The 119,592-nt window shown below is 44.7% G+C and overlaps 2 protein-coding genes, 1 long non-coding RNA gene, 2 other non-coding genes and 1 pseudogene across 6 annotated transcripts; 4 read left to right on the forward strand and 2 right to left on the reverse strand.

Moving 5' to 3' along the window:
• Positions 1-4,925: 4,925 nt before the first annotated feature.
• LOC132541902 (uncharacterized) lies at positions 4,926-79,384 on the reverse strand. The gene is made up of 3 exons (XR_009553014.1): positions 79,031-79,384; positions 15,530-15,624; positions 4,926-5,313 (listed from the first exon to the last, which is right to left on the reverse strand). It is a non-coding gene; the product is annotated as an uncharacterized LOC132541902 (long non-coding RNA).
• Positions 34,598-34,699, forward strand: LOC132542821 (U6 spliceosomal RNA). The gene has a single exon (XR_009553787.1). It is a non-coding gene; the product is annotated as a U6 spliceosomal RNA (small nuclear RNA).
• Positions 68,263-68,370, forward strand: LOC132542776 (U6 spliceosomal RNA). Its single transcript, XR_009553754.1, has one exon. It is a non-coding gene; the product is annotated as a U6 spliceosomal RNA (small nuclear RNA).
• Positions 79,385-79,507: 123 nt separating the features above from the next.
• Positions 79,508-84,535, forward strand: SLC32A1 (solute carrier family 32 member 1). Its single transcript, XM_060189946.1, has 2 exons — positions 79,508-80,423; positions 82,629-84,535. Exons 1-2 carry the CDS (start codon positions 80,031-80,033, stop codon positions 83,814-83,816), a joined length of 1,581 nt encoding a protein of 526 aa, XP_060045929.1. The 5' UTR covers positions 79,508-80,030; the 3' UTR covers positions 83,817-84,535.
• A 5,299-nt stretch (positions 84,536-89,834) lies between these two features.
• Positions 89,835-89,956, reverse strand: LOC132542881 (small nucleolar RNA SNORA68; annotated as a pseudogene).
• Positions 89,957-90,369: 413 nt separating this feature from the next.
• ACTR5 (actin related protein 5) lies at positions 90,370-114,751 on the forward strand. Of its 2 annotated transcripts, XM_007521657.3 has the most exons (9): positions 90,386-90,879; positions 93,055-93,284; positions 94,991-95,160; positions 99,601-99,818; positions 101,851-102,033; positions 106,350-106,466; positions 107,103-107,242; positions 109,348-109,480; positions 112,625-114,751. In XM_007521657.3, the coding sequence occupies exons 1-9, from the start codon at positions 90,481-90,483 to the stop codon at positions 112,880-112,882; spliced, it is 1,848 nt and encodes a 615-aa protein (XP_007521719.1). In that variant the 5' UTR covers positions 90,386-90,480; the 3' UTR covers positions 112,883-114,751. The 2 variants fall into 2 exon arrangements, with proteins under 2 accessions (XP_060045953.1, XP_007521719.1); XM_060189970.1 differs by lacking the exon at positions 101,851-102,033 and having other exon boundaries at positions 90,370-90,879.
• Positions 114,752-119,592: the final 4,841 nt, after the last annotated feature.

Consider the following 119,592-nt stretch of genomic DNA (forward strand, 5'->3'; position numbering starts at 1 on the left):
TTATCTTTCCTGCATAGCTATGTCTAGGGAAGTTTAGCCTCAGCATAAGATACACCACTGGGGTGATTGGGTGGGTGGGTGGGGTACCTTTTAGGAGGGCAGAAGCTAGCCAAGGTTACAGAAGCTGCCATAAAAGTTCAGTCTGACCTTCACCGTCTCTACTTGTTATCACTGCTCACCCAGTGAAGGCCAGCCTGCACTAACCACCTGCACTATTTCAGACTTTCTCCACATTCTTAACCCTTTATTATATTTTTGGTTCTTTCTGTCCTATATTGAGACCTACTTACAAATGAATCACAATCACATTATAAGCATGTATAAGGATATCCGGGAGCTAGCATGTAGCTTTCTTCTAGCGTTTGCCCTTCTTCCGTAGCCAGTCAACAGCATCAGGTTGAGCCTGATGTAAAGTTTCGAGACCTCCTTTGAATCTGGAGAGGTGGCAGTCGTTGACTATGTGGGTCATAGTCTGTCTGTAGCCGCAGGGGCAGTTCGGGTCGTCTCTGGCTCCTCAGCGATGTACAATTTCCTATTACACTCATTTGACAATGAACTTATTTATTCATTTATTTATTGTACCTCCAGGATTATTGCTGGGGCTCAGTGCCTGCATTATGAATCCACTGCTCCTTGGAGGCTATTTTTTCCCTTTTTGTTGCCCTTGTTGTTTATCGTTGTTGTTATTGCTGTCATTGTTGTTGGATAGGACAGAGAGAAATTGAGAGAGGAGGGGAAGACAGAGAGGAGGAGAGAAAGACAGACACCTGCAGACCTGCTTTACTGCTTGTGAAGCGACCTCCCCTGCAGGTGGGGAGCTGGGGGCTTGAACTGGGATCTTTATGCCAGTCCTTGCTCTTTGCGCCATGTGCGTTTAATTCCCTGCGCTACCATCCAGCCCTGACAATGAACTTCTTAAGCTCTTGCTATGTGCTCTTGCTAAGTGTAGTCTTCATAATAAGCCAGTGTCTCCATTTGGGTCCCCCAGAAAGACTGTGAAATGAATACAGTGCAGATGGTGATGCCAGGAAAGAGGACACAGGAATGTGAAATGAGGAGGCAGTTCCTGAAAGGATGCACTGTTACGCAACCAGTGCTTAATGCTACTGAGGAACTCTGAAAAAGCAGTGTAGAAAGTAACTGTCAGGGGCCCGTTACTGGAGCACCTGGTATTTAGTGTACACATTACAATGCGCAAAGCCCTGGGTTCAAGCCCTTCCTGCCCTTCCCTACCTGCAAGGGGAAAACTTCATGAACAGTGAAACAGGTCTTTAAGTGTCTCTCTTTTCTCTCTCTCTCTCTCTCTGCTTCCTTTTCCCTCTCAATCTTATCAAATAAACGAATAACATAACATTTAAAATAGAAGAAAACCATCAGAATTATATGGCCTCCCCCCACCCGGCTTTATTTAATAAGAAAGTAAGTGTGTATGTGTGTGTGTACAGTGCCAGGGATGGAACTCAGGGTCTCAGGCTGGCAGGGCAAGCACTGTACTCACTGAGACACATTCCAGGTCCACTGACTTTTTAAAACACAAATTCAGAAACAACTGCAAATTCAGGGCCAGACAGTGATGCACCTGGTTGAGTGCACACATTACAGTGTACAAGAACCCAGGTTCAACTCCCCCCCAGTCCCCACCTGTAGGGGGAAGCTTCACAAGAAGTGAAACAGTACAGCAGGTCTCTCTCTCTCTCTCTCTCTCTCTCTCTCTCTCTCTCTCTCTTCCTATACCCCTTCTCTCTCAATTTCTGTCTCTATAAAAATTAAAATAGGGAGCCGGGTGGTGGTGCAGCAGGTTAAGAGCACATGGTAGAAAGCGCATGGACCTGCATCAGGATCCTGGTTTGAGACTCCGGCTCCCCACCTGCAGGGGGTCACTTCACAGGTGGTGAAGTAGGTCTGCAGGTGTCTGTCTTTCTCTCCCTCTCTTGTCTTCCCCCTCCTCTCTCCATTTCTCTCTGTCCTATCCAACAACAACGATAAACAACAAGGCAACAAAAGAGGAAAAAGATAAAATAAAAATAAAATAAAAGTCAACCCTACTGAAAGCCCTTCCCTGGAAACCTATCAGAGGGATTCCAAGCCACTTAGAATTATCTTCCTATGACACAGAGGTGACTAATGGCTAAAGCATGGGACTTGGGGCCATGAAGTCCTGAGTTCAATCCCTGGTATCACAAGTGCCAGAGTGCTGCTCTGGTTCTCTTTCTCCTCTTGTTGCTTTCATTAATAAATAATAAAATCTTTAAAAAAATTATTTCCTCCCCTCACCCCCCACCTTCCTCCTTGTCCCCCAACTGTGGAGCCACTTCACCTACATCCTCACTTTCCTGGGTCAGCCTCACTAGCCCCTCCCAATTCCTTAGCTATGCCAAGTTCACCTCTGTTTGGGGCTTCTGCACTTGCCAGTCTCTTTGCCTGGAGAAACTTCCCCAGAGGACTCCCCTAGTTACTCTTTTTTACCTCCATGTCCCAGCTCAGATGTCCTTACCTCCCAGAGATTGTCTCTGTACCATCCCATGGGCCTGCTCTCACATCACCTAAATTGTTTTCCTTGCATGTATCATGACCTGAAACTTCCTTTCCTTTTGTTTCTTTTCCTTTCCTTTTTTATTGCCACCAGGCTTGTTGCTAGGGCTGATGCAGGCACTACCAATCCACTGTCCCCAGCAGCCATTTTTCTTTCTATTTTATTCTATTGGACAGAGGGAAATCAAGAAGGGGGGAGTTGGGTGGTAGCACAGCAGGTTAAGTATACGTGATGCAAAGCACAAGGACCGGTATAAGGATCCTGGTTTGAGCCCCCGGCTCCCCACTTGCAGGGGAGTCACTTCACAAGCGGTGAAGCAGGTCTACAAATGTCTGTCTTTCTCTCCCCCTCTCTGTCTTCCCCTCCTCTCTCCATTTCTCTCTGTCCTATCCAACAATGGCAATATCAATAACAACAATAACTACAACAACAAAACAACAAGGGCAACAAAAGAGAATAAATAAAATAGAAAAAAAAAAACCTGCTGGAGTAATGAACAGATAAATGACTCCTCTCTGCCTCTGTGGAGTTTCCTCCAGAAACTCTTACCCTCACCACTTGATTCCATCTGATCTCCCTGGCTAGACCTGTGAGGAGCGAATGTGCCTCAAGAGACACTTGTGTTTTCATTCAGGGTTCTCATGGTTAATTATGGTTCATTCAGGGTTCTCATGGTTAATTACTAACAAGTTCCAGGCTGCACAGGGACTCATGATATCATACCCCCTGGTTCCAGTACCTGAGCTGGTCCCATGGCACATCTCACTCACAGATGTCCCTGTGTGGTTGGAGGGACGCTTGTTGAACCCTGGAGGAAGAGGGGCCGGTGTCTCTGTGAGTGCTGGGAGCCCAGCCTGGTTGTGCTAACTTTGTACTGAGTGGGCCTGGGGGCAGCCGTCAGTGGAGGAACCCCATTTAATCACATGTCAGCAGGCCCATTCATCTTCAGCGCTATCACAGGGCTCATCTTTGCCCACCCTGTGCCATGGCAGTGATTGATGATCCTGCAGCAGCCCTGCACTGGCTTAGCACAGCTCACAGTGGGGACCCAGCTCCTTGGGGCTCTGGGCAGTCTAGGCCCAGTTTGGGTTAGGATCATGTTTATTTTTTCTAACTGATTTATTGATGAGAGAGAGAGAGAGAGAGAGAGAGAGAGAGAGAGAGAGAACCAGAGTATTGTGCTGGCACATGCAATGCCAGGGGTCAAATTCAGGGATTCATGTTTGTAAGTCCATCACTCTACTCATTATACCACCTCCCCGACTGCATGATCAAGTGTCTTTTTTTTTTTTTTCTCTTTCAGTTAGAGGGTGATAGATGAATAGATAGATATAGAGAAATTCTTCGTCAGCCAAGTTTTTCAGGGCTTGGAATAGTTACTAGCATCAGAGAGTAACCTGGCTGTTAGTTTGGGAACTGAGTTGTTCTTTTGGTTGCTATTATTTTCTGTGATTCTAGAGTGAGAGGAAGGAATCTTCTATCACAGATCTGGAGATGCATAACTCAGAAAGCTTTGTTGTTGTTAGTAACAGATTAACAGTTTGTTACAAGATTGTAGGATTACAATGTATAGTCCTTCCCCTAACATGTATAGTTCTGCACCACACCCACCACAAAAGTTCCGTATCCCTACCCTCCCATCTCCTCAAAATAACCGATATAGTTCTTATAAGTCTTACAGTTTGCTTACTTCTGTTTTGACTGCACTGTAAAGCATTAACCCCCTAAATAGGGAAGGAAGGAAGGAAGAAAAAAAGGAAAAGAAGGGGGGGAGAAAGGAAGGAAGGAAGTTAGAAAGAAAGAAGGAAAGAAAGAGGATAAAGAAACCTCCCAATTTGGGTGACTGACTTCAGGCTCCACCCACTTCTGCTGGGCTGTAGGGAACTTGAGGAACATCTGTGTTCCCCCAGATTCAATCTGCTGTTTCCCCAGTGCTCCCAGGAGGGGAGAACACTTGGCAATTATATTAAGCACCAGTCTAGGCTGGGGTCAGAGTATTAAATAGACAGGAAGTGGCCTGGGAGGTAGTACAGTGGCATAAGTGTTGGGGCTATAAGCATGAGGTCCGAGTTTGATCCCCAGTGTTGCATATGTCAAGAGTGATGCCCTGGTTCTCACTCCTTTTCTATCACTATAATAAATAAATAAATTGATCTATATAATCTATAAATACAATTTATAAATAAGATTGACAGGGAACATCCCAACTCTCATGGAGTTCAGACTATCAGAGAGATGTTAACTTCCACAAGAGTGATTTCATATCACAGTAATGTTCTGCTGTGAAACATAACACAGAGAGAGAGGAGAGAGAGTATGTGGGGAGTGTGGAAGGCTCTTTCTTCCAAGAGGGCAGATTGGGTGCCCCCAGAAACAGATCTGAGCCAAGAACTAGAGAGTAAGTCCTTTATTTAAGAGGGTCTCCCAGGAAGACCCAGTGGAGGATGGAGACAACAGATGAGGAAGGGAAAAAGGGTGAAGGGTTTGCTGAGGGCAGGCTTCAGCTGTGGGCAGCTGGGGCTCATGCTGCAGGGGATTCTGGGAAGCACTATATTCCGACTTCGACGACTGCCCACCAGGGAGTGAAGACTGAGCTTAAGCACCAACCTCACCATTACTGATCAGGTGCTCCAGAGGGCTATCAAATCCCAAGCATGTCTGGCCCTTCCCACAGGCACATAGGCAGAGCTCCTTGGTTACCTGGTAAAATGTGTACTTGCATGACTGAAGCTTCTGGTTTGATCCACACCACTGCATGTATAGCATCAGAGGGTGAGGCCCTGTGAGAGAGACAGAGGCAGAAAGGGGTCAGTAAGTAGTAACACTGCCAGAGGAAGCAGAGGACAGCGTCCTCTCTTTATCTGTTACTCATTTCTGTATTTGCAGAGCTCAGCCTCCCACACAGACCACTTCAATCCCCCCACCCCCATCAAAGATCCATTTGCAGCAAGACCTAGTGACTCCAGGAGGCACCTTCTTAAAGACCTAGCTCAAGCAGCAACTGGCCCTCAGCACCCAGCCCCCAGCACCCAGCCCCCAGCCCCCAGCAGCAGAGCCGGCCCTTCCCTGACTACACTGCCCACCAGTCTCTTGGCTTCTCCACTTCTCCCTTTGGTCCCAGCATTTTCTGAATTACCTCCATACACTCTGGCCTCAGAGCCATTGCTGACTCTGGCCTCTCTTCTGAGAATCGCCCCTGCCTGATGGTGGCTGTCTGTGGAAAATTCCTAGCATGCAATCAACACAGATGTCTGCTGAGAGCCAGACCCAGGAAGGAGCCCAAATCAGCACAGACCCCTCCTTTCTGAGTGTGCAGTAAAGTGAAGGAAGAAAAGTGTTTTCCTAACTCATTGCACAAAGCACTACTGTTAGAAAACACATTCAACTGAGGACAGTGCTAAAACCCTGCTGGCTTTATGTAACACTTTGTGAGTGAGTCAGGCAGCAGTGTGGTCTCCCAGCTTGCTTGCAAGGTGCTCTCGGGAGGTGCACACGATGACTTGCTGGCAAAAGGACACAGTTGGCCACTGCAGGGCCTCTTTGTTTTAGGGGGCTGCTGGGGGTCCACCAGGCAGGCTACCTAACTATGTAGACCAGGTAATTCCTGACAGACTGGCTAAAAACTATTTTGGGAAGAGCTGAAATTGGAATAAAATCAAGTCTCCTCTGATATTTGCATGTTGGGGAGTGGAGGGACTTGATCTGAGAGACTGGGCCTTGGTGTCACAGACACTGTATCATAAGCAATCGTGTGAATGAGACCAAGGAAGACAGAGAAGCACTGATGCACAGGGCAGGGGGAGCAGACTGGGTCTGGAGTCTCTTCCTGGGGTGAGCATGAAAGCTGAAAGAGAGGAGGAAGGACATTGTGGACAGACAGAACTGTGAGTGTTAGGCTCTGTGAAGAGAAAGAGCTGGGGGGGGGGAGACAAGGGGAGGTGGTGTGGTTGGGTGAAGGGTGGGCTGTGGGCAGTCGGGAGATCAGGCAGGGACTGGGAATGGATCCTTAGCGATCTGGAAAGACTGGAAGGGTTTGCATCCACCTAACCACCCAGCCTGGGAGTTCTGAGATGGTCCTCAGGTCTGCCCTTAGCCTTTGCCCTAAACAGAGCCCCCCACTGAGCCTGCATAGGGTTGCCCTGATGGCTGGCTGGCTGGCTGGGGTCTGACTTGGGTTCCTCACTAACACAGACCCTCCAAAGGGGTGTCTTACATTCTTCGAGGTCTTCCTGGAAGTCCCTCCTTTGAGAAGACTTCTAACCTTTTAATCAGAAGAGAGCACCACCTCCCCTCCCCTCCCCAGCACTTTGAACACTGGGGAGTTTTGAGCACTGGTACCTATGAAGGTGGATTGCTATCTGGACTATAGCTAGGGGTATGAGGGTGCTGCCAGGTACCTGGCTGTGTGTGCTTTTCCCCTACGTCCTGGGGTCTGGCAGCCTGCCTGCCTCTTAGACCTGGAGAGCACGGGATCTATGCAAAAGGGCCTGTGTTCACAGACCTGGATGGGGATCCTGTCTTGGATTCCAGAATGGGTCAGGAAATAAGAGAATGTTACAGGGGCCGGGTTGAGTGCATACTTTACTGTTTACAAGGTCCCAGGTTCAAGCCCCCATCTCCGTCTGCAGAGGAGATGCTTCACAAGCAGTGAAGCAGTGCCATGGTATCTCTCTGTCTCTCTCCTTCTCTATCTCCCCTTCCTTCTCAACTTCTGTCTCTATCCAGTCTCTCTCTCTCTGTGTGTGTGCGTGTGCATGTGTGTGTGTTTATGGAGAGAGAGAGAGAACATGAGAATGTCACTACTATGCCTCGCTGCCCCTAGAATCAAGGTTGGAGAGGCTGGGGGCTAGTGGAAGGGAAAATGAGTTCTGGCAAATCCACCCTGGGAGTATATCTCCTACAGAGGCCTCTCACCCCCCACCCAGCCACTTTGCATCATGAAGGAAGGGAATGGGAGCCATTTGTCATTGTCCCAGAAAACTGATTGACAGGAGGGGTGGGATGGGGAGGGGAAGTATCCCTTCAATGGAGAATCTGCAGCTGCCTGTCTTTAAGGTAAAATTACCGTAATTACTCCAATTACCAAATCCATCAAGCACTTTGGACTGAGGAGGCCAGAGAACAATCAGATCTGAGGAGTGGGAGTCATGAGGGTGGGGCACGAAGTGCAGGGGGAGGCAGCCACTGATGTTGGACCAGGCTCTTGTTCAGGTGGGGGTGGGGAAATGCAGAGAAAGCACAATCAGCCAGCATCCCACTTTGCTCCCACAGTGCAATTTTTCTTTCATACTAGAAAGAATTTTTTTTTTTAAAAAAAAAAGCCTCTCTCCGGTTTCTTCTGCTTTCACAAAACCCAATTTTCCATGGTCAGCTAACCTGGGGCTTCATTCATTCTCCTGAGAGTGAAAGCTGAAAAAGCAAGAACAATGGCTGGCACCTCCCGTGGTTCTGTGCCAGGCTCTATGCAGAGACTTTTCTTTCCTTTCCTTTTCTCCTTTCTTTTCTTCTCTTTCCTTTCTTATTGGACAGAAAGCTAGAGGGGAGGAAGAGAGAGAGAAGGAGAAAGAGACACCTGCAGCACTGCTTCACCACTTGTGAGCTTCCCCCCTCAGCAGGTGGGGACCGTGGGCTTGAACCCAGGTCCTTGAGCATTGTAATGTGTACACTCCACAGGATGCATCGCCACCTGGGCCTGCAGGGAGATTTTCAAGCTTTGTCCCTCCCAACCCTTTTAGCAGGATTGGTCCCATTTTACAGATGTGGAGTAGAGTCTTTCCTTTTGACCACTCGGAGGCATCAGGGAACAGCCTGAGGCCTGGTTTGCCTCTGGGCCCCTCACCCCAACCCTGCCAAATGGAACTCAAGATTTATTTGGTGAAATGAAGGCTGAGGCTGGGAGACTTGGGGCTCACCGGGAATATCGCTTGACTATCCTCATCCCCCTGCCCCTTTCTGTGCCTTCTCCATCTAACCTATGCCCTGGACACTGGCAGCTGGGGCTCCTGATGGGACAGCAGTGACCACCAAGCCCACTCACTAAGACAGAGGGTGACCCTGCTCACCAGGAGAGCGATTTTAATTCTGTGGACTCATGTGTGTTTTTATTTATTTATTTATTTATTTATTCCCTTTGGTTGCCCTTTTTGTTTTATTGTTGTAGTTATTATTGTTGTTGTTGGATAGGACAGAGAGAAATGGAGAGAGGAGGGGAAGACAGAGAGGAGGAGAGAAAGATAGACACCTGCAGACCTGTTTCACCGCTTGTGAAGCGACTCCCCTGCAGGTGGGGAGCCGGGGGCTCGAACCGGGATCCTTATGCCGGTCCTTGTGCTTTGCGCCACCTGCGCGTAACCCGCTGCGCTATAGCCCGACTCCCTCATGTGTGTTTTATCTCACTTTAATTTTATTTCTTTATTATTGGATAGAGACAGAGAGAAATTGAGAGGGGAGATAGAGAGAGACAGAAAGACATCTGCAGCTCTACTTTAACACTCTTGAAGCTTTCCCTCTGCAGGTGGGGCCAGGGGTTTGAACCCAGGTCCTGTGCGCTTAACCAGGTGCACCACCACTGGTTGACCCCCTGTGTGTTTGATCTCTACTGAAAGATAGAGACATGAACCTACCATGGTAACCATTGCAGGTGTGCAGGTCAGGAGGATTAAATACAGTCACAGTGCGTAATGTCATCACTCCATTCCACTGCCAAAACTTGTTTCTTTTCTTTTTTTTAATGTAATTTTTTAAAAAATAAATATTAGGGAGTTGGGCTGTAGCGCAGCGGGTTAAGCGCAGGTGGCGCAAAGCACAAGGATCGGCATAAGGATCCCGGTTCCAACCCCGGCTCCCCCCACCTGCAGGGGAGTCGCTTCACAGGCGGTGAAGCAGGTCTGCAGGTGTCTATCTTTCTCTCCTCCTCTCTGTCTTCCCCTCCTCTCTACATTTCTCTCTGTCCTATCCAACAACAACAACAATAAAACAACAAGGGCAACAAAAGGGAATAAATAAAATAAATATTAAATAAATAAATAAATAAACATTATTTACTTACTGGATAGAGACACAGAGAAATCAAGGGGGGAGAGATTTGCAGTCCTGCTGTCTTCAGGTAGGAATTGGGGGCTTGAACCTGGGTCCTCATACATGGTGATGTGTGTGCTCAACCAGGAGCACCAATGCCCAAGCCCCAAACAGAAACATCACCCCCTACATTCAATTCTTTTGGGTATAAACCCAGAATTGGAATTGCTAAATCTGGTGATTATTACATGTTTATGTTTTACACTGCCAAACTTTTTTATATATTCTATATACTACAATAAAAGATGAGATCAGATGTGTTCTGGGTGGTATGGCCATAAGCTCGCACAATAAAAGAAACGTCTAAAAATAAAGTCAATAGAATAAACTGACATTCCTAGAAGGGACATCTGTGGCTTCGGGCACTCTCTGGTTCCCTGTCAGGCTATTTGTAGGCCAATTGGAAAAGCATGGCTAGTCATTCACTAATTGACACAGTTAATACCAAAATATTGACTGAGTGAGTACTTTCTGTGTGTCAGGAACTCTGCTTACTGTTGGGGATATGATGATGTGCAAAGCCAGCCCCAACCCCAGACTCCGGGAGCTCACAGCCTGGAGGGGAGGCAGCGCCTGTTCATGGAATCACCATCTGCGGCATTAAAAGTGCAGAGCCAGTTCTCAGAGCCCAGACCCAGGGATATCCACTGCATGTAAATTCTCCCTCCATAAAATAAGGATTTCAGGTGCTGCCTGAAAGGGTTAAACTGGGGCTCAAGTTAGGTGGTTGTTAGAAGTAAAATGAGTTGGTGGGGGTAGATAGCACAATGGTTATGCAAACAGACTTTCAAGCCTGAAGCTCCCTCAAGTCCCAGGTTCAGTCCCCCAGGTTCTGCTAAGCCAGAGCTGAGCAGTGCTCTGGCTAAAAAAAATAAAAAAAAATAAAATGAGTTAATGTCTGCAGAGTGCTTAGATTGAAGACTGGCACAGAATTACCGGGCAAGTAAATGGTAACCAAGGTAACCTGAAAACAAGACTTTTGGCCAGTAAGTGGGGCAAGAGAGAGAAATAAACACAGAGGACACATGTGCGGGGAGCAAGGAATGAGAGGTGAGGGGGAAAAGACAGCGACTGTGAACCTGGTTTCCTGAGGTTCTCTGCTGGCCAAGGGGAAGAGTCCCCATCACATGCCAGCACCTTCTGGGCCCAGAGACCAGCCTCTGCAGATTAACCCCTGTTCAGCTCCAATCTGTGTTTGGTTTTTTTCCCCCTCCAGAGTTATTGCTGGGTTTTGGTGCTGACACTATGAATCCACTGCTCCCAGCAGACCGTTTTTCCATTTTATTGGATAGGACAGAGAAATTGAGAGGGGAGGGGAAGATAGAGAGGGGGAGGGAAAGACATCTGCAGACCTGCTTCACCACTTGTGAAGTGACTCCCCCTGTAGGTAGGGAGCCAGAGGCTCAGACTGGGACACCTGCACAGGTCCTTGCGCTTCCTACTATGTGCCCTTAACCCAGCGCGCTATCACCCAGCCCCACAATCCATGTTTTTTCCATTTTTTTATCCACTGTACCTGCACACACTGGACCACCACAAAGAACAACAGTTGCCAACAGCTGCTTCTCTTTACTGAATCCACTTTGTGTGCAAAGCACAGCTTGGCAATTGATAATGGAAGCTGAGCCAAATGAAAGAGCTCGGATTTGGTCACATTTCAGCCACAGAAACAGCAGTTTACCATGGTTCAACTCAAGACATGCTTGCTTCAATTTTCATGACAAGTCTGTAGAGGAGACATTACTATTCTGCGTGTGTGTGTGTGTGTGTGTGTATGTGTGTGTATCTTAAAGGAAGATGAATACCCAAAGTTTCACAACTGCAAGTGGCTGGACTTGAACACAACCTTATGTTGTACACAAAGTTAAAGTGTCAATTTAGTGATAGAGAGGGACACAGAACACAGGCCTTCCAGGGTATCCCCCAAAGTCCCCAAGTTTCCAGACAGGCTGACCCCAGCTCTGCAAACTCTGGGCATATGGCTCCTCAGTTTTCTTGGAGTACCAGTGTCCTGCCCCTCTGTGTATGACTCCCCTGCTGCCCGGTCATCTTGCCTTCTCCCGGCCTGCTTCTCCCTAGTGTTCCAGAGCTTGTTGCAGGCACAGTCCCTGGCCAGGGCTAGATTGTGCTTCTCTGTTTCCCCAGGAGTTGGCCTCATTCTACCCATCTTATCCTTGCCCTCTTTTAATCCTCCCTCCAGTTCAGGTTTGCCTTTAATTCACAGCTCATTAGGAGACCAAAGAGGCTGGAGGTGCCCTACATCTGAGAGACCCTGGCAGGCCCCTTTACACACCCTATAAGGTGTCTCCCATGGCAGGTGATAAGGGACTCTCCCTGGGTTGCTCTTTGTGATGCAGGGGTGGGGCGGGGCTGGGACCTGGCTCCAAAATCCCCCATCAGTAACTGGGCCAAAATTCAGCTGTTTGGGGGTTGAGACTAAAGCACTGGGGAAGCGGCGGCAGCCCCCTCTTCCAGGCTGCACAGGACAAGGACAGTTAATTCCTCTGGTGTTATCAGCTGGGCACAGGCGCTGGTTGCATAGCAACCCAGATTGTTCTCTGTCTCCAGTGCTCAAAAAAAAAAAATCAGCATTTTCTCCAACCCCACCCCACATCAATGAGATGGAAATGGGCCTAGGGCAGCCCAGACTCCCTGTCCCCCAAGTGTGGCTTATTTACAGGAAGCCCCACCCCCAGCCCCCATCCCTTGGTGGTTTTCCCTTGTGCCAGGCTGGAGGCAGGAGCTTGCAACTACAGCTGTAGTTTTAGGATCTGGTGCCGGGTTTGTGCAAGGAGATGCTAGCTAGATCTGGGACTTGGGGGGACAGGCCTGTATGAGGGAGTCCCAGACAGTTCTGGTAGTTATTTTTACTTGTCCATTCATTAAAAAAGATTATTGGACCCTGACTGGGTACCATGCCCCCAGCCCTCCCCCACCATTTTATTCCATTTTATTGGAATAAAATGGCTATGAATTCCTTAGTTCTGCTCCCTTTTCAAGTCAGGGCTGGCTCTGGGCCTGTTTGACTGGTAGAATGTGACAGTGGTGACAGTGTATGGATGAGACTTGTCCCCAGGAGTTCAGGGGCTTCTCCCTTTGCCACTTGAACTGTTCCTTCCTGGAACCCCTCCTCTGTGATGTGAAGAAGCCCAAGTAGCCACACAGAGAGACCCGTCCTCAGTCTGTCCTGCTGGTAGGTCATGTGAGAAAACTATAGGTTCCATTTGAAACATTAGAATCAGGGGGCCAGGTGGTGGTGCAACTGGTTGAGCACACGTTACCATGTACAAAGACCTAGGTTCAAGCCCCCATATGCAAGTTTGAGAAGCAGTGGGCTAGGGAAAGCAGAAAGAGAGAGTGCCATGGAGGGTTGGATGTGTGACATGGGGATGTTCCAGGGAGAGGCAGGTCTAGGACTTCCCCTGGCCACCTCTACTGTCTCAACTCCTTCAAAGAGACACCATCATAAGAGCTCATGAGAGGAAACAGGGCTGCCCTTCAGCGTCTTTTGACAGGACCCAGCTCTGTTGTCTGTCTGCCTCCCTCTCCTACTCCAGGCGACCCCTCCATGTATTACAGCATCAGCCACAATGACATAATCATGGATAATTGTGGGTAATTCCCTTACTCATGTGCCCATGCTGTGTGCACGTGTCACGTCAACCACCCTGTACTTCAGTCCTTGAGCTCTGATGTCTGGTGGGGGTGGGGTTGCAGCTTCATCTGAATGATAATAAGAGAACTCTGCCAAGTCCTCATAGATTAGCTGGTGGAAGAGTTATTGGGAAGGAGGCCTTGCAAGCATTGCTCACCTCCCTGCATTGTCACTCTCCCTGTCCCCATCACCATGTGCCTGCAGCTCCCTCAACCTGGCCCACTAGATTAGAGAACCCAACTCACTCATGCTGTTCTCCAATCTTGCTTAACTGTGTTTCTCCCCAGGACCTTGTGAATTCTACCCAGTGTGAGAGCTCCAACACCCTGCCCACTGTTAGTCCAGCAGCTTGTCTTTCCACTGTCATGCCAAGGGCATTGGGGACACTACCATTTAAACCTGATAACTACCCAGACAGGAGGTAGGGCTGCTTTCATTCCCATCACACAGAGGAGGAGACTAAGGCACAGGATGTGAAATACATTCCCCAAAGCTCCATGACTGGAGTCACTATCAGCCTGCTCTGATAGATGGACACACTGTCCTTTGTTAGTATGGCTTCCTGTCATTTTTGTTGTGGTTCCAGGGAAGAAGGAAACATGACACATTTTGTTGAGCATCTTCATGGCTCCTAGAGCCCACAGCCCTCTCCCCATTGCCTGCTATAAAGGCCTAGCCATGTCCTTTACTCTGAAGGACACTGAGGAAGGATCTGGCAGAGCTGAGTTTTGACCAGGGGTCACTATGTTTTGGGGACAGGATCAAGTACATCTGTTGTGACATCACCAAGTCTTTGCAAGTCCCTAGCTGCCAGCTCCTGGGACAGCACCTTTCAGCTCTTCCTGCAGCTATTAGTGCAGCAAATTAGCATTGTAATTGCCTTTTAACTATTCCGGGCTGGGAAAGAGACTGGGCTGGCCCTCCTTCTCCCCCACCCCACTCTGCTCTCCAACCAAATAACCCCTAGGCACTTCTTCCTCTGGCCCAGGACTCACACCCACCCACTATCCCCACCGACACTTGTGACACCTCCCAGAAAGACATTTTGCATAAGGAGAAGGAGGGGGGAGGAGGAGAAGGGAGGGGAAGGGAAAGGGAAGGAGGGGGGAAGGGGAGTGGGAGGAAGAGAGGGAAGGAGGAGGAAGGGGGGAGGAAGAGAGGAGGGAAGGGGGAAGAGGAGGAAGAAGGGCTATGAGTCAAACCTCAAAGGCTTATTGTGACAGAAGTATTAATGCCAGGCCTAGTTACTGGCACACTCTGAGCCCTTGTCACGTTGCTGTGTTTGGTGGCCCAGGCAAGGTAAGAATATGCAAGTTGACAGCAAAGCCATGGCTGGCACTCTGGTCATCTGACTTTGAGTTTTTCTTGAACTGCTGTGTCCATCCTTAAATGTATCCTTCACTGGCCAGGTGATTTGTACCATCGTGTGAGCAGATAGTAACTGAGACCCTGACTGAAGGCATTCGACTCACCATGAGTTTTTACTGCAACCAATCAGGGTTTAATTAAAAGAGGGGATTTACCCCAATTGTAATGCAACCACTAGGTTTTATTATTTCTATTAGAGACAGAAATTAAGAGGGGAGGAGATAAATATTTTTATTTATTATTGGATAGAGAAAGAGAAGCTCCACAGTCCCAGGTTCAATCCCCTGCACCACTATAAACCAGAGCTGAACAGTGCACGGTTAAAAAAAAAAAAAAAAACGTATTGGCAGAATGAAAGTCTTGGAAAAAACAAAACAAAACAGATTTTCATGCCTGAGGTACCAAAAGTCCCAGGTTCAATCTCAAGCACCACCATAAACCAGAGCTGGGTGGCTCTGCGGCCATTGGGAGCATAGGGCAGACAGTGTCCGGACCGTCCTTGGCCCTTTCTCTCCACTCTTCTCCAATTGGAGGGAGCAGGGCACTGACAGAGGCGTCCTCGCCTCTTCCTGCGGGGGTTTAGTTTAGTCACGCGACTCTCATTTTCTCAACAACAGACAAATTTTCCACTCGCCTCTGCTCCGGCCAGCAAATGCGAAGAGGGACATCTTCTTGGCCGCCTGGTTAACGGTGCAGAGCGAGCGAGAGCCGCGCAGCAGGGAACGCTGGGCGCCCCTGCCGCCCCAACTCATTTGCTGCCTTTGCAGCCCCGCAGCCCCGCAGCCCGAAGCCTCCCACCACCCCTTGACTCGCGCAGGCATAGAGCGGCCGTGGCCCGGGAGGGGGCGCCGAGCTGCAGCTCTTTTTTCTGGCTCCTTTTGGCCCTTTGTTCTTACCAGGCAATGGCACCATGGGGAAAAGCGGCGCGCTGGGGTGCCAGTGGTTGTGAGGCTTGTACTCCGACCTCTCCACACCCAGACCATCTTGCTGTCTGAAAGGGATATTGTTATTATTACTGTTATTATTATTTGCATTTTACTAGGAGGTTACGAGCTCTGCTCAATGTTATGCCAAACCCAGGAATTCCGGCCTCTAGATTCCTGGTTCGGTGCTTTGAAGCTCTATTCATTCTATCATTCTGTGTTGACATCCATTTTTTAAAAATACATATTTATTTTAAGCTTTATTTATTATATTTGATCGGCAGAGAAATTCAAAGGGAAGGGGATAGAGAGGGAGAGATGCAGATAGACACCTGTAGCACTGCTTCATCGTCTGTGAAACTTCCCCCCTGCAGGTGAAGACTGGGGCTTGAACCCGGATTCTTGTGCACTGTAATATATGCACTTAACCAGGTGCGCCACTGCCTGGTCTCAAAAATATATTTATGGGAATCGGGCTGTAGCGCAGCGGGTTAAGCGCACTTGGCGCGAAGCGCAGAGACCCACATAAGCCCCTGGCTCCCCACCTTCAGGGGAGTCGCTTCACAGGCGGTGAAGCAGGTCTGCAGCTGTCTTTCTCTCCCCCCTCTGTCTTCCCCTCCTCTCTCCATTTCTCTTGTCCTATCTAACAACGACAACAACAATAACTACAACAATAAAAACAACAACAAAAGAAACAATAGGGAAAATAAATAAAATTGTATATATATATTTATTTTGAATAGAGACAGAAAGAAATTGAGGGGGGAGATAGAAACATCTGCAGCACTGCTTGACCACTTGTGAAGCTTCCCTCCTGCAGGTGAGAACTAGGGGCTTGAACCCAGGTTCTTGCACACTGATGTGTGCACTCAACTAGGTTCACCACCACCTGGCACAAATTTTTTTTTTTCTTAACTAGAGCACTACTCAGCTCTGGCTTATGGTGGTTCTAGGGAAATGAACTTGAAACCTTGGAGCCGCAGGCATGAGAGTCTCTTTGCATAACCATTGGGCTGTCTCCCCTACACTGAAACTCATTTTTGCCTCCAAGGTTATTGCTGGGGCTGGGTACCTGTACTACAAATCCACTGCTCCTGGAGGCCTGATGCTCCTGTTACTCTTGTTGTTGTCACCTCTCCAGAGGAAAACAGGTTGGGGGTATGGATTGACCTGCTAACGCCCAGGTCCAGTGGAGAAGCAATTACAAAAACCAAAACTCCTACCTTCTGTACCCCAAAAAGAATTTTGACCCATACTCCCACAGTGGGAAATATCACTAGAGTCATCAGAGCCCCAGTTCCACCAGGACTCAGAAATGTTATGACCAGGAATTTTGTTTTTCTACTTTTAAATTTGTGATTCATAGTAGGTTACAAGATTGTAAGATTACAATGTATAGGTCCATACCACATTCACCACCAAAGTTCCCACCTCTTAAAGATAACCCCAATATTTCTCACCAGTTTACAGTTTAATTGCTTCTGTTTTGTTCTCAAGTCCATGTGTATCAAATCATTAGATTTTACATATGAGTGAAACCTTAGGTAGTTGTCTCTCTTCTCCTTACTTATTTCTCAAGGCATAATCACCTTCAGTTGCATCCATTTTGTCCCAAAGGACACAATAGCATTGTGTGTGCGTGTGTGTGTGTGTGTGTGTGTGTGTGTGTGTGTGTGCCACCACCAAGATTATAGCTGTGGCTCAGTGCCTATACTATGAATCCACAGCTCCTGATGACCATATTTTTTCCTTTTTTTCTATTAAATAGAACAGAGAGAAATTGAGAGATGTAAAGCAGGAGAATTGCTTCACTGTGAAGCTTCCCCCTGTAGGTGGGGAACAGGGACTTAAATCCAGATCCATGCACTTGGGAATGTGTGTGCTCAACCGCGAGCTCCACTGCCCAGCCCCATAATAACATCTTTGTGATTGCAGAGTAGTATACCATGGAATATATATCCCATACCTTCTTTAGCTAGTCATCTGTTAATGGGTATCTAGGTTGCTTCTACTCTTTGGCTATTGTGAGTAATACAGCTTTGAACATAGGGGTGAACATGTCCCTTCAAATTAGTGTTTCAGTGCCCTTTGGATAAGTGGCTTTAGAGTGGTATTGCTGGATCATAAGGTAATTCCATTTTCATTTGTTTAAGGCTTCTCCATACAGTCTTCTAAAGGGGCTGGCCCAGTTTGCATTCCTTCCAGCATTGAAACAGAGTTCCTTTTTCTCTACAACCTCAACAACACTTGTCATTTCCTGATTTGTTGATGGAAGCCATTCTCTCAGGTGTGAGATAGTATCTCAGTATGGTTTTAACTTGCACTTCTCTAATGATAAGTGAAGTGGAGCATTTCTAGGAATCTTTGTTTTTGCACTGTCTGGAGAACAGCTAAGGAAGTCAGGCACTATTTATTATCTTGAGAGGAAAGGGAAAGGGAAGGACACCTAGAAACTAATAAGTGTAGGCATGGCTTAGAAAAGAAGTAAAGGAAGGCCCTTAGAATTGAATAAAAATGGGATCAGCTTCCACATGGGGTCAGCCATCTTTGCCCAAATGGCCTAATTGTTTCTCTGGTGACTCCCCCCTTTTTTTCATATTTATTTATTCCCTTTTGTTGCCCTTGTTTTATTTTTGTAATTATTGGTGTCGTTCTTGTTGGATAGAACAGAGAGAAATGGAGAGAGGAGGGGATGACAGAGAGGGGGAGAGAAAGATAGATACCTTCAGACCTGCTTCACCGCCTGTGAAGCAACTCCCCTGCACGTGTGCTTAACGTGCCACGTGTGCTTAACCCAATGTGCTATTGCCTGACTCCTTGGTGACTGACTCCCTTTTAATATTCCTGATGAAAAGTTTAAAATATGGGGTGTAGGGAGGGGTTGTGTGTGTGTGTGGCGCAAAGCGCAAGGACCAGCATAAGGATCCTGGTTTGAGCCCCCAGCTCCCCACCTGCAGGGGAGTCGCTTCACAGGCGGTGAAGCAGGTCTGCAGGTATCTGTCTTTCTCTCCCCCTCTCTGTCTTCCCCTCCTTTCTCCATTTCTCTCTGTCCTATCCAACAATGACAACAACAATAAAACAACAAGAGCAACAAAATGGAATAAATAAATAAATTTTTTTTTTTAAAAAGACTATAATGTGTCCTTTGGAACTAAATGGATGGGACTAGCAGTGATTATGCTCAGTGAAATAAGTAAGAAAGTGAAGGACAACTACAACGTAATTTCACTCATATGTGGAATATAGAGACTTGAAACACATGAACTTGAAAAAAGAATATATATATAGTGAACTTGTATCTGTGACCTTAGCAAAACTATGGAGGTTACCATAGGAGAGGGTTGGAGGTTATAGAACTTTGGTGGTGGGAGTGGGGTGGAATTATACTCCTATTTTATAATCTTGTGAATCACTATTAAATCACTAATATATATTACAAAACCAAACCAGTGACTGATTAGGCTTATGGGGTGAGGGGAGAAGGCGTTGAGAACAACCGAAACTGTGACTTTGGTAACTATGTGGGTAGTGGCATCACTCCTTAAAACAATGGCATTGCTGGGATCAGAACAACCTTTGCAGAACCTTTCTTATTTAAATCTCATGCCCTTCCCCTGCTTACTCTTTCTTCATAGCGCTGACCAGCTGAAGTGTATTTGAACCTGTACCGTGGCTTCCTGCCTATCTTCTCATTCGATTGAAACTTCCTGAGGACTACGGCTCCTATCTTTTCTGCAAATCTCTAGGTACAGCTCTGATTGATACTGGTTGAATGAATGAATGAGGAAGTGCAGGGTCTAGGCCTTGCTATTTGATCACGAATCAACACCAATCTGGACAAATAGATGGTTTAATCACAATTTAGCAAATAAAATCTAGGGCCAGCACATGAACAGCAGTGCCCCAAGATATGCTGTGATTAATACATGAGTGACAGCTGGTGCTTCTTGAGTTCCTTGACCCCCACTGCAAGAGGTCACCTCATTTAGCCCTCACACCAAGCCTGTAAAGTTAAGATTGTTGTTGGTCCCATTACACAGACAAGGAAACAGGCTCAGAAGACTGTGCCCAATTCACAAGGCTGGTAAGTGGCAGGGTCAGAATCTGAACCCAAGAAGTCAGCTTCAAGTCACCGCACAGTGGTCAAATGTTAGGGAAATTGGAAAGCGTCAGATACACCCTCATGAGCTGTATGGCTCCTTCCAGCTAAGAAGATCCTTCTGGAGGGGTCAGAGGCCTCACGTTTTCACACCCTCTGCCCCTAGCCAGGCAAAGTGGCAGCAGAGGCTGAATGAATGAAACACAGGCATCAAGTGGGTCTGCCCTAGCCTACACTCTGTCCCTCTCTCTACTTCTTGTTTTTGACTTACAATATTAAATCTTGACAGCAAACTCAGTGAGATGCTCCCCTTGATCCCCCCACACACACCTGCATGTGTGCACACATACTGTTAACTTTTGGTTCGTTTGTTTGGCTTTAATATTAATTTATTTATCTTAAACAAATGAACTTTATTTATTTATGTTTCACCTAAAACTACTCATCTGTGGCTTATGGTGGTGCAGGGGATTGAACCTGAGACCTCAGAGCCTCAGACACAAGACTCTTTTTCCATAACCATTTACTATCTCCCCTGCCTGTTTTTTTTTTTAAATACTTGTTTATTGCATAGAGACAGAAAGAAATCAAGAGAGGAGACAGAGAGACCCCTGCAGCACTGTATCACAGCTTATGAAGATTTCCCCCCTGCAGGTGGGGACTGGGGGCTTGAACCCTGGTCCTTGTGCATTATATATATTCAATAACAAGTGTGCTCAACCAGGTAAGCTACCACCTAGCCCCAACACTGTTATCTTTCTCCCCATTTTCTTGAAGAAGTGAGGTGTAGTAAAGTCAGCTGGCATGCTCAAGGTCTCAAAGCTACTTCATAAGAGTGCTGGCTGGCTCCACACCCAGGAGCTTATTCCAGGTCCCACATTCTATGCTTCCACTGCACAGACCTCATGCAGCCAGGTGGACCCAGCTGACCAATCCTGTGCTAGTGTGACTGCTAGGTAGGACAGGCCAGGTTTACTCTGTGACCTTCCTGCCTCTGTGCTGTGATGCGCCATCCCTGCAAACATCACACATCCAGCTGAGGCTGCACTGAGATAGCAATCCTGCCCTCTACCTCCTGTCACTGGGCATCCTGCACTCAATCACCCACATATTCATTTCTTTTAATCACTCTCTTCTTGACTGTGATAAAGTCATTTTTATAGCACCAGGGACGTGCATGTCATTTGAATTAAGTGTGCTGGTGTCCATGGGTTTCATTGGTGAACCAGGCTGATAAAGGAAGACATGTTTCAGTGATCCCCATCCTTTTAACCGGTTATTTTCCAGGCCACTATTTCTTTTATTTTAAATATATATATACATATTTATTTATTTATTTATTTATTTATCCCCTTTTGTTGCCCTTGTTGTTTTATTGTTGTAGTTATTATTGTTGTTATTAATGTCATTGTTGTTGGATAGGACAGAAATTGGAGAGAGGAAGACAGAGAGGGGGAGAGAAAGATAAACACCTGCAGACCTGCTTCACTGCTTGTGAAGTGACTGCCCTGCAGGTGGGGATCCGGGGGCTCAAACCAGAATCCTTATGCCGGTCCTTATGCTTTGTGCCATGTGTGCTTAGCTCACTGCGCTACTGCCCAACTCCCCTAGGGCACTATTTCTTAAGAGATTTATTAGGAGAGAATATGTTGTGGTAGTTTGTACATCTATGGGATGCTGTGGAAAGCTGCCAGAAGCCATTTGTGGGGAAGAGTTGGGCCTCCAATAGAGGACTGATGAAGGACATTGTTGTTATCCTTGGGGCTGGGGGGGGGGAGCTGCCCAGCCTCTGGGGAGTGGTGCCAGGGAAGGACAGAAAAGTTACACTCAGGTAGAAAGGCCCTGAAAGACTGGAGTCCAACACAGAGTCCTTGGTCCATGCTCAACAGTAAACAATGGCAAAGAGAAACTGACAGGCTTTAAGTCCTCCAGAAAGAAGAGAACAGACACTGTCAACAAAAGGTTAGTATGTGGTCACCTGCCTTTCCTGGAGTCAATTAAAAACAACAACTGTATTTATTTATTTTGGATAGAGACAGAAAGAAATTGAGAAGGAAGAGGGGAGCTAGTGAGGGAGAGACAGACACCTGCAGTGATGCTTTACTGCTTGTGAAACTTCCCCTCTTCAAGTGGGGCTGGGGGCTTGCACCCAGAGCCTTGTGCATGGTAGTGTGTGCTTTCTACTGGGTACCCCACTGTCTGGTCCCTGGAGGCGATTTGCTATCAGCCCAGCTCACCACTGTGTATCCAGAGCCTTGTAGAGGGCAGGGAATGAATAGGGAGAACCTGGGAAACACAGATACTGCTGTGCCCAGAACACACGTTCCCCAGACACATGTTTCCCATACTGCTGGGGGGAAGAAAATAAATGTTGCATGAGGAAATGAGAGTGGTAACAGGTGTGGGTGTGGCTTGGAGAGGAAGTGAAGGCAGGGCTTGCAAGCTTATAAAAGCTGATGTTTTTTTTCTCTCTGCCAATCTGGAAGCATCAACTATTTATGTGAGTAAATAGCTCTCCCCCCACTACCACTGCCCACATGTACTCCAACATGTGTGTGTTTTCAATTTTCCTGAATAAAGCTTAAACTTCCTGAAAGTCATGCTTTCTCCTCAGTTCTTTGTTGAGTTTATGTGTGATGAATATTTAACCCTGTGGGGAGCAAACTCACCTATGCTCCTCTCAATACAGCCTGATTCATCAGAGGAATCAAAGGACCATTTGATGGGTAGAAGGATGAGTAAAGAAGGGTAAAGATTGGACACCAGCACTGGTTCTCTCTCTGGGCAAAGTAGAAAAAGTGCCTCCATGAGAAACAGATTGACAAAGATCCTGGGCATCAAGGTTCTCAGAACCAGCACATGTGCCTGTGTCCAAGCTTGGCATTCAGGTCTCCTAACTACCTGTTTTCAAGGACTCTGTGGCTTTGCACATTGAGTAGTTCCACAGAGACCAGTGAGCATGGAAAGAACGTGTCTATTATTAAATAATATTTGTCACTCAGGATCTCTTCAAAATCTACAAGAAAATGGCCGACCGAGTCTGCTACACGGTCCCTGATGCTTACTCAGTCTCCACAATCACCTGAAATCACTCTCCCTCCTCTGACATGGTCAGTCAGAACCACTAGCTAGTCTCTGTGACTCCCAGTCATTCCCCAGTCAGTTCACACCTTTACTCACATGCTGCTTCCTAAAAGTATTCTTAGCACCTGCCACTTGAAAGACACATCTTTCACATTCTCCCCCCACCACCCCAGTCACAGCCACCCCCTCCATTAAATTCATGTTCACCCCTTAACTTTCCAGTCCCAACTGAGTCACTAGCTGGTAGCAGCTGTATGAGTGACTCAGGCAAAACCAGTGAAAGAATCACCCAGTTTGCAGGAAAGCAGTAGAGGGGGACTCCTGGAACCATCGACAAAGCCAGGAAACTGATGATCCTAGGTTATCCCACTCCAGACAACATCAGGAATAAATGAGGAGCCTCCTCTAAATTCCATCAATGGAAGGACCAACCCTAGGAAGAATGAGAACTGAGAAAGGACCTAACAACAGATCAATGAGCTGTCCAGAGTGCTGATGCTCTTGTTCCAGGGGAATTGATTCTGCATACCTGGTCTTTCCATCCTCAGGGTCAACTTGATTAGCCCCCCTACCCTGAGATTGATGACATCTGTTCAGATCAAATTGAACTCAAATTTTTGCATCTTCACCCTCATTTCTCCCTTCTCCTTTCCACCCCCCACCACCTTGGGAGCCATCTGACCATTATAATAAAAATCCAGCTTTATGTAAATACCCTTCCTTCAAGTAATAAATGCCATTAGCTGAGTCTGTCTGAGCAACCGCAGGCTTTTAAACATCCATTTGAAGATCTCTGAAAGCTCTCTTGAGGCTCTTGCTCATAATTCACTAAGTGGGAGTTGGTAATAACTGTGTTAAATGGCCAGGCCCAGCAATTCGCAGGAGGTGTGTCTGTTTGTGTGGTGGTGGTGGTGGTGGTGGGGGTGCTGGGAAGAGGAAGCCCTTCCTTCCATGCTGATCGGTTACTTATTTTTAAGAGTCCCCCTGGGGGCTCACAGTCCTTTGATGAGCCACTAATGAAAGAGTCAGAGCTGACAATTAATTTCCCCAGAGTTATTATTTATTGTTTTGGCAACAATTCTCTGAAAAGCCTTAATGCTCACCTGGCTTCCCTGTGGTTGAAGGGAGCCATGAGTGGAGGGGAGAAATGAATTCTCCTTGTTTATTCAGTGGTCATGTGTTGAGTACCTACTGTGTGTCAGACACTGCACTGTGTCTAGGTACACCCCCTGCCTTCAGGGGTCCCTCAGCATTATTGGGAGTTGAAAAGCAAGAGAACAGGAAGTTACTACTAGTACAGTATGGTACACACCAGGGAAAGGCAGTGGAGGGCTCTGTGAGAATATGGGGACATATAAACCACATTAAAGGTATTAGAGGGGAATCAGGCGGTAGCACAGAGGGTTAAGCACATGTGGCGCAAAGCGCAACGACTGGCGTGAGGATCCCAGTTCGAGCCCCGGCTCCCCACCTGTAGGGGGATCCCTTCACAGGCGTTGAAGCAGGTCTGCAGGTGTCTATCTTTCTTTCCTCCTCTCTTTCTTCCCCTCCTCTCTCCATTTCTCTCTGTCCTATCTAACAACGACAACAACAACAATAACCACCACAACAATGAAAACAAGGGCAACATAAGGGAAAATAAATATTAAAAAATTAAAAGAAAAGGTACCAGAGAAGGCTACCAAGAGGATAATTTCTTTTTTTAAAAAATATTTATTTATTCCCTTTTGTTGCCCTTGTTGTTTTATTGTTGTAGTTATTATTGATGTCGTTGTTGTTGGATAGGACAGAGAGAAATGGAGAGAGGAGGGGAAGACAGAGAGGAGGAGAGAAAGATAGACACCTGCAGACCTGCTTTACCGCTTGTGAGGCGACTCCCCTGCAGGTGAGGATCCTTATGCCGGTCCTTGCGCTTCGGTCCTTGCGCTTCGCCCCACATGGGCTTAACCATCTGCGCTACTGCCCAACTCCCAGGATAATTTCTTGAGAGCTTGTTCTAGCAGGGGAGCGCAGCTACTCGTATACCCTCAACCGAAGACCAGTCCGTCTCTATTCGGGGAAGGCCGTCCTCTTCGACCGAGCGCGCAGCTTCGAGAGGGAAGCACATGGAGCAGTGAGGGAGGAAGGGGACACCAGCCTAGCCAGCCAGAGCAGCCGAATCAACCCTGGCGATCAGTGGGGTGACAGATGTCGCAGCCAGATCACCCTCACATCCACCCCAGGATAATTTCTTTATGGTCACTTAAGAGTTCATAAGACAAATACAAAAATAGGGAAAGAGAATGCCCTAAGAAGAAATATCAGTATGCTCAGAAATCTTTTTTTGCCACCAGGGTTATCACCTGGGCTCAGTGCCTGCAATGGCAACTCCACCATTTCTGGTAGCCTTTTTTTTTTTCCCATGCTGATAAAAGGTGAGACAGAGAAAGAGGGAGAAAGGCTTCGACAGCACTGCTCCACCACCTTGAAGCTGGTGACTGGGAACTTGAACCCAGGTCTTTATGCATGGTAATGTGTGTGCTTTACTCAGTGTGCCACTACCCGGCCTCTGCCTCCGTGCAATGACTTTGAGAAGAGAGAATATCCATAAAATTCTCATGAGATGATAGAGTATAAAGAATCCTTAGTCACTGCTGCTGGAGTGCAAATTGTTATGTTTTAGAAAATGGCTGGGCGGGGGAGTCCGGCGGTAGCACAGCAGGTTAAGTGCACATGGTGCAAAGTGCAAGGACTTGAGTAAGGATCCCGGTTCAAGCCCCCAGCTCCCCACCTGCAGGGGAGTTGCTTCACAGGCGAAACAGGTCTGCAGGTGTCTATCTTTCTCTCCTCTTCTCTGTCTTCCCCTGCTCTCTCCATTTCTCTCTGTCCTACCCAACAATGATGACATCAATAATAACTACAACAATAAAACAACAAGGGCAACAAAAGGAAATAAATAAATAAATATTAAAAAAAAAAGAAAATTGCTGGGCATTATCTAGCAAAGTTGGAGATATGAGAATATTGGTGGCCAGCCTGGGAGATGGTGCAGGAAGGAGAGTTCCTGACCTGTGAGTATGAGGTCCTGAGTTCAATGTCCTGCATCACATGTGCCAGAGTGATGCTCTGGTTCTCTCTCTCTCTATTTCTCTATCTCTCTCTCATTAGCAAATAAATGTGTTTTAAAGAAAACTTTTTTTTAAGAAAACTCTGTTATGCAGAGTTCCTTTTCTTTCTAGAGGCATTTCTGTAAACATTGGGAGATATATTCGAAGTGATCATAGTAGTATACCTTATAGCAGTCAATAGCTGGAAAGAAGCTGAAAAACCATGGCAGTAAAATGATTAACTGGGGCATCATCAACTGAATACCATACACTAGTGAAAATGAATGTATTACAGCTACACATAGCAAAATGGATATATCCTCCTTATGATAACACCAAGGAATACATGCATCATGAATCCATTTACATTAAATTCAATGTAGGAGGGGCTGGGCAGTAGTGCACCCAACCAATTGTACATTTTACCATGTATAAAGGACCCAAGTTCAAGTCCCCAGTCCCCATCGTTAGGGGTGAAACTTCACATGGAATGATGATGCAGTGCTGCAGATGTCTCTTTTTCTCTGTATCTCTATTTCCCTTTTCCTCCTAATTTCTGTCTTATAAAATAAATAATATTTAATATTTAAAAATGAATTCACTTGGGAGTCGGGCGGTAGCGCAGCGGGTTAAACGCATGTGGCGCAAAGTGCAAGGACCTGCATAAGGATCCCGGTTTGAGCCCCCGGCTCCCCACCTGCATGGGGGTCGCTTCACAAGCAGGTCTGCAGGTGTCTATCTTTCTCTCCCCCTCTCTGTCTTCCCCTCCTCTCTCCATTTTTCTCTGTCCTATCCAACAATGATGACATCAATAATGACAACAATAAAACTATTAGGTCAACAAAAGGGAAAATAAATAAACATTAATTTTTTTTAATGAATCCACTGTAGGCAAAATCAAAATATTATTTTGGTATGCATACAAAAATAATAAAACAATACAAGAAAGTCAGGAAATGATTGTAATGGGGAGGCTAAGGGCTTACTCTTGGGGAGAATGGAAGCATGATTGGAAAGGTTCTCAAGGAGCATCAGATAATATTGTTTCTTGATTTAAGTGGGGCCTACACAGGTATTTAGAATTCTGTGCACACCTGTGAATTCTTTTTTTAAAAATATTTATTTATTTATTTCCTTTTGTTGCCCTTGTTTTATTGTTGTAGTTATTATTGTTATTATATTGATGTTGTTGTTGTTGTTGGATAGGACAGAGAGAAATGGAGAGAGGAGGGGGAGACAGAAAGAGAGATACCTGCAGACCTGCTTCACTGCCTGGGAAGGGACTTCCCTGCAGGTAGGGAGGAAGGGGCTCGAACAGGGATCCTTACGCTGGTCCTTGTGCTTTGCACCATGTGCGACATCTGTGAATTCTGTGCACATCTATGTCTTACACATTTTCTAGATGAATGTTATATTTTAAAATTTTGGCTTGAAAGGGTATTCTTGGTCATATGCTTTCCACCCAGGTTATATTAATGAAAATAACCCTTGTATAACCCTTGTGAGACAACAGGAGGACTGGATGCGGCTCTCAGGGAGTGAAGCCAGCATCATGCTTTGGGTGTGTGTGTGTGTGTGTGTGTGTGTGTGTGTGTGTGTGTGTGTGTGTAGCCAGAGACAGTTGTCATAATTTGTGATGTCAGGGATTTCTGGACTTGAGGACTTTAGTTGTTCCCTTAAGTCATCTTCATGAAACAGCATGATTCAAGTCTCCAGAGAATTCCAAAGTGGCTTGGGTAAAGTGTCAGAAATTAAAAAGGAGACAGGTGATACACATACAATCATCAAGACATAAGCAATGAATTTTATTGAGCTTTACTTTTGGTGACAAAAATAGGGAATTACTTAAAAGCCTATTAGCAAAGAGCTGATTGATCATTATATTACAATCAAACAGAGGGATATTCCTCATAAAATTACATTGAGAAATCTGGGGTAGGGATAGATAGATGGCGCAAAGGTTATGCAAAGAGACTCTCATGCCTGAGGCTCCAAAGCCCCAGGTTCAATCCCCTGTACCACCATAAGCCAGAGCTGAGCAGTGCTCTGGTGAAGGAAAGAAAAGAAAGAAAGAAAGAAAGAAAGAAAGAAAGAAAGAAAGAAAGAAAGAGAGAAAGAAAGAAAGAGAAATCAGTTAGATCTGTAAGGAAGATTGAATGATGCTGTTACCATATTGCAATGTGAATATGTCCAGTCATAGAGTGATGGTTTTGTATGATTTCATTCTTAAAAAAGAAAAATTCAGGCTGTGACTATATGCATGTTGGACAGGTTTGGCTTGATGGATGGAAGAAAACTTAGCAAGTTGTTAATACTGATTTTCCCCTCGATAGGGTGAGATTAGAAGAGGGTTGGAGTACAATACTACATTGTGTGTGTGTGTGTGTGTGTGTGTGAGAGAGAGAGAGAGAGAGAGAGAGAGAGAGAGAGAGATGTATGAGAAAAATTCCCAAAACCACATTTCTAAGTGAATTAATGTGTTTTTATCTTAATAAATTCAGACAGGTTATTTTTTTCTCAAAGCACTGTAGGCATCCATACTTTCACTAACAATTTAGGGCAATTCTCATTTCTCTACTCCCTTTGCAACACTAGATGTTATCAATTCACAGGACTTTCTCACACAATATAAGCAAATGAGCAAACGAAGACAGATCAAGACAAAACAAAACAAAAAATAATAATACTTCCAAATCTGTATCATTATTTTTATTTGTATCGATCTGATCATGATTAAAGTGGATTGTCTTCTCTCTAATGTTTGTTCATCTTTTGTAATTCTTCTCCAACAATGCTTACTCTTGCTGTTTATCCTCTTTATATGAGCTGGTTTAGCTTTTCATTGGTATGCAAAATATTTGCATATGAACCCATTGTCTGTTGTATAATCCTGCATTTATAAAGACAGAAAAATGGTAACAGGGGAAATGAGTTGCTTAAGGGCATCAGGTGGCAAATGTCAAAGCAGGAGGGGGTCACACTGCTCAGGGCTTCATTCCTGAACATTTCATATCTTATGGTAAAATTTCTGGCAATTGCTAGCACCAAACTCAGATGTGATCTTCCTTCATCAGATTCATCTGGTTCTCCATTAATATTGGGTCAGATCCCAGGCCTTTTGAATCAGAATCTCTAGAAGTAGTTAAAGAATTTGCCAAGTGTGTGTGTGTGTGTGTGTGTGTGTGTGTGTGTGTGTGTGTGTTTCCTATACTCACTAGGGTTAGAGAACCATTACCCTAAAAACTCAAAGTTCTTGCATAGGCACAAAAGTGCTCTCAGTGCAGACAGGGGTAGAGAAAGTCAGTGAGAAAATGGCATTGTAACTCTCCCAACTCACCAGCACTAGTTGGAGAAAGACTCCTTAAGGCTGAAGCAGCGAAACAGTTATCACCAGGGACCTGTTGGCCTCATGCTGCCCTTAAGCCAAAAGCAAGCTTTTGTGGCAATAGGGGTGAATCTAATATATCACTTTCTTGCTAGTATAAAGGTGTAAATGTCAATCTGCCCTCATTTTTGTGAAGATTTGACAAAGCACTTAAAGTGGTACCCATTTTAATCAACAAAGCAGCCAGAAAGATCACAGGGCAGCAAGTGTGCCATATCCTATCTGAGCTCTGGGTGGATTTGAAAATTGCACTTTTAATTAAAATTGGCATTTCTGAAGCTTGGATTGGAGTTGGCCATTTTGCTGGGGAATTGCAGACAGTGAGGCAAACAATCTGAGAGAGAGGTTTAAATGAGCAAAGAGGATGACTTGTGTGTGAACAGAGGCACTTGTTCAAATAATGAAAGGGAGAAAAGATAATGTAAAAAATGTCTTTGTGTTTAGTTAGCTTTCCTCAGAGACCTGCGTTAATTGTAGCTGAGCTGTCCGAGGTGCTGACGGCTGGGTGAGGAGAGCTTGTCAGAGGAAAATGTCTGCTTCATGCTTCTCAGTCCCTCAAGTTTGGCCTCTTTAATCAATTTCTTTCTGGTTAATGACAAACACACACTGCAAGGTGTTATGCTACAAGGCATTCATTCACTCAGATCACAGAAGTCACCAGGCATCTATTAATGTAGAGTTAGGTGATCTTTTAAACAGTGAAAAAAAAAAAGGCAGCCCAGAATCTCTGGATCCTGTTGTATTAATGTTGTGGTGAATTTCAAAGTTGTTATTATTTCAAGATTTAAGGATTTTTGTGAACCAGCAGATTTTGAAAACAATCAAGGATAATGCTGAGGAGAGAAAAATGTAAAACTTCAATTGTCATCTAATCTTCCCATCTCTTAATGTAAAAGGGAGGGATTTTAAAGCTGATAAAAGTATAATGGATTTTATCTCAGAATTTTATAGTTCCTTTAAGTGATTTTATTTTGAAAAACATCTTATTGTCTTTATTTCACTTAGATCCAGGGAAAAATTCAGCATGCACTAGCAGCAGGAAACAAATAGAAGTTATTTGTAAACGTCCACCTCAGATATTATCTAACTGCTGTGTGCACACATGACCTTTACAGTCAGTATGTTGGATAGTCTTGTTGGCAAGTTCTTCCTCTTTCCACAGTTACAGTGCTTAGATATGGCACTGTAGGAGTTGAATGGAAAGGGCTGGAATTAACACTTGTTGGGAACTCACTTTGTATGAGCACTGTGAGAAAACAGATGCTAAACTTGTTTTATCCTAATATGATTTTCACTCATTTTGTGAAGTGGACATTAGCAGCGTCCCAGTTTTGGTGAATGTGTTACACTTTATAACTTAACTTAAAAGAACTTTCAAAGATAAACTCAGCAGGAAATAGAGAATAAATAGTGTGTAGATGAGTGGTCAGAAATAATCTCATTTGACCTGTACATCAAAGAAGTCATCAAACAAATTTCAAGTTAATTAATTAATCAATTATGTATAAATAATGTAATGGTAGAAAGTATTTTTAAAACAGAAAACAAAACATTGAAAAATATTAAATCTAAGGAAGGATATGTTTTTTTCAAGACTCAGAAGCAATTGAAATAAAAGGGGAAAGATGAATGATTTTAATTTTCAGGATGGGTGGATATTATTATACTTTTAACTTCATTTTTCAGAAGTTGATGATTTGTGGTTGTCGACATCTCAAATTGAAAACTGAAACCCATAGTGACACTTTCAGAGTAGATGGAGTTTATCTGGAATTTAAGAGAAAAATATCCCCTGTTTGATTTATGTGAAAATCAACTGACCTGGGTATAAAATTGAGATTAGTACACTCTGTTATTTGTCAGTTATACCTTGATTAGAAAGAAAAAAAGGCAAAAAGATTCAGCCAATCTAAAAGAAATACCTCCATTTCATACCACTTAGAGGAGGTGTACCAGGTCCCCAGATAGCAAAACCTCTCCAGACCACTGTGCTTTGTGTGAATTCAGACCACATGGTGGCTTGACTTCAGTTTATACACCACCACAAACTCAAAAATGTCAACCATATATGATTCAGCCAGTATTAGGAGAAGGCAAATAGCAAGACTTTAGTGGTGGCAATACAGCACTTCCCTAAGAAGGGAAATCACAGACACCTAACTAAATGACCCCATCAGAGTAGCTAATTTTTAAGAAGATAACTGAATAAAACTGACTTATCATCTTACATGTTTAAGGTAAAGTATAAGGAGAAAGGAAATCCAACCCACTTTTTTTTTTTTGTCCTCAGGGTTATCGCTGGGGCTCAGTGCTGCACTATGAATTCACTGCTCCTGGTGGCCTTTTTTTTTTTTTTTTTTCTTTTCATTGTTGTTGCTATTATTGCTGTGGCTGCTACTGTTGTTGGACAGGACAGAGAGAAATTGAGAGAGGAGGGGGAGACAGAGAGGGGGAGAGAAAGATAAACATTTTCAGACCTTTATCACAAGTGATTTACCACTTGTGAAGCAACCCTTCTACAGGTGGGGAGCCAGGGGCTCAAACCAAGATCAGTTTTTAAGCTCTGCACTATATGCTACTGCTTGACTTGCTCCCCCTGCCCTGCAGTACTTTGGAGTGATACCGACCTGGGTTTGAATTCCAGATCTACCAAGTACATGGTGTATGAACATAGGAAAATAATAGCACTTCTCTGAGCTCAGTCTCCTCATCTGTGAAATAGAAATACGAACAGTCCCCAAACTGAAAAGCTGTTGTAGGGACTCAGGTTCTGTATGTGATATATTGGTGTAGTGACTGACATATGATAATCCCCCTCTGCATGAATTGTTAGCACTATTAACCAGAAGTACCAGGGAAAGACTTTCTTTGATAGTCATCTCCATGGGGTTCTTTTTACACATTTTTTTAAATTTTATTTTTGCATTGCAGAGAAAAAAAACCTTTATATACAGCTCATTCCTCATGAAAGGTAGGGCAAATGTTAGAGAAAAAACATAAATGTGATAAAATGGAGGTTGTTTTGATAATAATAACCAACTACAGAGTGACTGCCTGCAGATTTTTAATTCTACTGAAAAAATTATGAGTGCAATTAATCTTTTCTCTACTGTGTCTGAATTAAGACTTTAAATAGTCAGTAATAGAACTATGTAGAGAACTAACTCCATGGGCTTTAATGATTCTACACTATAACTCCACCAAAAAAAGCATATCCTGAGCATTGCTTTATAGATTCTCTATATTTGTGGAATTTGAATTTTCTTATGCTTAATAAGACAGAGGAAAATTGATAGGGGGGGAAAGGAGGAGGTGGAGAGATCTGTAGCACTACTTCATCACTTATGAAGGTGGGGACCAAGGTCTTGAACCCGGGTCCTTGCAAATGGTAGTGTTTATGCTCAACTATGTGTGCCGCCACCCAGTCCTTCTGTGGGATTCTTGAGGAAGGTCTTTTTTTAGGAGCTGGAAAGGTTATGTAGTCATTTGACAAGACAGCCAAACTACTTCATCTCATCCTACCCCCCACCACCATCACCATCTCCAGTCCCTGATGTAGAAAGACATCCCAGAGCCTGTGTGAACCCCATTTTGCTGCTGAAATCGATGACTGAGACAGTGATCAAGGCAGGGAAGGGGGCTGTGCAGGAGCAAGATGAAGAAATCGAGACGCCAGCACAGCAGCGACAGAAGCTCATTGACTTCTTCTCTCTAGGGGCCAGCTCGGCCAGCTGGGGAGACCTGTCATTAACTCTCTTTATTGTCTACATTTTCTGCCTCACTGGCTCATCTGAGAAGGCAAATGGGAACTGACTTGAAGTCACTCCTTGCATGAATCTTGCTTCATTGGCTTCTGGAAATGGGAGGAGCTGGCATCACTGAAAACACTGCTGGAAGGCATTCAAGCATGTGATAAGAGGAACTGCATGGACACGTGACTCGGGGGATGGTTCTGTGAACTCATCCTAAAAGGATTATGGTTGTTTCTGCCCAAATATGCTTTCTGTTGAACCTAGAGTCTCCTACCACTGCCACTTGGAAAGTGTTTTATCTTTTTAGTCAGATTCATAGAGTTCATCCTGAGCATTTATGTTTTCTTCTCTTTTCTTTTCTTGTCTTTTCTTTTCTTTTCTTCTCTTTTATTCTATTCTATTCTATTCTATTCTATTCTATTCTATTCTATTCTATTCTATTCTATTCTATTCTATTCTATTCTATTCTCTTTTCTTTTTGTTGGATAGGACAGAGAGAAATCGACAGAGGAGGGGAAAACAGAGGAGGGGAGGAGGAGAGAAAGATAGACACTTGCAGACCTGCTTCACCGTTTGTGAAGTGACTCCCCTGCAGGTGGGGAGTCGGGGCTCGAACCGGGATCCTTACGCTGGTCCTTGTGCTTTGCACCATGTGCGCTTAACCCGCTGCACTACTGCCCAGTTCCCTTTTTCTTTTAATTTGTCTAAACAGTATTCTCCCACAAGGATTGAGCTGTGTGGCCTGGACCTTGCATGCAAACACTAATGTGCTCCTTACTAACTGCAAAGTCTTAGATTCTCAGTTTCATTGTTTGTAAGATAAAGATTTTCACCTTCTTTGAGGTGCTGAGTGAATATTGGTAATTATTTTCCACATCAAGCATTTATCAGATTTTAAGTGCTTGGATAGTTCAGGATCACTGAGGGTTGACAGTAAAGCCAAAACTTGGCCTTGGGGATACACTATATCAAAAGTCCCCTTACAACATTTACATGCATTAGGGCCCTTGCTAGAAATCACTGTGACAATGATCAGCAAGTCAGACCTTCCCTGATCATCTTCTCTGCTTCAGAACTTAAGAAGTCACATAAGGTACTGGCTGATTCTATCCAAGAAAATCTTATTTTAAAAATTTTTAAAAATATTTATTTATTCCCTTTTATTGCCCTTGTTTTATTGTTGTAGTTATTGTTGTTGTTATTGATGTCATTGTTGTTGGATAGGACAGAGAGAAATGGAGAGGAGGGGGAAGACAGAGAGGAGGAAAGAAAGACACCTACAGACCTGCTTCACTGCCTGTGAAGCAACTCCCCTGCAGGTGGAGAGCTTGGGCTCAAACCGGGATCCTTGCCCCGGTCCTTGAGCTTCACACCACCTGCACTACCCACTGCACTACCACCCGACTCCCCAAGAAAATATTTAAAAAAAAAACACCTGTGTGTGGTCCAGAAGATGGTGCAGTGGATAGGGCATTGGACTCTCAGGCATGAGGGACTAAGTTCAATCCCCGGCAGCACATGTACCAGAGTGATGTCTAGTTCTTTCTCTCTCTCTCTCTCTTATCATTTCTCATGAATCAATAAATAAAATCTTTTTTTAAAAAAATCTGGAAAGCTAATAGAAGGAGCCCTCATGTTCACTTTGACTGCACACAGACTAAAATAAGAATGATACAAAGATTAGCATGGAGCCTGTCCAAGGATGACACCTACATTTGTGACGTATTCACGCACATACACACAAAGATGAAACCCATAACTCTTCTGTTGCAAATTTAGGGATATATGAGCCATTAAGTGAAAGAGAAACTAACTGTGATGAAAAGGTCAGAGATACTACTCAGCTATTAAGAATGATGAGTTCACCTTCTTCACCTCATCTTGGATGGAGCTGGAAGGAATCATGTTAGGTGAAATAAACTAGAAAGAGAAGGATGAATATGAGATGAACTCACTCATAGACAGAAGTTGGGTAAGAAGATCTGAAAGGGAAACTAAAAGCAGGACCTGACCAAATTGTAAGTAGGGCACCAAAGTAAAAACCCTGTGGTGAGGGATAGACATGCAGCTTCCTGGGCCAGTGAGGGGTGGGAGTGGGTGGGAGGGATGGGTCACAGTCTTTTGGTGGTGGGAATGGTGTTTATGTACACTCCTAGTAAAATGTAGTCATATAAATCACTAGTTAATACGAGAGGGGGAAAATTAATTGTATGTCTCGAAGTTTTTCAAAAAACAAACTGAATCTTTTTAATATATAGGCTGTGTATTTGATATGCGGACTCTCTCAAAAGCCTAGACCAAGTAGATCAGAAGCAACCAATAGCACAGCTATATACAAGATATTGGGTACTGTACAGCAAACCCTAACTAAAGGACTTTTCGAAGTTAACCCAATTACCAAATAATGTGATGATAACATTAACTATCCATTGTCTTCTTGAACCCTAAGACAGCAGAAACCTCACATCTCCACTATAGAGCCTCTACTTCCCCCAGTCCTAGAACCATTGTATAGGGCCCACTTTCCCATATGCCTCTCCCAATCCATACCAAATAATATTGCATCTGCCGATCACAACCTAACCAACACAATGATTGCCACCTCAACATGCTTCACTTCAGACTGTGTCCAGAGACTTCACATGTGGAATGACAACCCTTCAGCTTCATTACTCAGGTGAGACCTTCCCTTTCATAGTATACTCTAATTCCATCTCAGGTGGTTCACTTTCTAACAAAGTCCCAAAACCTAGATATACACCAGTTTCTGTGAGAGAGAGCATATCTTCACATGTATCCGTAAACTACTACAAAATATATACCTGAAAGCAGAAGTACACTAGAGTTTGCAGTGAGTACCCCCCTAACACTTCCTCTCCACTAGTCCAAGCTTTGGGTCCATGATTGCTCAACAATTTGTTTGGCTTCGTATGTTAACTCTCTTTTCAGTCACCAGGTTCCAGATGTCATCAGGATGCTGGCCAGGCTTCCCTGGATTGAAGACCCCACCAATGTGTCCTGGAGCTCAGCTTCCCCAGAGACACACCCTACTAGGGAAAGAGAGAGGCAGACTGGGAGTATGGACTGACCAGTCAATGCCCATGTTCAGCAGGGAAGCAATTACAGAAGCCAGACCTTCCACCTTCTGCAACCCACAATGACCCTGGGTCCATGCTCCCAGAGGGATAGAGAATGGGAAAGCTATCAGGGGAGGGGGTGGGATATGGAGATTGGGCGGTGGGAATTGTGTGGAGTTGTACCCCTCCTACCTTATGGTTTTGTTAATTAATCCTTTCTTAAATAAAAAAGAAAAAGAAAAAGAAGTTGAGAAATAAGAACAGAAAAGGGAAACACAAAGTAGAACTTGGGCCAGGTTTGGTATGTTGCACCAAAGTAACTAGGTCCTGGTGCATGATGGTAGAGGAGGACCTCATCTGGGGTGAGAGTGTTTTGCAGAAAATTGAGAAATTTTACACATGTACCAACAACTGTATTTACTGTAAATCACTAGTAACTTCCCAATAAAAATATTTCAAAAAAAAAAAGTTCAGAGACACTTGATGCTCAAAGTGGGTGGAGGAACATCGTGAAGGGGCAGAGTGGATAGGAAACTAAGCAGAGATCTCATTCTCAGGCAGTGCCCTTTGCTGGTTATTAAACTTATTCATCGTCTATTTCTTCATTTGTAATATGGATGAAAGGATGGTAACACCTACAGCATGAGGTTGGTGGGTAAAGTGAGTTGTATGTAGCTCATAAAGAGCATAAATAACATAGAGCATTGAAGAGTAAATGCTTATTGTATTACTGTCACATCTTTTTAAAATTTTTTAATTATCTTTATTTATTTATTGGCTAGAGACAGCCAGAAATCAAGAGGAGAGGGGGAGATAGAGAGACAGAGAGACAGAGAGACACCTGCAGCACTTCTTCACCACTCACAGAGTTTCCCCCTGCATGTGGGGACCGAGGGCTCAAACCGGGGTCTTTGTGCATTGTAATATGTGCACTTAACCAGGTGCACCACCTCCCGGCCCCTTTATTGTCACATCTTTAAAGTTAGTCATTCTTTGGTAACTCTTGGTATATAATATCAACTTAATAGCCCCAAGTTTTCTTGTACAAGGGCAGACGCCAACTTTAGCTAAATAGTCAATCTTTTCTTCAACCACTGAAAAAACTGAAAAGGACAGACCCATAAATAACCACACTTTATTTGACTTGTGAAAGAACTTCCCCTTTTTCTCACCATTTTTCTCCTCTCCTCTCCTCTCCTCTTTTTCCTTTCCTTTTCTTTTTTTTTTTAAACAGTATATGGGAATTTTTTTTTTATTTATTCCCTTTTGTTGCCCTTGTTGTTTTATTGTTGTAGTGATTATTGTTGTTGTCGTTGTTGGATAGGACGAGAGAAATGGAGAGAGGAGGGGAAGACAGAGAGGAGGAGAGAAGGATAGACACCTGCAGACCTGCTTCACCGCCTGTGAAGTGACTCCCCTGCAGGTGAGGAGCCGGGGTTCGAACCGGGATCCTTATGCCGGTCCTTGTGCTTTGTGCCACCTGCGCTTAACCCACTGCGCTACAGCCCGACTCCCCTTCCTTTCCTTTTCTTTCCTTTTCCTTCCCTTCTTTTCCGTTCCCTTCCTTTCCCTTCTTACCTTCCACCTTCCCTTTTCTTCCTCATTCAGGTCCACTCTTTTTTTTTTAATTTTTATTTATGAAATGGAAATGTTGACAAGACCATAGGATAAGAGGGGTACAATTCCACACACTTCCCACCACCAGAACTCCATATCCCATCCCCTCCCCGATAGCTTTCCTATTCTTAAACTCTCTAGGAGTATGGACCCAGGGTCATTATGGGGTGCAGAAGGTGGGAGGTCTGGCTTCTGTAATTGCTTCCCCGCTGAACATAGGCATTGACAGGTCGATCCATACTCCCAGCCTGTCTCTCTCTTTCCTTAGTGGGGCAGGGCTCTGGGGAGGTGGGGCTCCAAGACACATTGGTGGGCTCCTCCGCCCAGGGAAGTCAGGCTGGCATTATGGTAGCATCTGGAACCTGGTGGCTGAAAAAGAGTTAAGATATAAAGCAGAACAAATCATTGACTAAGCATGAACCTGAAGGCAAGAATATTGCAGATGAAGGTTTGGGGTCTCCATTTTGGAAAAAGCTATATTTTAGGTATATTCTAAGTGGCCCATGACTTTACTAGTTTTTGCCTGAGTCTGATAGCTAACATGCAGATGGACCCAAGGTATTATCTGGGGAGATGGTGTTATAGTTGGAAAAAGGACTAGAAAGCTGGATCAGGGAAGAGAGTATCTCCCAAATATGAGAAAAGTATATAAATATTGTTAATTATAAACCCCACCGATTTGATCTGGGGTCCATATTCAGCACAGGAGCTTATGTAACCTCTGCATCCCTGTCATCCCTGTAGGTCAGGCCCACTCTTGTCTTGTTCCTTTCCCTCCCTTTTATGGAAAGCCTCACAATGTGCTGTCCTTGGTGCTGACTCTTTTTTCTTCCTTGTTCAGAAGGTGAAACTATGGAAATCAAAAGACAGGTAATGCCACACAGCTAGTTAGTACTGAAGTTAGGGTCATACTTAGTAAGTACTGAAGTTAGGGTCATACCCCAAACTATGTCCTGCACCTTCACTGTGACCAGGGCTGCTATCGTGTCCCAGAAAGATGCCAGCCTGGGTCTGCGTCCTCCCCACAGCTATTGACTTTTGAGCTCAGGGCACAGACAGCTAGCTAACTTATCTGGGTGCCCTTGGGATTGCTACTGGTACAGTGATGGCTCCACTGGGTCCATAAACGTGGAACCCAAGCAGGATGCACAGGCTAGAGATAAGGTCAAAAACAGATACTCTTTGGCGCTCTGGTGCTGTTCATCTGAAATCGACAGCCCCGCAGCCCTGTCTGTGACTGGTGTGTCTGTGTGTGTGTGTGTGTGTGTGTGTGTGTGTGTGTGTGTGTGTGTGTGTGTGTGATAACAATACCATGTGATCAGCAGCCTTGGAGGACTGGCTGTCACTTGCTTCCAGAGATAAGGGAACAATGAGCAATCCATCCGTGTAGGGAGGGGGCTGCATAGAAATACAGGGCAAAGCCATGGAAGCTGAAGCTTGTCTCTGACCCCTGGACCTCAGCAGTACCCTCTTTCCTCCCAGGAGGCTCCCAGAGTTCCTGCCTGTCACCCAGGGACCCCTAGTCCCAATTATGCAGTTAATCATGTTATCTCTAGAGCACAGGTGTTAATGGATGATAAGAGACAAGAGATTTCCTTTCCTACCTCCCTGTACCAAAGAGCTTGGGGAGTATGGGAAGGGGCCTTAGTGGGGAGGTGGAGCTCCTCCAGGTGGTTGATCTAAGCCATGGATTAAGCAGTAACAACTGCCCTTCCTATCTGACTCCTCAAGTCAGCCCCACAGGTAAATCAGAGGCCAATCTATGACTGTTGAGGAATCACGGAGTTGGGTATGAAGGGGTTTTAAGGAGCTTTTTTTTTTTTAACTTTATTTGATGGACAAAGAGAAATTGAGAGGGGAAAGGGAAAAAGAGGGAGAGAGAGAGACTTAAAGACTTGTAGCACTGAATTACCACTCATGCCTTCCCCTGCAGGTGGGTAATGGGTGCTTGAACTCAGGTCTTCGTATGTGATAACACATGCACTTAACCAGGTGCACTACTGCCTGGATCCTGCCTTCTTCTCATCCTCTCCCCTTCCATGGAAACAAGCTGCTGACCCCACACTTGGGGCCTCATTTTGGGGTGGGTTCTGCTGCCTGTGGCTCAGCCCCCACTAGTCTCCCACCACTGCCTGTTCTGTTCTCACAGTGTGGGGAGCAAGGATTCCTGGGATCTACTCCCTCCCCTGGCCCAACTTTGATGAGTAATCTCACAGATCACTGCCAGATCACTTTACTATCTGGCCACAGCTTTTTCACCTACCTGTAAATGGGGGTTACTAAGATGTGACTGTCAGATCAGTGTGTATGAAGCAGAGTCTTGCATTTGTCTCCCTCTGCCCCCCCCAAAAAGCAGACCCAAAGAGCAGAGTTGGGGCTCTACTTGGATGCCAGCTCTAATTCCTTGGGGGATAAGGTCGTCCTGCCTAGTTTCCTTATTTGAGTTTTTATGTATACTTTATTAGAGGGAGTAATGGTTTACAGTAAGGTTTTGTGTTTTGTTTGTTTTTTGTTTTGTTTTGTTTTTGCCTCCAGGGTTATCACTGGGGCTCAGTACCTGCACTAATCCACTGCTCCTGGAGGCCATTTTCCCCATTTTGTTGCCCTTGTTGTTGCGCTTGTTGTAGTTGTTATTGTTATTGTTGTCATAGCTGTTGTTGCTGGATAGGACAGAGAGAAATGGAGAGAGGAGGGGAAGACAGAGAGGAGGAGAGAAAGAGAGACACCTGAAGAACTGCTTGACCACTTGCGAAGTGACCTCCTGCAGGTGGGGAGCTGGGGGCTCCAACCAGAATCCTTACGCCGGTCCTTGTGCTTTGCGCCACCTGCACTTAACCTACTGTGCTACTGCCCAGCTCCCAACAGTAAGGTGTTTTGTTTTGTTTTTTAATTTCTTTATTGGGGAATTAATTAAATACAATAGCTTATACATGTATAACATTTCCCAGTTTTCCATATAACGATACAACCCCCACTAGGTCCTCCGTCATCCCTTTTGGACCTGTATTCTCCCCCACACCCACCTCAGAGTCTTTTACTTTGGAACAATATGCCAGTTACAGTCTGGGTTCTACTTGCGTTTGCTCTTCTAATCTATTTTTTATATATAAATATTTTTTTTATTAAAAGAAAGAGCACTTATTGCCACTGGAAGTGGGATTGACTGGAAAAGTGCACAAGGGAAGTCTCTGCTTTAGTTAAAAAAAAATACTGTGTACACTGACCCGGGCTGATTACACAAAGCTTATACACTCATCAAAATGGATGAAATTTAATACTGATATTTATGCATATCATATCCTTTTTAAAATATATATATTTTATATATATATATAAATATATATATAAAAAGGATATATATATATCCTTTTTAAAAATATATTTATTTTTTAATTTTTGCCTCCAAGGTTATCGCTGGGGCTTGGTGTCTGCACTCCAAATCCACTGCTCCTGAAAGCCATTTTTTTCCCCTTTTGTTGCCCTTGTGTGATCTTGTTTTTCAATTTCTGCCAGAGAGTGAGATCATCTCATATTCATCCTTGTGTTTCTGACTTATTTCACTTAACATGAATTTTTCAAGTTCCATCCAAGATCATCTGAAAACGGCAAAGTCACCATTTTTTACAGCAGATTAGTATTCCGTTGTGTATGTATATCACAACTTGCTCAGCCACTCATCTGTTGTTGGACACCTGGGTTGCTCCCAGGTTTTGGATATTACAAATTGTGCTGCCAAGAACATATGTGTACACAGATCATTTTGGATGGATGTGTTGGGTTCCTTAGGATATATCCCCAGGAGAGGAATTGTAGGATCATAGGGTTTGTCCATTTCTAGCCTTCTGAGAGTTCTCCAGACTGTTCTCCACAGAGGCTGGACCAATTTACATTTCCATCAGCAGTGCAGGAGGGTTCCTTTGACCCCACAACCTCTCCAGCATTTGTTACTGTTACCTTTTCTGATGTATGACATTCTTATAGGAGTGAAGTGGTATCTCATTGTTGTCTTTATTTGCATTTCTCTGACAATCAGAGACTTGGAGCATTTCTTCATGTGTTTCTCGGCCTTTTGGATCTTTTCTGTGGTGAATATTCTGTGCATGTTCTCTCCCCATTTTTGGATAGGGTTATTTTCTTGTTGTTGAGTTTGGCAAGCTCTTTATATGTTTAGGTTATTAGCCTCTTATCTGATGTATGGCATGTAAAGATCTTCTCCCATTCTGTGAGGGGTCTCTTGGTTTGGGTAGTGGTTTCTTTTGCTGTGCAGAAGCCTTTTAATTTGATGTAGTCCCATAGGTTTATTCTTGCTATAGCCTTCTTTGTAATTGGATTCATTTCATTGAAGATGTCTTTAAAATTTATGCGAAAAAGAGTTCTGCCAATATTATCCTCTAGGCATCTGATAGTTTCTGGTCTAACATTCAAGTCCTTGATCCACTTGGAATTTACATTTGTATTTGGTGAAATACAGTGGTTCAGTTTCATTCTTCTGCATGTATCAACCCATTTTTTCCAATACCATTTGTTGAAGAGACTCTGCTTTCCTCATTTAATATTCTGGGCCCCTTTGTCAAAGATTAGATGTCCATAGGTGTGGGGGCTTACTTCTGGACTCTCAATTCTATTCCACTGGTCAGTGTGTCTATCGTGTCCCAGTACCAAGCAATTTTGATGACAATGGCCCTATAATACAATTTGAGATCTGGGAGTGTGATGCCTCCAGCTCTGTTCTTTCTTCTCAAGATTGTTTTGGCAATTTTAGGTCTTTTCTGGTTCCAGATAAACATCTGTAGCATTTGTTTTATTCTCCTAAAAAATGTGGTTGGGGGAGTTGGGCAGTAGGGTAGTGGGTTAAGCGCAGGTGGCACAAAGCACAAGGACCGACAGAAGGATCCTGGTTCCAGCCCCTGGCTCCCCACCTGCAAGGGAGTCTCTTCACAGGTGGTGAAGCAGGTCTGCAGGTGTCTGTCTTTCTCTCCCCCTCTCTGTCTTCCCCTCCTCTCTCCATTTCTCGCTGTCCTATCTAACAACGACAACATCAATTACAACAACAACAATAACTACAACAATTAAAAAAAAACAACTAGGGCAACAAAAGGGAATAAATAAATATTTTTAACAAATTTTAAAATGTGGTTGGGATCTTCATGGGGATAGTATTAAATTTGCATATGGGTCTGGGTAGTATATTCATTTTGATGATGTTAATTCTTCCAACCCATGAACATGGAATATCTTTCCACTTCTTTGTGTCTTTTTCAATTTCCTTGAGTAGTGACTCATAATTTTCAGTATCCAAGTCTTTCACTTCTTTGGTTAGGTTCATTCCTAGATATTTTATTGTTTTTGTTGCTATACTAAGAGGAATTGATTTCTGGATTTCAATTTCTTCTAACTTAGTGTTTGCATAGAGGAATGCCACTGACTTTTGAATGTTAATTTTGTAGCCTGACACCTTACTGTATTGCCTGATGATTTCCAAAAGCTTCTTGCTGGATTCCTTAGGTTTTTCTATGTATTCTGTCATGCTATCTGCAAATAGGGAGAGTTTGACTTCTTCTCTTCCAGTCTGTATCCCTTTAATTCCTTGCTCCTGCCTGATTGCTATGGCAAGAACTTCCACCACTATGTTGAATAGGAATGGTGATAGTGGGCAGCCCTGTCTAGTACCTGATCTGAGGAGAAATGCTTCCAGTTTTTCACCATTGAGTATGATGTTGGCTGTAGGTTTGCTATATATAGACTCCACTATCTTGAGGAATTTTCCATCTATTCCCATTTTTTGTAGTGTTTTGATTATAAAGGGATGTTGTATTTTGTCAAAGACTTTCTCTGCATCTATTGATATGAACACGTGGTTTTTGGTCTTGCTTTTGTTGATGTGGTGGATCACATTGATTGATTTACATATATTAAATCAACCTTGCATCCCCACTTGGTCATGATGAACAATCTTTTTAATATATTGCTGTATCTGGCTGGCTAGAATTTTGTTCAATATTTTAGCATCTATGTTCATCAAAGACATTGGGCTGTAGTTTTCTTTTTTGGTTGTGTCCCTGTCTGCTTTTGGTATCAAAGTGATGTTGGCTTCCTAGAAGCTGGAAGGGAGTGTTTCAGTGTCTTCAATCTTCTGGAAGAACTTTAAAAATAGAGGCATTAGTTCTTCTTGGAAGGTTTTGTAGAATTCATTTGTAAAACCATCTGGTCCAGGACTTTTATTCTTGGGAAGGTTTTTGATAACTGTTTCAATTTCATTAGCTGTGATGGGCCTGTTCATGTTATTCACTTCCTCTTTACTTAGTTTTGGAAGTTTTTAGGTATCTAGGAAATCATCCATTTTTTCCAGGTTCTCTAGCTTGGTGGCATATAGTTGTTCATAGAAGTCTCGCATGGTATGTTGAATTTCTGCGGTGTCTGTTGTGATATCTCATCTTTCATTACGATCCAATTTGTTTGGGTCTTCTCCCTTTTTTGTTTTGTGAGTCTGGCTAAAGGTTTGTCGATTTTGTTTACTCATTCAAAGAACCCACATTTACTTTTGTTGATCTTTTGTATGGTTTTCTTATTTTCAATGTTATTTATTTCTGCCCTAACTTTAGTTATTTCTGTTCTGGTTGCTTTAGGGTTCCTTTGTTCTTATTCTTCTAGGTCTTTAAGATGTAAAATCGGGCTGTTTATTTGTGCTTTTTCTTGTTTCCTAATGTGTGCTTATATGGCTATGAACTTCCCTCTCAGTACTGCCTTAGCTGTGTCCCAAATATTTTGATAGCTTGTGTCTTCATTTTCATTGAACTCTCAACACAGTTTGGTTTCTTCTTTTATTTCCTCTTTGACCTAGTAGTTGTTAAGTAGTATACTGTTGAGCTTCCACACTTTGGGATTATTACTAACCTTTTATTGATTGTTAAGTGTTAGTTTAATTCCACTGTGGTCTGAGAAGATGCTTGGGATGATTTCAATGCTCTTGAATTTGCTGATGCTGTCTTTGTGGCCTAACATATGGTCTATCCTTGAGAATGTCCACCCATGTGGACTTGAGTAGAATGTGTATTCCAGTTTCTTGGGGTGAATGACTCTGAAAATGTCTAATAGTTCTAGTTTATCTGTCTCCTCATTTAGCTCCCTCATGTCTTTATTGATTTTCTGCCTGGATTATCTGTCAAATTGAGAGTGGGTTGTTGAAGTCCCCTACCATGACTATGTTGCTATGAATATATTGCTGTAGCTCTTCCAGTAGATGTTTGATGTATTTAGATGGCTTTTCATTGGGTGCATAGATGTTAATAATTGTTAAATCCTCTTGATTGACTGATCATTAAGTAGTGTCCATCCCTACCTTTAAAATTTTTATTTATTTTAAAATCTATCATATCAGATATGAGAATAGCTATTCCTGCCCTTTTTGTGGGCCATTGGCTTGTATGATAGTTTTCCATCCTTTCACTTTGAGGCTGTGTTTGTCTTGTTGAGTTAGGTGGGTTTCCTGTAGACAGCATATTGTTGGATTGTGTTTTCTGATCCATCTTCCTACTTTGTGTCTTTTAATAGGTAAATTCAGGCCATTGACATTTATTGATATCAACGATTGAAGCCTTTCTCACTGAGTACTCAATAGATATCTTGCCATTCTCTTCTGGCCTGTAGTGTTTATGTGGAGAAGTTTGCAGCCAATCTTATTGGTTTTCCTCTGTAGGTGATTCTTTGTTTTTCTCTTGCAGCCTTTAGGATCCTTTATTTATTTATTTATTTATTTATTTATTTAAGAAAGGATCAATTAACAAAACCATAAGGTAGGAGGGGTACAACTCCACACAATTCCCACCTCCCAATCTCCATAACCCACCCCCTCCCCTGATAGCTTTCCCCTTCTTTATCCCTCTGGGAGCATGGACCCAGGGTCATTGAGGGTTGCAGAAAGTAGAAGGTCTGGCTTCTGTAATTGCTTCCCCGCTGAACATGGGCTTTGACTGGTCGGTCCATACTCCCAGTCTGCCTCTCTCTTTCCCTAGTAGGGTGTGTCTCTGGGGAAGCTGAGCTCCAGGACACATTGGTGGGGTCTTCAATCCAGGGAAGCCTGGCCAGCATCCTGATGACATCTGGAACCTGGTGATTGAAAAGAGAGTTAACATATGAAGCCAAACAAACTGTTGAGCAATCATGGACCCAAAGCTTGGAATAGTGGAGAGGAAGTGTTAGGGAGGTACTCACTGCAAACTCTAGTGTACTTCTGCTTTCAGGTATATATTTTGCAGTAGTTTATGGATATGTGTGAACATAAGCTCTCTCTCACAGAAACTGGTGTATATCTAGGTTTTGGGACTTTGTTAGAAAGTGAACCACCTGAGATGAAATTAGAGTGTACTATAAAAGGAAAGGTCTCACCCGAGCAATGAAGCTGAAGGGTTGTCATTCCACACGTGAAGTCTCTGGACACAGTCTGAGGTGAAGCTTGTTGAGGTGGCAATCGTTGCGTTGGTTAGGTTGTGATCAGCGGATGCAATATTATTTTATATGGATTGGGAGAGGCATACGGGAAAGTGGGCCCTATCCGAGGGTTCCAGGACTGGGGGAAGTAGGGGCTCTATAGTGGAGATATGAGGTTCCTGCTGTCTTAGGGTTCAAGAAGACAATTGATAGTTAATGTTATCATCACATTATTTGGTAATTGGGTTAACTTTGAAAAGTCCTTTAGTTATGGTTTGCTGTACAGTATCCAGTATCTTGTGCTATTGGATGCTTCTAATCTACTTGGTCTAGGCTTTTGAGAGAGTCCGCATATCAAATACACAGCCTATATATTAAAAAGATTCAGTTTGTGTTTTGAAAAACTTTGATTTTTTTTTTTTATCCTTATTCCTTTCCATTCTAAATAGGATGTGTCTTGGTGTTTTTAAGTCTGGGTTAATTCTGTTTGGAACCCTCTGCGCTTCTTGAACTGTTATGCCTTTCATGTTGTCTAGATTAGAAAGGTTCTCAGCTATTATGTCCTGAAGAATACTTTCTTCTCCTCCCTCTCTTTCTTCTTCTGATAAGCCAATGCATATATTATTTCTTTTGAAGTCATCCCATAGGTCTCTCTTGTTGTTTTCAGTATCTCTTAATCTCTTTTTTCAATCTCTTTCTTCTGTTTTAGTTGTCTCTCTTTTATCCTCAATCTTGCTAAATCTGTCTTTAGCCTCATTGATTCTATTCTCTCTCCCCTCTCCTATTTTCTGGAGTTCTTCTATTTTGATGCCCTGTTCTGATACTGTTTTAACTTGTTCATCTAGTTGTGTTCTTAGCTCAGCTATTTCAGCTCTCTAATAACCTTGAGATAATTAGTACTTTCTTCCAGAGTCTCATTTGTTGTTTCTGCATTTCTGATGACAATTCTTTCAAACTTTTGGTCCAGCTTTTAGCTGGACTCTTGTGCTGGTTCATTTATCCAATATTTCTTCTTGTTAGTTTAGCCATTTTATATAGTATGTCATGAGCTCCTTCTCTCAGTAATTTTCAAATTACTGATCATCTTGCCTGGATTGACTTGTATCTAAGTAAGTTAACTAAAGGGTCCACAGTTGTGGAAATCGACAGTTGTTTCAATATTATTTTAATACCTGAGTCGGAGCACAGTGGTTTAAAAGCCTGTTTTGTTCTTTTTCTTTCCTGTAGGCTATGGGAGCCTGAGGGCTTTTAAACTATAAGTAGGCTTCTTAGTTTAATCACTGGCTTCTAACCAAGAGATAAAGCATAGTATGGCAGAGATAATTCAGTGGTTATGCAGAGACTTTCACAGGCCCCTGATAGGTCACTGAGTTATAGATCTTCTCCTGAGTTTTCTCATTAGTTAGTTCTCTGTCCCCTGGTGTCAATACAGGGCCTCCCCCCCACACACTGTTCCAGTCTCTGAGGGCAGTAGCCTTGGAGACTCACAGTTGCATTTGGTGAGTCTTAGGGGAGTCTCACCTCACTTCTGCTGTCTTTTTTGTTGCTGAAACAGACTGGAGGTGGTGTCTCAACTGGTAAACTGCCAGACTGTTACCAGCCACTCAGTCTCTCCCTAGGCTGCTCTCTGTCCAGGAGTCACACGTGTTTGCACTCACTGGTGATTTGGTAGGTTCCTGAAGTCGTTCTAGTCCTATCTTGTTCTGGTTCCAGGTGGTTTCCTTTGGTATTCCTGGTTGACCCAGGAGAGGAGAGAAACATAGTTGTTGCTGCTTCATAGCCCCGCCTTCAGAAGTCCAACAGTAAGGTTTTTAACACATGGGTACAACCTCTGATCTCCCCATGATAGGTGTCTAGGTGCCTGAAGGACACTCGCTCCCCCAACTTACAACCCCCTCTCCCTAATTTCCCTTTTATGTCCTTTCTATTCCTCTTTATCTAAGCCTGTACTGTGAGCTGACCTCCAAACTCAGTTCTTAAATGCCCTCCTATTTTCTTGTCTTTCACTTTTGCCAGTTTCTTCACTCTTGCTCTTGCCCTTTGACTGCTTATGTCCATTTCATTTTTTAAAATAAATTATTTTTAACTTTTTTAAAACAACTTTTATATATTTAATTATTTTTGGATAGAGACAGAAAAATTGAGAAGGAAGGGGAGATGGAGAGGGAGAGGAGAGAGACAGAGAGCTGCAGCACTGCTTAACTGCTCATGAAGCTTCCTTCCTACAGGTGAGGACTGAGGGGGCTTGGACCCTTGTCCCTGCACACTCTAACGTGTGCACTTTAATGGCTGTGCCACTACCCAACACCCGCTTATATCTATTTCTAAACCTCACTGTGCTTTTCAATTGTTAGCAGTGGGGAACATACGAAAGGGTTATTCTCCTGGCCCATATTTTGATACTGTTGTGGGATACTTTGATGTCGCAATGAATAGCCACCCAACACCTTAAAATTGACTTCTCAACTCCACACTATCCCTGGAGTTTGTACTCAAGAATACATTCATCATCCATAACCTCTCATCTTTGAAATACTGAACATTTAGATAATAGTCTTCTGTGTTCTTGGTATTCAATCCACCCTGACTTCTTTTTTTTTAATCTTTAATGTTGGATAGAGAAAGTCAGAAATTGAGAGGGAAGGGGGAATAGATAGGGAAGGAGACACCTGAAGCACTGCTTCACCAGTGTGAGGCTTTCCCCCTGCAGGTGGGGACCAGGGGCTCAAACCTTGACTTCTTTTTAATGTCACTAAGCTCTCTAGTTCCTTGCCATCTCCATTTCCTACCTTTGTTTACCTGCCTTTTCTTGCTCTATTTCCTTTCTAACTTATCATGGTCCTCTGATTTATCAGATCAAGTGTTTTCCTGCCAGTGGCTTTCTTTTCTTTTTTTTTTAATGTCCTGCTGCCATCATTAATTCACTCACTCATTCAGTCCTTATGCCAACTTGTGCACACCATTAACTTTTGCTCACAGGCCTCTCTCTCTCTCTAGAACCCAACTGTCCTCATAATATAACCACTGGCTTCCCCCAGAGCGAGTGATCCAAGTGAGAGCCAGATGGAAACTGCTGTTATTTTCTGACCTATCCTCTGGAGCACATATTGTCATTTCCACATCTTCTGATTGGCTATAAAGGTCAGCCCTATTGAGTATAAAAAGGAACAACACAAGGACATCTATTCCAAGAAGCAAAGAAAGGGTCCATCTTGAAAGCTGGAGACCACACTGGGAGATGCTTGCAAGAGGGAAACTATCAGAGAGGGTGAGCAATTGAGAACTGGAGCAACAACATGGAAAAGCACAAGAAGATCTTGGGAGATACCAGAAAGGGTACACTAAGAGGCAAGAGTTGGATGGGGGCTAGGAGTCAGACACGGGAGGAGAATATTTGGCCACAAGTTGTGCAGGCCATTAAGTGGTGGAAAATGAGGAGATTCCAGCTGAAGCATGGGACCTCCAGCTTGGGGGAGGGGAGAAGTGGAGGCAGTATGTGCCTCTGATAACATGTGCCCCCTCTTAGAGGAGGTTGACTGTGGACCAAGGCGGACGCAGTGGGGAATGTGAAGAGAGAGGGAGAGGGGTCACCCCAGTATTATGTGAGGCATCCAGAACAGGCCCCAGCCTGGGTACCCACTTCCTGACCAGACTAGCCAGAGCAGAAACTATCTCTACAAAAGGTTTGTTCTCAACCCAGATGGAAATCCCCTCCTATCTGCCTATCTCCACGAGTGCCAAGTGAGGCCTAGAGACACAAATATTTGTTCAACTTCTGCCCTTTTTATTCAAACAGGGCATTTACTTTGGGGATGGAAGCTGGCTTCTGTAGCAAGGAAGTGAGAAATCAGTGAGGGTAGGAGAGTGTGAAGGAGAAACAATTGCTCCCTGGGCCACTAATGAACCCCCCAAGCTCCTGAGCTACTGGAATCCATTAGCTCATCAAAGGAGCTAAATAATATTCCAGCTTCTTTACAGACATCTGTTCAAACAAAGCCAACCTTTTCTCTCCTGAGCAGGCTCTATTACTCCATGCCAGTCCTGCTCTGTCTGACTGTGCCTGGCTCAGTTATCAGTTGAGTCAGATTGTGTTACTGGCTGTCTGTACTCCAGGTTTAAAGATGGTGTGTGACTGCTAGAGGGTATGCTGTCACGTTCTGACTATGAGATGACCACAACCATGCTATTCTGGGACTGTGTCCTGTGTGGATTTCTTTTTGCTAGAGTGTAAGAATCCATGTATGCTGCTGTGGACTGAGTTACTGCATGTATAACTGAATGCGCTGTGACACCACTGCGCAGTACAAGTGTTAGGGGGTGTATGACTTATGTCACTATTTATTTTTCTTTTTTTGATATATTTTTTATTTATGCCTTTTTGTTGCCCTTGTTGTTTTTTATTGTTGTAGTTATTGATGTAGTTGTTGTTGGATAGGACAGAGAGAGATGAAGAGAGGAGGGGAAGACAGAGAGGGGGAGAGAAAGATAGACAGCTGCAGACCTGCTTTACTGCCTGTGAAGTGACTCCTCTGCAGGTGGGGAGCTGGGGGCTAGAACCAGGATCCTTACACTGGTCCTTGCACTTTGTGCCAAGTGTGCTTAACCCACTGCACTACTGCCCAACTCCCAAATTATGTCACTATTAGACTCTAGAGTTTTCTATCCATGCTCTGACAATTTGTGTGCCCATGTAATTATCAAATTGTGTGTTGCCTTCTGTAGTTTGGTAGTTCACTGTGAAATACTTCCTCTGTGTATGAATAAACATTTACATTGTAACTCTGAATTGGGTCTTGGTAAATAAGTTGAAGTTGTGTGCCATCCCGGGACACAGTGTTTTAGGACACCTCCTTGGGACTTCTAGTAAGAACTAACGGACCTAACTCTGAGTTCCCTTCCCACTTAATCTTTAGAAGCATCTGGCCAGATGGGGCAGATGTGAATGGATGGTGGGCAGGAGTGAAGTCCTACTTTGCCTCAACTCTTAAGATGAAGATCTAAGCCCTCAATGCAAGAAAGGATCACTCAAGGGAAGAAGCAACACCCAAGAGGCAGTCAACCTAGCAGCTGGACAAGAAAAGGAAAAAGGTGAGGTGGCTAGATGATAACAACCAGGTGACATGAGAACTGACCCCAATCCCCAATCCCCAATCACCATGATGTAGTAGATTATAATACTTACTTCCACATACATCCCAGTCACATATTTGTTCAAATGCACATCTCAGCCCCATAACAAAAGTTCTGATGTGGTAGGACTATGCTAGGATATGAACTCTACATTTAAAAAGTATTATTATTATTATTATTATTATTATTATTATTATTGCCATTAGGGTTATCTCTGGGGCTCAGTGCCTACAAGATGAATCTACTGCTCCCAGTGGCTAGGTTTTTTTTTTTTTTTTTTGATAAAGACAGAGAAATTGAGAGGGAAGGGAGAGGTAGGGAGCGAGAAAGCGAGACACCTGCAGCACAGTTTCACCACTCATGAAAATCCCCCTTTCAGATAAAGATGAATTCTACATTTTTAACAAAAAGTGATGCAGTCAGAGTGTGGCAATTCAAGAAATACTGGATTCAAGGCACCATTGGGACAAAATGTTGATGCAGGTAGAATCTGGAGGATGAGAAAAGGAAAAGAGTCAAAAAGAAAAAAAAAATAGGAAAGAGGGCCGGGTGGTAGCTCAGTGGGTTAAGCACATATGGCACAAAGCACAAGGGCTGGTGTAAGGCTCCTGGTTCAAGCCATTGGCTCCCCACCTGCAGGGGGTCGTTTCACAAGTGGTGAAGCAGATCTGCAGGTGTCTATCTTTCTCTCCCCCTCTGTCTTCCCCTTCCTCTCTCCATTTATCTCTGTCCTATGCAACAACAATAGCAATAACAACAACAACAACAAGGGCAACAAAAAATGGGGGTGAATGACCTTCAGGAACAGTGGATTTGTAGTGCAGGCACTGAACCCCAATGATAACCCTGGAGGCAAAAAAAATAGGGCCTGATAGATAGCCCACCCAGTAGAATGCACACTTTACTTGGTCTAAGGATTTGGGTTTGAACCCCCAACCACTAAACAGAAGCATCATATAAGGGAGAGGAAGCTTTATCAGTGGTAGAATGGTGCTGTGGAGAGATTCCTTTCTGTGTCTGTCTTTCCCTCTTTGTATCTCTCCTTCAATAAAGGGGAGATAAGCTGGAGAAAGGTGATATAGCAGAAGTCAGAGGTTCCCAAACATTCCCTATCCCAGGGCCTGAGGACTCTCTCAAAGGGGCATCTGCCTAGTCCTAGTGCCTAGTGCCCAACGTGCCTGGTGTGGAGCTTTGAGACACTGAGCAGACAGCAGCCAACGTCCCATTGGGGATGGAGTGTTAATGCCCACCCCCCCCACTCCTGCCCCCAAATTTTTCAAGTGATGCAGTCGGAAGTGTGACCTGTTCTGTGCTGCCATAGACGTCCCCAGTGGCACTGAGCTCTAGTTACCCTTAGCCAAACCTGCTCAGTAACACCCCTTTGCTTTTTGTCACTCTTCCGTTCTCTCTCTCATGTGCTCTCCCACTGGTGTTTCCCGACATCACCTGTCATCTAAAGGACATACACACCTACTTCTTTTCTAGGGGTTGGCATCTCAGACAGACTGAGAAGAAGCCCCAAAGTTTCTCAGTGTGAAGAATCAAAGGTTTCTGGATGGGAGCTGATTTGGTGGAAGAACTTTGGAGGAGCCCCAGCCTCTTCCTCTCATTGGCTGAAACACTTTCCACATTGGGGTAAGAGATATACATGTGCTGCTCACATCCAGCACTGGCCCTCAAGTTCTCTTCTTAGCTCTGCCTTCTCTCTGGTCTTTGATTTCCCTAATCAACATGGCTGACCTCTGGCAGTTTCCACTTTCTTTTTTTTTTTTTAGTATTTATTTTATTTATTTATTCCCTTTTGTTGCCCTTGTTTTATTGTTGTAGTCATTATCGTCATCATTGTTGGATAGGACAGAGAGAAATGGAGAGAAGAGGGGGAAGGCAGAGAGGGGGAGAGAAAGACAGACACCTCCAGACCTGCTTCACCGCTTGTGAAGCGACTCCCCTGCAGGTGGGGAGCCACGGGCTCGAACAGGGATCCTTACTCCCGTCCTTGTGCTTTGCGCCACCTGCGTTTAACCCACTGCGCTACAGCCCGACTCCCCAGTTTCCACTTTCAAAGCATTGTCCTCAAGGCCACTATAGACCTCAAGCCTGGCAACTAGCCATTCCAGTCAAAGTTACCTTCCTGAGCCACGCTCTTCACCCTCGGCTGCTGCTCCCCACCACACCCCCAACCTGGGAGAAACTTCTGAAACCCCCAGCAGCTCTCCAGCTCTGAAGGCCCCCTTCAGCTCCATGTGGATGGAATTCCTCCACTCAGATTCTTTGGAAGCTGTGTCTGCACTGTCAGATGGTGCAGCTCTGTCACAAATCCTTGGTCTGAATCCCTTGGGCAGCCCGACCATCTGCTTTGGCAACTTCTTGCAGGAATGTAGCACATGAACAAAACCCCTGCCTGAGGGGCCCCAGCTGCCAGAAGGTCAGCCCCTGTGAGTGGAGTTTGGGCTTTGTCCTGGGTCAGTTCAGTGCCCCGCATCCTGAACGTACACAACACCATTCAGGTCTTCTTCTACCTCCCCCTGCCCCGCATCCCTGTGTTGGAATATGGTGGCTCTAGGTCTAAATTGTGCCTCCACTAGAATAGCAAGTATGCCCTGAGTGCCACCCTGATGAAACAATGGCTTCTCAGGTCACCAGAGTAAAAAAGAGTCTAAAGCCCAGTCTGAACTCAAAGAGCCTGGACCAGGGAATGGTAGCAGAATGCTGATTCAACCCCATACACCCTGCATTGCTTCCAAACTTACCTCCTGCCTGGGAAGACAGGTCCATGGTCTGAGGGCAGCTTCCCTGATCAAGTCCACTCTTCTCACACTGAAGGATTTCTCTGGTGCCAAGAGATTGTGTGTACAGCCCATCACAGGGCAACAAGCAAGTGCAGGGGAGACAGTGCCCCCACCCAATGGATGTACAATCCTTACTTAGCCTGTGGCTGGCATGTACTCAGAACCTGGCTGTATTTTTAGTAATGGTTGTCATAAGATATGTCAGTCAGGAAGTCTTTGCTATTTTTCCAGAGTGGTGGCTGAGAAGAGATTTGTTGTTGTTGAAATCTGACAGTGCCTGAATTGTAACTATTCAGCTTCTAAGACCAGCTATGGCGGTCCAGCCAGATGCAATCTGAGGATATGTGTTGATGACCTGGCTTGTGGGAATCTGGTGAAAAGGCTGTTTCTCTATGGCCCAAGATGGGGCCATGGACATCTGTCCTGGGCTGCAGAGTTGAGGACAAGAGATACCAGCTGCAACTTTTCGCCTGGAGGGTCCTCTTCAGAGCTGTTCTCAGTCACTGGATTTTTTTAAAAATCTTTTTCCTTAAAGTGGATTATGAGGGAAATCCCAACTTTAAATTTTTTTAATTATCTTTTATTTATTGGATAGAGATAGCCTGAAATTGAAAGGGAAGGGGGAGAGAGAGAGACTGAGACAGATTCACCTGCAACACTGCTTTACCACTTGCAAATCTTCCCCCATTGTAGGTGGGAACCAGCGGCTCGAACCCAGGTCCTTGCACTCAGCCAGGTGCACCACCACCTGGCCCCAGTAGCTGAACTTTTAAACCATAAATGATGTTTTTACTTATTTTTATTTTAACAAGAGCTAGAGACAGAGGCTTGTGACCAGGGAGGTTGCTCAGTGGATAAAGCACTGGAGGTTCTAACTTTAATCCCCATCATCACATGTGCCAAAATGATGCTCTGCTTCTCTCACTCTCTGAATAGATAAATAAATAATAAACAACAACAAAACAAAACAAAACAAACAAAAAGCAGAGTTTATGGAAGTCTCTCTGCTTAGCTTGGCATGTGGTGGTACTAAGGACCAAACCTGAAACTTTTAGGCCCTCAGTCATGAAAACTGAGTATGAAACCAAACTGCTATCTTCCCAGCCCTAGACCGTAATTCTCTTTTTTTAAAAAAATATTTTATTTATTTTATTTTTGAGAGAGATGTAGAGGGAATGAGAGAGAGAGAGAGAAACACCAGAGCACTGCTCAGCTCTGGCTTATGGTGGTGTGGGGGATTGAATCTGGGACTTTGGAGCCTCAGGCATGAGCGTCTCTTTGCATAACCATTATGCTATCTCCCCACCCTAGACCATAATTCTTAACCAAAATAAAAGTGCAGTGGGAGGATGGAGAAAATACTCTATGCACCAGCAGAAGCAAGGCAGGCTGGGTAGCAACCAGGCTAGTGGGGGCTCCACTGCAGTCCTCCAACCTCTCTTCCTCTAGTCAGTTTCCTGCCTCCAGATGGCTTAACAACATAGCAGCTTTGGTCTGGGAGGTGGAGCAGTGGATAAAACATTGGACTTATATGCATGAAGTTCTGAGTTCAATCCTTGGCAGCACATGTGCCAGAGTGATATTCTGGTTCTTTTTCTCTCTTTCTTCCTATCTCATATATATATTTAATGTAGAGGCTTATTGAAGGCCTTGGTTTTCCTCTGCTGTCCAGGCCATGCTCCCAACTTCTAGTGCAGGAGAAACTTCCATAAACTCTGACTTTGGATAAACACCTTCATATTATGAAGGGCCTACATTGGGTCACTATTTTGAGGTCTTAATTTTGCTCAGGATATCAGAATTATCATATAATCCAGAATATTCAACTTTCAGTGCAGGATATGAGAATAGTATTGCCCATAGATAGCACAATCCCCTTCTACACCCAGGACAGATAGCACTAATTAACCAGGCAGATCTTTTTTAAATTTTTAAAAAGTATTTATTTATTTATTCCCTTTTGTCACCCTTGTTGTTTTATTGTAATTATTTTTGTTGTTATTAATGACGTTGCTGGATAGGATAGAGAGAAATAGAGAGAGGAGGGGAAGACAGAGAGGGGGAGAGAAAGATAGACACCTGCGGACCTGCTTCACCGCCTTTGAAGTGACCTCCCTGGGGAGCCGGAGGCTGGAACCAGGATCCTTACACCGGTCCTTGCACTTTGTGCCACGTGCACTTAAGCCGCTGCTCTACCACCCGACTCTGCAGACAGATCTGTCTAATGAGGATGCACTCAGCCTCAGAACGCAGGGATCCTGCAACCCGCTGCCAAAGTGAATGAGAAACCGGTTGCATCTGTGGATAGGGCTGTGGGCCCAGACTACCATGCTGGAAATCATGATGGTGATGGCAACGGTGATTATGGTAATGATTTTATTTGCAGATGTATCATCATCAAGACTGCTGATCTACGGGCCTGGGTCACATCTCTGTCCTGAGTGCCATGGGTAGGTCCAGGGTCAGGAAGTGAAAAGGACTATTATGAAGTGGGAAGGGAAGCAGATTCTAGAGGTACAAAAACCGCAGTACAGTATGATCCACCACTACAGTATGATCACCATTCCACTCTTTCTGAGAAGGAAAGTGATTATTCAGAGATGACAGGTGTTTTGCCCAGTGTCACAGAGCCAGTGACTAGAAAAGCTGAACCCAGGGCTTTTGCCTTCACCAGAGCTGCCTCTCTGGGGCTAAAGCAAAGTGGCCTAACGTGACTCGGAGGTGGCCTCTGCCACCACAGAAAGGGACTCAGGAGTCCTTTGATTAACGTGGATAGAAGTGGATATCCACTCTGCCACACTTCCCAGCTAGCATGGGCATGGACTCCAAGATGACAGTGAAGGCAAGACAAATATGAATACCTCCCTCCCAGTCATCATCAGCCCAGACCCAGATGGGGGCTGCCCTGTGCTCCCCATCCAGGCAACAGCAGGAGGCCAAATAGGCAATTAATTACTGCCTGGCTGCTGCTGGCTCTCCTTCCCCCCTGCTCAGCCAAGTGTGTAATGGAATTGGGACCAAAACAGACTCCCCCTCCCAAAGGGACCCTGGCTCACTCAGCAGAAGATGAGAGCTCCAGAGGATCCAGAGAAGGGCTGAGACACAGAGGTGAGTTTATCAAAGCAGTGAGTTTTTCAGGGCACCTCATCCCTCCCTTGCTCTGACTCTGGGCTGCAGGTGCAGAGCCCTCTCTGAAGTGGTCCTTTTCCAGCAGCCTTGTGTAACAAGACTGTAGACATTAATCTTAGATAATTTACAGACAATACTATCAGGTATGTCCTACACACTTTAAAAGAGTATTTTGGGGGGTTGGACGGTAGCAGCAGGTTAAGCGCACATGGTGCCAAGCACAAAGACTGGCATAAGGATCCGGTTTGAGGCCCCAGGTCCCCACCTACAAGGGTGTCGCTTCACAGGTGGTGAAGCAGGTCTGCAGGTGTCTATCTTTCTCTCCCTGCCTCTGTCTTCCCCTCCTCTTTCCATTTCTCTCTGTCCTATCTAACAACGACGATAACAACAACAATAACAATTTAAAAAAAAAAAGGGCAACAAAAGGGGAAAAAAGAGTATTTGTGGGCTAGGGTGACAGCGTGATTGTGCAAAAGAGTTTTATGCCTGAGGCTCTTTGGTCCTAGATTCAATCCCCAAGATCACCATAAGCCAGAGCTAAGCCGTGCTCTGGTCTTTTCTCTATGTTTTTTTCTCTCATTCATTCAATTTTTAAAAATATTTATTTATTTATTTATTTTCCCTTTTGTTGTCCTTGATTTTTTTTATTGTTGTTGTAGTTATTCTTGTTGTTATTGATGTCATCGTTGCAGGTGGGGAGCTGGGGTCTCGAATCAGAATCCTTTTGCCAGTCCTTGCGCTTTGTGCCGTGTGCGCTTAACCCACCCGCTGTGCTACTGCCCAACTCTTAATTTTTTTTTTTTTTTTGCCTCCAGGGTTATTGCTGGGGCTTGGTGCCTGCACTGCAAATCCACGGCTCTTGGAGGCCATTTTTTTCTCTTTTGTTGCCTTTGTTGTGTATTATTGCTATTATTCCTGTCGTTGTTGGACAGGACAGAGAGAAATGGAGAAACGAGGGGAAGACCAAGAGGAGAAGAGAGAGATAGACACCTGCAGACCTGCTTCATCACTTGTGAGGTAACCCCCTTGCTGGTTGAGAACCTGGGGCTCAAACCAGGATCCTTACACTGGTCCTTGCACTTTGCACCATGTGCACTTAATCTGCTGTGATTGAACTTGAGACTTTGGAGGCTCAGGGATGAGAGTATCTTTGCATAACCACTATGCTATCTATGTTCACCCTTCTCTCATTCAAATAAAATAAAATATCAAGAAATTATCTGTGATTCAAGTGGTGAAATAGTGCAGCAGATGTCTCTTCCCCATCTCTTCCTCCCCTTTCAACTTCTCTCTGTCCTACTAAATAAAACTATATAAAAAGATAAATTAAAAAAAGATTCTTTTGAGAGTAGGGCAGTAGCGCAGTGGGTTAAGTGCACGTGGTGCCAAGTGCAAAGACCGGTGTAAGGATCCTGGTTTGAGCCCCCGGCTCCCCACCTGCAGGGGAGTCGCTTTACAGGCAGTGAAGCAGGTCTGCAGGTGTCTATCTTTCTCTCCCCCTCTCTGTCTTCCCCTCCTCTCTCCATTTCTCTCTGTCCTATCTAACAATGACAACATCAATAACAACAACAATAATAACTACAACAATAAAAAAACAAGGACAACAAACGGGAAAATAAATAAATAAATAAACAAGATTTTTAAAAAAATTATTTGTAATGAGTAGTGGCTTATAAGATTTTAAGATTACAGGGTACAATTCCACACTGCCCCCATCATGAAAGTTCTATGCCCTCACCTTCCCAGTAATAGCCACCACAGTTCTCACAGAGTCTTAGAGACTGGCTGTTTACTTTTTTGCTTGTTTGTTTGAAAATTCATGTGTTTCAGTTCTCTAGGTTCCATATATAAGTAGTTGTCTTTTGTCTCTTTACTTATTCTGCTAAGAGTAATCACCTCCGGTTCGCCCTTGGATGTATTTTTAAAAGACATATTTACTTGTTAACACAAAATAGAGATAGAGATAGAGAGAGAGAGAGAGAGAGAGAGGGGCTGGGTGGTGGCACACCTGGTTGACAACACACACTGCCATGCTTGAGGACCCAGGTTTGAGCCCCCACTCCCAACCTGCAGAGGGAAAGTTTTGAGAGTGGTGAAGCAATGCTGCAGATGTCTCTTGTCTCTCTCCTTCTCTATAACTCTCTTTTCTCTCAATTTCTTTCTCTCTTTATTTTATTTTTTTTCTATTTTGCCTCCAGGGTTATGGCTGGGGCTCAGTGCCTGCATTACAAATCCACAGCTCCTGAAAGCCTTTTTTTTTTTTTCCATTTTATTCAATAGGACAGAGAGAAACTGAGAGGGGAGGGAACAATAGAGAGGGAGAGAAAGACACTTGCAGACCTGCTTCATCACCTGTGAAGTGAAACCCCCTGTAGGTGGGGAGCCAGAGGCTCGAACCCGGATCCTCGCCCAGGTCCTTGTGCTTCATACTATGTGTGCCTAACACAGCATACCACCACCCGACCCCTCTCCTCTTGATTTCTAGCTGTCTTTATCCAATAAATAAGTAAAGATAATGAAATTTCTTTTAAAAGTTAAAAAAAAAAAAGAGAGATAGAGAGATAGAACAGGAGCATCACTCTGCCATATAAGATGCTGTGAATCAAACTCAGGGCCTCACACTTTTAAATCCAATGCTCTAACCACTGTGCAGCCTCCTGGGTCACTAATTATAACCTTTATTATTATTATTATTTTTTACTTTTTAATATACTCTATATCCAGTTAGCTAGAATTTTGTTCAATATTTTAGCATATATGTTCATCAAAGATATTGGGCTGTAGTTTTCTTTTTTGGTTGTGTCCCTGTCTGCTTTTGGTATCAAAGTGATATTGGCTTCATAGAAGCTGGAAGGGAGTATTCCAGTGTCTTCAATCTTCTGGAAGACTTTTAAAAGTAGAGGTATTAGTTCTTCTTGGAAGGTTTTGTAGAATTCATTTGTAAAACCATCTGGTCCAGGACTTTTACTCTTGGGAAGGTTTTTGATAATTGTTTCAATTTCATTAGCTATGATGGGCCTGTTCATATTATCTAGTTCCTCTTTACTTAATTTTGGAAGTTTGTGGGTATCTAGGAAGTTGTCCATTTCTTCCAGATTCTCTAGCTTGGTTGTATATAGTTGTTCATAGAAGTCTCGCATGATATGCTGAATTTCTGTGGTGTATGTTGTGATATCTCCTCTTTCATTTATGATCTGATTTATTTGGTCTTTTCCCTTTTTTTTTTGAGTCTGGCTAAAGATTTGTCAATTTTGTACACTCTTTCGAAGAATCAACATTTACTTTTGTTGATCTTTTGTATGGCTTTCTTATTTTCTTTCCCCCCCCCTTTTTGTTGCCCTTGTTGTTGTAGCCTTGTTGTAGTTATCATTGTTGTTGTTGATGTTGTTTATTGTTGGATAGGACAGAGAAATGGAGAGAGGAGGGGAGGACAGAAAGGGGGAGAGAAAGATAGACACCTGCAGACCTGCTTCACTGCCTGTGAAGAGACTCCCCTTCAGGTGGGGAGCTGGGGGCTCCAACTAGGATCCTTATGCCCATCCTGGCACTTTGCATAATGGGCACTTAACCCGCTGCACTACTGCCTGACCCCTAGTTTTCTTATTTTCAATGTTATTTATTTCTGTACTGACTTTAGTTGTTTCTGTCCTTCTGGTTGCTTTAGGGTTCCATTGTTCTTCTTCTTCTAGGTCTTTAAGATGTGCAATCAGGCTGTTTATCTGTGCTTTTTCTTGTTTCCTAATGTGTGCTTGTATGGTTAGAAACTTTCCTTTCATTGCATAACCTTTATTTTTTTAATAAATATTTTTTACTTATTATATTTGATAGAACAGAGAGAAATTGAAAGGGAGGGGATATGCTGGGCTAGTGTGGGGGTGCCTCTTTCCGGGCACATACTCTCTGGGTTGGAAAGAATGCAACCAGATCCAGCCTGGACTGCTACTCACTCAGTGACTTGAGGAAGATGACTCAGGAACCAAACATGTGGCATGAGGCAATGCAATATCTTTATTGATCAGAAAGCCAAGGCTTTTAAAAAATGTTTATTTATTTACTCTCTTTTGTTGCCCTTGTTGTTTTATTGTTATAGTTATTATTGTTGTCGTTGTTGGATAGGACAGAGAGAAATGGAGTGAGGAGGGGGAAGACAGAGAGGGGGAGAGAAAGAAAGACACCTGCTGACCTGCTTCACCACCTGTGAAGCAACTCCCCTGCAGGTGAGGAGCCAAGGCTCGAACCGGGATCCTTATGCCAGTCCTTGAGCTTTGTGCCACCTGCGCTTAACCCGCTGTGCTATAGCCCAACTCCTGAGCCAAGGCTTTTAAAGGACAGACCTGGAAGTGGCAAGTCGGAAATGGAAATGGCTAGGAAAGGGGCAGAGAAAGGCAAAATGGGGCTGGAAAGGTAGGAACTTCCTTAGTAACTGTTGCGAGGGTTTTAACTGGTAGGATTAATACTATCCTGGAGACAGGGAGGGTCTTGAGCGTATAAAGAAGATAGATCAAAGGAATGGAATGGGTGGCAATCTTTCAGGCAAAACAATGATTATGTAGATAGGCCATAGTATCATGAATGTAGGGTGCTTTATGAGCCCTGCTGAGCTCCACCACATCCTCACAATTTCCCAACATCTCCCCCTTTCTTTTTATCTAATGGCCATAGTATCAGGAATGCAGGGTTCTTTGTGAGACAGGGAGTCTGATAAGACAGGGCATACCTTTGGGGTTACTCCTGTCCCTCTTTGCTCAACCTCTCGGTAGAGAGAGACTGACAGAATAGATACACTCTTCAGGTCAGTCCCTGCCAAGCTCAACCACATTCTCACAATTTCTCGATAGGGATATATATAAAGAGAAAGAGAGACAGACACCTGCAGCCCTGCACTGCCTTCCCCTTTGCAGGTGGAGACCAGGGACTTGAGCCTGGGTCCCTGTGCATAGTAATACATGCACTTAACCAAGTGCACTACAACCCAACCCCTTATTTATCCTTACTTTACATTCACAAAAAGTTGTGAGAAGTGATAGAAGCACACAGGCGATGGGATAATATAGTAGTTAGTAGAGATTTTGAAATCATGCAGACCCAAATGTATCCCATAGTACTCATTTGGCCATGAAAAATTACAGGAGGACCCCTTATTCATGGGGCATATGCTCCAAGGTTCCCAAAGGGTACCTGAAGCCATGGATAGTACTAAGGCCTATATATACTGCATATTTTATGATAAAATTTAACTTATAAAATTAGATACAGTAAGAGGTTAGCAACAGCTACTAGTAAAATAAAGTAATTATAATAATTTACTGTGATGAACGCTATGCAAATATTATCTTTCTCTTTCTCTCAAAATAACTCACTGTATATTGTGTTTTGAAAACACTGTTGACTGTGGGTAACTAAAACCATGGGCTGGGAGACTGCTGTACTTAACTTCTCTGTATCTCCATTTCCTCACCATAAGGTGGTGATGATGAATCACTAAGACAGCATTTGACATAAAACATTAAATAAATAGTAGCCGTTTGACTTTAGAGGGTAGACTATTACATCCTTATTCTACAGTGTTAAAATAATACATATAGTCAATACATAAAGTGGAAAATAATAGCTTCTATCATTATACTCTGCCTGCACGACCAACATTACAAATGCACTCACAAAATTTCAGGTTATTCTGAATCTTTTCACTCTGCCTTCAGTATTTCTCACCCATCAAAAAGCTTGGTTGTGTATCACTTTCTTAAGGACATAGTAGAAACTTGTGTGTTTCCAGAAGTTATAGAAGTTCTGATGATAAGCTTGTTTTTATAATACTCTTTTTTAAAAAATAGGTTCTTAGGGAAGTCTGGTGGTAGCACAGTGGGTTAAGCACAGGTGGTGCAAAGCAAGGACTGGATCAACGATCCTGGTTCAAGTCCCTGCCTCCCCATTTGCAGGGGAGTAGCTTCACAAGCGGTGAAGCAGGTCTGCAGGTGTCTATCTTTCTCTTCCCCTCCCTGTCTTCCCCTTCTCTCCATTTCTCTCTGTCCTATCCAGCAATGATGACATCAATAACAATAATAATAACTACAACAGTTAAACAAGTGCAACAAAAAGGAATAAATATATAAATTTAAAAAATACTTAAATGTGGGAGTCGGGAGGTAGTACAGTGGGTTAAGCACTTGTGGTACAAAGGACCGGCATAAGGATCCCAGTTCGAGTCCCCAGCTCCCCACCTGCAGGGGAGTCGCTTCACAGGTGGTGAAGCAGGTCTGCAGGTGTCTATCTTTCTCTCCCCCTCCTCTCTCCATTTCTTTCTCTCTGTCCTATCCAACAACAACGACATCAACAACAACAATAATAACTACAACAACAATAAAAAAACAAGGGCAACAGAAAGGGATAAATAAATAATATATAAATTAAAAAAAAAAAAACATACATACATATATATTATTAGGCCCAGGCAGTGGCACACTCAGTTAAGTGCACATAGTACTGCAAGCAAGGATCCGGGTTCAAGCCCCTGCTCTCCAAGTAAAGACACTTCAAGAGTGGTGAAGGAGGTCTGCAGGTGTCTATCTTCCTCTCTATCTCCCCCTCCCCTCTCAATTTTTCTCTGTCTTATCAAATAAAAATAGAAAAAAAATTTTATTAATTGCCACCAGGATTATTGCTGGGGGCTCAGTTCCTGCATGATAAATCCACAGCTCCCTGGTGGCCTTTTTTTTTTTTTTTTTTTTGATTGGACAGAATGGCACTGAGAGGGAAGGAGAGAGAGAGAGAGAGAGAAGGACTTGTAGCACTGCATCACTACTTGTGAAACTTCCTCCCTTGCATGTAGGGAACAAGGACTTGAACCTGGGTCCTTTTGCATAGTTATCTGTGTACTCAGTCAGGTAACCAGATGTACCATCACCCGGCCCCTTTTAAAAATTTTACATTGCCACTAAGGTTATCTCTGGGGCTCAGTATCTGCACGAGGAATCCACCTCACCTGAATTATTATTATTTTTTAATTTATTTTTCTCTCTTTTCTTTTTCTTTTATTCCTTTATTCTTTTAATAGAACCAGAAAGAAATTGAGAGGCAGGGTTGATAGAGAGGGAGAGTGAGAGAGATACCTGCAGCACTACGTCACTGCTCATTAAGCTCCCTGTCCCCTGCCCCTCAAGTGAAGAGCCAGGACTTGTAATCTATGGAAAGAAAGAATACTAAGTTATTGCAAAGCTATGGTATATCTTCTCAAGGACTTCATTTAATTAAGAGCTTGATAATCTAACCTATTGATCTTGAACCAGAAAGCATTAGGCAAATTCCCAGAAGCCCCAAGCTTTCTAAATTGTTTCCTTAACTGCAACATCTCTCTCCTGTGTAGTCTCTGCACTCTCCCATGAAGAGTGGTAGATTGGTAGTGCTTATTTGGTTAGAGATAGCAAGAAGCAACTCTTAGAGGAGTCAGACAAGGCAGAGAATGATGAAAAAAAAAAAATCAGCTCAAAGGCCTGTGTTGCTATGCTTCACATTGGTTTGGTCTCGCTTCTCCCCTCCCCCCCCCAGGAGATGTGGTTTAGCCCCTGCTAGTTTCAAGCCTCTCTCTTTCTCCCCGCCCCCTATGCTACCTAGTTCCTGAGTTATGGCCGCAGCAGCCGGGAGAGAAGGATGCAGGACAGATCTGTGTCATGATTAGCTTAAGGGTCTCTCTGCCGCAGGAAGAGAAAGACAGGAGAGCACATGTTTGTCCGCTCGTGAATAAAGATTAAACTTCATTCTCAGCTCAGCCGTGTGTCTCTGGTTGTCTCTGTTACCCGCTCGAGAAGCCAGCCTGGTTAAAACAACAGGCCTGTATATAAGAAACTGAGAAATAAAAATGAACACAACCTTGTCTCTATTTGCATTACAACCCTCCCAAACACCCACCGGATGGGAAGTAATAAAATATCCACCATCTTGCTGAGCCAATGCCCATGGAAGTGGGGTGGGGCAGATCTATGAAGACACCCTTCTCTGGGGACAGACAGCATCATGCTGGTGTTGGGGTGCATTTGTAATAGCTCAGTGAGGGAGTAGCATATATGCTGGTAAAGAACACTGAGCCAGGTGAGTGGCTAGCATAATGGTTATGCAAAAGACCTTCATGTCTAGGGCACCAAAGTAAAAACCCTGTGGTAAGGGATAGACATGCAGCTTCCTGGGCCAGTGGGGGGAGGGAGTCAGTGGGAGGGATGGGTCACAGTCTTTTGGTGGTGGGAATGGTGTTTATGTACACTTCTAGCAAAATGTAGACATATAAATTACTAGTTAATTAATTTGAGAGGGGTAAAATTAATTGTATGTCTCAAAGTTTCTCAAAACACAAACTGAATCTTTTTAATATAAAGGCTGTGTATTTGATATGCGGACTCTCTCAAAAGCCTAGACCAAGTAGATCAGAAGCATCCAATAGCACAGCTATATACAAGATACTGGGTACTGTACAGCAAACCATAACTAAAGGACTTTTCAAAGTTAACCCAATTACCAAATAATGTGATGATAACATTAACTATCGATTGTCTTTTTGAACCCTAAGACAGCAGGAACCTCACATCTCCACTATAGAGCCCCTACGTCCCCCAGTCCTGGAACCCTTGGATAGGGCCCACTTTCCCGTATGCCTCTCCTAATTCATATCAAATAATATTGCATCCGCTGATCACAACCTAACCAACACAACGATTGCCACCTCAACATACTTCACTTCAGACTGTGTCCAGAGACTTCACATGTGGAATGAAAACCCTTCAGCTCCATTACTCGGGTGAGACCTTTCCTTTCATAGTATACTCTAATTCCATCTCAGGTGGTTCACTTTCTAACAAAGTCCCAAAACCTAGATATACACCAGTTTCTGTGAGAGAGAGCATATCTTCACACGTATCTATAAACTACTGCAAAATATATACCTGAAAGCAGAAGTACACTAGAGTTTGCAGTGAGTACCTCCCTAACACTTCCTCTCCACTAGTCCAGGCTTTGGGTCCATGATTGCTCAACAATTTGTTTGGCTTCGTATGTTAACTCTCTTTTCAGTCACCAGGTTCCAGATGCCATCAGGATGCTGGCCAGGCTTCCCTGGATTGAAGACCCCACCAATGTGTCCTGGAGCTCAGCTTCCCCAGAGACACACCCTACTAGGGAAAGACAGAGGCAGACTGGGAGTATGGACCGACCAGTCAACGCCCATGTTCAGCAGGGAAGCAATTACAGAAGCCAGACCTTCTACCTTCTGCAACCCACAATGACCCTGGGTCCATGCTCCCAGAGGGATGGAAAATGGGAAAGCTATCAGGGGAGGGGGTGGGATATGGAGATTGGGTGGTGGGAATTGTGTGGAGTTGTACCCCTTCTACCCTATGGTTTTGTTAATTAATCCTTTCTTAAATAAATAAAAAAAAAGACCTTCATGTCTGAGGCTCTAAGGTCCCAAGTTCAATCCCTAGCGCCACAGTAAGCCAACAATCAAAGAAACATACAGAGTCTTGTCTGAATCAGCTTGAGCACTGGCACTGTGAATTAGAGGAATGGTGGGTGACCTACAGGACCAGCACCTGGAGTCAGTCTTGATTATAAAGCTAAAGAGAGGAGGCAATGACTGGGTCTGGGTGGCCCAACACTGGTAGGCTTGGGTGCTGTTTAGAGGATCCTTCCCTGTCTGTGGTCTCTAGACTCAAAGATCTCTCAAAGGGAACCTACTGTCTCAGGTTGGCTTGTGGCTTCTAAATTCCTGACACTAAGGGACGCTGGATTTGAACTCAGCTCTTTTGCCTTTAAATGTGTTCTGAATTGCAGGGAAGACTCACTGACAGTGGAAGTGAGAAGCAGGTCACTCTCTGGAGCAGGAATAAAGAGATGCTGCTGGATAGGAAGTGGCTGAGGCAGGCTGGGGCAGGCACATGGGGAGGGGAGGGTGGGGGTCTGTGCTGGCAGGCTGTGCCAGTGGAGAGATTTGTCTCTCATTGTGAAAGCAGTTGGGTGCTTGGAGAAGGCAGACCTGGCTTTAGAACACCTCCATGTCTTTTTTTTTTTTTTTTTTTAAAGAAGTGTATCAGTAGGGCAGGGGTAGGTAACATAATGGTTATGCAGAGACTTTCATGCCTTAGGCTCCAAAGTTCCAGGTTCAATCTCCTGCCATAAACCAGAGCTGAGCAGTGCATCAGTAAAGAACTGTAATAGATTCCTCCTCAGCCTGTTGAAAGAAAGAAAGTCTACAAGCCAGAACTGGGGTCAGGGAAACAGCACAACAAAAACATACAGGGCCAAACATGACAAATAGCCAGAGCTGACCCATACTCTGACTAAGAAGAAAAAGAAAAAAAGAAAGTAGGAAGGGAGGGCAGGAGGTGATGTATTGATTAGGGTGCTAAATTTAAGAGCATGAGGTTTAAAAAAAAAAAAAGAAAAAAAAGAACACCCCTATGTCATCAGCATGCCCATAAATGCAGCCTTCTATGCCAGGGGGTGCTCCCTCCCCCCCAAATCTGGAGGGCCACCACATCTCTGTATTATTTGGTTTCCCCCTGAACCTCACCTCCTTTTCACAGCCCCTCCCCTCTCCCCACCTCCCTTGGAGCTAGAAGGAGCAGAGGGACTGGGTTTCCAGCTGCCTAGTTCAAACCCTCTTCATGTTGAGTGAGGAGCAAGCTGGGGGCTTTCCAGCCAATCGCCAAGCCCACCCTAGATGAAGCTTAATGACTTCTAATTGCTCCTTTGTTGTTAGGCTGGTTCTTAGCCCTGCTTCCTCTGAGGGTGTTGGGAGGGGGAGATGGGGGGCATTGCTGACTGGTTTCCTGCTTTAGGATAAATGCAGGTGGTGTGAGTTAAGGTCTCTGGGCTTTCAGAGATCTGAGTGCCAGATATAGCAGAGGGTGGAGGGTGGGAGCGGGAGGGTAAAGAAAGGAAGTCCCCACTTAGGTAGGACTTCACAGTTGTAAAATGTGGTTGTGACTATTGAATTACTGAGTTAACTGAGTAGAGTGGGTATTAGTATCCACTTTCCATAGGTTATGGGATTAGATTAGCTGAGGTTTGATCACCAACCAGCATTTACTGAGCACCCACTATGTGTCAGGCACTGTGCTAGATGTAGTGTAAAAACCCAGAGCTGGTGCTTTCTTCAGCAGCACATATACAAAAAACTGAAACAACACAGAGAAGGGTAGCATGGCCCCGGTGCTAGAATGACATGCAAATGTGTGAGGTGTTCTGTGTTTGTATGTAAAAAATGATTAACAGGGAGTCAGGTGGTAGTGCAGTGGGTTAAGTGCAGGTGGCATAAGGATCCCGGTTTGAGACCCTGGCTCCCCACCTGCAGGGGAGTTGCTTCACAGGTGGTGAAGCAGGTCTGCAGGTGTCTTTCTTTCTCTCCCCACCTCTGTCTTCCCCTCCTCTCTCCATTTATTTCTCTCTGTCCTATCCAACAACAACAACATCAATAACAGTAACTAACTACAACAATAAAACAATAAGGGCAACAAAAGGGGATAAATAAATAAATATTTTTTGAAATTTAAAAAAAAAGATTAACAAATATAAAATAATAATAATAATATAAATATTTAAAATAGGGGGCCAGGCAGTAATGCAGCAGTTTTAAGTGCACATGGTGTCAAGCAAAAGGATCCTGGTTCCAGCTCCCAGATACCCATGTGTGGTGTGTGTGTGTGTGTGTGTGTGTGTGTGTGTGTGTGTGTGTGTGTGTGAATTCACAAGCAGTGAAGCAGGTCTGCAGGTGTCTATCTTTCTCTCCCCCTCTCTGTCTTCCCCTCCTCTCTCCACTTCTCTTCTATCCAACAATGACAGCAATAACAACAACAATAATAACAGCAATGGTAAACAAGGGCAACAAAAGTGAAAAATGGCAGGCACTGAGTCCCAGCGACAACCCTGGAAGCAATAAATAAGTATTTACAATACAAAATAATAATAAACCCAAAGCTGTTACTGCGTGTTTGCTAACTGTCAAGTGCTTTGCTAACTGTTTTCACCAACACCATGAAGTAGAATGAAGTGTACACTCTGATGGGGCAGGAAGTGCTGCTCTCTGTCTCCATTGTGAAGACTGGCAGATACCACAACAGGGTTCACAACAGAGGCTTTCAAAAAGAAGAGGGGAGTAAGAGAATGAGGTGAGACCAAACAGAGGAGGTAACTGCTATAAGATGACTGAGAGGAGGACTACAGTTCTGGTCCTTGTACTTGTCCTTTGCACCATGTGTGCTTAACCTGGTTTGCTACTGCCCAATCCCCTCCTCTCCCTCTCCCTCTCCCTCTCCCCCCCTTACCCCCCCCCCCGTCTCTTTCTCTCTCTCTCTCTTTTTGAGCTCTGAGCACAGTTTCTTAATAATGTCCCACACGTTCATTCCACTGATGGGACATAGTTCTAGGATGATGGTTTTCATCCCCATTTACTGGTGGGTAGACTAAAGCTGAGAGAGCCTGAAGCACCTACGGAGGAGTGACATTGCAACATGCTCAGTGCCCTGGGTACCTGGAGCACAGGTGGTGGCATAGTCTCAGGCCCTCACTATGAAACAGAAGCCCCCTCCCCCTCCTCTGTCACCTCCTCCCCATGGCCCAGCTCTGTTCAGAGCTATTAACAAGGTCATGCCGGCTTGTCCCAGTCCAATAGTTCCCTTAATTGCCTTTTTATAGCACGACGTACAACTGTTCATTATGCTGTCATATTTCCCCTTGAAGGCAGCAGTGGGAGAGCTGAAGTGAGGATGGGGGGCTTCCAGGTGGCAGGGGCTGCACATGGGGGCACTGATGTGTGAGGCTTATTTTCTACTTGGTCAGAATGAATTAAGCCCATGCTTCTTGCACTTGAGTAACACAAGAGTCCCTTTGGAAAGGGAGGTGGGAATCTCTCAGCCCCTCCTAACATCTGACAGATTATCTCTATTACAATTTCACTGACAATATATAAACAAAAGCTAGGTACCAATCTACCCTTTTAATCCTATGCAATTGGCAAAGCCAAGACAATGTGTCAACGTGATCCAAAGCAAGCTACAAACAGATATTTCAAAGGAACATGATTCATTTAATGTGATGGATGATGTGTTCTGAAATTAAATCGCCGCTTGCACAGTGGATGTGGCTGTTTATGCTTTAGTACTTAGCCCCCCTCCGTTCTTTTGTCATAAGACCTCAAACAATTAAAGCAGTCTTTGGACATCCAGGAGATCTAGAATCTGCTGATAGATTTTTTTTTAAAGATATAAAATAAAACAATATAAAGTTAATCAGTACTGGTGAGAGTTTACACACCCCCAGATTAGCAAAAAAAAAAAAAAAAAAATCATTGTCTCAGAAGCATTTTCCAGCAAGCTTTATCAGGGTTAAATCACCCCTTGGGGTCTGGTAAGTCCAGAACACAGGACTGAGCCACCTGAAGGCAAGGCCTCACCCAGATTTCAGAGATATCAACAAGCTCTTCACAAGCACCTGCTGGATGCCAGCCTCAGTCTCCCCACCTCCCTGCTTCAGAGAATTTGCCTGTAGTCAGGAGGAAGACATGGGTGGTCAGAGGTAGATAAACACACTGATCAGTGCAGGGAGAATGCCTAAGAGCAGATATGTTTGGCTAGTGGAAGCCCCTCAGGATGGCAGCCCCTCACTGGAACCCAAGGTCCAAGCCCTTCCTGACAGACTCACCTGGTATGCTGAGGCTAGGATCATTCTGGTTCTAGGTTAGAATCCTGAACAAGCCACTACTGGCTTTGAGACCTTGGGTCAATTCCCTGGGCTGTCTGTGCTCTACCCAGTGTCTTCACAAACCAAAGTTCACAGAGAGGCTGTGATGCTATAATGAGAATACAACCAAAACACTTATCCTTGGACTGGGCATAGAATAAGTACTTGCTAAATGTTAATGTTGATGGGTGGGGAAATCGCAAACTGACCTGGCAAAAAGATTTTTCATACCTGAGACTGCAAAAGATCCCAGGTTCAGTCCCCAGTGGCACCATAAGCCAGAGATGAGAAGTGCTCTGATAAAAATAAATTACTAGGGGCCAGGTGGTGGCACACCTGGTTAAGAGTTCGCATTACAGTGCTCAAGGACCCAGGTTTAAGCCCCTGGTCCCCACCTGTAAGGGGAAAGCTTCACAAGTGGTGAAGCAGGGCTTTCAGGTGTCTCTCTGTCTCTCTCCCTCTACCCCCCTCCCCTCTCAATTTCTCCCTTTCTCTACCAAATAATAAATAAATATAAAAAAGAGAAAAAAATAATTAAATACACAGTGGAATTTCACCTGACTCCAACAGACTTGGAACCGGAAAAAGCCTCCAGTTTGGGCTCTAAGGCTTCAGTCCATGAATTCACTATGGATGAGTAAAAGAGATTTGAAACCCTGTCCCATATTTTATGCCTATGTGTGGAGATAAGATATTCAGCTTTCGGAGTTGGGCTGTAGCACAGCAGGTTAAATGCAGGTGGCGCAAAGTGCGAGGACCGGCATAAGGATCCCAGTTCAAGCTCCCTGCTCCCCACCTGCAGGGGAGTCACTTCACAAGCGGTGAAGCAGGTCTGCAGGTGTCTGTCTTTCTCTCTCCCTCTCTGTTGTCCCCTCCACTCTCCATTTCTTTCTGTCCTATACAACAACAATGACATCAATAACAACAACAATAATAACTACAACAATAAAACAACAAGGGCAACAAAAGGAAATAAATAAATTTTAAAAAAAGATATTAAGCTTCATCAGATGACCAAAGATACTTTGACCAAGGAAGTTCTCTTCCACTTAAGCTAGTGCTGACCAGGAGCCACAGGCATAGTGTCATATGCTGTCATAGGCTCAGGCACTGTGATATAACTCCACAGGCTGGGTTGCTTGAACAGAGACATTAGTTTCTCACAGTTCTGGAAGCTGAGAGTTCTATATAAAGGTTTACAGAGTGGGCTTCTGGTAGAGACTCTCACTGCCTTGTACTCACATAAGAAAGGACATGAGAGAGCTCTGGTGACTATCAGTATTTATTTCTTTATTTACTTATTTATATTTTATAAAAGAGACACCAGATCACTGCTCAGCTCTGGCTTATGGTGGTGCTGGAGATTGAAATCTTTTGTAACTACTTCACTATCTCCTTATCCCTTGTGTCTGTTCTATTAAAGCACCAGTCCTACTGGAGCAGAATCCCACCCTTAATACCCCACTTAACATTAATTACTTCTCTAGAACCCCTGTCTCCAAACACAGCCACATTTTGGGAGTGTAATAAACATGGGGTAGGCAATTTGGTCCACAGCATTTGGTGAGGTAGAATATTCTACGTTACTGGAAGGTTTTGACCAGTAAAAGCTAACCCTTGATTCTTCTATGAGGCCTCACCCTGGGCTCTAACCTCAGTCAGTAACCCAACACCTTTCATCATTACTTTTCCTCTGTCTTCTTCCTGTGCCCACCATCTCCCCATGCCCCACACTGCAGTCCCTTTAAAAAAAAAAGACTGGTTCTGCACCAGCAGGTTTGAGACCCACAGCTCCTGTGCACCTCGTGGAGTCCGGGGTCCCTGCTCAGGAATTGATGGAGTCAGTCTCTGCCATGGTAGTCTCTTCCAGTCATTCCAACTGGAGAGCCACAGCTTTCTAAGAGCTATTCAATGGCATTACATCTGGGTCTATACCCTATACCCTCTCTGGAAAAATAAAAATCATATAATATATACATGACTGGTTTTCAACTACACAGAAGGCGATCTGATCATAAAAGACAAATCATTTTAGAGAGCTACTGAAGTCTAAATTCAGAGCTGGGTTTGGGCTCAACCAGTTTTACTGAAGGTTCATGGTGGCGGGGTCGGGGGAGGGGTACAGTTTAGTCTATTTAATTCAACCCTGGGAATGTTTTCTGAAAGTCTCCTATGCACAGGAGACCCAGTGGAGAATGAGACCCCCACCCCTCCGCTTCCTGCCACCCAGCATAATAGAAGGCTGTGCTCTCAGAAAGCACAAGGAGGGGCCAGGTGGTGGTGCACCTGGTTGAGGGCACACATTATAGTGTGCAAGGATCTGGGTTCAAGCCCCTGGTCCCCACCTATAGGGGGGAAGCTTCACAAGTGGTGAAGCAGTGGTGTGTGTGTGTGTGTATGTATGTGTGTGGGGTGTGTCCCTCTCTATCTCATCCTTCACTCTCATCTTCTTTATCTCTATCTTAAATTAATTAATTAGTCAATTAGTTAATTAAGGGGGGGCCAGTCAGTAGTGCACCTGGGTAAGTGCACATAGTACTAAATGCACAAGGATCTAGGTTCAGGTTCAAGCCCTGGCTCCCCACCTGCAGGGAGATGCTTCACAGCAGGGAAGCAGGTCTGCAGGTGTCTCTCTTTCTCTCTGTCTCCCTCTCCTCTCTCAATTTCTCTCTGTCCTATCCAATAAAAGAGAAAAAAAAAATGTCTGCCGGGAACACTGGATTCATAGTGTTGCACCAAGCCCCAGCGATAACCCTGAAGGCAAAATAAATAAATAAATAAATAAATAGATAAATAATATAGTGCAGGAACCACTGAGCTAACACCAGTTCAGGAGGAGAATTTCTTCCTTCAGTTCTGGGTAGCTTCTTCTAAGTTCAAAAGCTGCCAAGGACCCATCTCACTGATTCCCTGGCCACTTCTCAGAAGTGTGAACTAGAAGCCAGAAGTCATGAACTCCACTCTCTTTTGCCCTGAAGTAGAATGCCTCTCCTATACACATACAACACTGTCTGACAGGCTACCCAGGTCTTCTGTGTGCTTCTAGAAATAGGATGGTCCCTCTGTCAGCAAAGCACAATTATTAATATTTCCAGTCACTAATGTATTTTAATGTGTTTCTCCTTGTACTAACAAAGACAGCACCCGTACCCCCCTGAAAGTCCCACCAAATACAGAGAAGTCTGAATCTCTGTTCCATGCACATGGTACCCACTTGGAGCCCTGAGCCATGCTGCCCTCTCCTCCCATGTATCCACAGACACAGCATCAGGAAATGGTATCTGATTTGAGGCAAGATGAACATGGCATTCCAGCTGCAGAGAAACTCACCAGTGTTTCAGCTGGGAGGAAGGGAGGATGATATATAAAGCCAGAACCTGTCCCCTCAGCAGGAAAAAGCACACAGACAGAGCCTGCTCTGGAAAAGGAAGGAGGGTCTGTCTGTGATCATTCAGCCCCGAAATGATGCTCATGATACTGCCTTTCCAGCCCATTAATTCAAGGGCTCCATGCCCCACCCCCCATGTGGCTGTCTGCTCTGGGAGATAAGCCCAGCTTTATTTAACCCTAGTTATTCCTCCAAACGGGTCTCTATTAGTTAGGTGCTTAACCCCTTAGGTACTATATATATATATATGAAAAGAAAGAGAGAGAGGAGTGATGTCCTCTTGAAAAAGGGGTATGCATTACACTTGGGTCTAGGATGCAGGATGGGTCAAGAATATAGTTTGAGGGAGTCGGGCATTAGTGCAGCAGGTTAAGCACAGGTGGCACAAAGCACAAAGAACAGCATAAGGATCCCGGTTCGAGCCCCCAGCTCCCCACCTGCAGGGGAATCGCTTCACAGGCAGTGTCTATCTTTCTCTCCCCCTCTCTGTCTTCCCCTCCTCTCTCTGTCCTATTTAACAATGATGACATCATCAACAACAATAACTACAACAATAAAACAAGGGCAACTAAAGGGAATAAATAAATATTTAATTTTAAAAAAGAATATAGTTTGGTATTTGATGGTAGCCCTCTTGGGGTTTGGTAGTAGCCCCTCATCCACTTTTATCAGGAAACCCAGATTCCCCCAAGACAGTGGATCTCGTGTGGGCCTGTGTGAAAAGCCTCTACTCTCACTCTCAGGATGGACAGCTCTTGCTTCACCTGTCCCCCTTCCTCACTTATTCATCACAGATTTGGATTCTGGCAATGGCCTTGAAAATAAAACTGTGCTCCCTCTGCCTCTTTTGAGCTCTGCTGGCTGGCATCTCTGCTTGGCATGCCCTACTCTGTCTCCCTGCTGCCCTTTTTCAGCATGCTCCGTTTTGCATTTCTTCTGCCCCTTTCTTTCCCTTTGTTCTCTCTCCTTTTGCCCTTCAGTGATCATGCAGAAATATTGATGCTTGACTACTGGCCTCAGTGTGTGTGTGTGTGTGTGTGTGTGTGTGTGTGTGTGTGTTCGCATGTATGTCTGAGTTCTCATGTGCAGATTCTGTCAGCATGTGTGTGTGATTCCCCATGTGTCTGCCTGTCCTTGTTTTGCTGTATGTCTGAACCTGTTATCTGGGTGACACTGTGCATGGGAACGGATCTGTGAGTGTCTTTCCTGGTTTCTTTTGTGTGGCAGGCAGTCTTGGCACAAATCTTACATGTCTGTGTATGCCAGCCCTTCCTTGACCTGTGTGTTGCTCTGTCAATCTGTCAGTGCACTTGAGTCTATGTGCTGGTCCTCATTTCTTTGTGCATCTGTCAGTTGGTTTGTCATTTGTGTGTGTATCTTGTGTTTCAACTCAGGGGGCCAACCTGCTGCAAATTCCTCTCAAGAGGGTGCCCCTAGAGGAGCTGTTCCAAGAATTTGGAGGTTGATGGCTTCACTAGAGGACAGCCCAACTTCATTACCAGCTATGCAGGTTGTCCTGGTGATCTCCTGGGTTTGCCTGCTGGGTTCCTTGCTCTCTGCCCTCTCCCTTCAGCCCTTCCCCTCCAAGTCAGCTTATTTTATAAACAAGCATTCAGTGAGTATTGTTGAGAACTCTGTGAGAACTAATAAGGCAGCTATTAATATTTTCACATTTCAGTGATGAGGATATGTATGCTAAGGGAAGTTAAGTAACTAGTCCCAATATCACACAGTTAGTACATGATGGAGCAGTATCTTTCAGGAAGGGGCAGGCTTCTGGGGAACTTGCCACATCAGCCTTCTGCTTACGAAGAGGTATTTGTTGCAAACGGCAGAAAAAGAAGGAAACAGAGGCACTTCTCTTGCAACTGCAGACATGTAATTATAGCCTCAAGCACTGGAATCTGATTTTGAATTTCATCTTTTTTGACATGTGGTGATTAAATGCCACGAAACAACAGAGGGGATGGAAGGACAAGAAGAGGTCATAGACTCCTGAGTTCTACTTTGCTTTTGTTTATTTATTTTGTTTTATTTACCAAAACACTGCTCAATTCTGGCTTATGCTGATACCAAAGACTGAACCTGAGATAGCAAAACCTCAGGCATGAAAATCTTTTGTCTAATCATTATACTATCTTCTAGTTCTCTACTCTGATTTTACCCTGAACTCTGTATGACCCTGAGCTGGACACCTCACAGCAGGGCTTGGCTTTGCTCATCTATACAACAAAGGCCAAAGTGTTGGCATGTTTTGGGGAGTGGTTTGGGCATTGCAGAAAGGGCTGAATCTCTCTGAGATCTCTCTCAGACCCAAGAATTGTACTGGAGAACACAGAGAGGACCATGCTAGGGTAATCTTGACAATTCACAAAACAGTAAGGTAAGAATCATATGGAGGGTAAGGCTGTAGGAAGATTTCCTGTATGGATGAGTGACCTCATTTCTCACTAATGAAAAAGCTTTATAACACACCTTGGGGCCTACAGCAGTGGATATAATATGGGGCCAGGTAAGGGAGGGTGGACACTTTGAACCTGGAGAAAATCCACACATGAACTGACAGTGATCAACTGATAGGTAGTCATCATTGAGTCTTTGCCAAAGAATCAATAGTCTTATTCAAGTCTGGTGTCTAGGAGGCACAAGGGACAATAAAAACAATCTTTGTTTCTGCCTAGATTATCTCATGTGAGCCTAAAGAACTTCACCAGGGGGGAGTTGGGCAGTAGCGCAGTGGGTTAAGCACACTTGGCACAAAGCGCAAGGATGGGCATAAGGATCCCGGTTCAAGCCCCCAGCTCCCCACCTGCAAGGGAGTTGCTTCACAAGCGGTGAAGCAGTTCTGCAGGTGTCTATCTTTCTCTCCCCCTCTCTGTCTTCCCCTCCTCTCTCCATTTCTCTCTGTCCTATCCAACAATGATGACATCAATAACAATAACAATAACTACAACAGTAAAACAACAAGGGCAACAAAAGGGAATAAATAAATAGTTTTTAAAAAAAGAACTTCAGGGGGCCAGGTGGTGGCACATCTGGTTAAGCACACACATTTCAGTGCACAAGGACCTGGGTTCAAGCCCCTGGTCCCCACCTGCAGAGGGGAAGCTTCATGAGTGGTGAAGCATGGCTGCAAGTGTCTCTCTGTCTCTCTCCTCTCTACCTCCTCTTTCCCTCTTGATTTCTGGCTGTCTCTATCAAATAAATAAAGATGATAAAAAATATTAAAAAAAAACTTCAGCAGGAATGGCCTGGGAGGTGGTGCAGTGGATAAAAAATTGGACTCTCAGGGGTCTGGTGGTAGTGCAGCGGGTTAAGTGCACATGGCACGAAGTGTAAGGACCTGCTTAAGGAACCCGGTTCGAGCCCCCAGCTCCCCACCTGCAGAGGAGTCACTTCACAGACGGTGAAGCAGGTCTGCAGGTGTCTATTTTTCTCTCCCCCTCTTTCTCTTCCCCTCCTCTCTCCATTTCTCTCTGTCCTATCCAACAACAATGACATCAATGACAACAATAATAACTACAACAACAATAAAACAACAAGGGCAACAAAAGGGAATAGAAAATAAAGAAAATATTTTTAAAAAATAACTGAAGGGGAGAGAGTGGAAATTAAGATTAGGAGATAGAGATCTTTGTCTATTGGAATCTGCAGAGGAAAGGCTCTCTCAGCATGGGGATCTGGGGTCCAGGAGGGTCTCTGAGGCAAACCTCATACATAGGAGATCAGTCCTGTTCAGAGGCTCTGTGGAGGAGAGGGACTGTGCTTGGGAAGGAGAGATCTCTGTTCTGTCTTTGTTCTGAGTTTCACCATTATTCTGAGTATCTGTGTTTGGTGGAATGCTCAGACAGGCTGGATTTTTCCCCCCTCTCATAGCAGCTGAGGTGTGGGGCTCTTCAGGTTAGGAGAAAGGTTTTAGGCAGGCTGGGGTGCTCTGGAGGGGGTGGCCCCTGGAGGGACTAGGAACACCTCTGTCCAGTGTGGCGCAGCCTTCCCGAGTGCAGTGAGCTGGGGGTCTGTGAGGCCTGGGGGAGGGCGCAGGAGGGAAGCCTGTCTTGCCCCAGCAGTTCCAACTCCCTGGTCAAAGCCCTCAGGCCGCCCTACTTGTGCACTGGCATAAGCTAATTTAGAAATAGTGCAGGAGGAGAGAAGATTAGGGTTCTCAGAGAAAGGAGGACCTCCTCCCCTTCCCGTTTCTCTTCCCTGGTCTATACCCCCAGTTACCGCAGCCAGCACTACCAGGTAGTTAGATGGCTTCCAGCTTAGTGTGAGAGCCCAGCTAGGAACAAGCAGGGAGTGAGGGACTGATTCGCAGGTGCGCACCTGCAGGGAGACAGAACTGCAGTGAGACACACGCAGGGAGCCCATTTGAGAACACGCCAACACACGCAGTGACACAAGCATCGCATCCTTGAGCTTGAATTCACACAAAAACCGTCCTCTATAAAAGATACACAGTTTTCAAGTCCCACTCTGGAAGACCTCTTAGATTCCTCCAGCAGTAGTATCTGGAGTGGCAGCAGAGTGGGTCTTTGTCTCTAGATCTCCCGCTTTCTCGCTCTCTCGCTTCCTCTTGCATACACAAGTGCCCCTACTCAGGGGCAACTGCACGAATGTACTGCAGCTCCCCCGGCCTCAGGCCGGCTGCGAGCCCTTTACTCTGCGCAGGACGCGAGCCCTGCCCGCTGCGGCCAGGGCACCAGGCCGTCCAAAGGTGGCTTCACCAAGTCCTGCCTCCTTCCAGGCACCCCCTCACTCTCCTTGAACGAAAAGAAAGCAAAACGCCAACCTTTCATCTCCATTCTGCACGCAATTTGAAGAGCGGTGAGCATGAACAGTCCGCAGAATCGCTTTCGTCGTGGCGTTCCTGGACGGGCCTAGAGGCCGAGGCCGGCGCTGAGCAATCTGCAGCGCAGTTCACGCCGGCAGCTTCTGCCTCCCTGGGGGTTCGCTACCAGGTTTAAGTGCAAGTAGATGGTGGGTGCCGGAACGACAGATTGCCGCCCAGACGGCCTGCACCCTCAAACCTATCCTGCTCCCTTTCTGGGCGCCTACACCAATCCCGGGCCAGATCTTCTGGAAACTAACGTCTGAAGGAGAAGGGGGGTTGGAGGTTGGGGACCAAGGACCGCGAGAATAGGTCCGCTCCGTCCCCCTCCCTCCCTACCTCAGTGCAATGGTGGAGTGGGCAGGGCCAGGATTTGAGTTTAGCACCTCCCCGAGAAATGCAGCACTGCAGCCCCCACCCTGCCCCGCCAGCCGGGTCCTCCGCGGGCTCCCTCCCGCCGCCTTCCCTAGGGCCCCCTTCTTCCCTCCTCTCCATCCCCCCGGGTTCCTCTGCACCCGTTGGCTTCTCCTAGCCCCCCTCCTCACACCCCCTGCCTCTGGAGGTTCCCTTTCCTCCACACACCCCCCCCTTCCCCGCCTGATTCCGAGGGGCGGGAGCGCACTGGGCAACGCGCGGGAGGGGGCGCCGCGCCAGCTCCGCGCAGCAGCTCTGACGCCGCCGCCGCCCTCCGCAGCCTAGCCCGCAGCCCGCGCCCCACCGCAGCTCCGCAGTGCACCCGCCGACGCAGCCGCTCCGCCAGCCCCGCGCCCTCCCGCCGGGACCCGGGCGAACCCCCCGAAGCCCGCCGTGAGGGTCATGAGCCAGAGCGCCCGGGGGCGCCGCTGGGAAAGCCAGCCGAGCTAGCGGCTTCGTGCCCCCCTACCCCGGCCTCCCCGCCTGGCTGCGCGCTCCCCGGGCCCCCAGACACTCGGTCCTGTCCCCGGGGCCCCCTGCCGCCACCATGACCACCCTGCTCCGCAGTAAGCTGACCAATGTGGCCACGTCCGTGTCCAACAAGTCCCAGGCCAAGGTGAGCGGCATGTTTGCCAGGATGGGCTTCCAGGCGGCCACGGATGAGGAGGCGGTGGGCTTCGCGCATTGCGACGACCTGGACTTTGAGCACCGGCAGGGCCTGCAGATGGATATCCTGAAGGCCGAGGGGGAGCCCGGGGGGGACGAGGGCGCAGAGCCTCCCGTCGAAGGCGACATCCACTATCAGCGCGGCGGCGGCGCGCCCCTACCACCCTCGGCCTCCAAGGACCAGGCCTTGGGGGCGGGCGGCGAGTTCGGGGGACAAGACAAGCCCAAGATCACCGCGTGGGAGGCGGGATGGAACGTGACCAACGCCATCCAGGTGAGCGCGGGTTCTTCACCCTGCCCGCCCCTGCTGAGGGCGCCAGGCTGCCCCAGCCAGCCAAGCCCCCCTCCCAGACCCCGGGTTTCTCCCCACACTCCCCCCCCCCAGCCCACGGACCCGTCGACGCCCGCAGGCGGCGCCTCCCACCGGGATCTGCAGTCCCTCTCTTTCTCCCTCCCTCCTGCCACCCACACCGCAGGACCGCGGCGCGGAGATTTGCTCCCAGGCATAACCCCGAGGCCCCGCAAAAGCAAGGGAAAGGGGGAAAAGGGGTGGGTGTCGAGGGAAGGGAAAGAGGGAGAAAGAAATTCCAGGGCTGGAAGAAACGATGTCGTTGAGACTCGGGAATGGAGTCAAAGACTGCTTTTTCTGATGGAAGGAAGAGAGAGAAATCGCTGAGCAGGGAATCTCCTCCCCCAAGACACGCAGAGATACCCAGCCAGGCACACAGACCTCAGAGCCCTCCCCTAGGAAGAAACGTGGGCATAGGTACACACGACATGTATTTATTAACAGGATTATCTTCAAATACAGCTTCTTACACCCACACACAACGAAACACATACCTGTACATACAGAACGTGCTCACACTCACACCTCACACATACAGACATACAGGCAATCAGATGCAGTCCTGTTGGGGACATGCAGCACACACACACACACACACACACACACACACACACACACACACACACAGAGGGAGATTGAGAGAGGACCTGCGGTCCCTCAGTGCTACCTGTGCACAGATTTCACCATTCTGGCTGGAAATCCCGGCTACATCGCAGGGGCGAGCAGTTCCTCTGCGAGTGACCTCGGAAGTCGCCTCTAGAGGCTTACAGCCATCTCTGGGTCCACCCGTTCACCCCAGCTCTCAGCTCCCTGCTCCCCACCAGGCGGCGCAGTACTCCACTGGGAGCTGCTTTGGACTCCGCACAACGACCCCCGGAACTGGTGGAAGCGGGCTGGTGCAGCTCTCGGGGATTTAGAAGACCTCAGCCCCCAGGTTCCCCAAGAATCCTGCGGCTCGGTCCCTTGGCGCCACGCAGGCCCCGATCCTTGTGCACAAAATGTGGGTTTCCTGTTTGCCTGTGTATTCAGCCTGTGTATCTGCCCTGGAGGCCCGGCAAAGGGGACTTTGCCTTCGCCTGAACATCCTTGAAGGCTCCGTTCTGTGGGCCCTGAGGGAGGCCAGAGGGAGTGGGCTGGAGGGCTGTATCTCTCAGGTACCCTGAATTTCGTTGTTTTCTTTCCCGAGTGAATTCTAAACCCTTCTTCCACAGCTCTGTCATCAGCCCACTGCAGCTTCTGCTCGTGGATGCCTACTTATTTTCGCGAGTAAGGCAGCATTGGTGTTCTTCCCAATCGCTGGGATTTGCTTCCCTCACTACTCTCATTTAGCCCCCTGTTTTAGGGCTGGCTAGTTGGGTCTGTCCAACTCTATTCTGGACTGCCCCCTGAAATTCTCTACTTCCACCCCCCTAAAAAATAAAATAAAAATAAAAACCTTTGCAAGCACCACTTCTCCCTCCTCCTCCCTATCCACTCTGTTCTTGCCTAGTTGTGTTTCACCCCACACTCAACCCCTCTTCCTTTCTCGTTGTCTTTAGTTTTGCCCTGGGGGGGGGGCACATTTCCCTAATTAGCTTCTCTGCACTCCACTCCACTTCCGTCTTAGCTCTGGTGTGCCCTATTCCTAAATAGCTCAGACCCAGACCTCTCTCAACCTTCCTCTCATTTTCTTTTCCGGCCTCACCCCCTCCTCCCTGTCATCCAGAACCACACAGCGTAACTCTTCCTGCCTCTCAGCCTCCAAAACACCTCCCCTTCATGTTCTTTTATATTTATTTATTTATTCATCGAATAGAGATAGAGAAATCAAGATAAAGGGGGAGACACAAAGAGAGAGAGAACTACAACATTGTTTCACCACTCCTGAAGCTTCCCTTCCCCCTCCCCGCAGGTGGGGGCTGAGGTCCTGAACCCACGTCCTTGTGCATCGACACCCTTCAGTCCGCAAACACCCACCTTCCGATCTCTGACTCAATACACAGATTCCCCATTCCACCTCCCGCCGCCCCCTTTCCCGCAGCACCTCCCAGCGGCTGAGACGCAGCTCTCACTCCTTAGCGCCCCCTTCAGGCTGAAGCCTGAAGAGGCCGCGGCAGCTGAGCGCAAGTCTGGTTGCTTCTGCTCCCGCAGGGAATGTTTGTGCTGGGCCTGCCCTATGCCATCCTGCACGGCGGTTACCTGGGCTTGTTCCTCATCATCTTCGCCGCCGTGGTGTGCTGCTACACCGGCAAGATCCTCATCGCCTGCCTGTACGAGGAGAACGAGGACGGTGAGGTGGTGCGCGTGCGGGACTCGTACGTGGCCATCGCCAACGCGTGCTGCGCCCCCCGCTTCCCCACACTGGGCGGCCGCGTGGTGAACGTGGCGCAGATCATCGAGCTGGTGATGACCTGCATCCTGTACGTGGTGGTAAGCGGCAACCTCATGTACAATAGCTTCCCCGGGCTGCCCGTGTCGCAGAAGTCCTGGTCCATCATCGCTACGGCCGTGCTACTGCCCTGCGCCTTCCTCAAGAACCTCAAGGCCGTGTCCAAGTTCAGCCTGCTGTGCACCTTGGCCCACTTCGTCATCAACATCCTAGTCATCGCCTACTGCCTGTCGCGGGCCCGCGACTGGGCTTGGGAGAAAGTCAAGTTCTACATCGACGTCAAGAAGTTTCCCATCTCCATTGGCATCATCGTGTTCAGCTACACCTCGCAGATCTTTCTGCCTTCCCTGGAGGGCAACATGCAGCGGCCCAGCGAGTTCCACTGCATGATGAACTGGACGCACATCGCTGCTTGCGTGCTCAAAGGCCTCTTCGCCCTTGTCGCCTACCTCACCTGGGCCGACGACACCAAGGAGGTCATCACGGATAACCTGCCCGGCTCCATCCGCGCCGTGGTCAACATCTTCCTGGTGGCCAAGGCGCTGCTGTCCTACCCGCTGCCGTTCTTCGCGGCCGTGGAGGTGCTGGAGAAGTCGCTTTTCCAGGAGGGCGCCCGCGCCTTCTTCCCCGCCTGCTACGGCGGCGACGGGCGCCTCAAGTCGTGGGGGCTGACCCTGCGCTGCGCCCTGGTGGTCTTCACGCTGCTCATGGCCATTTACGTGCCCCACTTCGCGCTGCTCATGGGCCTCACCGGCAGCCTCACAGGCGCCGGCCTCTGCTTCCTGCTGCCCAGCCTCTTCCACCTGCGTCTGCTCTGGCGCAAGCTGCTGTGGCACCAGGTCTTCTTCGACGTGGCCATCTTCGTCATCGGCGGCATCTGCAGCGTGTCCGGCTTCGTGCACTCGCTCGAGGGGCTCATCGAGGCCTACCGAACCAACGCGGAGGACTAGGGGGCCCGCTCTCTGAGCCCCCCACCCCACGCCCCTCCCTCCACCCTCCTCCCCCCGCCTCAGCCCTGTGCGCCCTGCCGCCGCGCTTGAGAAAGCCGAGCTTTCAACATCTCGGGTTCCTAGTTTCCGATAATTGGAGTGGGGGTGGGGTGGGTGGGAGGGGGTAGGGATCCTTAATCCATCGCGTCTGCGTTTCCGTTGTCTTTTTCTTTTCCACAACACCCAGACTTTGGGGGGGGGGGGCGCGGAGGCATATGGGGGCGCATTTGTGAGCAGTCTTCCCGGTAGGGGTCGGACATTCGGGTCCCAGTCACCGAAGGGGTGGGAGGGAGAAGGGGCGCAGGCGCAGAAACTTGACCTTGGGAGGGCGGGGGACATTACACAGCCATCCAGTGCTGGGAATCTGCGGCGTCCAGCTATTTCCAGCTAGAGCGCTTCCCATTCCCTAGATATGTCTACCCTGCAGCTGGAGAGGCGGGCTGGGGAATTCATTTCGGATGGGCGATTTTCTTGGGCGAGAAGCTTAGGCGGATGTCTTGCCTACCGGTTTTCAGGAATCCAAACTCATCTTGTACAATTTATCAGGTTGTGGAACTGTTCTACTGTGCGTGTGGTGTGCTCGTGGTGAATAAGATGAAATGTATAACAGAAAAAAAATCTATCTCTAATTTAGAGTGCGGTGCATAATTATATCCGCAAATAAAGATGAAACAAAGGTGTCCGTTGTCAGATCCGAGCTTTCCCTTTTCGGGGCACTCACCTTGGGGGAGGGGTGGAGCGTGAGTGTGTGTGGGGCTTGGGGTGAGCAGGGCAGTGGGAACCGTTTACCACCCAGCTGGGTGATGAGGTAAAGGTGGAGAAGATGAGGGTGCCCTTAAAGTGTCCCAGAAAAGCTTCTGAGAGCCTGGGAAATGGTTCACACCAAGAGGAGACTGTCCAGGTGTTTGGGAGACTCTGGGGAAGGAGCATCCGTTGTTCTAGCAGTTTCTGCTTTTTTTTTTTTTTCTTTTAGTTTTTGCTGGTTTTACCCCTCCCTGCTTTCTCCTCCAGAACAAGGACAAAATTTTGAATCTATCTTTCTTGGAGTTGTAGCCACCTGAGGACTTGGTGGATTCTCTCAGAATTGGGGAGGGAAAGAAAGAGATCAGAATATATAAACTGTACGTATGATCTAGGATTGTGTAGGGTACAACAAGAAAGAAACTCAGCTCCACCCTTTTGGAGTGAATAGGCTAGTAGAGGGGAGAGCAGTAAGCCAGGTGAAGTATTGCAGAGACTGTCCAGTAGGCTATGATTTTTAGGAAGTCTATGGGGACCGCACATTTCTTAGAGCCCTCAGTGTTTCCACTCTGTGACTAAGCTGGAGAACTCTCCTCAAGTCCTAGCTGGGGTTTACATTCACATTGAAGAGATCAAGCAGTTTCCAATCAACTGCAAAGCCATTTGAATCCCCCTTTTCTGATACAGCCTATTTACAATACAAAAGTGTTTGCTTAGCTTGCCGGGGGAGATCCAATCATCTTTGTATGCAGATCCCATGGTGGTGGTGGTGGGGGCAATTCCTCTTGAAGCACCAGACCCAGGGATGAGTGGGTTATGGTCAGATTTCGCAGCGATGATACGGGACCTCAGAGGACTGCCAGTTGGTTTCCTGGATTCTCTTTCACTGTGACGGAACCTAGTTGGGAGGATCCTGGTCTCCATTAGCAATGTAGAGAGGCCTCTTGAAACGAATTCTCCCAGGTTCGCTCCAGTAAGGGAAAAGAACTGGGGGGATGTCCAAGAACACACTCACTTCTTCCTGCCCACTGCTTCTAGAACATGGATTTGAATGTGTGTGTATGTATGTATATATGTATGTATGAAAAAGAGAAAGAGAAAAAGAGAGAGACCTTGGGAGTCCCTTGTGTGAAAACAGGTGGAAGAAGGCTGAGTCCTGTGAGTCTTTCTTTATTTTTTAAATTTCTTTTTTGGGGGATCGATGTTTTACATTCGACAGTAAATACAATAGTTTATACATGCATAACATTTCTCAGTTGTCCTGTGAGTCTTGATGAGTGTGTGTGTGTGTGTGTGTGTGTGTGTGTATGCCTGCCTATGAATAGAGGTGACCTCAAACCATGCTGGTCCTGCAGACAGATTGGGAGGAGAGGAGGAGGACACTCTGGTTCTCTCTGTCCCCAAAATCTGAAGGTTTAAACAGGCCATTTCAGATACCCTTAGTCATTCACCTAACTCCCCTTAGTAGTCATTGTTGTCTCATATTCTGGACCCAGAACTGACCGCAGCATCCTCAGTTTCCAGCCCCCACCTCCTGGGACTAGGCAGCTGACTGCTTTTCAGCAAGCCCACCCACCCTGGGTCAGACCCATCAGTCTGTAGCCTCCAGAGAAAGCTTAGCCTTCTGCAGGGGGAAGTGGGGATATCACGCTGCAACAGCTCCTTCCTTCCCATCAGGAAAAGGACCTGTGAGGCAGCAGGCAGCTCCAGGCAGGGCTGCCACCTCTCCCCTGGACTTGCCTGGATCTGCTCCAAGCTTTGTGTGGTTGGGGATCCGAGAGTGTAGGGGGTAGTGTGTGTGTGTGTGTGTGTGTGTGTGTGTGTGTGTGTGTGTGTGTGGCATCCATCCTCCTAGGTGCCTCAGGGGAACCCTGCACCCATATCCAGATTCTCATGAGATCATGGTGATATATCCACCTCTGCACCTCCCTTATATCCCCCTCCACGCACAGGTAAGAATTGGACATAGTTTTTTTGTTTTGTTTTGTTTTGTTTTTTTACCAGAACACTGCTCAGCTTTGGTTTATGGTGGTGCAGAGGATTGAACCTGGAACTTCAGAGCCTCAGACATGAGAGTGTCTCTCTGCATAATCATTATGCTGTTTACCCTCCCCCACCCCACACACACACACACACTCAGACAGGAATTGAAAGAACTAAACTTTCTGCAGTGACTTCACTGCCTGAGTCAAGAAAACTGACAGGTCCTATATGGTTCTTGTAGAATCAAAATCAGAAGAAGGGGAATCCACCTCAGTCCCCCCAAGGTTTACACCTGCTCCCTTCAGTCCTTAGGTGTGCTTCTGAGACTCAGATCAGCTGTTCCTGCCCGCAGAGCTTGTGTCCTGATCCTGGCTCTGCACTCCAGCCCACAAGCACCTAGACAGATGTATTATCTGGGAACTGAGGGGTCACCAATGCAGAGACCCAAGGTGGGTCTGCTTTGCTCCTCCAAATGATCAAATCATGCTGAGCAGGACTTTATGAATTCACAATCTTAGCAGTGGAGAGTGTTCTTGATTAGAGCTCCCTGCCTCTTTTTCTTAGGGAGAACTCTCCTATCCACTGTTGTGAATGGCTTTGCCCTCTGAGTCCTTATTTAGTATTTTCTGAGTATCTTGGAGATTATCCTTCCTTGGAGTTGAACAACATCCACACCTGACTTCCTCTTGGTGCGGGTTTGGGACTTTTGGGGCTACTTTTAAAAGTCAGAATTTTGGAGTCCAGCCTTTTGTTTTCTTGGCAATGCCACACCCTCAAAACTTAGTAGGTAGATGTTATGAGTTGACTTGTACTTCTCAAAAAGACCTGGTTCCAAGTTGCACCTGGAGTTTGGATCTGCTCTATGCTCCTCTCACACTCTTTAGGGGTGTGTGTGTGTGTGTGGTCATTTCTCTTTTCCTTTTTAAAATTTTTTAAAATACTTTTATTTATCATTGGATAGAGACAGAGAGAAATTGAGAGGGAAGGGGAAGATAGAGAGGGAAAGAAACAGAGACACCTGCAGTCCTGCTTCACCACATGTGTAGCTTTCCCCCTGCAGGTGGGGACCAGAAGCTTGAACCCGAGTCCTTGTGCACTGTAATGTATGCACTCAACCAGGTGTGCCACTACCTGCCCCCCCCCTTTTAACCAAAGAACAGCTCAGCTCTGGTTTATGATGGTGCAGGGGGATTGGACCTGGGACTTCGGAGCCTCAGGATTGAGAATCTCTTTGCATAAGCATTATGCGGTCTATCCCCACTAGGCGGCATGCTTTTCTGATGACTGCAGGAGTGCAAGAAGGAAGTCTAATCCAAACAAGCTTTTGCTCAGACCACATTTGGCTAACAGCCAAATGAAGTATGTGCTACCACTTATTATCTCTCTGACCCAGGGCAGAAGTATTATTGTACAGCAATGGTTTACTATATCAGCCAGTTTCCTCCTGTAGTAATGTTGCATAGATGCCCATCCACTTTACCCCCTTTCTTTATAGCTAAGTTATTGATTTTTTGTATATCCACATGAAAATACAAGCAATACTATACCTACTCCCACTTTCATTAATGAAGTTCACATACATTTATTTCTTTTTTATTTTTCAAAACATTCTATTTATTATGATCGAGAGAGAGAATTATTTTGGCACATATGGGTGTGGGTGCAGAAGTCTCAAACTCTGAAGATACCTCATGCTTGAAAGTCCTTCACTCTACTGCTGTACCATCTCTGGACTACACCACTTATTTCTTTTAGAAACACATGTATTAGTATACATAATTGTAGTCATTTTTTTTTGTTTCTACCTCTTTTTTAAAAAAATTCTGTGTTAGCTTTATTTATTTATTGGATAGAGACAGCCAGAAATTGAGAGAGAAGAAGGTGATAGGAAGAAATACAGAGACATCTGTGGCACTGCTTCACCACTCACAAAACTTCCCAGTGTAAGTGGGGACCAGGGGCTTGAACCTGGGCCCTTGCTTATTGTGACATGTGTGCTCAATAAGGTGTGTCACCACCCAGCCCCTAGATCTTAATTTTACATTAATTTATATTGACTGTATTCTTCTTGTTCCTGTTTTATCAGTTTAGCAATGGGTATACTTTTAGGTATCTGTGACAATAGGTTTGTGCTCAATGACACGATCCTTAATCTGATATTATCACTAGACTGACACTCAATCTAACCTGGAAATGTTCATGGAGGTTTTTGAGGAAGGTTTGTTTTTTTTTTCTCTTGCTATGGATACTTATTCAGAGCTACCTTTTATTATTAACTTGCTTTTGAAGGCCCACTGAAGAGGAAATCTGCTTTTATCACTATTCAAGCCTATAATCTGAATTGGAGTATATTAACTCAAACCAACCTCCCTTCCTCTAAGGAGAGTTAACTTTTTTTTTCTTTTTCTTTTCATGGTGAAATTAAGGGAAGTCAAGAAAGTAAAGATTTGGACTTTGAAAGCAATCGAGGAGGCCCCCAAATCTTCCCACCTCTAGAATCAAGGCTTTTCAAACTTTCTCCTAGAACAAGCTCCCTAATGGGTACTAATTAATCTCTACTGTTTCAAGAAGGCAAGTCTCAACGGACTTGACTCCTTGAGACTGCCTTCTTGTTTCTAGATGGGCTTAGTATCATAACTGTTGGAGTTAAATTTAACATAAGCTATCAATCTGGCCATTTCATGTCTCAGGTAAGACAGTTCAAGTTCAGTTCTTTGGGGGGGGGTCCTGCTTCACTTATCTTTAAATAGTGACCTATGAGAGTAAAGTCAAGGCAGCTTCTCTAATTCTTATTAGAGAAGGTGGAAATAAGGGAGAGAACAGCATGTCGTACTATACCTACCCCCACTTTCATTAATGGAGTTCACATACATTTATTTCTTTTTTATTTTAAAAAATATTTTATTAATGAGAGAGAATTACTTTGACACATATGAGTGTGGGTGCAGAAGTTTCAAACTCTGGAGAGACCTCATGCTTGAAAGTCCTTCACTCTACTACTGTACCATCTGTGAACTACACCACTTATTTCAGCTAAAACCTGGTGTTGTGTCCATTTATCTCCATTCCTAACTCTCCCGGCCAGAACTTAGTCATTTTCACAACAAGCTAGAAGACCAGGCTGGGGAGTTAATACTAAGGAAGAAAAGGAAAACAGGACATACATATTGAAGAACACTCAGCAGGCCTTTTGAGAGGGCACAAACTGTGGATGTTAATATATATATATATATATATATATTTTTCCCCCAGGGGGTGTGTAGAACCTCTAAATTTGAAGGGCACAAGAAGTCCTCCAAAGGCGAACAGGTACCCTTTGCTGTTAGCACCTGTGTTTAGCCACTATTACAATAGTGGCCCTTGGGTTTAGGTGCTGAAGGGCATTAATATTTTAAAACTTTACATTGCATTATAAAATATAGCACGCATACACAAAAGTGCATAAATAAGAATCAGAAAGCATGACAAATTTTCACAAAGCGAACATGTCTGGCTAGTAAGTTAGCTAGAACCTGAACACCTTGAGTCCCCCAGGATTGGAGTTGGCTTGGCTGCAAGGTGACATAACCAAGTGGAGGCGGAGTCAAGGGCGGTTGAAGGTGAGTTACCCAGAAGGCTGGGCGTGGCTAGGTGAAAGGCGGGATCTGATGGCGTCACGCGACGGGGGCGGGGCTACCTCCCCACTGTCTCGGCTACAGCGAAGGAAGGGGCCAGAGTTTTCGGGAGAGTCTAAGCCACGCCAGATGTCATGGCTGTGGTGGGCGGGGATCTAGAGATTTAAAAGGCTGCGTCTGGCACAACGAGAGGAGACTTGCAGGACGCCCTGACGCTCAGAAGCGGGGCTTTACGTCATTTCGTAGGACCCTGCGTCAGGGGGCGGGACTAGTGAGTGCGTGCCAACATGGCGGCCGCCAGTGCAGCGGGGCTGGCGGCGAACGTGTTTCCTTTCCGTGACGCCCGGGCTGCACCGGATCCGGTGCTGGAGGCCGGCCCGGTGGCACATGGGCCACTGCCCATACCTCTGGTACTAGACAACGGGTCATTCCAGGCCCGTGCCGGCTGGGCGTGTCCCGGGCCGGACCCGGGCCCCGAGCCGCGCCTGCAGTTCCGCGCGGTGTGTGCCCGCGGGCGGGGCGGGGCTCGGGGCGGGGCGGGCCCGCAGGTGGGCAACGCGCTGGGCAGCCTGGAGCCGCTGCGGTGGATGCTGCGCTCGCCCTTTGACCGGAACGTGCCGGTCAACCTGGAGCTACAGGAGTTGCTGCTTGACTACAGCTTCCAGCACCTTGGTGTCTCCTCTCAGGTGAAGGCCGGGCTGGGATGGGGTTGAGGGAAGCCAAGAGAACTCGTCTCTGCTCTGTCTGCTTCCTGGGGGCGCTTGCCATTTAGTCCATTTTAAACAGCCGATCAAATAAATATCCAGCGCCAGTCGTGTGTAAACCTAAGCGCTTGAAGCATAGCAGCAAGCAAGCAAGCAAGCAAACAAAAATGCTCCCCTTCTTTTGAGCACACACTCGGGCACGTTTGCTTGTTTGTTAAACAATTCAGTATGTATGAAATGCCTGCTCCGTGTCAGACGTCCTTATGGGCGTTTGGAATAGATTCTTTTTAAAAAATATTTATTTATTCCCCTTTTTTGCCCGTACTTTATTGTTGTAGTTATTATTGTTGTTATTGATGTCGTTGTTGTTGGATAGGACAGAGAGAAATGGAGAGAGGAGGTGAAGACAGAGAGGGGGAGAGAAAGCTAGACACCTGCAGACCTGCTTCACCGCCTGTCAAGGGACTCCTCTGCAGGTGGGGAGCCGGGGACTCGAACCAGGATCTTACGCCAGTCCTTGCGCTTTGCGCCACCTGCGCTTAACCCACTGCGCTACCGCCCGGAATATATTCTTAAACTCGACACAGGACTTAACTGTGCTGGGACCTAGTATGCAGATATTCTAGTATGAAAAGACAGTAAACAAAATCATTAAGTAGATTCTGTGGCAAAGTAGAAGTCGAGAGGGCTAAATCTTTTCAGTAGTGTGGAGGAGATGGCATAGATTACAGTGCTTGAGGCTCCAGTGCCCCAGGTTCAGTCTCCAGCACCATCATAAGCCGTAACTGCACAATGCTTTGGTTTAAAATAAAATAAAGTAGTAAATGTTTTCAAAAAGACGAATGGAAGGAGCAAGCCACTTGAATATTGAGGGAATAATATCTCTGAGTGAGAACAGCCAGTGCAAAGAAAGACCCGAAGTGCCTCCTAAATGCAGGCAAGTTAAGAGTGAGGGGAAAAGAAACAGAAGGTCTGAGAGTTAATAAAGAAGCACATCACATATTTATAGACTTTTACTCTGAGTGAAATGGGAAGACATTGCAAGGAGTTTAGCAGAGGAGGAACATACTGTGTTAAGGATCACTACAGCTGCTATATAGTGTGGACTGCCATGAGCTATAGAGTAGGAACTCCAATTAGGAGTCTGTGACAGTAACCCAGGTGAGACAGTGATGCTCACTTTAGATGGGACAAGTATTGGAGGATGTGCTAAGAAGCAGGTAGATTGGGAGTCTGGCGGTAGCGCAGGTGGTGCAAAGCCGCAAGACCGACATAAGGATCCCTGTTTGAGCCCCAGGCTCCCCACCTGCAGGGGGGTAGCTTCACAAGCGGTGAAGCAGGTCGGCAGGTGTCCATCTTTCCCCCTTTCTGTCTTCCCCTTCTCTCTTCATTACTCTTTGTCCTAACTAACAACAACGACATCAATAATAATTACTACAACAATAAAACAAGGGCAACAAAAGGGAATAAATAAATAAATATTAAAAAAAGAAGCAGGTAGATTTTGGAGATATTTTGCAAATAGAGCCAGCATAATTTGCTGACAGTTAGGGTGGGAAGAGATAGTGTAATGGTTATGCAAAAATACTTTTATGCCTGAGGTCCCAAAGTCCCTGGTTTAATTCTTTTTTTTTCCTTTTTTTTTTTTTTGCCTCCAGGGTTATTGCTCAGGCTGCACTATGTGCCAGCACTATGAATCCATTGCTCCTGGAGGGCATTTTCCCCATTTTGTTGCCCTTCTTGTTGTGCTTGTTATAGTTGTTATTGGTTATTGTTGTCATAGCTGTTGTCGTTGTTGGATAGGACAGAGAGAAATGGAGAGAGGAGGGAAGACAGAGGGGGAGAGAAAGATAGACACCTGCAGACCTGCTTCACCACTTGCAAAGTGACCTCCTGCAGGTGGGGAGCTGGGGGCTCGAACCCAGAACCTTATGCCGGCCCTTGCGCTTTGTACCATGTGCACTTAACCCGCTGCACTACTGCCCAGCTCCCCCTGGTTTAATTCTTAGTACCACCATAAATCAGAGTTGAGCAGTGCTCTGGTAAAAATAAATAAAATAAAAATAATGATAATAATAAGCAAGTAGAATTAAATCTAATTTTATTAAAAAAATACTATTTTATCACCCATGTATTTACTCTTTTCTTTCAAAGCAGGGTTGTGTCGATCATCCCATAGTTTTGACAGAAGCTGTATGCAACCCACTGTATTCACGACAGATGATGTCCGAGCTTCTTTTTGAGTGTTATGGAATTCCAAAGGTTGCTTATGGAATTGACAGCCTCTTCAGCTTCTACCACAATAAACCAAAGAACTTGTTTTCCAGTGGACTGGTCATTTCTTCTGGCTACCAATGTACGCATATTTTACCCATCTTAGAAGGAAGGTAAGTTGTGTTTTATGACATTTGAATACTACTAGGAAAATTATGCAAGAAGCATTTTCTGAGTGCCCACTTTAACAGAAAATTAATTTATTTACTATTTGATAGGATAGAGAGAAATTGAGAAGGGGAGAGGATATAGGGGGAGAGGAGACACTTGTAGGACTGCTTCACCACTCATGAAGCTTTCTCCCTGTAGGTGTGAGTCTGGGGGCTTAAACCTAGGTCCTTATGCACTGTAATGTGTGCCCCCAACTAGGTTGTGCCACCACCCAGCCCCTTGAATGCCTACTTTAAAGGTGGAGTGGAAAGAGGAAGTGCTAGGCTGTGAACTGGGCCTCTGCTTAATTCTGACACAGGATGTGAGTTTATCACTTTATCTTCCTTTGTGACCTCCAGGAGGGAGTGGAGATAGTCTTTAAGCTTTAAATCTGTTAATTCTAGGGAGCACTGTGATCGCTCACTTAGGAAGGTGTCTACTTTGTCATGCATGAAACCCAGATTCAAGCCCCCGTCATGGGAATACTATTGCACTTGGGGACATTTTGGTGTCCTGCCCACCCCTCCCTCATTCAGTCTGAAATAGTTTGGCCAGGTGTGGTAGAAACCTGACAAAGATGAAAAAAAAAATAGAAGTAATATTAAGTTAGTTAGTTATTTATTTTAAAGATTTTATTTATTTATGACAAAGATAGGAGGAGAGAGAAAGAACAAATGTCACATGTGCTGCCAGGGATCGAACTCGAGACCTCATGATTGAGAGTCCCAAGCTTTACCACTGCACCACCTCCTGGACCACATATTAAATTATTTTTACATTATATTGAGAGAACTTTTTTTTTACCTGAAGCCTCAGAAGTGATCCCATTAGAACATATTCTGTTTTATGCTGGCATCTGCTGGTGAGTTGTGGCATAGCAGCAGTATTTCAAGCTACAAGTTCCTGGTGCTCTGCTGTTTAAAAAAAATCTCATATTAAGAACAAATTTATTTTGGTTCTCTTCCCCTTTGGTTCTCATGTGAAAAGGATATGGAACTTACAAGTGGCTAGAATAAACCTACATGTGTGATTATTTAATGTTCCACCGGTGGAAGGGAAGGGGCTCCCAAACTAATCTACTCTAAAGTTAACTTGGAAACTTTTTTTTTTTTTAACCAGAGCATTGCTCATCTTTGGCTTATGGTGGTGATGGGGATTGAACCTGGGACCTTTGATGGCTCAGCCATGCAAGTCTTTTGCACAGCCATTATGCTGTCTCCCGGGAAACTTGTTAACATGCAGATTCCCAGAGAAAAAGAAAAAGAATCCTGGAAGCTGATGTGTTTAACATTCTCCCCTGCTTATTTTAGGGTGACTGGTCCTTAGACCACAGTTTGAGAAATAAACAATATTAATAAGTAAAAGAGTTTTATAAATTTTGGCACCAGAGTAAGTGCTTTTCCCATTGAACCTGCTTCCTTTTGAGATTCTTGCCTGGATTTAGGTGACCACATGTCTCTTTGCAAGGAATTCCTGCACTGGTTAAGAGATTAGACCAAGGGAACCCTAGAGTCACTTCCAGATATAAAGTTTTATGTTTCTCCAGCTGGTCTGTTTCTTCCTCAGTAATGTGCATGAAATGATACATGCCTCCCCCCACCTCCCAACCCATGTTCTCTCCTTCACATCGCCAGACATTTCAGCATCCTTTTCCACCCCGTTACTATAGGTTAGATGCTAAAAACTGCAAGCGCATCAATCTTGGGGGAAGCCAGGCAGCTGGCTACCTCCAGCGTCTCCTCCAGCTGAAGTATCCTGGACACCTGGCTGCTATCACTCTCAGCCGCATGGAGGAAATCCTGCATGAGCACAGCTACATCGCTGAGGATTACATAGAAGGTAATAAAGAGGAGGATTGCTGGCAGCTTCTCAGTGTTGTTCATCTTTGGTGTGTTCCTTAAGCTGTGCCCAAGAGGACTCTTGCTCACCTTTTACTCCTTTACTTTTTAGTTTTAGCATCCCCCCCCACTTTTGGTGTTTGCTTTTCTTTCTTCTTCTTCTTTTTTTTTTTGTTTCCCTTCCAACTAGAGTGCTTAGTTCTATCTTGCAGGGGTACTAGGGATTGAATCTGGGGCCTCCTTAGACCTCTACCTTTATTGTAATCTTTTAAATGATTTTTTCTTTACTATTTATTTATTTTCCCTTTAGTTGCCATTGTTGTTTTTTTATTTTCTTATATTATTTTATTTATTTTTCCTTTTGTTGCCCTTGTTGTTTAACATTGTTGTAGTTATTATTGTTGTTGTTATTGATGTCGCTGTTGTTGGACAGGACAGAGAGAAATGAAGAGAGGAGGGGAAGACAGAGGGGGAGAGAAAGATAGACACCTGCAGACCTGCTTCACCTGCAGGTGGGGAGCCGGGGGTTCGAACCAGGATCCTCACAGTGGTCCTTGCGCTTTGCGCCACGTGCGCTTAACCTGCTGCGCCACCACCCGACTCCCTGCTGTTTTTTTATTGTTGTAGTAGTTATTGTTGTTATTGATATCATCATTGTTAGGATAGAGAGAAATGGAGAGAGGAGAGGAAGACAGAAGGGGAGAGAAAGATAGACACCTGCAGACCTGCTTCACTGCCTGTGAAGCAACTCCCCTGCAGGTGGGGAGCTGGGGGCTCAAACCGGGATCCTTACTGTGCCACATGCGCTTAACCCGCTGCACTACTGCCTTACTCGCGCTCTAATTGATTTTTAAATACATTTAGTACTTGGTAGGGACAGAGAGAATCAGAATATCACTCTGACATGATTTTGAGGACTGAACTCAAGACTGTTCTTGGGGATTCAACACCTTATTCATTACATCATCTCCTAGGCTGCTTTTATAGGTTGGTTGGTTGATTGATTGGTTTTTGTCCTATCTGGGGTTTCATAGTGTCAGGCTATTAATTTTTATTTTTGTTTATTTTACCAGAGCACTGCTCAGCTTTGGCTTATGGTGGTGCGGGAGATTGAACCTGGGACTTCAGAGCCTCAGTCATGAGTTTGTTTGCATAGCCATTATATTATTCCCCCTCACCCAATTAATTCCAATTAATTATAATTAAAATTTTTTAAATTATTTTTAATTTATTGGATAGAGACAGCTAGAAATTGAGAAGAGGGGGAGATAGAGAGAAGCAGAGACACCTGCATCCCTGCTTCACCACTTACAAAGCTTTCCCCCTGCAGGTAGGGACCGGGGGCTAGAACCTAGGTCCCTGTGCACTGGTTGTGCTCAACCAGGTGCGTCACCACCTGGCCCCTAGTTTAATTTTTTTTTTTTTTTTTTTACCAGAGTACTACTCACATCCCATGTAGAATGTTGCTAGGGATTGAACCTGAGACCTCAGATCTTCAGGCATGAAAACCTCTTGCATAACCATTATGCTGTCTCCCCAGCTGTCCTCAGGATATCTTTTTCAGATAGAGAGACAGGCAAGAGACCATAGCATTGAAGTTTCCTTCAGTACCATAGTATTCCAGGGATATACTCCCAGGGGGGTAAGTATGCTGGTGACTACACTCACAGCTAAAAGTGCTGCTCAAAGTGCAGTCCCGAATTCAGTGTAGCACAACCATTTATAGGGGTAAGTGCAGAAAGTAAGCTAGGTTACAGAAGCCAAACCTGCAGTGGTTAAGGCAGTCTGTTATAGCAGTCAGGACAACCCGTTATGGAAACAATCAACAATTCATTAATAATTTCAGAACACCAAGATCTACTTCTTGTCCAAGTAAAGCATTTGTGCAGGTTCAGGTCAAGATGGAGTAGTTATGCTAAGGAAGTGGGGACCCTGTCACAGGACTTCTTGCTGATCTCTCTCTTGTTGATTATTAACAGTGTAAACTCTTGAGATAAAATTCTGAATTTTCCTGCTTCTCCTTTCAGTTCTGCCAGATTCTCCTTTCAAGTATCTGGAGCTCCTTTGTTTAATTCAAGATTCTTATGTCTTCTTGGCAAATGGACCTTTTATCATTATCTAGTTTCTCTATGTCCTATAATTTTCTTTGCTTTGAAGTCTTCTTAGATGTAATATAACTATGCCAATTTTCTTCTGACTAGTGCTTGAATGAAAATATCATTAGCCATTTAATTTACCTATTTCATTATACTCAGAATGAGTTCTTTTATAGTGGAGTAATTAGAAAAAATTTTTTTCTGTCTTTTGTCTTTGAGATGATATATTAGGACTACTTAAAATTAATTTAATTAGTGTGTGTTTGGATTTAGGTCCACCATTTTATTTTCTGTTCTTTTTCTCTGTCGTTTCAATTTCATGTAACCTCTTTTTTTAAAAAAAACAAAAAAACACTAGTTGTTGAAAACTTTAACTTAATTGGGTGGCTTTGAGGCTCTGTTGTAACTTGAGACTTCGAAAGGGGCTTAGGGCTTTAGGGCTGCAGCTCTTAAAATGATTCACAGTGGGGAGCTGAGAACAGGTTTAAACAATAGAGGCTTTATTTGGGTGAAATCAAATATTTATCTAGGTGCTACAAATAAGCGTCTTCATTTAAGGTAAAGCAAAAGAGAGGTTTATAAGAGCAGTACAAAAGTATGGGACATATATTTTAGACAAACAAAATAAGCAATTATCTCAGGGGTTAAGAATACGCTAGGTCGGGAGTCGGGCTGTAGCGCAGTGGGTTAAGCGCAGGTGGTGCAAAGCACAAGGACCGGCATAAGGATCCCGGTTCGAACCCCGGCTCCCCACCTGCAGGGGAGTCGCTTCACAGGCGGTGAAGCAGGTCTGCAGGTGTCTATCTTTCTCTCCTCCTCTCTGTCTTCCCCTCCTCTCTCCATGTCTCTCTGTCCTATCCAACAACGACAATAACAATAATAACTACAACAATAAAACACCAAGGGCAATAAAAGGGAATAAATAAAATAAATATTAAAAAAAAAAGAATACGCTAGGTCCATAAAGTCTGCATATAGTTATCAAAAGTTCAGTCTTATAAGATAAACAGTTATCTGAAGTATAGGTTGCTCATAGCTGTAGAGGGGTCTAAAAGTTTACCAGCCAGCAGAGTCACACGTGTTTAGTTCCCAGGAGAAGCAGCCATGGCGGATAGCTGGAGCACCTCTGCCGAGATGCTTCTGACCAGGAGAAGAAGCAGCAGCCAAAAAGGCTGAGCTGCTCCGAGTCCATGCTTTATACATTCCCTTCTCTGTGACCCTGCCTCAGGCAGATGTCATTCGGATGCTGCCAATAGTCCCAAACTCCTAATGGGGTCACAACAATTAGTGGCTTGATATTGATTTATAAAATTATAACGGGTATATATTTTTTCTGTTCCCATCATCTGTTCTGTAGCTACAGTAGTTCTCCCAGGGTTGCAGATACAGATTGACTATTCTATAACTATCTATGTTTATATATATTTGCCCATTTTCCTCCCCTATGGTCCTACCTTCTCTTCCTTTCTTAGTCACACCTACACTTCTTACTGCTTCCAAATGTCCTTCCTTTTTTCCTCTTCTCTCTCCAGGTCCTGATGGAGTTGGAGTTCAGAGCCCTCTGGTCATCTTCTCCTATCATTTCTTCCCCCTCTGGGAGTATGGACCAAAATTCTTTTTGGAGTGTAAGAGGTGGAAGTTTTAGCTTCTGTAATTGCTGTACCACTGGATATGAGTGTGGCAGGTTGATCTTTACTCCCAGTTTCATGTAACTTCTTTTATGTTATTTGATTACTATTATTTTTTAACCAGAGCATTTCTCAATTCTAATTTATGGTGGTACTATGGATTGAACCTGGGGCCTTTGGTGCCTTAGGCATACAGTCTTTTTGCATAAACATTATTCTAGCTTCTAGGCACTTTTTTTTTTGGTATACCATTTTAATTCATTCTTTTTTTTTTTCCTCTATTTTTCCAAGTAGTCTATTATTGTTTCCTTTCCTTCCCGTCCTCCCTCCCTCCCTTCCTTTTTATCTTTCTCTATTGGATAGTGACAGCCAGAAATTGAGAGGGAGAGAGAGAGACACCTACAGCACTGCTTCACCACTTGTAAATCTTTCCCCCTGCAGGTGGGGGCCAGGGGCTCGAACCCTGGTCCTTGGGCATTGTAACATGCACTCAACCAGATGTACCACCACCCAGTCCCTATCGCTTTCTTTCTTTTTGATAATGAGAGTTAAAAGATAGGGAAAGAGAGAAGAACCACCGCAGCACCACTCCACTACTTGTGAAACTTCCCTTATGCATGACGCTGGGTTGTAGTGGCTGGGGTCTCAAACCTGGTTCCTTGTATGTGATATCTTTTCACCCCCAATGTCATAACTTGCAAAATCATTTCTTTGAAGAATTGCAGAAATGGCGGTGTCCTGATTATTATGAAACCAATGTCCACAAGATGCAGCTCCCGTTTTCCAACAAACTCCTCGGCAGCACTCTGACCTCTGAGGAGAAGCAGGAAAGACGGCAGCAGCAGCTGCGGCGGCTGCAGGAGCTCAACGCCCGTCGACGGGAGGAGAAGATGCAGCTGGACCAGGAGCGACTGGATAGACTGCTATACGTGCAGGTATTAGCTGCTCTAGGGTGGGTTCCCTAAGTCTGCTCAAGATGGCCCCATAGAGTCTTCCTGTACATTCTTCATTTTTTTAAACTTAATTTTATTATTACTACTGTTTTTGTTGCCACTAGAGTTATTGTGCTGGGGCTTGGTGCTGACACTCTCATCGGCCATTTTTTCCCTTTTGACAAAACAGAGAGAAATTGAGAGGGGAGGGGAGATAGAGAGGGAAAGAGAAAGATAGGCACCTACAGACCTGCTTCATCACTTGTAAAGATTCCCCCCTGCAGGTGGGGACCAAGGACTTGAATCCCTGCACATGGTAAGGTGTGTGCTCAACTGAGTGCGTCACCATTCTATCCCTTAGATTGTTCGTATGTTCTTCCCCAACCATAAAACACCCAAGTCACACTTGGGCTAAGAAGGTGTAAGGGGCATCATCTCAATAGAGATCATAGAGGATCGTATAGTAGCAGCAGATATTTCTGAAAGCTATTGAATTTGATTTGATTGATTTAATTATACTAACAAGTTACTTTCTGTGTGTATTCATTATTACTTATGGTGGTGTGGGGGATTGAACCTGGGACTTTGGAGCCTCAAGCTTGAGACTCACTTGCATAGCCATTATGCTATCTACCCCCCACCCTTATTTATTTTTTTCCAGAGCACTAGTTCAGCTCTGGTTTATGTTGGTGCAGGGATTGAACCTGGGACTTTGGAGCCTCAGGCATAAGAATCTTTTGCATAACCATTATGCTATCTACCCCCCTCATTTAGTTTTTTTTTTAAATTTATTCCCTTTTGTTGCCCTTGTTGTTTTATTGGTGTTATTGATGTCGTTGTTAGATAGGACAGAGAGAAATGGAGAGAGGAGGGAAAGACAGGGGGGAGAGAAAGAAAGATAACCTGCAGACCTGCTTCACTGCTTGTGAAGTGACTCCCCTGCAGGTGGGGAGCTGGAGAATCAAACCGGGGTCCTTATACCAGTCCTTGTGCTTTGTGCCACGTGTGCTTAACCCGCTGTGCTAGCGCCCGACTCCCTTTTTTTCTAAAATTTTTAAAAAAATATTTATTTTTCCTTTTTGTTGCCCTTGTTTTTTATTGTTGTTTTAATTATTATTGTTGTTGTTATTGATGTCGTTGTTGGATAGGACAGAGAAATGGAGAGAGGAGGGGAAGATGGGGAGAGAAGGATAGACACCTGCAGACCTGCTTCACCGCCTATGAATCTACTCCCCTGAAGGTGGGGAGCCGGGGGCTCAAACCGGGATCCTTATGCTGGTCCTTTAGCTTTGTGCCATGCGCACTTAACCCACCACGCTACCGCCTGACTCCCTTGTATTTAGTTTTTTTTTTTTTTTAATATTTATTTATCCCTTTTGTTGTCCTTGTTTGTATGTAGCTTTTTAATGTAAGTGTAGTGCATATGATTCAAAGTACACAAGTCTTAAGTATACAACTTGGAAAATTTTTGCAACCACTTACCTTGTCTTCCTGATTAAAAAAAAAAAAAGCATTTCCAGCATCTCAGAAGCCTCCCCCATCGCTCAATCGCTATCGAACAGGCCATGGCCGGTGCACCGCTATGTTCTATCGCTGGGGAGCCAGAGACGACCCGAACTGCCCCTGCGGCTACAGACAGACTATGACCCACATAGTCAACGACTGCCACCTCTCCAGATTCAAAGGAGGTCTCGAAACTTTACGTCAGGCTCAACCTGACGCTGTTGACTGGCTACGGAAGAAGGGCAAACGCTAGAAGAAGAAGCCTCCCTCATGTTTCCTTGTAGTATTTTTCACCGTCCATCACTGTCACCACAGACTGGTTTTACCTAGTCAGGTGGCGCTGAAAATTTGAAACGCTGCTAACCAGAGCTGGTTGGGTAGGAGGGTAGCTTTCCAAAATGGTGGAAGCTGGGGGCTTTGGGAGCCCTTTGCTGTACTTTAGAAACTCTTGGCTTCTGAACTACTTCTCTTGCTTTTTATGGTTGCACTGGTATGTTTGAGAATGAAGTGTAGCTGCTGTGGTTTGTTTCAGGAGCTTCTTGAGGACGGCCAGATGGATCAGTTTCACAAGGCTTTAATAGAACTGAACATGGACTCCCCAGAAGAACTACAGTCCTACATACAAAAGCTCAGTTTGGCAGTTGAGCAAGCTAAGCAGAAAATGCTTCAAGCAGAAGTTAACCTCGAGGTGGATGTTGTAGACAGCAAACCAGAGGTAACAGGGTTGGGGAAGCGTGTTCCTTGCTATCCAGGAAATATTCCTTATGACGTTGGTAGCATTCCTAATGGAGTGCTGTAACTAGAAAACGCTCACTTTCTACTGTGACAAGCTTGTTGGGCATAAGGGAGTGGGAGGGGAAGAGCACAGCTTGAGAGCACCATCATTTGTTGGAAAACACAATTGGCCAAATATAGGAAGTTCTTCTGTTTGACTTGCCAAGATCAAGGCTGGCTCCTTCTTGCTCTATGCTGCTGAGGATTATTCTAGAGAACCAAGCTACATCTTCTCTGGTGTGCTTTGGCAAACAGTTGTTCTGCTCATTTCTAAGAGAACAGTCATATTTGTATTCCTGACTGTCACATAATACAAGTGGAGATCCTGGCAAACCCCAGAGGGAAAGAGGCCAGCATGGTAGAGAAGTATGTTCTTTATTGGAAGCCTGCTGTCTGCATTGAAATTGCTAGCTTTGTTTGTCTTTGTGAATCCTAAGTGGGGTAAGCAAAATAGCTTTTCACCATTTTTCAGTAAGGTTAAAAGTTACCCTTTTTTTAGATTTCATTTACTTACTTTCTTTTTGTTGCCCTTGTCTTTTTTTTAATTGTTGCTGCTGTTGTTATTGATGTTGTTGTTGTTGGATAGGACAGAGAGAAATGGAGAGAAGAGGGGAAGACAGAGAGGGGGAGAGAAAGATAGACACCTGCAGACCTGCTTCACTGCCTGTGAAGCGACTCCCCTGCAGGTGGGGAGCCGGGGGCCCGAACTGGGATCCTCAAGCGAGTCCTTGTGCTTCGCGCCACCTGCGCTTAACCCGCTGTGCTACCGCCCGACTCCCTTTTTTTTTTTCTTAAGGTGACATATTTGGAATGTAGTTAGATGAAGTACATGATCTTTTCAAAGGAAACCTTTGAAACTCAAACACTTCACAGCCTATATTTCAGAGAAATTTGACAATGTGTCCCAGGGGTGTAACACAGGTCATGCTAGGGACTAAGAATGCAGAAGTGATTCAGATATAGTTCCTATATTTCTCAGAACCTTAAAACGGTGTGTGTGTGTGTGTGTGTGTGTGTGTGTGTGTGTGTGTCATGAGATGGGAGATGCACAGAGGGCTGAGAAGATAGCATTAAATAGAAGCACAGAGGTTTTTCATGCCTAAAACTGTATAGAGGTCCCAGGTCCAGTCCCTGGCACCATCATATGCCAGAGCTGAGCATTGTTCTGATCTCTTCTTCTCTTTATGTCTCTCTCCTTATGGAAGGGGGAACACTTTTTTAATCTTTTTTTTTGGTTTGTTTCCCCTCCCAGCCTATCTTCTTCCCTCATTATGTGTTCCTATAACAGTCCTTCTCATCCTATTGTCCAGCCTCAGATGTAGAAATAGTGCCTGTTCTTTTCTGGGTTTACCCGCAAGCCTGGAAATTTCCCTTATATATGGTAGGACCATTTGTACCGAACAGAGTTTATGATGCATTGTCACTCTGTAAAACATACTACCACATGACTCTGGGTATGTATCAGGGGAGTGTTAAAGGGTCACTGCCTTGTTTCATAGTGAATTTGAATGGAAGTCTACATTTTCAGTCTATGACATGGGCCCTAGAGAAGTAGATTAAGTGCTTATATCAGTAATTTACATACTTCATAGATTCTGAGGGTATGAGGGACTCAGGCAATTACTCAACCCAGAGGATACTTCTAGGGAATATTCTTAATTTTTTAATTTTTTTGTTTTATTTATAAAAAGGAAACACTGACAAAACCATAGGATAAGAGGGGTACACCTCCACACAGTTCCCACCACCAGAACTCTGGTGTTGAGTCTGCTTTGAATCCTCCCCAAACACTATCTCAAATGATAGGCCTTTCTACAACAGCTCTGTCAGCATTTTTCCATGGGGAACAACAGAACATCTCCTGTAACTTTCCCCCTATGAGTCAAGAAAGTAAAGCTCAAGGAGCCAGGTGGTGGCACATCTGGTTGAGCGTACACATTACAGTGCACAAGGACCTCGGTCCACAGTCCCCACCTACTGGCAGGAAGCGTTATGAGTGGTGAAGCAGTGTTGCAAGTATCTCTTACCTCTCTCAGCCCCCCCTTCCCTCTCAATTTCTCTCTGTTTCTACCCAAACTAAATTAATGAAAATAAAATAATAGTTTTAAAAAAGGTTAGACTCATCTTCCATTCAGATAGCAGAATGTCAGGTGGCCAAGTGTGTCTAGAACTACCCCCAGCCAATTTCTTTTGTCTGTGTCAAAATGAAAATGTCCTCCAAACCCTCTGTTGTGAATGGTGCCTGCATGTTTGTGTCTTACCTAGGTTGACTATTGTTGATAAGGAAAACATTATTATTGAAAAGAAACTCTTGTCACTGTGCACGCAGATCTTCACAAACAGGCAGTATTCTGTCACTTTGGGATTTTTTTCTTTAAATTTTGATTAGTGATTTAATAATGAATGATTAGCAACATTGTAAGATAACAGGTACCACTCCATACAGTTCCATGTCCCATTCCTTTTTTTTAAACCAGAGCACTGCTCAGCTCTGGCTTATGGTGGTACGGGGTATTGAACCTGAGACTTTATATGCTATCTACCCCCATGAAACTTCCCTAGTCTTTTTCCCTCTGGAAGTATGGACCAAAATTCTTTATGGGGTGTAGAAGGTGGAAGGTCTGGCTTCTGTATTAGCTTCTCCACTTTGGGAATTTTAATCACATTTCCCAGCCCATGGACCTGTTGTTAAGAGGCTAATTATTGAGCACATTAATGTTGACATGTATTTGTTAATTATTTAGGGATTTAATTTTGCTAGCAGTCTAAGTCACTTTGTTTTTAAGATCTTCTATTTGGCTGCTCCTGAGTTTTAGCTTGTTGGTGTTGAGGTTTTTTTTTTTTTTTTTTCCCTTTGTTGTTTTGTTTTTCACCACCAGGGTTGTCACTGGATTTTGGTACCTCCATGATAAATCCAGTGCTCCCAGATGCTGTTTCCTTCTTTTTTTTTTTTATTTGATGGAGCAGAGAAAAATTGAGAAGGGAGAGGAGATAGAAAAGGAAAGAGAGACACCTGTAGCTCTGCTTTACTACTTGTGAAACACCCCCCCCTGCAGGTGGTGTTTGGGGGCTTGAACCTGTGTGCTTGCACATGGCATTGTGTACATTCAACTAGTTACACTACTGCCTGACTTCAGGTTGTAGCTTCTTTTTTTTTTTGCCTCCAGGGTTATTGCTGGGGTTAGGCACCATGAATCCACTGCTCCTAGAGGCTATTTTTCCCTGTTGCTGCCCTTATGGTTGTTTATTTTTAATCGTTGTGGCTATTACTGTTGTTTTTGCTGTCGTTGTTGGATAGGACAGAGAGGAATTGAGAGAGGGAGGAGACAAAGGAGGGGGAGAAAGATAGACACCTACAGACCTGCTTCACCACTTGTGAAACAATCCCCCCTGAAGGTGGGGAGCTGGGGCCTTGAACCGGGATCCTTGTGCCGTTCCTTGCGTTGGTCCTTGTGCTTTGCGCCATGTGCGCCTAACCCGCTGCACTGTCATCCAGCCCCCAAGGTTGTAGCTTTTTTTTTTAATTTTTTTTTTTAGTATTTTATTCTTGGGTAGAGACAGGGAGAAATCAAGAGGAAAGGGAGAGATTGAGAGGCAGAGAGACAGACACCTGCAGCCCTGCTTCACCACTCGTGAAGCTTTCCCCCTGCAGGTGGGGACCTGGGGCTTGAACCTGGGGCTTTATGCATTGTAATGTGAGCGCTTAAGCAAGTGCTCCACTGCCTGGCCCCAGGTTGTAGCTTTTTAAGATCTACTGATCTCTCAAGGGAAAGAGAGAGAATCAGAGCCTCACTCTTATCATAGGCAATATTAGGGATTTAATTTAGGACTAAATGCATGAAGGTCAAGTGCTTTATCCACTGTGCTCCCTCCCAGGCCACATCTAAGTCACTTTGTAGGACAGCAGTTATCCCACCCTCTCCAAAGTTCTCTGTGTGGTATATGATGGATAATGTAACCAGTGGGTCTTTTGCTGTCTCAGGCTTGAACTTCCCCTTTAAAAGCCTTCAGAGAGAAGATAGGGTTTGAGGCTTATATAGATAGGAAAGGTGGGGGATGAGAGCATATCTCATTTCTTGCTGCTTAGTCTTTTCATCCTCTGTTCATTTTGTATTCTCTAATAGCTTAGAAATTTTTCCATGTATTTCTTTCAAACATTAGAACATTGGATGAGAGACTAATTCTTTTGTGACAGTAAACTGGTAGAGCTCAGATTCTGTGAAGTTGCAAGTTCTGTTTATTTGATCCTGTCTTTAGATTCCTGACCTGGAGCAGCTAGAGCCATCTTTGGAAGAAGTGGAAAGCATCAGTGACTTTGAACCCTTGTTTTCAGAGGAGACGCCTGAAGTGGAGAAGCCAGTTGCCACTGTCCAGGTTGGACTCTTGTAGCCCAGACTATGTTTAGACTTTGAAACTTGGCATATATGACCAGTCCAGTCTACTCTGCCTTTCCTGTTGTATTTTATAGAAAGGGTAGCACCATTTCTTTAAAATGCCAGAGTTAAGAGTGCTTATCTGATTTTCATTGTCAAGATCTGTGACTCTCTGGAGCAGTCTGCTTGGTGGAAACAATTGGGACACTTTATACTTGAAGACAGCTTTTAATATTTTTGTTTAAATGTAAGCCAGTGTCATGCTGAATACTCATTTGGGCCTGTTTTTCTGTCATCACAGTGGTAGCCAAATGAACTGACCTGACTGAGAGATACCAGGTGGGACTTGGTATTTCAGTGATTGTCTTTTATGGCTACTCTTCATGAACCTCAGAGACCATTTCATCATGCAAAGGTTTAGGTGTTCATAATTCAGAGAATGAAAAGAGGTGTAGAAAATTGAGTTACAAAGCAAGAGAGTTGGTAAAGGTTATTCTGGCATGAACACAGGACAGAAGTTGGAATAGGAAGTTATTCCAGCTGTGTTGGAATAAAAAAGGCAGTTTGAGGAAACTGGCAGCTGGGGATGTTTGTCATTATGGCCTAAAAATATCTTCTAAATCTTTGGTTTTTAAAGCCCGTGTTTAACTTGGCAGCGTATCATCAGCTGTTCGTCGGGACAGAAAGAATTCGAGCTCCAGAAATTATCTTCCAACCATCTCTCATAGGAGAAGAGCAGGCAGGGATATCAGAGACCCTCCAATACATCCTGGACAGGTGAGATGGGGACTTCTTTCCTTTCTGTTTTCCGGAGTCATTTCCATGGATTTTTCTTTGAAGGCAGATTTTTTTTTTTTTTAATTGGGTATTCGGAAATGTATCTCACTCTCTCCTTTTTATTAACTTGCTGTGTTCAGATAGTTACGGCGTGGCACATAGAGCTCTGTAATTCTCTTGTGAATGAGCATGTAATTGGCTTGTGGAGCTGTAAGAATTTCTTTTAAGTTTGAATAACGATGATATGGGTACGCTAGCTTTCATATAAACTATCACATTGCTGAAGAGTATTGATTTATAAATCATCCTGAAAATGTTGCACAGCATACAAAAGTTCTTTTCTTCCTTGTAGACATTCTGTTAAGAGTTTTTTTTTTTGCCAGAGCACTGCTCACCTCGGGCTTATAGTGGTGTGGCTGAACTTGGGATTTTGGAGCCTCAGGCATGGTTCTTTTTGCATAACCATTATGCTATCTACCCCATCCAAGAGTTTGCATTTCTGTAACATCGCCACCCATTAAAGACACATTTCCCTGTGGTATGAGTTGTCTATCTATCTATTATTTATTTATGAGGAGCACAGAGAAAGAGTGAACCAGGACATTGGTTTGGCACACACTTAGGGCCTCGTGCTTGAGAATCCAACACTTTTATCTACTGACTACCTCCCGGGCTGCTGCAGTATGAGTTTTTTCATAATGCAAATTGGACACCTGGAGAACATAATTTGTAATACTCTGGCTGCTGTTAATTGAATCAGCATGGGAACTTGTCCCTGACTAAGAAGAAAAGCTATTTTATTTGAGTGACCTTGAACTTTGTGATAGCACTAGGTTTGAAAGTCATCAAACATATAAGCTACAGCTGCTCTTTAAAAGTGACAAAAAATGCATAGGTAGAGAAATGGACCCTCATAAGGGAAGTCGGACTTTTGGGGATGTTGGAAATGTTCTGTGTTTTGATGTGATTACTGAAGTGTATCAATTTGGCCTTCACCAAAAATATATGTAAATCAATCTTTAATAAAGCAGTCCTTTGCAAAACATAGTAGAGGATACAAAACCTTTTAACTACACAAAGAGAATTAAATGAGTATTTAAATTAGCATTTTGACTAGATATATAGCATTCTGAACATTGAAAAATGAACATTGTGGGTTTTTTTGTTTTGTTTTGGGGCTGGAGACAGCACAGAGGTCTATATATCAAACTTTTAATGTCTGAGGTTCTAGGTTCACTCCCCAGCAACATAATAAGCCGGAGTTGAGCAGTGCTCTGGCCTCTGTCTTTACTAAATAAAAAAAGGAAAATGGAAGTTTTTTTTTCTCTTTATTTTGACACAGCATGTTCTGAAACAAATAATTCTACATGGATGAAACAAGGTTTTTTTTTTTCCCTTTTTTTTGAGATTTTTATCTTTAAGTATTTTTATTTATTTTATTTTAATGAGAAAGTAGATAACAGAGGGAAAGATACCAAGAGAAAGAGCAGAACACTGTTCAGTTCTGGTTTATGATGGTGCTGGGGATTGAACCTGAGACTCAGAGCCTCAGGCTTGAAAGGCTTTTGTATAACCATTATGCTGTCTCCCCAGCCCTTTTTTTTCTAAATTATTTTTTATTCCCTTTTTGTTGCCCTTGTTGTTTTATTGTTGCAGTTATTATTGTTGTTGTTATTGATGTTGTTGTTGGATAGGACAGAGAGAAATGGAGAGAGGAGGGGAAGACAGAGATGGGGAGAGAAAGATAGACACCTATAGACTTGCTTCACCAATTGTGAAGCGACTCCCCTGCAGGTGGAGAGCCAGGGGCTTAAACCGGGAGGGATCCTTATGCCAGTCCTTGTGCTTTGTGCCACTTGTGCTTAACCTGCTGTGCTACCACCTGACTTTTTTTTTTTTTATTGAATAGGACAGAGAGAAATTGAGAGAGGAGGGAAGATAGAGAGGGGGAGAGAAAGATACCTCCATAATGTGTGTATTTAACCAGGTGTGCCACCACCTGGACCCCCTCTGTTTCATACTAAGAGTTTACAACTCTATCTCTTCGTTATCTTCTAATATTTAAGTTAGAAGGACTGTACCCAAAGGAATAATTTCTCTCCTAGGTACCCAAAGGATGTTCAGGAGAGGCTGGTTCAAAATGTGTTTCTCACTGGTGGGAACATGATGTATCCTGGGATGAAAGCTAGAATTGAGAAGGAGCTCTTGGAGATGAGACCTTTTCAGTCTTCTTTTCAGGTATAGATGGCAAAATCGTGTGTGTGTGTGTGTGTGTGTGTGTGTGTGTCTGTCTGTCTGTCTTTTTAAATGCAAAAATAGTAAAGTGTAAGAAAAATTATTTTATCATTCCATCCTCCAGATATAATCCACTGCTAATGCTTTTGTAGCTTTACGTTTACTTTTTAAAAAACAATATACATAATTTCTACAATATGTCGGACTAGCTTCGCGGGCGGAGACAGACGACCAGGGACTCATGGCTGGGTTGTACGCAGTATCTCTTTATTCATGCAGAACGCAGCGCAATCTAAGCCAAGCTAAGCTAAACTAAACTAAAAGCTAAACTGAACTAAAAACACAATCCTATATATACTCGCCAAGTAGGGTGGAAACAGGATGTGACGCAGAGAGGGTGGAGCGAAAAGTGACTGGTGCAAATCAGGGTGTACTACAAGAGGGGGCGGAGCAGTGGGGATTAAACCAGTGCCATGCAGGTATGCTGGTGCTTAGTTATGTAACTAGAATAGTGTTAAGCAGGGGGGATTAAACCAAATGAAACAGAAGAGGTTTTTAGAAGCAGAATTAGAAGTATACCAACAACAATATATATTAACTTTAGTGAGAGAGAGATACAGAAAGACCAAAGTACTATTCATCTCTGGCTTAAGATGGTGAAAGGAGGGGGACCAGGCGGTGGCACGCCTGGTTAATCACACACATTACAGTGCACAAAGGCCCAGGTTCAAACCCCTGGTCCCCACCTGTAGGGGGAAAGCTTCACAAGTGGGAAGCAGGGCTACAGGTGTCTCTCTGTCTCTTTTCCTCCCTATATTCCTTACCTTTCTCAGTTTTTCTCTGCCTTTGCTTAACAAATAAATAGAATATTTAAAAAATGGTGAAGGGAATGCAGAGCCTCAGTTATGAAAATTTTTTGCACAATCATGCTCTCTTCCCCCACCCTATATATTTCTATATATTGACTTTTTTTTTATTGACAAAGATGTGAATGTAATTCAGAAAATACAAGTGTACATTGAACATAGATCATTCTTCTTGGTGAGGTGACAGGGCAGAACTTTTCTTTCACTGTTTTTCATTTTCTTTTTTCTTTTGCCTCCGGGGTTATTGCTGGGGCTCGGTGGCTGCACTACAAATCCACTGCTCCTGAAGGCTATTTTTTCCCTTTTTGCCTCCCCTTTTTATCGTTGTTGTGGTTATTATTATTGTTGTTGTTATTTATGTTATTGTTGTTGGATAGGACAGAGAAAAATGGAGAGAGGAGGGGAAGACAAAGGGGTAGAGAAAGATAGACACCTGCAGACCTGCTTCACTGCTTGTAAGGCGACTCCCGTGCAGGTGGGGAGCTGGGGGCTCGAACCAGGATTCTTACTCTGGTCCTTGTGCTTTGCACCACATACGCTTAACCTGCTGTGCTACCACCTGGCTCCCCTTTCACAGTTTTTCTATTTTTATTATTGTATATTGCATTTAACGTGAAATCCTTAATTTGTCATGAATTTCTCCATGGCATTGTTTTTTAAAATGCTGTTTTTTATGACCTTAGAGTGTAGATGGCCTCATGATTAATTGACCAGATCAGTGATCACCAAAACAAGATGTGAGCTCCCCTTCTGTACTGGCACCCTGGGAGACTGCGCTATGTTAGACGTGGCTTGCAGCCAAATAAATAAGATGTGATAACCCAGAGCATGATAGATGGACAAGCAGAGGCACCCCTCGGCTTTAGAGTTCACGGAGAATTCTGTGGAACTAAAGCTTCTATGGATGAAGAGGTGCTTGTTATTTAGACTGTGTGGGGTGGAGAGAACATCCCAGACAGGGACTGTCATGAGTAAAGACTCAAGTGCCAAAAAGCTTGTTGTACGTGAGCAGTGGCCAGGTGTGACGGGGCCTATGATTGCTTAAGGGGAGAGGAGATGGGCATGGTAGAGTGGTCAGGAGAAGAGCTCTGGGTGGGATTAGATAGCATAATGTTTATGTGAAGAGACTCTCATGCCAGAGGCTCCAAGGTCTCAGGTTATAGTTGCATTGGTGGTTCAGTGGTAGAATTCTTGCCTGCCAAAGTCCCAGATTCAGTCCCCTACACCACAAGCCAGAGCTGAGTAGTGCTCTAGTTTAAAAAAAATAAAAAATAAAATAAAGAGGGGCCAGTGCTGGCACATCTGGTTGAGTACACATTTTAGAACACACAAGGACCTGGGTTCAGACCCCCAGCCCCCACCTATAGGAGGTAAACTTTGCAAGTGGTAAAGCAATGTTGTAGATGTCTCTCTGTCTCCCTTTCTATCACGCCCTTTCACTGTTCACTTCTGGCTGTCTCTATCCAATAAATAAATAAAGATAATACAAAAAAAATTTTTTTAAAGAAAAAAAAGGAAGAAAACTTTAAAAAGGAGAGTGAGAGAAGAGCCCATGCATGAAGAGCTCATGTGTATCAGTGTATTGATACAACACTGTGTGCTGCTAAGTACCTTGGCCTTATATTTGATTTTGGATATTTTAAAATGCTTTACTTTATTTTGGATATTTTAAAATGCTTTGTTTATTTTTAGGAGCTGGGGGGGGGGGTTATGTGGTCAAAAGAGGCTGCCCAGAGCATTGCTTTGGCATGTTGAGCCATGTTGAGCTGGGGGTTGAGCCTGTTACATCTCACATACAAGTTTTTGTACTCTACCTGCTGAACCAGCTCCTAGGCTCAAATATGTTGTATTTTGCATTCAGATATGTCTCTGGACTTCAGTCCTGACTCCATCCACTGTCATCATTACTGAGTTTTTCCAAGAGTTAGTTTCCTTATGGGTAAGAAGGGGGTGACCACAGTACCTGTTACTGTGCTATTTCACTCAAGTGCTCAGCAAGAAACCTGCATGCACACTGCCAGGACTTGTGCTGGTGAAATAGCTAACAGCGGTTGGTTTGGTGAGGTTAAGTCTGGGGTGTTCTGTATTCTTGTGTGCTCTCTTGGAGAGTGTTTGGGGAAGCAATGCAGAGCTAGTCCTGTAGTTCTTATAATTTATTAGGGGTGCTCTTAAATGTTATATCTGGGGAGAAAATGTCGAGGCTGTCGCTGACTTCCTGTACATTTCTTCCTGAGCCCTGACAAGAGAGGTCCTTATGGTGAGTGCTCTCTTCATGTTTCAGGTTCAGCTTGCCTCTAACCCTGTGCTGGACGCTTGGTATGGTGCTCGTGACTGGGCCTTGGACCACCTAGAAGACAATGAAGTCTGGATCACCAGAAAAGACTACGAAGAAAAAGGAGGAGAGTACTTCAAGGAGCATTGTGCCTCCAACATCTATGTCCCTATCCGCTTGCCAAAGCAGGCTTCCCGTGCGTCGGACGCCCAGACATCTGGCAAAGGCTCAGGGGCCGGTGGGGGCAGTGCTGGTGAGCAGGTGTAGCAAACTCTTGGGCCATACTGGCCAGAGTGACAGGGAAAGGACTATGCCAGATAATGACCTCCCAGAGTCTGCTGGTAACATCTGGCTACAAAATGGATTTCTCCTAAGGAGAACAGTTAGGGGGGAGTGGGAGTTGCCTTTTAGAGATGGTGAGATTTGGGAGCCCCCAACAGTGAAGAATCTTTAAGTGACTTTCTGTAGACTTTGCTGGAAGCAGGATGAACTGTGGCATCTGTTTTCTGCAGCAGTAGATGAAGACAGGGTGGAGGGCAGATGTATAAAATACACAAGGTTTATTTCTTACTGCATTCTACAGTGTCATCTAAAAACTCTTTAAAATTTATATTGTTAGGTATAGATTTCCTCAAAAGGTGTGAATGGATTTCACATACTGGCAGTGTTTATTTATTTTTTTATTTATTTCATATGAGATTGAGAGTTTCTGTGTGTGAGAGAGAAATCAAATGACCACTTCAGTACATATGGATCTAGGGATTAAATTGGGAACCTCAGGCATGCAGGCCCTGTGCTCTTTTAGTTTGAGATATATTGTTTCCCTGGCTGCTGTCATAACTTGCAGTGTTTATGGAAAAAAAAAAAAAAAAAAAAACAAGAATACCCACAAAATATCAGAACTAGAAATATTCTCCAATGTTCCATTTGCTATTACTTCCTCTTACAAATAAGAAAAAAGGCCCCAAAGAGGGTAACAAAATTGTACAAGTCACTCTGTTTGGGGCTTGTTTGTTTCCATTTCAGGATAGGCAAAGATAAGGCTAGTGACCCCTTTCGTTGTTCATACTTTAGTTATAAGTTATTGTTTGTTTAAACCAGTGTACCACTCAGCTCTGGCTACTACTGGTGCTGGGGACTGAGTCTGGAACCTCTAACATAAAAGTCCTTTGTGCTATCTCCCTAACACTGAAACTGATAGAAATTTTACCACAGGTAGTCTTTTGTACATTTTGTGTTTCTGTCCATGTGAGTTTGTTGACTGTGACTTGCCTGGGCCTTTCTGAAGAAGTATACTGGTGAAGGTTAGTTCTGTGGTCATTTCAATTTCACCATAACTCTGCTTTCTTTGTCTCTTCACAGCTTCATCTTAGATAGCCTCACATTCTTAAAGAGATTGCTTGGTGAGAATTTTAGCACTCAAGGACAACCCCTAGCTGAGTCTAGAAGGACCCTGAGTTGCTAGCATCCTTGTCTGGGGACCCGTATGTCTAAATCCCATGGAACCTATAGCCTGACCATCTCATGAGGCCACCTCAGACTCTGTTTACTCATACCGTTAACCTGGGCGTGACTAAACCAAATCTCCAGCTTTTAAGGGCAGGAGGAGGCAGCAGTGGAGGTGGAAAAGATAAAAGAGCCAAGAATGACCAAGGCATGGCAGTGAGCCATTGACACTCCATGGCTGGGCTGAAGGACTGAGGAGACAGTGAGAAGCATGAATTATAAAGAAAGGAAAGAAGTAAAGAAAGTAGAGCCAGCCTCTGCATGAGTGGTGCTTTCATGTCACTTTTTCAGCAAGAGGAGGCACTGTGTCAACTGCTTTAGTCCTGGGACTTTTCTTTCTCCTAGAGTCAGCAGTTCAACAGCTAGAACAACAGTGGTGAGGTCAGAGATTCTTGTGGAGTTTCAGTCTGATGCAGACCAATGCTGTGCTATCTTTCCTTCAGTCCTTTTCTGTCTGTCACCCTGTCTTAAAAAATAGGAGGAGTTCATTGGAAACAGTGGGACTGTACAGGTTCAAAGTCTCCAGTGAAAAACCCCTGGTGACCCCCCCAAAAAATGTACCAATAAGTTAATTGTAATAAGAATCCACCAGTACATGAAAAATAAAAGATGGTGACCAAAAAGATATTATTCCAGGAATCCACGTGTATCTTTGAAATTCTCAAGGGACATAACATACAAGGTTAATTTCTTACATTGTGTTCAGTACCTGTCAGGGTATGGGCTGGGGAGATGCATTGTTCCTCACCATGTTATGATCTTGCCATCTCAATATAAAGCAAGGAAGGAACAAGAGTCAAGTCCTGGCTCCCAGCTGTTTCCACCCATAAGTGGCGTCTATCACACCTACTCAAATGCCATTGGCATCACTTAGCCCTGTGTAATTTCTTCAAATTCGGTTTTCCTTCCTCCATTCACTTACGTCTCTCTTTACTGTGTGGGTTTGTTGTTGTTTTGGTTTTTTTTTTTTTTTTTTTGGTGGTTGCTATAGGGATTATACTTTGCATCCTTTTTTATTTTTAAATTTTTTATTATCATTATTTATTATTTATTGGATAGAGGTAGCCAGAAATTGAGAGAGAACGGGGAGATAGAGAGGGAGACAGAGAGATACCTGCAGCCCTGCTTCACCACTCATCAAGCTTTCCCCCTGCAGGTGGGGACCAGGGGCTCGAACCTGGGTCCTTATGCACTGTAACGTGCTCTCAAGCCACCACCTGGCCCCCTATACTTTGCATCTTTAGTGTCTATAATTTCTGCTTTGAATTAACTAATACTAATGGTCATCACCATGTCCGTCTCCCCAATTTGATCCTTTGGTGCTGTATGTTTTGTTATTTATGCTAGAGCCCTGTAATGTTAACATTTTTATTTTAGTCCACAGTCTTTAGAGAAGTCTCTAAGGGTGGCCTTACATATTTACGTACAGGTTGGAAAGAAGATTTTTCTTGGCATTGGTCTCAGTATGCATATTTTGGTTTATTTTATTATTACTATTATTATTTTTGCCTCCAGGATTGCTGAGGCTCAGTGCCTGCACCATGAATCCACTGTTCCTGGAGGCCATTTTTCCCCCCTTTTGTTGCCTTTGTTGTAGCCTTGTTGTGGTTATTATTGTTTTTGATGTCATTCGTTGTTGGATAGGACAGAGAGAAGTGGAGAGAGGAGGGGAAGACAGAGGGGGAGAGAAAGGTAGACACCTGCAGACCTGCTTCATCGCTTGTGAAGGGACTCCTCTGCAGGTGGGGAGCTGGGGGCTTGAACCGGGATCCTTATTCCGGTCCTTGCGCTTTGCACCACGTGCGCTTAAACCCGCTGCCCTACCGCCGGACCCCCTCTGGTTTATTTTTAGACACAAAAGAGACCAGAATATTGCTCCACTCTGTTTTATGGTAGCATATGAGATTGAACTGTGGGCCTCAAGCATGCAAATCTTATGCTATCACCCCAACCCCTAAACTTTGTCTTATTTTGCCAACTTCCATAGCCACCTGGGGTCTGCTTAGCATTGGGGTTGATGAGAACTCTCCAGTCTGGAAATTTAACTTCAGAAGTTTTGTCTGCTGATCATCCCATAGCTTCATACACTTTGGCAATAGTCTGAACTGGTTTTCATTATTAGTGTCAAATCTGTAAGGCCTTCTATTTTGACCAATGATTTCCATGCCCTGATCACTATTCCAGGAGTATTTGCAAAGTTCTTTTGTTGCTAGTGATTTTGTCAGCTTTTGTCACAGGCATTCCTTTAGTCATCGTGAGAAGACATGGACAAGTATACTCACAAGCATGTGATTAAATTTGCCAAAGTATTTACAAAGGCCCTGAGTAACACACCTGTATAAAGGGGAGGTGTGTTTTGTTGTTGTTGTTTTCCCCAGAGTACTGGTTTATGGTTTTAGGAGGGATTTAATTAAACCTGGGGCTTTGGAGCCTCAGGCATGAGAGTCTCTTTGCATAACCATTATGCTATCTACCCCCCACCCCCAAGGATTTTTTTTTTCATACACATTATGGGCCTGACAGTAGGGAAGTTCTTGCAATGTTATTGACATGCACTGGAAGATAATAGTCTCACTTAATCTGAACATCTCTGTGTCAAACTGTTGGGTTATGGGAAGGGTGAGCAAACTCATCCTTTGGTGCCACCTAGTGGCTGTTGAGGAAGCACCATGCACTCTCACCTTTTATTTTTAATCTATTTATTTTTTGCCACCAGGATTACTGCTGGCACTCAGTGCCAGCACTACAAACCCACTGTGACTAGAGGCCTTTTTTTTTTTCCTTTCTGTGTTATATGACAGGACTGAGAGAAATTGAGAGAGGAAGGGCGCTAGGGAGAGAGAGACAGTGACATGTGCAAATCTGCTTCACCACTTGTGAAGCATCCCCCCTAAAGGTGGAGGCTTCAACCTGGGTCCTTGCACATGGTGGTGCATGTGCTTATGTGTACCATCTCCCAGCCTCCTCTCACAAAGTTTTTTTAAAAATTCGAATCTGATTTTAAAGATGAGTCAAATTTCCTTTTGAAATCTTTGAAGCAAAATCTTAAAATTTCTAACTGTCCTTTTCTGTATTAAAGAGCTGGGTGGTGGTGTACTCAGTAGAGTGCACCCATTACCATGCACCAGGATATGGGTTCAGACATCCAATCCTTGTCTGCAGAGGGGAAGTGTCACAAGCAATGGAGCAGTGTTATAGTTGTCTTCCCCTTCTGTCTGCCTCTCATCCTCTATAAAAAAGGGGAGAGGCTTCTGAAATGATAATTATTAAGGCACAGAGCTCTAGCAGGTACTCTGGTGGCAAGAAAAAAATTAAATAATTGATATTGTAGTCTTTTTTTTTAATGCTTTAAATTAATTTTTTGTTTACCTGAGCACTGCTCAGTTCTGGCTAATGGTGGTATGGGGGATTGAATCTGGGACTTTGGAACCTCAGGCATGAGAGTCTCTTACCATAACCATTATGCTATCTACCCTTGCACTACAATCTTTAAAAAATGGTGGTCTTGGGGGTCGGGCGGTAGCGTAGCGGGTTAAGCGCAGATGGCGCCAAGCACCAAGGGCGGGCATAAGGATCCTGGTTCAAGCCCTCAGCTCCCCACCTGCAGGGGAGTCACTTCACAGGCAGTGAAGCAAGTCTGCAGGTGTCTATCTTTCTCTCCCCTTCTCTGTCTTCTCCTCCTCTCTCCATTTTTCTCTTTCCTATCCAATAACAACAACTACAACAATAAAACAAGGGCAACAAAAGGGAAAATAAATATTAATTTTTTTTAAATGGTGGTCTTACATGTTGTCCCATAATATTTGTGGGTTTGAGTAATGGTGCAGATGGTAGTGTACATGTTACCATATGCAAGGACATGAGCTCAAGCCCTTGGTCCCACCTACAAGGGGGAGGCTTCATTAGTGCTTCAAAAAGCATGCTGTAGGTGTCTCTTGCCTCTCCTTCCCTCCTAATTTCTGTCTCCATCAACAAAAGAAAAATAAAAGGGGGGTGGTGGTGGTGGAAATGACTTCTTCCTTCAGTAACTAAAAATTAGCAGTACATGCTTTGTTATATTTTACTCTGGAATTGTGTATGTTATCCACAGTTACATGACAAGCCAGCTTCAAACAAAAGCACAATTTTTTAACATCAAAAGCAGTGTGAAACAAATGAACTTAATTATATGTGAAGTCCTCACACAGCAAGGGCTTATTTTAAGTCTTTAATTAGATGACTTTAATTAAGTAACTTTTTAAGTGACGTTTTTCATAATGGTAATAATAAAGCAGTAGTTGAATGTACATTTATAGTGAGATATATTCTAAGAGCATAGGAGATCTACAAAAGAAAGCAACTGCAGAGAAATACTGTTTCTAGTAATTGTGTGGTTAGTAATAGCATTATTCTGAAGCTATAAAAGATGTGTATCTAATAACAATAAAAAGGGGCAACAGGGTGGCGAGTAGATAGCATAATGGTTATGCAAACAGACTCTCATGCCTGAGGCTCCAAAGTCACAGGTTCAATCCCCCCCACCACAAGCCAGAGCTGAACAGTGCTTTGGTAAAAAATATATATATGTAAAAAAAAATATATATATATATATAATTTTAAAAAGGGGGGCAACAAACGAGGTCAGGTGGTGGCGCAGTGTGTTAAACACATGTGGCACAAAGCGCAAGGACTGGCAGAAGGATACCAGTACCGGTTTGAGCCCCTGGCTTCCCACCTGCAGGGGGGTCACTTCACAGGCCGTGAGGCAGGTCTACAGGTGTCTTGTCTTTCTCTCCCCCTCTGTCTTTCCCTCTTCTCTCCATTTCTCTCTGTCTTATCCAACAATGACAACATCAGTAAAAGTGATAGTAATGACCACACAATGGTAAAACAACCAGGGTAACAAAAGGGGAAAAATGGCCTCAGGAGCAGTGGATTTGCCTCGGCAACCCTGGAGGCAAAAAAAAAAAAAAAAAAAAGCAACAAAAGGAAAATAAAAAAAATTTTTTTTAAATGTGTATCTATGCAAATAATCATGTTGGTGTTATTAGGAACCCAGATCTTCATCTTAAGATATGAGATTAAAAAAAAATTTGTCAAAAAGGTGGCCTGGGAAGTGGTGTAGTGAATAGTGTATTGGATCCTCAAGCATGAGGTCCCAAATTTGATCCCCACCATTGCATATGCCAGAGCATTGCTCTGGTTCACGCTCCCTCTCAGATAATTACATTAAAAAAAAGATAGAGAAGGAAAATACTCAACAGAGCATTATTAGACTTGCATTTCAGGTTCCAGTTTGATTTCCTGCACATGTGCCAGAGTGATAAATCTTTAAGTAGATATACATGTAGTTGCCAAATCAAAGTACTATAGTTCTACATTTCTAAAGAAAGATGTCAATTTTTCTTTCCCCCAATTATGATTTTCTTAGTTAAATGATGACTTAGAAGTAGTGAAAGGCCTGCAATCAATAGGTATGTGTAATTTACCAT

The sequence above is a fragment of the Erinaceus europaeus genome, chromosome 1 (genome assembly GCF_950295315.1).
Source record: "Erinaceus europaeus chromosome 1, mEriEur2.1, whole genome shotgun sequence".
In the NCBI taxonomy this organism is placed as follows: domain Eukaryota; kingdom Metazoa; phylum Chordata; class Mammalia; order Eulipotyphla; family Erinaceidae; genus Erinaceus; species Erinaceus europaeus.

Excerpts from the sequence above, each read along its gene's own strand:
- ACTR5 (XM_007521657.3), top strand. The coding sequence starts at position 90,481 with ATGGCGGCCGCCAGTGCAGCGGGGCTGGCGGCGAACGTGTTTCCTTTC. Across the intron at positions 90,880-93,054 it reads ACCTTGGTGTCTCCTCTCAG|GGTTGTGTCGATCATCCCAT; the intron begins GTGAAGGCCGGG and ends CTTTCAAAGCAG. Across the intron at positions 102,034-106,349 it reads TTGTAGACAGCAAACCAGAG|ATTCCTGACCTGGAGCAGCT; the intron begins GTAACAGGGTTG and ends TCCTGTCTTTAG.
- SLC32A1 (XM_060189946.1), top strand. The coding sequence starts at position 80,031 with ATGACCACCCTGCTCCGCAGTAAGCTGACCAATGTGGCCACGTCCGTG. Across the intron at positions 80,424-82,628 it reads ACGTGACCAACGCCATCCAG|GGAATGTTTGTGCTGGGCCT; the intron begins GTGAGCGCGGGT and ends CTGCTCCCGCAG.